At 32.2% G+C, this 127,844-nt stretch overlaps 9 protein-coding genes and 1 long non-coding RNA gene across 21 annotated transcripts; 2 read left to right on the forward strand and 8 right to left on the reverse strand.

Annotated features, from left to right (window-relative positions):
- Nucleotides 1-12,339: 12,339 nt before the first annotated feature.
- On the reverse strand, nt 12,340-12,997 carry LOC131619884 (uncharacterized). Its single transcript, XM_058890924.1, has 2 exons — nt 12,990-12,997; nt 12,340-12,829 (listed from the first exon to the last, which is right to left on the reverse strand). Exons 1-2 carry the CDS (start codon nt 12,995-12,997, stop codon nt 12,340-12,342), a joined length of 498 nt encoding a protein of 165 aa, XP_058746907.1.
- Nucleotides 12,998-15,144: 2,147 nt separating this feature from the next.
- On the forward strand, nt 15,145-19,406 carry LOC131616265 (receptor-like serine/threonine-protein kinase ALE2). The gene is made up of 9 exons (XM_058887546.1): nt 15,145-15,577; nt 16,025-16,327; nt 16,404-16,517; nt 16,629-16,736; nt 16,850-17,221; nt 17,345-17,638; nt 17,749-18,141; nt 18,218-18,461; nt 18,681-19,406. Exons 1-9 carry the CDS (start codon nt 15,502-15,504, stop codon nt 19,357-19,359), a joined length of 2,583 nt encoding a protein of 860 aa, XP_058743529.1. The 5' UTR covers nt 15,145-15,501; the 3' UTR covers nt 19,360-19,406.
- A 606-nt stretch (nt 19,407-20,012) lies between these two features.
- Nucleotides 20,013-24,624, reverse strand: LOC131616266 (protein HOTHEAD-like). Its single transcript, XM_058887547.1, has 6 exons — nt 24,448-24,624; nt 23,984-24,344; nt 21,673-21,983; nt 21,180-21,565; nt 20,415-20,983; nt 20,013-20,314 (listed from the first exon to the last, which is right to left on the reverse strand). The coding sequence occupies exons 1-6, from the start codon at nt 24,527-24,529 to the stop codon at nt 20,260-20,262; spliced, it is 1,764 nt and encodes a 587-aa protein (XP_058743530.1). The 5' UTR covers nt 24,530-24,624; the 3' UTR covers nt 20,013-20,259.
- A 7,955-nt stretch (nt 24,625-32,579) lies between these two features.
- LOC131616267 (protein ROOT HAIR DEFECTIVE 3-like) lies at nt 32,580-40,475 on the reverse strand. Its single transcript, XM_058887548.1, has 23 exons — nt 40,299-40,475; nt 39,522-39,671; nt 39,015-39,081; nt 38,830-38,932; nt 37,899-37,969; nt 37,676-37,739; nt 37,530-37,595; nt 37,370-37,417; nt 37,217-37,279; nt 37,045-37,101; nt 36,638-36,796; nt 36,481-36,549; nt 36,301-36,392; nt 36,055-36,133; nt 35,688-35,853; nt 35,284-35,408; nt 34,773-35,035; nt 34,590-34,686; nt 34,341-34,505; nt 33,997-34,101; nt 33,660-33,754; nt 33,332-33,428; nt 32,580-33,176 (listed from the first exon to the last, which is right to left on the reverse strand). The coding sequence occupies exons 1-23, from the start codon at nt 40,300-40,302 to the stop codon at nt 32,943-32,945; spliced, it is 2,439 nt and encodes an 812-aa protein (XP_058743531.1). The 5' UTR covers nt 40,303-40,475; the 3' UTR covers nt 32,580-32,942.
- A 15,792-nt stretch (nt 40,476-56,267) lies between these two features.
- Nucleotides 56,268-59,484, reverse strand: LOC131616268 (uncharacterized). Of its 2 annotated transcripts, XM_058887550.1 has the most exons (3): nt 59,328-59,484; nt 56,789-56,996; nt 56,268-56,704 (listed from the first exon to the last, which is right to left on the reverse strand). In XM_058887550.1, the coding sequence occupies exons 2-3, from the start codon at nt 56,978-56,980 to the stop codon at nt 56,573-56,575; spliced, it is 324 nt and encodes a 107-aa protein (XP_058743533.1). In that variant the 5' UTR covers nt 56,981-56,996; nt 59,328-59,484; the 3' UTR covers nt 56,268-56,572. The 2 variants fall into 2 exon arrangements, with proteins under 2 accessions (XP_058743533.1, XP_058743532.1); XM_058887549.1 differs by lacking the exon at nt 59,328-59,484 and having other exon boundaries at nt 56,789-57,007.
- A 4,455-nt stretch (nt 59,485-63,939) lies between these two features.
- Nucleotides 63,940-67,778, forward strand: LOC131616269 (transmembrane 9 superfamily member 7). The gene is made up of 7 exons (XM_058887551.1): nt 63,940-64,160; nt 64,972-65,136; nt 65,251-65,360; nt 65,519-65,627; nt 65,720-65,832; nt 66,147-66,297; nt 66,387-67,778. The coding sequence occupies exons 1-7, from the start codon at nt 64,029-64,031 to the stop codon at nt 67,542-67,544; spliced, it is 1,938 nt and encodes a 645-aa protein (XP_058743534.1). The 5' UTR covers nt 63,940-64,028; the 3' UTR covers nt 67,545-67,778.
- Nucleotides 67,779-70,937: 3,159 nt separating this feature from the next.
- On the reverse strand, nt 70,938-74,057 carry LOC131616272 (uncharacterized). Its single transcript, XM_058887553.1, has 6 exons — nt 73,396-74,057; nt 72,555-72,607; nt 72,156-72,243; nt 71,964-72,062; nt 71,633-71,757; nt 70,938-71,378 (listed from the first exon to the last, which is right to left on the reverse strand). The coding sequence occupies exons 1-6, from the start codon at nt 74,032-74,034 to the stop codon at nt 71,339-71,341; spliced, it is 1,044 nt and encodes a 347-aa protein (XP_058743536.1). The 5' UTR covers nt 74,035-74,057; the 3' UTR covers nt 70,938-71,338.
- A 705-nt stretch (nt 74,058-74,762) lies between these two features.
- On the reverse strand, nt 74,763-80,318 carry LOC131616271 (beta-galactosidase 1-like). Its single transcript, XM_058887552.1, has 19 exons — nt 79,987-80,318; nt 79,740-79,835; nt 79,527-79,639; nt 79,357-79,423; nt 79,118-79,210; nt 78,857-79,000; nt 78,216-78,304; nt 78,018-78,123; nt 77,832-77,919; nt 77,618-77,736; nt 77,362-77,526; nt 77,097-77,275; nt 76,892-77,001; nt 76,660-76,769; nt 76,441-76,551; nt 76,245-76,355; nt 75,821-76,026; nt 75,394-75,730; nt 74,763-75,313 (listed from the first exon to the last, which is right to left on the reverse strand). The coding sequence occupies exons 1-19, from the start codon at nt 80,146-80,148 to the stop codon at nt 75,203-75,205; spliced, it is 2,517 nt and encodes an 838-aa protein (XP_058743535.1). The 5' UTR covers nt 80,149-80,318; the 3' UTR covers nt 74,763-75,202.
- An 11,897-nt stretch (nt 80,319-92,215) lies between these two features.
- On the reverse strand, nt 92,216-95,897 carry LOC131618106 (uncharacterized). Of its 11 annotated transcripts, none has more exons than XR_009288742.1 (10): nt 95,628-95,897; nt 95,430-95,521; nt 95,247-95,321; nt 94,768-95,158; nt 94,494-94,512; nt 94,116-94,202; nt 93,871-94,009; nt 93,086-93,359; nt 92,600-92,968; nt 92,220-92,513 (listed from the first exon to the last, which is right to left on the reverse strand). It is a non-coding gene; the product is annotated as an uncharacterized LOC131618106 (long non-coding RNA). The 11 variants fall into 11 exon arrangements; XR_009288740.1 differs by having other exon boundaries at nt 94,116-94,205; XR_009288739.1 differs by having other exon boundaries at nt 93,871-94,202.
- Nucleotides 95,898-97,563: 1,666 nt separating this feature from the next.
- Nucleotides 97,564-98,188, reverse strand: LOC131619885 (uncharacterized). The gene is made up of 2 exons (XM_058890925.1): nt 97,621-98,188; nt 97,564-97,574 (listed from the first exon to the last, which is right to left on the reverse strand). The coding sequence occupies exons 1-2, from the start codon at nt 98,186-98,188 to the stop codon at nt 97,564-97,566; spliced, it is 579 nt and encodes a 192-aa protein (XP_058746908.1).
- Nucleotides 98,189-127,844: the final 29,656 nt, after the last annotated feature.

Consider the following 127,844-nt stretch of genomic DNA (forward strand, 5'->3'; position numbering starts at 1 on the left):
ACCACTTACAACTTCAGCCTCAAGGGTATACAAGCCTTGTTTCTTCACGCCTCTCAAGACTTCCTTCGAACCCTTCATGACTCTTAGGATACTTTTCTCTCCTTGGAAAACATATCCTTTCTTGTCGAATTCACCAAGAGAAAGCAGATTTCTCTTCAAATCAGGAACATACCTGACTTCAGTCAACAACCTTATTGACTCATCATGGAGCTTGAATCTCACAGATCCAACACCTGCAATCTTGCAAGCCTTGTTGTTTCCCAGCAATACTGATCCACCATCTTGATCACATAATTCCTCGAACAAGTCTTTGTTTTGGAGTCATGTGCCAAGTGCAACCTGAATCCATAATCCACTCCTTCTTAGAGTCACTGCTTGAAACCACAAGAACATCAGATGATTCGAAATCATCTTGAACAATGGCAGCGTTGCCATTATCCTTACCTCCATGATATTTCAGGCGTTCAGGGCACACCTTTCTTGTGTGACCCTCCTTTTTACAATGGTAGCATCGAATGTCAGATGCTTCGCCACTGTAAGTCTTCGACTGGCTTTTGCCTTTCTTCTTGTCGAACTTACCATCCTTTCGTAAGAGTTTTCCTTTAACGGCCAAACCTTCGCCAACAGTCGAAGGTTTATGCTCCTTTCGTTCATTCAAGTCCTTAGAGTACAAGGCTGATTGAACTTCTTCAAACGTCAGGGACTCCCTTCCATACAAGAGAGTTTCTTTGAAGTGAGCATGTGATCGAGGCAAAGAACACAATAGTAACAGCGCTTAATCTTCATCATCGATCTTCACATCAATATTTTCAAGATCAAGAATCAGCTTGTTGAACATATCCAACTGCTCAGCCAATACTTTGTCTTCAATCATCTTGAATGAATACAAAGCTTGCTTCAGGTAGAGTCGATTTACCAGCGATTTGGTCATATACAAACTTTCAAGTTTCACCCATAACCCTGATGCCGTCGTCTCCTTTGATACCTGCCGGAGAACCTTATCACCAAGGCTCAACAAAATTGCGCTGTGTGCTTTCTCGATCATATTCGTCTTCTCCGCTGCCGTCAATTCTGCATTCATGACTGCCTCTCCCTTCAACGCTTCCAAACAACCCTGCTGAACCAGTAGGGCTTTCATCTTCAAGCGCCACAGACCGAAATCATTCACTCCGGTGAACTTTTCAATCTCATACTTTGTTGAAGGCATCTTCTCCACGCTCACCGCACCAATTTGTTGTGAATTCAATGCCAAGAACAAAGTATAATGCAAGAGAAGAATAAAGGACAAGGAAGAAGAGGAACACAAGAATTGGTTATAACTGCTATTCTTTCACTTTCTCTTAGAACAAGATTACAAGTTTACAAGAATAACAAATAACCTCTCTCACCCTAAATTAGGATTTGCAGCTTAGCAATGATGAGAGACTAGTATGTTATTTATAATAAAACCTAACATACTAACTAATGGGCTTTTTCAGCAAGGCCCATTACACAAGCCAACTTAATACACAAGCTAACTTAACAAATTAGGGTTTAAACACTAAAACCTAATTTAACATGCTAACAACTCTAGCATCTTCGACATCTGCATGCTAGACCCATCTTCGACTACAGCATGCACACTTCGACACCAGCATGTGAACAATCCTTCGACTTCATGCTTAACTCTGTCGAACTGTCGAACCAAGAAGCTACCCTTCGACAATACTAGAGTTCGATCCAATATCTCACAAGTGGAATCAAATTTCTCATATTTAAATGTCATTTATGATAAAGCTAGTGATGTTTCTCTTATTGGTGGAATCAAATCACTAATTCAAATGTCATTTATGATAAAGCTAGCGACTTATTTGCAGAGGAAGTGTAGAAAGTAGTTGGTAACTGTCTTTTGACAATTTTTTTTGGTTTGATCAATGGTTAATACTCCCTCCGGAGATCAATTAACTACCTCACCTTGTTAATGTACTTTTTGAGGTGAGTGACTTTTTTTTTAATATAATTTCCTCTTTGTTTATATATGCTTTTTGTCATTAAACAAATTAAGGGGAAGTGATCGATGACCCCTAAATTATAGGGTGGAATACATCCACAAATACACATGTAGATTAGGTCTTAAATATAGTACTCTTCTTGGATTGCATATTTTACCTTATTATGATGATTTATTATTTAACTTTACATCAATAAATAATTGATCAGACTGCCAACATTAGGGTTTCCTCATTAGATCATAATCTATAACACTTTAGAGTTTTACCTATTCATTGCTCAATCTAGAAATAAAAAAGAAAAAAAGACCAAACAAGATTATCCTATAAGGTTAGCAGTCCATTGAAAATTAGTTAGTTGTAAGTTGATGATCAGTTTCAACTAAAGCTTCATTAGAATAATAATAACTTCTTAATCATTAACACGGTGAAAATCAATTTTAAAGTAAAAAGACGGCAAATGGAAAATTGATTCTTTACCTTCCTAATTGATATCTTTTGCTACTGAAATTGATTTTGTACCTTCCCTTACTTGTTTGATTTTCTTTGTTTTCATCATAAAACTGACATGTAGTTTGTTCATGTCTTTTCAATTTATCTTTATTGTGACTTAATCGAACTTTCTGCCTATGAATGTGAGTTGTTTTCTTATTTTTTTTTTTTTATTTGTTGAAACACATGAAACTATTATGCACCACTTTTCATTTTTGTAAAGGATATATATATATATATATATATATATATATATATATATATATATATATATATATATATATATATATATATATATATATATATATATATATATATATATATATATATATATATATATATATATATATCGGGACGACTCAAGTGAGAACACTTGATTAATATAAGAAATGAGAACAATTAATCTTAACCATTAAATTTCGATTCATTGAAATTAATGAACAAGATTGATTTCTCTTTCCATAGTTCTTTTTATTAGTAATGTATCTTTAAAAAAATTAATTCATATTTATATTTTAAGAAATAAAATATTTAATTTATTGCTTTTTAGAAATAATGTATTCATCAAACAAATTATTTACAGCTAATATAAGTATAAATATAAAATTTATTTATATTTTAAAAATAACAATTAATATAATTATGAATGAATAAAAATAAAAATATTATCTTATATTAATTTGCATATTAATAATATTGTTATATATTTATTATAATCCTTAGTATATTTATGAATTGTTTTTTTTATAGAAATACTAAATATTTTCAATCGGATATCATTATTTTAAAAATACAACAATTCAAATATTTCATTAATTAAAATATAACATATCTTGAATTATAGAAATTATAAATATAAAAGACATTAGAATGAAAAATCAACAATTACGTTTTTAATTTCTTCAAAAAAAATTATGATTTTTATCTAAACATTACTAATATAATTATATGATAATTAAAATATTATATTTAGTTTTTATATAAAAAACAATTAATATAATTATATATAAATCATTAACATTAATATTTAATTATATAAACTATTTAATTTTTAAAAACAATGAGAATATTTAACGTTAATGATAATATGTAACGTTAAAAACAATGAGAATATTTAACGTTAATTATTTTAAAAATTAAATAGTTAATATAATTAATATAAAGGTTAATTATTAAATAAAATGTATCATCTTTAAAAAATTATTTTCTATCAATTTTCATTATTTCCAAAAAGCAATAAATTAAATATTTTGTTTCTTAAAATATAAATATGAATTAATTTTTTTAAGATTATATACATTACTAATAAAAAGAACTATGGAAAGGGAAATCAATCTTGTTCATTAATTTCAATGAATCGAAATCTAATGGTTAAGATTAATTATTCTCATTTCTTATATTAACCAATTGTTCTCACTTGAGTCGTCCCCTATATATATATATATATATATATATATATATATATATATATATATATATATATATATATATATATATATATATATATATATATATATATATATATATAAAAGAAAAAAATAAAAGAATTTCAATAACATAATTTAGAGATAATTTGCCACAAGAAAAGTCACAGAACTAGAAACAAACCGAAGAAAAAAACATTTAAAAAATATTTGCGCAACTCAGACCAACTAAAAGATAATAGAAACTTCATAACAGATGCTCACTCTCTAATGCTCCAGTTACCAAAGAACCAATATAGAATTTAGACTGTCAGCCACACCTTCAACAGAGCAAGGAAGAAATAATCGAAATCATTGCACCCTTTAAAGAAAGACTGACCTCTTGATCAACTGTTGGATTAGACACACAATAGGTTCCCGAAGTCAATCAGAGAATAAAAATGAGTTTAATGGTGACCTACAAAGAAACCAACTCCATGCCAAAAATACTTTTATCCTCAGCCTCTTTCACGTTTGTTGGTGAAGTGAAGAAAAACATATCGTTACGAATAGACCAAATGGTCCACAACACAACTTGTCAAATCATGGAAAAATCTCCCCTAACCTTAGCCCTAATTCCTAAAGATAGAAAGAGCTTGAAAAGAGTACTATGGTCCCTAAGAAAAGCCACGGGGACCTCGACTACCTAAAAATATTATACCAAATACTATAAGCTAAGTTACACATAACAAATAGATCTCAAGCTGATTCAATCAAATGCGCACATGTAATTCAAGATGTGCCCTTAGGATTATTTATGATCTTCCGCTTAAATAAATTTTTTCTAGAATAGAACATATCCTGCAGAAGCTGCCAAGAAAAAACATTCATCTTAGAGGGGGCTCAACTATCCCAATTAAGGGGAAGAGTTGTAATCTCCCTCCCACCAAGAAATAACAAAATGCAACCTTGAATCCCTACCCATGTGCAAGGAATAAACAATAGAGACATCGTAATTGGAAAACAAAATCTCACACTAGAGGCCAGAGACACTTGAGATAAGTATTCATCTCCACACTTTAACAAAAATATTTAGAAAAGACATGAAGAAAACACGAGTAGCATCGATGACAAAATTAAGGAGTATCACTCTAGGTAAATCACCATCAAAACTATTCCCATTCATGATTGTGTCATCATTTTTTAAAAATTGGAATATTCTGGAAAAATAAATGAGAAAAAAAAAAGAGATTTGACGAGGTTGGTACCAATTTAAACTTATTGAGCATTGCCTAATTCATTGATAATTTTGAGATTCAGAATAAAAATATGTGAGATGACTAAATCCATGTCCTAATTCCAATAGGGCTGATTCAATAGACATCTAGCCCGATTAAAGAATTAAAAAATGTTGCTCATTTTTTAAGCGAGAACCATGGGGTAGCAAGTAGGGTGTTCGCGGTGCGGTTTGGTTCGGTTTTGAGCATAAAAGTCATCCTAACCGCGAGATAAAAATGCATGCGGTTCGGTTTGGTTCGGTTAATTTTTAAAAAGTCATCCAAACCAAACCAAACCAAACCAATGCGGTTAGGATCAATTCGGTGGGCTGCGGTTTACACCATAAAATAAAAATGTACTGAAATAAAAAAAGGAAAATAATTCATTCTTCCATACATATATTACATATATTACAGTACCATTAAAAAGAAGTTTTTCATACTAATTACACCAAAATAATTCATTCTTCCATACATGTATTTTACACCAAAATTACTACCATATAAATGTATCATGTATTTTACACCATACTATATATTTTACATATACTACATACTAAATTACTAATATAACTTCAGTTATTCATACTACATACTATATACAGTTTTTCATACTAATAAACTACATACTAACTAATAAACTACATACTACATATACAAGTATCAGATAACTTCAGTTCTAAATATTAATACAATATTACAACTTCAGGACTAAATATTATCAGTACTACATATACACCAAATGCTTCTCTAGAATGAGTGAGAGAGAAATCAGAGAATGAAGTTGAAATGTTGAACAAGAATGAAGGAATAGTGAGTCACGTGACGTGAGTGTACAATATTGCAATTGAATTGGAAATATAATAAATTAATTATAGAAATTCAAAAGTTTAGTTAAATATGCGGTTCAGTTCGGTTTGGTTCGGTTTTGTGAAATGAAAACCGCAAACCGAACCGAACCGTGCGGTTCAGCCCAAAAATCATCCAAAACCATCCAAATCAAACGCGGTTTTTGCGGTTTTCGGTTTGGATTGGTTCGATTTACGGTTTTACTTTTGGATTGGTTCGGATACGATCACCCCTAATAGCAACATTCAATTTATAGTCAGTTTCTTTTCTTCTTTTTCATTTGTGGCTGCTATTGCTCGTACGACAATATCCATCACTTACAAAATGGTTAGGTTCAAGTCAAAATGCCCTCAATATGATTTTTTTTCCTTGATAATATTTATGGTTGCATCTTCGTGAGTGAGAATTTCATGATGGTAACAATTTTATTGTATTCAACAACTCTGGTTACACCATGGGACCTGATCGATGGCATTCGGTCATCATGTAATAGTTAGTTATTAGGAGCCTAGGAAATTCAATGTTGTTATTGCAACGATTGCTTATTCTCCCACAATCTACAATTTTATGAAATTTGATAGACAAATTTTGAATAACAAGCTGAGAATTTCCTAATACTTTGGCATTCCGGAACATCTCATTAATGTAATGGATACAACATTTCCCTTGTTTCGACAATATTGTTTTTAGAATTCTCTAACTATGATCTAACTAATTAGCTTCTTGAATTTATTACCAAGGGACATGTTCTAATACCCAAATTTCAAACCTTTAAGTAGCTTAGTTGCTATTCAAGAATATATATATATATATAGAGAGAGAGAGAGAGATGGAGTAAAACATTTATATTTTAAAGACAACGTATGAATAACAAGCTGAGAGAATCTGCAAATACTTTGGCATTATTTGCCAATGCGTCTAAGAGACTTTCTAATCCAATTATCAAAGCTTTGTATTCTATTTTAAATTGAACATAGACCTAATAGGGATTCCATTGTTAGAAATGAAAAAAGTTCTCACGCCTGCCTCTTTTGATGTCTTGACCCATCAAAATATAAACTTCGGTTTTAAATTTACATGTTCAATAGATCAACCACTAGCATGTGTAAGAAGGTTCTCCTTTCATTTCTACCAAATTAACCTCATATAATTCGGAGTCTAATCATTATTAGAAAATCCATGTGTGATATAATTAATTTTTTTTGGTAAAATATCATGTTTGATCCCTTAAGTTTATCTGCAGGTCCATTTTGGTCCCTTAAGTTTAAAAAGTTCCAAATAAATATTTTAATTGTTCAAAAATGTCCACAGTGATCATTTCCGTCAATTTGGTTAAAACGGACGTTAGTTATGGTCTACCTCATAGGTGATGTGGATGACATTACCTTCTTCGTTCGATCTTTCCATTCCCTTTTCTTCCATTCTCTTCTTCCTTCCATTTTCCCCAAATTTTAGGGTTCTTAAATTTTAGAGTTCTCAAGTGTAAAATTGCTTGTGGAAATGAAGTCATCAACATTAACAAACTCTGAGCTATGTACATGCGAATCTAATGTGAAGAGCGGTGATTGTTTGGATGCCAATTTGCGATGGAAATCCATATGTGGCTGTGGAGACATGACCATTCTTCGAAGGGCTTCAACTGTCACGACCTTTGGGAAAATTTTGGGGTTGTCGTCATTATAAGGTAAAAAAGAAATTAAATTGCTTCTTCATTTCTGTTTGTTCTAATTTGGATTGCAATGTGAATTACTCAGGGTGCAACACAAGTTGGTTGTGGATATTTTCAATGATTCTATGATAATGTGGTTAAAGAGAAAGACCGGTTTATGAAGAAGAAAAAGAGTAGGTTAGAAAAGCTTCAAAATGAACTTGATGCAGCAAAAATGGATGTGGAGTCTTTAAAGGCAACAAATGATGGGCTGAAGTCTGAAGATACAGATAAGAGACTTACAAATTCAAATGAAGAAGATGATGTATTCGGAAAAAAATTGGAAGAGAATGTTTTGTATTGTTTTAGTTGTGGTCCTATTTAAAATGTTGTAACAATTGTATCAATTTGAATTAGTTTGAGTAAGTTGTAACAGTTTGTTTTAGAATATGGTGGTATTTAGAATGTTGCAACAGTTGTAACAATTATATCAATTTCAAATGTTTGTTGTGAATTAATGTGTTTCCATTTCATTATGTGTTTGCCTTTAAGTATTGTGTATGTTTGTTTTCAATTGAATATATTTGCTTTCATTCACAATTAGTTTATACCATTATTTATCAGTTGGTTTATACTCAAACATATAGACATTCATTTGAACAAAGCACTTAAGTATGATCCATTAATAATGTGGTGTGAACCACCAATATTCAGACATTATACATTATAGGTTCAAAAGACCTTACATTACTGGTTCATCATGTGCTTGTATGCTTCTACATTGATTCCCTTCATTACTTTCATCTCTCTTTCCCAAGCTTGGTAGTATGTTGACTTGGAAACCTTTCGTATGATTTCCTTTAGCTTTTTTCTAAAATACCCCTTCCTAAAGTTATTGTAGAGATGTCTGACACAAAACCTTTGTTGAACTCTAGGCAGCAGTTCATCCATTTTAGGCAATAACCTCTAAGTCATCAAAATTATAACATGAGAACTCTAAAAAGTACAATACTTATAACTTGATAATTATAAAGAGAGTAATATCTTTTGTTGATCAGAAATAAAAGTGTATGTGAGGCACTTTTCTCTTCCACCAAGGTCATCAATAAACAGTTCCAAGAACCATGTCCAGTTATCCTTGTTTTTTACTTTCCACTACTGCAAATGCTATTGGTAGCATTTGATCATTGGGATCTCTACCTATGGCTGCAAGAATTTGACCTCCACAAAGGCCTTTCAAGAAACATCCATCTAGGCCTATGAAATGTCTACATAATTTGAAGTTTCCTTACAAGCTACAAAGCATATGTATAGCCTTCTGAATAACTCATGGAAATAATCATAAATCCTTGTATAATCCCTTAGGAAAGATCCATTAACCATGTCTCTAGATGCAAATCAAGCTCTTATGACATTCATCTTGTTAACCCCTACATTCCACTTATTTTGCACCTTTTCCTTTATGTCCTTAAGCTTCATTATATGGTTAGTTTTAAGTGAATTTTGTATCCTTTTGCTCAACCATTTAGTCTTCAACATCTTCACATTATATTCTCCACTGCAGCTATGAGTGTCTACAACCTTTATTAGTTGCCAAGAATCCTCATTATATAACTTAGTACAATAAGCTTCTCATTCACATCCATCTTTACACCTAACCATAACCCTTATCTTGTCATTCTTAGTGTAACTTAAATTTCTGCCAGACTAGACTACATAAGAGGTAATTCCTTCCTTGAAATCATCTTTTGTATTAAAATATGTTCTCACCTCCCATTTGTAATTAGACATGTCCTTTTGTATCTTGAATATTGGATACTTATTTCTCCTAACTCTACTACTATCACTACCTTTAAACTCTACTTTGTTTTCTTCCCACTTTTCTTTACCTTTTTTGCTTTTCACCTCTTGATCATTATATTCAATGTCATATTCAATTATGTTACCTTCTTCCTCATCCAACTCAGTATCATACTCATCAGAGTCATCATCAAATACTACCTTCATTGCACTATCATAAATGAAGCTTTCGTCATCAAAACTATCAAAACTAACATCATCATTAACCTCACCAATCCTTTGTACATCATCATCAGTTTCCATTGCCTCATTTTCCCTTACATCATTCAGCCCAACATCACTTTCTCCTTGTCCATTAACATTAGTATTCTTCAACTCAGTTTCCTTCAACATCTCCTCAAACACAACTTCAGCTTCATCTACTATCTCATTAAGGGGTATCTCATCAACGGGACCTTCAACATGATCATGATGCGATAATGTGTATAGAATAAAGATGTCAACACTAAGATGACCCCTTTAGAGATTATCAATCTCTAAGGCACCTTTGTCCTCAACCAACACATTCATCCCAGCAGTAGGGTCCCTATAATATATCTTTTATATGGCCTCGTAACATAGTTTATTAATAGCACATAACAACTCAAAATAGCTCCACTTATCAATATCTACTCTTAAATCGGCAACCTCGCCCCCTTTATACGAACTAAGATCCTCATCAACAAATTCACCACTATGGTTGATTGTAAGGTTCAAAAATTCATCCATTTCAGACTATGCCCTAAATAGAAGCAAAGAATAAAGATGGATTTCAAAAAATCCTAACTACAAAAATAAAAATTTCATGAAACGTAAAGATCTAACTTACATCTACTAAGCAATGTTGTCTTCTCTTTCACACTAATGAAGTTTATTTTTTTTACTATTTTTTTCAAACTAGTTTGTTCAATTTATCTAACTTTTTCTTCCAATTGAGCTAAATCGACCAACTAAAAATTTACAATTTTCTTTCGCATGGAAATCTAAGCCACTCACAATCATCTCAATCATTTCTAATTTTCTAATTATGACCATCTCAATCATTTCTAATTTTCTAATTATGAAATTTGGGTAAAGAATTTAGTTTTAATGTATGAATCTAGCTAAATATTCATATATGTCTTCATTATACTTGCTTTTAACTTTGAACAAATTACTAGTGTATATTGAGATTGTTCAGAATCAAATGTGGGACTTCTTCCTCACAATTGATTTTCAACACACCCTCTCGAGTGTGAGTCTATTCAATGCTCTCCCTCATATGAAAGTTCTCTCTTCCACATTCACTTGTATCTGTTGACTTTCTTCAATTACAAGTAAGTCGACCCCTTTCTCGAATCAAGCTCTGATACCACTGTTGGAGACAACTCGGAGGTCAACGAAGGAGCATATTACACTTGGGACACACTTTGAGACAGACACGCCACATATTCATCCAAAACCTTAAGGTGATAGTTGTGTGGGTTCTCTCACTTATGAAGTGTTCATTCTTCCATTTTCTAACAAATGTGAGACTTCTTCCTCACACTTCAATTATATGCGTTAATCACATAAAATAGAATGAATTCACACCAAAAAAAAAAGAAGAAAAAAAAGTCTGTCATTTAGCTCTTTTTAAAATAAACATATAAAACAAAAAGTAAACTAAACAACCGCATAGATAATTTGTTAAAAGCTTGTATTGAAGTTAGAGTGCATTATTTTGATTCAACTTATAATCATTTAGCTCATGATAAGGTTTCTGTCATTTTCAAAACTGAATAACAAAAAATGAATCTTAATCAAAACCACCGACAAAATCTATGTGTGGCTAGCAACTTGGTCAACAATTCTTCTCATAATTATGGAGGGAAATAAAGTAAAAGCAGTGTCCCATTCCCAATCAATTTTATTTTTTCAATAAATACTTAGATTTTAACAGCTGAATTTAAACCTTAATCATCGTAAAATTTCAGGTTGAATTTTATGGACACGACAAATCTATGTTTACACCCATCCTGTTTTTTAAAACAACTGACCAAATCCAGTTCTATCTTTGGTGGGTCACTTTATCAAAAATGGAATGGACCACCATGTGCATTTCATCAGATTTTGTCTAACTATTATTTTTCTTAATTTCATTTATTAATTTAAGTTTATCCGTTAAACATAATTAGTTGACATATTAATTATATAACCAAATTAAAGTTGGCATATTAATTATGACATTGCTTAAATAAATTATGTTCATTATTATATAGTATGGAAATGATGCAACTCAAGTCTTTATAAGGAAAATAAAACAGAGCATGGATTTCAAGAGTTTGAAAAGGAAAATAACATTGAAATATTGTTGATTTAATAATGTGAAGTAAATTAGATCCTTAATTGTCACTATCAAGAGTAATGTCCAACAATAAATTTCGTTGGTTCATGAATTAATACACATAAATGAATGGGTCTTCATAATTTCATCTTGAAAAGTATACTATTATTTATTCCATTTGTTTTAAATTATATATAATATTTCAATCATTTTATGGTGTGTTTGGTTTAGCGGCATGGAAAAGGAAAAGTGCGGCAAAATTTCATATTACTGTAAAAAATTAGTTTTGCAGCTTCTGAAAAATCACGGTGGAAGTGATAGTAGACGTGTGTTTGACTGCTCAAACGTTGAACCAAACACACCATTAAATTGTTTAAGAAAATAAAATTTATTTTATATAAAAAAAAAATTAAAACTATGAATTTTATAAAATTGTCATTTATTAATTTTTGTTTTTTTAACAAAAGCAAACTTAACTTTCATTAATCAAATAAGAGGAAATACAAAGAGGAATGTCATCAAGCAACATGCGTCGAGTCTAAGAGTTGGCCGCCTTAGATAAGGTATGGGCAACCAAATTCGCTGGACGCTTTACAAACTTAACCTTAAAGTTGGGAAAATCTAGCAACAACAACTTAATAGAGTCAATAATAACATTAAACTCGGAATTACCACAAGAGTTTGATTTAAGACCGTGGACAAGCAACTGAGAATCGCTTTCAAAGATAACATGAGAAATGTGCAAGGTTATAACCCCTTGAATAGCTTCCTTGAGGGCTAAGGCCTCCGCTTCAAGGATGGAAAAGGTACCGCCATCCCAAGCCGTACCGGCAACTACAAAATCCCCGTGATCGTCACGAAGACACCAACCACAGTTTGTTGTACCTAAAATCCGATTAAAACCCGCATTCCAAAGGAGATGTTTAACTCTAGCCGGTGTCACAATCTCCCATAAACTATTCCAATTACCATTCTCGACCACCCCTCCGTTTCTATTCCTCGCCTTCTTCCAAATACGATACCCCGATCTAACACCATAAGAACCATATTGTTCTTTCTTCCAAACCTATCGGTCCACCATAACATCCTCCAATAGAGGGACTTGCAAAATATCTTTTATAACTGAAAAATCAAATACCTCACGAAGAACCCTCGTATTAATTATGTTTTAGAAAATATAATTAAAACATCTCCATCGCGTGCCCCATATGTTGTCCCATATTTTCTTTATGTGTTGGAGCTCTCTGTTTCTCTGTCTTCATCATCCCTTTTTATTTTCTTTTATTTTTTGTCCCTTCCTCGAGTAACTATAAACTAGTGTTACTTAACATTTAAAAAAAAAATACTCTTCAAAAGACAGGAAAAAATATGGTAAGCTAAAATAAATGCGATGATATAGATTTATATGATCACAAAGTTGGGTACCTAATTTGGTTTTGTCCATTAATAAAACTGACCAACATTCCAACGATAGCTAACTATGATGTATACCTGATTTTGAGGACAAAGTTATATGAACATCAGAGTTTATTGCTCACTGTTCATTTTTGACAAATTAACAATACTATGAGACTATGAGTAACAGATTATTGAGAAAAGAATAAGAAAAGATGGTGTGGTGGATGACAGTAGAAAGAGTTCTTTAGGGTAAACCACTCTTTAATATACTAATGTTTGTTTTGTCAAGCATATTAATTTGACTTACCGCTTGGGCTACTCACACTGTCAAATAGTTATGTCTAACAATATGAATTATTTGGTTTATATATATATATATATATATATATATATATATATATATATATATATATATATATATATATATATATATATATATATATATATATATATATATATATATATATATATATATATATATATGAAATTTTGTTTTTATTTATTAGAATTTGGTTTAAACCATCCTTAAAATCAATTTGTAGCTAACACTCTTTTCATCTTATTAAAGTTTAATTTAATGGTGAACACTTCATTATCCTTGAGTTTAGTTGAATATCACTCCTCTTAATCAATTAGACACTATGATTCAATGACACGTCACTTTTTATTTTATTTTATTTTTAAAGTAAATTAAAATTTTAACACAAATTACACTAAAGGTAACGGTATTCAATTAAATGTATGGGTATCAAAAAAATTTACCTTAATTCATTCTTACAAAATTTATGTGACATTTTATATAAACTATTTTAGGTTTAATATATATTTTAATTTTTTAATTTAATTTAATATTTTGCTTTAGTTTCTTAATTAAAAAATATTACATGTTAGTCTTTTAACTTTTCTTTTTTTATTTTATTTGATCTCTTCCGTCATTTTTTAGAAAAAAAAAATGTTAAATTCTGGTGTCGTGTGATTCAGCATTTATACTATAAAGTAAAGTTTTTATTTAATATAGTTCTATTGTAATCATCTTAATAATACATATTTAAGTGAAAATCCTACTTCACATTTGGATTTTGAGCCCTGTTGTACATCTACGTCTCACTATAACTTCAAGTTTTTTTTACCAAAAATTGATGGAAGAAATCAAATAAGATAATCGAAGTGAAGTTAAGGGGTTAACTTATAACATTTTGTAGTTAAGGAAATAAAATAGAACATTAAATTAATATTAGAGACATGTGCACTAAATATACCACTATTTAAAAATTCTATTTTTAATTAATATGGAATTTCTCAATATTATTTTAAAAAACTCTTAACTAAATTTTCCCTAAACTCCTTTTGTTACCTTAATTATTGTAAATTTTATTTTTGGTCACTTAAATTACTTTTATTCTATTTTAACTCATAAAAGTATTAGACATTTGAATATATTAAATTTTTATGTTTTATTTTAGTCCTTTCAATTATATTATATATTAAACAATAAATACTTTTTATATAACATTACATTTTAGTGATTATGAATCTCACTTATAAAAATGAAGAATTAACCATAGAAAATATATGATGGACTAAACCAAAATGATAAGCATCTAAAATTTGTAACAAAAAACCAATATAAAAAGAGAGGGAGAGGAAAAAACTTACATAAAGAATTGAAATTCTATTTTAACAATAATACCTAAAACTTACATAAAGAATTAAAATTCTATTTGCATTATTTTTAATAATATTCCAATTAATTCTTGGAAATATCAACACTTATATTAAAAAAATAATTAAGATATCCAATCCCAAAATCCTAGTAATTGTAAAATGAGTCATTATTACCTTGATAAACTGAAAATAAAGTCAATGATTAAGGTCTTAATTAATCAAATTAAATTCAATAAGTCTCTAATATTTAAGCCCAATATTTATGACTTTTCTCTCTCTCAAGCACACTCACATATTACATATGCACACAAACCCCACCAACTCTACTCAAGAGTTACTGATCTTTGATGCTTAAAGTGTTCTACCCTTGTACTTTTCTCTTTCATTTTCCTTTTCTTTGAATAACAATGATCACAGTACTTTCACAGTTCTCATGTCTTCAAACTTTACTTCAGAAAAAATTGATGAAACATTGGTGTTCAAAAACTTAGGTTTATGTTTTACTGTCACATGCATTCATGTTTTGTTTCATATGATTCTGTTTCTACTGAAGTTACTTCAATTTGTTCTGTCGTTGGATTTTTTTTGTGAAAGCTGAGAGGTTTTTTCAGTTGATCTAGCTTTCATTGAGCAGAAAATGGAACTGTTGCTAATTTTGATGCTATTTAAGGTGCATTTTGTCTTCAGTGCTCAACAGGTTCATGAATATTCAGGTATGAATGAGTGTGTTTTGAGTTCTTAATTTATTGATGAAAAATGAATTGTTGTTCCTAATTCATATATTTGGGATATTTGCTGGTTCAATAGTTTTTGGATATTTATAGTGTATAATGATATGGGTTTATGTGATGATTTTCTCTCTTTTAAGGTTAATGTTAGTGTAATGTAGATGTTAATTTATTTCATTTCTTTCATTTTGTGCAGTTTGATATGAAACATTTCACAGTATTGAACAATTATGATTAATTTCTAGATTTTAAATTACTCTTTTAGATAATATTTGAAGTGAACATTGGATCAAGATCAAAGATCTAGTTGGTTTGCTCCAATGCTGTCAATGGCAGAAACATTTTGTTCAAATTCTGCTAAAGTTGTTATAGCTGCCATTCCACAACACTTTGTACTAAATCGCTTATAAAATTTATCGTTTACACTTGCAGACTCCAACCTACTACATTTCAGGTTCAGTGGTCATTTAAGTATTGCAGTCCCACCAACAGTGGCATCTTCTTATGTTCCTTCAAGTATTGCACAACCACCTGCCAAGTCATTGTCGGGCGTTCCTGCAAGTATTGCATTTCCACCTTCCAAGTCAAATGTCAGAGCTCCTACAAAGAAACCGAAACATGGTTCTTTGGATTCTCCAATATCACATCATAAACATCACTATACCGGAAAAAAGAACCGCAATCCAGCTCTAGGACCGATCTCCACAATCCAAGCGCCTGCTTACAACAGTCAAGGTTTGATTTTCTGACCGAAAGTGCTTATATAAAGTTATTACACGACTTTTACACTGAAATTGTCTTGAATACATAGGTCCTTCATACCTTAAACCACATCCTCCTTTCTCTTCACCAAACACCAAGTTTATCCATGCACCTGTGCCTGCACCTGCACCATCACCAGCATTTCGATCAGGCCATCTAAATGGTATATATCCTTATTTATATCACTGCTTTAAATTTTATTCTTTCATTTCACTTACCTTTTCTTTTAAATATCACCTGACTATTTGTTAACTCTTTGTTCATCAATCATCAGTTCCGTCTCTTCCACCTAGAATTTCACCTATAGGTTCATCCTTGAACAAGATTAAGACTCCACCGCCAGCATATGCGTTGGTTCTTCCCCCTCCACCTCCTAATAAAGGTATTCTAAACTTAATCCTGTATATATATTAGCTCAAAGTATCGTTTAAGTTACATGTGTTCGTTCTTTTACAATCATTTCAATAAACCTATCTGATGTTGATCTTCCTGCAGATTGCTTATCCGTTACTTGCTCAGAGCCGCTGACATACACACCTCCTGGATCACCTTGTGGTTGTGTATGGCCACTTCAAGTTAAAATCCGTGTCAGCATTGCAACATACAAGTGTTTTCCTCTGGTTTCAAAACTAGCTTATGAAATTGCAGCGAGTGCTATGCTGAACCATACGCAAGTTCGTATCGTGGGAGCTGATGCAGCTAATCAACAACTAGAGAAAACCGATATTATCATTAACATGGTACCAAAAGGAGTAAAATTTGATGATACCGTGGCATTATTAATATACAAGAAATTCTGGCACAAGGAGATTCTAATAGATGGTTCCCTCTTCGGTGCTTATGAAGTACTCTATGTTCATTATCCAGGTTATACATTGATTACAATTTTGTTAAGATTATTTATGATATCTAGTGAATTTATATTGTATGCTTGGTTTCATTAGTTGGCATCTCTCTAGATTCATACTTTTGGATAATGCATGCATGCAGGTCTTCCACCTTCACCACCTTCAAATCCCTCGGGTGTTTCTAGTATAGACGATGGGCCGAATCAAGGTCATGACAATAATGGAATGATGATGAAACCTTTAGGAGTAGCTATACCAAAGAAAAAGGAAGAAGGGAGCAACGGAAGAATGGTTTTTATAATTGTGCTGTCATCAGTTACCGCTTTTGTACTAGTCCTTGGACTTGCTTGGCTTTGTCTGTTGAAATACAGTTCTTGTATTCATCAACATGAAAAAGCTTCAGATAACTTAATGTCATCCTCTTCAAAACACTTAAGTAAGTCCAATTACTGATTCAGCTAAAGCTTTATTGATTCTTTGAGCATCATAAAAATGGAATCATTATCAAAGGATGTTATTTTATAGAATTTAATTTGAATGTGGCAGGGGCTGCCGGGCCATTAAATCATGGGATTGTGTCAGGATCTGGATCACGTTCCTTCGGTTCGGGAACAATAGCATTTATAAGATCTGCCAAGAATTTTTCCTTGATTGACTTAGAGAAAGCAACAAATAACTTTGACTCTTCTAGAATATTAGGAGAAGGTGGCTTCGGACTTGTTTACAAAGGTATTATGAATGATGGGAGGGACGTAGCAGTAAAGGTTCTCAAAAGAGATGATCAGCGTGGTGGCCGTGAATTCTTGGCAGAAGTTGAGATGCTTGGCCGCCTACACCATAGAAATTTAGTTAAACTGATAGGTATATGCATAGAGAAAAGGACTCGTTGCCTAGTGTATGAACTTGTCCCTAATGGAAGTGTGGAATCTCATTTGCATGGTAAGAAAAAGCACTCTTCGATAATTTCACCAATACTTATGTAAAAGCCAATGGTTGGTAATCTCTATTTTACCAGGTGCTGATAAGGAAAGTGATCCATTGGATTGGAGTGCCCGGATGAAGATTGCTCTTGGTGCAGCTCGAGGATTGGCTTATCTGCATGAAGATTCCAATCCGTATGTCATACACCGGGATTTCAAGTCCAGTAACATCTTATTGGAACATGATTTTACACCCAAGGTTTCGGATTTTGGATTGGCTAGAACAGCACTGGAAGAGGGAAACAAGCACATCTCCACTCATGTCATGGGTACATTCGGGTAATAATCCCTTGATCGCACTTTCCTTTCATGTATTGTTGATAATTTTGACGAACTCCATGATTAAAAATCATGTGTTTTGTGCTTGTGTTTTTTATGTGTTTACTTTTGAACTAGGGTTGCTGCTCTAAAAGCATATGAATCGTTTTATTAGAGTTCTTAACAACAATTCCTCAGATTGTAAACTGAATTCATCTCATTGATATCTTTCTTTTGCAGGTACTTAGCTCCTGAATACGCAATGACTGGCCATCTTCTCGTCAAAAGTGATGTTTACAGTTACGGAGTTGTGCTCCTTGAGCTCCTAACCGGTAGAAAGCCTGTCGATTTGTTACAACCGCCAGGTCAAGAAAATCTCGTGACTTGGGTCCGTCCACTTCTCACAAGTAACGAAGGTTTGCAAACAATCATAGACCCAGATGTAAAGCCAAATGTGTCTATCGATACAGTGGTAAAAGTTGCAGCAATCGCATCCATGTGTGTGCAACCAGAAGTATCTCAGCGACCTTTCATGGGAGAAGTTGTTCAAGCCTTGCAGCTTGTATGCAGTGAGTTTGAAGAAACAAACTATATAAAAGCAAGTAACTTTCACGAAGACGGTCTTACAATAACTAAGTTGGAAGGGAAGTTTTTTGAGGTTTCAGATGAGAGAGTGGAGTTTTCGGAGAGTCAAAAATCACTTTATGGCTATCAATCTGGTGAAGAAAATGTAAGATTATCAGCTTCAGAGCTGCTTAGTACTTCAGGCCGGGAATTTGAGTCATTCAGGAGGAAATCAACTTCGGGGCCTATTACCACCGAGAAGAAAAGACATTTCTGGCAAAATTTGAGAGGTTTGTCTAAAGGTAGCACAAGCGATCATGGATTTTCAAATAAACTATGGCCTGGATCCCATTAAGCTTTCGCCACTTCTTAAAACAAATCATGATGTTTATCTTTCTTCTTGTTATAAAAAAATGGATTTTTTTTCATGCTCAACACCAATAAACTTGTGTCCTTGTATAAGCTATTTTGTGTTACCATTGAAATAGAAACTTGAGGTGTATCATGTATTTTCTCATCTCCTGAAGTAATATAGTCAGATATGAAACACTATCACATGCAGTTTATTAAAGCCAAGCGATTATATAAGAACTTTATCTTGAATTTCAGTGCACTTCAACAATATTTTTTTAGCTATAATTACAGAAAAAGTAAATCACTTAATTGTTGAGTGAATACTTAATTCTCTGGAAAATCAGGAAGCATAGACAAATTTGTTCAAAGGAGTTTAGTTATGTACACCGTAGCACCGACATGACACTGACACTTATTATTACATTTAATTTATTCATTTTTTCAAATTATTATTGATGTCGACGTATCAGTGCGATGTCTTGTCTTGTGTCGTGTACCTAATACTACATAATGCAGATATATTAAATTGGTAATGAAAATAAACAACTTCTATTGTGATTCTGTGTAGTTATACATTCTGGTTCTTATGCCTTTTTTATAAATTAAAGAAAAATCAATTTACTAACCAAAAATGACTATTATTTTCTCTTGAAATAGAAGCTAAAATACTTCACCAAAGTAACTTATTCCTCCTCAAAACCAAGACTTTCTTGATTATTAATAATAATTTTTTCTAGAAATTACAACAAATAAACTACATCCATTTCCAATCCTACAGCCAATTGTTTTTTGTTTTGTTTTTGTTTTTGATGTGCAATAGTTTTCTTATCTTCATATTACACACATTTGTTTGTTTCTATAACACTTGAAGTGAATCTTCACACTGCACTTCATTTCATCCTTATATACCAGCCAATTTTCCCAACCTATCTCTCAATATCTTCACTCCCATGTACCTGTCACAAACATAAACAGAATATACTTAGCACTATTTTACGATAGCACGTGTTTATCAGTGTCACGAATATGATTCATGTATGCATACGTAGCACGTACCTTCCCATCATCATTACAGTGGCTTGAGGATTTGTTCCCGGTGATTCAGTAAACGTCGAACCATCGACAACTCGAAGTCTATCAACATCAAGAACCTTATAATCAGGACTAACTACCTTCCCGACATGACATCCACCGTGATAATGCCAAATCGTGATTATAGTGTCTTTGCAGAACTGCTCTAGGGATGTTGTGTCATTGGCATTTTTCGGTATGAAGTTGACATTAGCCTTCACACTAAGGTTAAGAAGTTTCTCGGCGGTTTTTTTCTTACACATTGTGTAGTTTGTGAAGTGTTCCGACTGGATTACTTTTAGTGCCATTCTGATCCCGTCGACGCAGCGTTTCAGATCGCGCGGATGACTGAAGTAGTTGAAGGTAATAGAAGGATTGTCATTCACATTGGTGTTGATCAACTTGAGCTCGCCTACGGACCAAGCACTGCCGACTTTTGACAAGACAAAGCCTCCCTTGAATGCTTCGACCGGTATGTCTCTCTTGTTCTTCGCGTAAGCTTGAATAGCTTCTATTGATCTTTGCTTCGGAGGAATTGTCGAAAGTTGTCCAATCTGGTTTATCATTGAAAAAATGAAATATTACTTTACTTCTTGCTAGTTTCAATTTTCTGTTTTCATTCTTAAGTACGAAAGTCTTATTGTTTTCACTTTATTTCTCGATTTTAAAGATTTGTATAGGAAACATATGAAACAACTACAAATCATTGAAATCGAGAAACAAAGTGAAAACGGAAACCTTATTGCATACCTCAGCGGACATGATACCGTGATGGCAGTGAATGCTGCTGTTGGACTGACTGAATCCGCTACTAGCCTCAATGTATATACCTTTCTTGGTGATACCTACGGTTTGAATGAGTGATTGATGAACTGGCCTATGAGAAGGAACATAAAGTGCATTCATCGGATTATCTATCATTCCCTTTCCAACGAAACGGTTGTTAAGAATCACTGAGATGTTCAAGTTTTCGAGATCATCTTTAGGCCCAATTCCACTTAGCAATAGCATTTGAGGTGAACCAATTGCTCCACTAGACAATATAACTTCACTTTGCTTATCATTTCCCAACATTGCTTCATGTTGTTTCCCATTTTCATCAGTGAAAATAACCCCTACAGCTTTTGGTCTTTTACCTGCAACAGTAGCATGTTACTTCAGTCACAAGTAACTTTCAAAGGCCTAGTTGGCCGTAATTTCGGATTCGGATTCTCTGCAATCACAATGATGATGTTATAGATACCTGTTGTATCAAAAACAATTTTTTGGACAGTGGCATGGACCAAAACGGTAAGTTTGTCCGGGTTTCCAGAAGCAAGAAGTTCAGCAGATGTGTGACGACGCCCAAATCTGTCGAAAATGGTTCCACCAACTTTTGTTCCATAAATATGATCATAAGTGAAGCCATTAAAAGGAGAGACCCCAGTGTCTATAAGGCTGTCCCTCACTGCTCTTTGAAAAGGCGAAAACTTCGGACGATGAACAATCTGCTTCTCAACCCAAGGGTATGACTCATTTACAAGCTTTGCATCCCAACCTACCTTACTTATAAACCTGCATTTCATATTCCATATAAACTTTCGAATTTAATCCGTATGCATTGTCAGAATATAAATTTCTTACAGTATTAATCAATTATAATCGTTAGATTATTTAACATAGTTGACTAATTAAATCTATCTTAAAATTCATAAATACAATTAGTTGGTTGAGAAAAGAAGGTTGATCAGTGTTCTGGCGTGTAAGGTGGGCTATAGCCAGGGGTGGCAAAACAAATCTTGTCTGCCGGTCATGTTCGTTTAACCTGCAATATTTTATGGACTGGGCCAGGATTTTAGACCCACACCTTATACTTTGTCCGCCCAACCTCGTTTTTAGGCCGGCTTTTGAGGGCGTAGGCATTAGTAGGTCGGACATGGGATTTTCTGCCACTTTTAGGCCTTGGGAGTGCATGGCCCGCTCCGCCCCATTTTTTGGCGGGATGAGTCAAGGTTTTTGGTCCGCCCTGTCTTTTTTATTTTAATACTTTCGCACGGCGAGTCTAAATTGGACGGACATGTCCATTTGCCATATATAACTATAACATTGGTCTAAAATTTTGCTATGATTAAATCGTGGTTACATAAATTCTCATTACACATTTTTCACTGTTAAATAGACTCACAAAGTTTTGTCATGGTTCTAAGTTGAGAACCACGGAACTTCATAAGTTTAAGATATATCGGGAGAAATTAATTAATAGTACTAGTATAAATGAATTGATAAAAAAAATTACCAATTAATAATGAATTTAATTAAATTTTGTAGTTAGAAAACTGTTACATTTAATTATAGCAATGGTTGGGACCATGCTGAAAAATAACTTGAACCATTTAATATAAAATGCTTTCTATCAACTAAACTTCTACCTGTGTTAGTTATAGCCTCTAATTAATACTAACCACTTTTAAAAATTCTAGAGAAAAAAAAGGCATAAAATAAATAAATATTTAGCATTATATAACCCACTTATATAACCTAACTCTCTAAATTAAATGCAACAAAACAACTACTGGAGGTTCTTATGTCTTAATATGGACCTCTAATATCTAAAGGGCACCCTTAATGAGATTCACCAAAGTTGGAGGTTTTTTTTTCTTATGACAATGAATGTATTTTTTTCAGATCTATCTTCCTACCTAATCACTTTAAAAGGACCACAGCTAGCATTTAATTCAATTTGACAAGTCTTTCATATAAGCAAAATGCAAACACAAATGTCACCAACGTGAAAGGGAGGGTCAATATTTACTATTTTAGCCTAAACAAATAAATTTTCTAATGCATGGATCTCACCTCTATTCTAGCCTAACTACTATTTCTTTCTTAATTAAGTGGTATTTAATCATTATAAATATTTTTTCTAATAATTTATAGGTCGAATTTCATTTCTTAAAAATGAATAAATTAGATGATGTGGGTCCGAAACTACGGCATTCAAAATCAGATGTCTCTCTATAATTATCATCTGAATTATCTAAATAGTATTAGTAGTAATAACTATACACATGCATTTATAAAGATATTTAAGAAATTTTAACAATTAATACATCTTAAGCAACTTTAATAATAATAAAATATTACCTTAAGTAACCAAAAAAAATGTAATTTGGGTATGTATATATTTATTATTAAACATGGAAGAATAAAACACTGACAAACACTTGACCAAAAAAATCACTGACAAAGAATTAATACATCATCATCTTCCACATACCTAGATGCAATGTATTCCTCTGAAAGAAAAAAATTAATAAACCAAAATTTTGAACTATACCATATAGTTTATAATTTATAAACTCACATAATTAAAATAAACAGGTCTGATAAAACATTTTCCACTCAAATTTTTTACTTCATTCGAATACAAATTAATTCAATCACGTTAAATCAATTCAATTAGTAGTTGTGCAGAGACATCAGATGCAGAGACATCAGATGCAAGGACGTGATTAAGATCAATTTTATCCGAACAAAAACTTGAAAAATCAACTAGTATGAAGAATTGAATTTACCTTGGGCTAGCTCTAGTATAGAAACCAGCATTAATAGAAGTGCCACCACCTAAGACTCTTCCTCTTGCATTAAAAACTCCATCAGTTGAAACAAAGTACTGTGAAGCTGAAGTTGATGAAAGATCTGCCAAAGTAATATGAAAATTCTCAAGAAATGTTACATTTGGATTAGTGAATGGTACACCCCCTCTTTCAAGTAACAACACACTGAAATTCTGTGAAAGTGTTGCTGCTAAAGGACACCCTGCACCTCCTCCTCCAACTATTATATAATCATAAGCTTTGTTCAATGATGCATCTGAAGTTGATGGTACTGATGAAAATGAACTAGCTTTTTTTATATAAGGGTACTCTTGTTTTCCTGCAAATCAATCACATGCAAAAATGAAAGTAAAAGATAGATGAGAATTTAGCCTATGGTGTGAGAAAAATGTTGTGTGGTGATTGATGAGAAAGAAATGAACCTTGAGAAAGAGGTAGAAATTTGCAGTTCCAGAAGCATAGAAGAAAGAACAGTGAGAATTTAACTGTTTGAATTGAAGCCATAGGAATCTCACAGGCTTTTACAAAAATGTTTACTCACTCACTCAAGAACTTGTTTCTTCTAAATCTATAAGTGTCTTCCTCTGGTTGGTCTTGTTTTCTGTGTACATCATATAAATACTTTAAAAAATATGAGACCTAACTACTATAACTTAATTAGGATAGTAACATGATTAATTAGTATTAGCATGGAAGATTAGAAGACAAATATAAATTAACAACATTAACTAACTACCAGGGTGGACTACACTACAGAACTCAAAATGTCTCACAGTTAAACCGTAGTTAATTAGTATCTTATAACAGATTTGTCACGGTTAAAATGTGACTAAATAAATTATTTATTTATTTTGGCACAGATGAACCCTGTCAAATTTATATAAGACCTCCAAAAATTTAAAATGATTCTGCTAAGGATTATATTAAGTTTCTGTATATAACTAACCTAACTACTATATTCTCAAATCGCATCTGCAATAGAATTAGATAACGAGGATCTTTTTAATATTAACGGGAGATTCTGAATTCAAATTCATTCGTAAAAACGTATGACTAGTAAATCTCTTAAAAACAAAGTTTTATTGTCTGGTATAGTTCTCGCGATTTATGAGATTAATAATCTCTGTAATTACATGTATATAGCATATGTATATACAATATTGATATTCAAAAACACTTGTAACTATAAGTGAATAAAGCATTTAATGATGAAATGAATGCTGCGGTTAGAGTCAAGTGTCTACAACCGTTCGATTTGACAGTGTATTTTCTGATGAATTTTATACAAAGACAGCTCACTCACTAGGCTATACAATGTGTAATAGTAAAGTTGTATATATTTAATATGCAACCAAAACTATACAAAATTCTTTTATTATTTTTCTCTTTATTATGGTTGATGTTATAAGAGAGAGCATTGTCTAGACATTGTCTATTCAACTAACCATTGTACTTGAATTAACAGCCATTAATTCCATCTTTCATTGTTCAGCAAACTACAGTAAGAAGGACCATGGTGAAGGAAAAAGATGGAAAAACAAAAAGTAGTTTGAATAATTAATTGTATAGCTTGAAAAAGTAAATTTATCTCCTTTTGCTTTTTTTTCTTTGTGAATTGATCACGGCAATATAGATTTATGTTGGTAATAATGTTCACTACTAAAGGTATTCTACATTTAGTATAGGTTTTTTTTATCATGGAAATTGATGTATATGGCTATGCTTGTGAATTTAGTGACTAGTTTAATTAGGAAGTTAGTTTTTGTGTCAAATGACCAATGCCAACGTTGATGGAGTAGTGTTTTAATTTGCAAATGATTCTCCAAAACTTGCATTGTTTTGTATAGGATGCATTTAGAAAACCACAATTTCAAGATGAAGTAACTTACAAATAACTTGAAGAACTTATATTGATTTATTTGAGCATGATCATGCATTTTACGGTCATACATACTCGATCATGAAGTTCATAGATATTATTCATGTATATGTACAAAGGAGAAATCTCGTCTAGATAACTCATGCTGCTTAGCATGATTTGTGTAGAATATCCATCAATTATCTTTATGATCATTCGGTTATGGACAATGTTTGAAAAATAATAAAATATCCAACTCCACATCTAGGATCCATAGTGATTTTAGGTTGAAGTGAGACATACATCATTATCACTATGAGAATAACTTATAACACTTACAAAACATGTTATATGTTATTCTCATAATGAGTCAATCCAGTATAAATATTACTTCTAATATTTATACCCAGGTGAAAGCTTGATATCTCATATCTATTACCCGTGAGATATGGTCATCAGTCTACTCACAAAATAGTATTTACGCATCATTGTTATCCAACATAAGAGTAAAGTTTGACTACAAATATTTTAAGAATATCATGTGTATGTTTAATAAAGTCTCACAATTAAGTCATATTTTATGTGCCATTAAATAGATAAATTATTCCAAGGAGTTTATTATGTAGTTTTGATGACTCCTCGGCAAGTGTAACGATAGTATCGAAGTAATAATTAAAAAGATTGTCTCCACGAGTATTGTAATTTAATAAAGTAAGTAATTAAAAGGGGGTTTTCGTTCGAAAAGCAGTTATAAAGCGAGAAATTATAAGGAGAAATTCAAGGCGAGAAGAGCGATTAGATCTTAATTATCGAATCCCCTTATTTTTACATGATAATGAAATTTGTACTGATTGAGTTTCAATTAAGTTATTATCTCACTATTGTTGGAGCACAAGATTGAAGATGAAGATGGAGAGAGAGAGAGAGAGAGAGAGAGAGAGAGAGAAAGAAAGATGTAACAAATTTTCAATAGTGAAAACTCAGTTATGATTTAATTGTAACAAACTTGTTTAAATACACAAAGATTAAACTACCACGTAAGCAAATTATGTCACGTAAAAACGCAGAACAAGGTTCTGAAGCATGTAGCTTATGACTAAACAATATCTACACCTTCTAACTAACAACAGCTTATGAATATGAATTATTTCTAACATCATCCCTTAATTCATATTCAACTAACTAAAATCTACAACACCGATTTCATCTCTCAAATGGATAAAGTCTTCAATCTTGACAGCTTTAGTCAGCACATTTGCAAGTTGCTTCTAAGTGCTACATTGCATAACTTCTAGCACTCCATTATGAACTTAATTCCTCGAAAAATAATATTTTGTGTCAATGTACTTGCTCCTTCCATTCAACACTGGATTATTGGCAGGATTATAGCTGATTTGTTATCAATCATCAACCTCACAAGTTTACTCACCTTAATCTTCAAATCCTACAATAAGTTCATAAGCCAAACAGTTTGACACATAGAGAAAGCACCTGCAATGTAATCAACTTCACAAGTTGACAAAGAAACCACAGGGTTGCTTCTTGGAGCACCAAGAAATGGGACTTCTAAGATACTTGAAGAAATATTCATAAGTGTTTCATCTGTCAACTCTGTCTCCACACCAATCAGAGTATGAATAGTATATCAGTTCTAAATCAGATTTAGCACCAGAAGGGAATAAAACTCTATACCTCAAAATTCCCTTAATATACCTTAGTATCCTAACAGTAGCTTGGTAATGTGACCACTTTGCCTTATTCATAAATCTACTCACAATTTGAACTGCATAACAAATGTCAAGTCTAATGTTACAAAGATACCTCAATGAGCCAACCAATTGTTTAAAAGTTGTAGCATGTACATCATCACCTTCAACATCAGAATCCAGCTTGTGATTCGTCTCAGCAGATGTGATTAAAGACTTGCAATTTGTTAACTCAAATATCTTCATAAGCTCAAGTTCATGCTTCAACTGATGCAAAATTATATCCTTCTCAAAGTACAGAATCTTCAACCCTAAAAAATATTAGGGGTGGCAAGCGGGCATGTCCGTCCCGTTTAGGCTTGCCCCGCAAACGTGCTCAGTGGTATGGTTTGATTAGTATAAAATCGATGTTTACAAATATAATTAAATATTTATGCTTCCTCTCATTTCCAACGTGCTTAGTGGTGTATGGTTTGCATATCAAGGGGGTATTAACATGTTATTTAGGTCTCTAGAAAAATCATCAAGTGCAGAAATAGCAGGTATAGATGAAGTATGTGGATCATGCAAATGTACAGAAGCATTGAGTGTGTGTATGGAAGCAGCAGATACATTGCTATGGGTTGGAGATCCTTGACCACAGGAAGGCAATCCATCAGTAGCTCGAGATGATTCTCCAAAAATACGTGAGGATTTAGTTTTCTCCATTCGCACTAAAACATGTTGAGACAACCAACTATGCTTGTACTATGGTTGTTCAACAAGCATTTTTCTATAATCACATAAGACAAAACATATCATAATCACAATGAGGGTATACTTCAAGAATTAACAAACAACTATCCAATAGGACTTAAATATAATGACAAACATTATTTTCAAACAATAGCTCAAAACAGAACTCAATTAAACAAAGTGTCTGAGTTTTAACTTTCTTATTAACAATCTGAATTTTAAAATTTGGGATCGAAGTATTGGAATTCATATCACCATAAGCCCTAACACCTCAAATGCTCAAAACTCAAACCAAAACTAAGTTGTAGAAAAATGATATAACATTTCTATTAGATGGAATATAATGTAGCTTAACTAGAATGTAGAATCCATAAAAAAATTACATGCATCAAAATAAATAAAAAATTAAAAAAAAAAGTGTGGATGAAAAACCTATCAATATTCTTCAAATATGAAAATTAAATGATCGAAATTAATTAAGGGAATTAGTTTGAATGAAAATGTATAGAAATTGAGAGAATTTTTAAAGAATGTTGAATTCGAATTTTTGAAAAGATTGTGTGTGTTGACTTGATTTCAAATGTAAGGGAATAAAGAGGAAAAAGTATTCAGATATATCTGAATATTATAATTTAAATATTTTTTTTTTGGTAATGAGTAGTCTTTTGATGAAGTTGTTTTATTGTAATATCTGGTGTTTCTAAATTTCAACTCAACCGTTCAAAAGAAGTATTTTTTTTTTTTTAGAGAAGTGCAAAAAAATAATAAAGTTGTAATGAAAAACTCTTAATTAAGACTACAAACAAAAATAAGTATTTTTAAATTTTTTTTTATAGAAGTGCCGAAAAATAATAAAGTTGCAATGAAAAAACTCTTAAAGACATACAAACAAAAAGAAGTATTTTCTATTTTTTTGAGAAGTGCCGTAAAATAATAAAGTTGCAATGAAACACTCTTAATTAAGACGTACTACAAAAGAAATCACAACTAAAACATAAAGGAAAAAAAAAAACATGATAAACCACAATAACGGCCATTAGAATTTATCAATAGAGAACCTTAAAAAAAATGTAGTACAATATCATCATTAATATAGGACTTTATTTGTTTCGATAGAAAAAAATATATATGAATTGCATAACGACAAAATAGTGTTGTAAATATGTCTTAAATATGCTTTAAAAACAAATACCACTATATTTCATTTCATCTAAAAATATAATGCGTGAATAGAAAATATTTTATTCGTATATAAAAATTTGGGATCTGTTTGAACCATTAGTTAATCTCAATAGAAAATTAAAATCAAAAGAAAAAAAAATGAAGAAGAAAAAAAGAGAGAACATAAGCATGAACAAGTGTTTTCGTAGTGGTAATAATAATTAAATATTTATGATATTTAATTTAATAATATTAATTTTTATGGTTTGAAGAAATTATAAATTCAAAATTATGTATTGAGTTTAATAACATTGATATTTCTCTTTTGAATTAGTTAAAATCAACAAGATGAATTAAAATCAAAAGAAAAAAAATGAAGAAGAAAAAAAAGAGAGAACATAAGCATGATCAAGTGTTTTCGAAGTGGTAATAATAATTAAATATTTACGACATTTAATTTAATAATATTAAGTTTTATTGTTTGAATAAATTATAAATTCAAAATTATATATTGAGTTTGATAATATTTATATTTCTCTTTTGAATTAGTTAAAATCAACAAGATGAATTATTTTTTATGAGACAAGATCAAATGACACTAACATATCAAACTTAATAATATGACATTTTTGATAACTTTTCGTCTCATATCCGTATAATAAAATTCATTGTTGGATTAAAAGTTGTTATCATATAGATCACGTCTATAAAATTTCACATCAATCAAAAATTATTTGATATGTTAAAGAGAATGATCATAATTAACGGTTTTATTTTATAAAATTTTATAAGATATTAGTTTTTATGTATTTCCTTGACACGTTATATGATTTTCGATTGATGTTAAATTTTATAGACATGATCTATATGATTATAGCTTTCAATTCAATGGTAAATTTTAATATACGAAAATTAGGTGAAAAGTTATCGAAAATGTCATGTTACTAAATTTAACACCTCTGTGTCATTTCATGTTACAATTTTTTTTATCTCATTATTATTGACAACCGGGTAACATTAATTTCCACATGCATGTATGACATAAAAATATGCTACAAGTATATTTTATGTTCCTCAATTGAGCAATTGCTACTACATATATAATGTACCAACCAACTTTTATCTCATTTAATTAATTTTCTCTAGACAGAAAATAGAAATAAAAGTCCCACCTCCACCCTCTCATGAATGACATCTAAGTTGGTTGTTCTAAGTTTCCAATGCTGAGCTGTATTCTCTATGACACCTAAGATTGTGGAAAAGCCTATAGTTATTTGATCATAAATAAAAGTGAAACATATACTTATTATACCAATCAACTAGGCATGGTATATAAATGGATCATAGCTTACAAGTTTTGTTTAATAAATCACCAATTTTGATGAGATCATCAAGATAGTTTTATTAAAACAATATTAATAGTTGCATTTTACAAAAAAAAGAAAAAAAATCATTAATTAAACTACCACCTCAAGTGTATTTTATAGCTTATTTTTGTCAAAATTAAATTTTTTACTATTCACTTTTTTCATCTACTTTTTATCACGAGTTATTGAAGGAGTACTCCAGAACTTCAGTTCAACCTATTCTGAACCGCTCATACCTCACACATGCTTATGTTTAATTTCTTGTTCTTAATTTGTAGCTATTCAGCAACCACATCCTCTGTCACATTGCAAAAAAGACTATATATATTGTATCATATAAATTATGATAGTCACATTTCTCCTATTGACCTATAAAGTCACATTATCAACATAAATGCCGATAAGGTTCGTCACTGTATAATACCAAATTATTTTTTTATATCACAGCTAATGAAAGAACTTGTGTAACAAGAAAGTTAAGTCTCAATAATAATAGGTACATAATAGAGGCCAATATACTTAGGGATGTAATACGGGTCTGATCAGTCGGACAATCAATTTTGCCCATATTTTTTTCAGAACGAATCAAAATTTTAAGTCTGTACCCTCTAATATGTTTGTTTTGTCCCGTCCTATATTTTGCGAACTTTTTCAAACGCAGACATGAATATAATTTTTTGCAACTGTTTAGACTAAAAAATTACAATGCCAACGCATATGCCCGCCTTCATTACAAAATTTTAAAACTAGCGCCCTACACAATGTTTGTTCCGCTCAGTCTCTTTTTTTTAGGACAAATTTAAACGGGACGGATATCTGTTTGCCACCCTAAATTAATTAGAGTAACTTTCTTAATGGCTATTTTAGTGTACTGAAATTCTTTTAACCTTGGAAATTCTTCTCACCTATAAGTCAACTTCTTTGTTGTAGACAGAAATGACCTTAATCTACTTTTGAAAAGACAAAACTTCGACCATGTCGCTTTCCATATTTTTAATTATAGTTGAACGGTTGGAACAAACTTAGTGTGAGAATAAATTTGAAGGGGGATGAATGGAACTAACTTTTCACTTTTTGTTTCCATCATATGATTCATGTTTTCTTAGGTGAAAATAAAAAACATTAACAAATATAGCAAAAATGATGAATAAAATAGTAGGGTCTTTAAGAAAATCACAAGATTTCTTCTATAAGTGTAACTAAATTAGAACTGTATGGAGATTTGATGTGTTGGATGCAGAATTGAACATAGAGCTCTCTACTTCTCTATATTTAAAGTGTGTAATTTTTGTCATTGAACTATTTGATAAAAAAACACAAGTCTTTAAATGAAAACTTGTTTATCATCTACTTTTTTTATCTTATTAATTATGACAAAGAAACATACATTTATATGAACTCAAATTCTGCATTGCTCATAGAATAGAAGTAGTTTTGTGTAATAAAGTGAGAAAAAGAAAGAAACAGGTGTGAACAGGTTGGTGTTGAACTTATGTGTCGATTTTTCATGGTACACAAAATCTAGACCATCAATATTTTGTTGCCTTAAGAAATAAATAATTCTGAATACCATAAATCTAAAGGGACCCGTTCCTTAAAGACAAAGATATGAACTAATGAGACAGGTATATTTAATTGTGTTTTTAGTTTTTGAAATCTATTTATATAAAATAATATTGAAAAAGTAACTAGTAGTAGAATAAAACAATAACATATAAATGCAGAAATAACAACAATAATGTGCAAATATAATTTCATAAATCTAAAACAAAAATACAAGTCCAAATAATAATTTTCAACAAGTAAAATTGAAATATTACTCACAAAATTGACTGCAAAACCAGCACATATATATTTATAAAAATAAGCTAACTTCTAAAAGCAATTGAAGCACCCAAATTGTAAGAGAAACCTATTTCAAAGGGGAGACACTATACTGCACCCTGTATATGACACTTTTGCACAAAAAATAATGCCTTTCAATGTCTTGAAAGCTCACAACTTATAAAATTAATCAAACCAAAAATACATCATGTAGTGGCAGTCACCGTGGAAGAAATCACTATTTGATGACGATTGAATTTCCTCGCTTACTCATCTTTTGATGAACTGGTGTATCTGCTTCCATTATCCAACGAGGTTACGTTGGATGAAGAACTAGATGAAACAGAGCTGCCAACAGGAACAGCATTGGAGTTGTTTTGTGATGTGTTTCTCTGTGGATTGTTGTTAGTTGCAGCGTTACTCCCCTCCTCTGCTAGTCTTTTCATAAGGTTCATGATTGTTGGAACAAACTTGGTGGACAAGGAAATGAGTCCCGGAAGCTGAAAGCAAAAAATAATTATAAAGATCAAGCAGGCAATAAAGGCCTCATAACTGGCTATAGGTTGCAAACAAGCTCAAGCAGGCAAGGGAGACAATAAATGTGAACATTGGGATAGAAGATTAAATTATAAAGATCATAATAAAATATACTCACTATTCCATGGCTAAATTCACCAGCAATGTTAAGTTGCACCCACAGGGCTTTCACGAGAAGAAAAACAACAAAGATGACACCCAAATACAAAGGATTTCTGCCACATAGAATGCCAAACTTGGGTTAGATCAATTGAATAATACAAAAGTGAAGAGATTTTTCTATATGATTTATGTCCAACACATACGACATTTATTTATTTTAAAGTTACTAATTTCTTGCTAAAGGAGAGAAAGATGCAGAAGTGCAGAAGTGCAAATGAAAACAAACAAAATATAAATTAAATAAAGCAAGAAATAGCCATCAATTTAGTACAGTTGACACGCACTTTAGAAGGGTCATAAATTCATTGAATCCCAAAATAACCAAAGCGAGTATTGCCCATGGGGGAGGTAGCCAGTTGTTATTGCGCTTGTTGGCCTCCTGAAAATGCAACAAAAAAATTGCATCAGTAAGAGCGGAAAACTTGTTATTGCGATTGTAAGAAATCATAGAGCATGAAAACATATCCAGCATAGATGGCTCCAGCTAAAAATTTCAAACATATAATTTCCAAAAAAAAATATCATAGGATTTGAACTTTTATTAATTTTGTTGCAACCGATTTTCCATTTTCTGCCTAAGGAACTTTCAAAATCTCTTTAAAAAAATGGGAAACATCATACCTGTGCAGAAATGGCTTGAGAAACACTATACTCTGTCTCCATTTTGAACTGCCTCCACAAAGATTTGCACTGGACAGGTGTAATCAGTGTCTTAGTTGGTGGAATCTGCAAAGAAAATACGTTCACAACAACTGATCAGTGCCCAAGATAGAAAATGCTCTCCAGCATCACTCTAGGACCCCAAACAGGGTAGCAGTAGCAGTATTGAGGCCCGACATATATACTCATGTCAAAACTTCTAGAGATGGATTCCTACTACCCCAATCACAACACTATATGATGCCAATTTATCAATCACTCATTTTGTCTATTACAACTGCAAATAGCGACGACAAATAATGCACCTGTTCCCAACTGCTAGTAGCTAGCGGATCAGCCGCAGTAATACTCCTATCTCTAACAGCACCGCTTGATGAATCCAGCAATGTAACTGCTAATGTTTTCTCAATATTATCTTTATCACCATCATCCAAACGAAGTGCAGCCATAACAGATAGTAACTTCAAAGACTGCAAAGAGTTAAATTTGATTAAAAAGCTAACAAACTGCAATGCAAATTCCGTAGCGAAATAATATTTGTAATCATGTCATACAGCAGAGCGAGCAGTTTTAGTGATAGCTCGAATATCTTCTTTCCCCGTCCAAACACGAGGCATTGATTCGGAATCATGACTAAATAACATTGTAAACCTGTTTTCAAATTTAAGATGAGTGTCACTGAAGTAAACTTCAGAAGGGTAAAAAAGTGAACTTCCATGATGCAGAAGGTTTAGTACCTGTCCTTCATACGGATCAGAACCCTTCCAGCTTCTTCCTTAGCCTTTCCTTCTACGACACCTTTTGCAAAATCCTCTAAACTCAAAATCATGTTCTGTCTTGTTTCTTCATCCATATCAAATGCATTAAGCGCAGCAGAGAACCCTAAAACTGCTGATGCCATCTCACGCTTAAGAAGGCTCCTTATTGATGGCCAAGTATCACTATTAGCTCCATCCAAAAGAGCTTCAACTGGGCCAGATAAAGCTAGTTTCAGTTTTTCCTGCAACAGTATTACTATTAGAAAACTTCCCAAGAGGTTAGTTATTCAACTTACAAACCTTTATTCAAATCCTAAGAATCTAAATTTACAATCCAAATACTATAAGCTAAATTTACAATCCAAATACTATAAGCTAATATCCATATATCCTAACAATATAAAATTTGAAATACTAGCATAATTACTAATCACGAAAGACAGTCACTTAAAGATTCATAAGCCATAAATAATTAATTCTGAATACAAACCTCATATGAAGAAACAAGTTCAGAAATCTTAGCTTCACGCACGGATGCAACGTGTGCATCAATATCACGCAACAGTTTCTCTCGTACTTTAGATGTATCCCAATTTGCTACTTCAATAACAACATCTGCAGTGATGGTATATCATGTTACTCAGCTGAATAACAATATTCATACTTGCAACAGCCATTATCAAGATAACTTCTCAGGCAGTAAATCAGTAGAATGAACCAAAATGCAGTAAATGTGATCCCATCCAACACCAAATCAATCATTGTTTGTATACAATCTGCTTCATGTGTATCCATGTGCTCTAATTTCCGTTTTCAGTGTATCTCATTACATGTTTAGGACCTTCATCGTATTTTATGTTCACTAATAAACAGCATAAAGAAATTTTTCATTACCTGCACATGCTTCATCAAATTGAGCCACACAAGACCCAATGCAACTATTAGCAGCTGCAGAAAACCTTTCCCCTCCTTTCAAAGCCTTTTCGAGTGAATCCTTAAATTTTTCCAAAGTTCCAGATCTAATATGTCCCAGTGCAGATTGGTACGCTGGTTGGACAAGCTGGCCAATTGAAAAGGTGTTACATACCCTTATATACCACATAAATCATCTTTACAAATCTACAAAATCTTTAAAGACAAAGAAGGTAACAATCCAGTATCTAAAATGGCCATTTTCATTAAATAATCAAATAATTTATGTTTATGAAAAAAGAAAGATTTAATGACCATGATTTCTAAGAGCCGGGCTAAGAAAAATTACTTGCAACAATTTATCTTGAAGTTGCTTTTGTTTTGCAGTTCTCACGCCTTCATCAAAATAAGTAGCCTCGGCGTCATACCTAGATTAAAAGAAAATGAAATAACTCAATTAACCATCAGTCCTCGTTCTTAAATGATGCAACAACATGTAACATCGAGATAGCAAACTATAAGGCGACAGTTTTCATGAAACTAACAAACTGAGCCAGTAAGAATATAGGTGTCACATAAACTGGACTATACTCACTCTGACAAACCAGCATGAAGGAGAGAGTTGATCTTTTTCCCAAATCCAGGAATAGGATTAGATTGCACAGTCTCTTCCAATTGACACCATTCCTGAGTGAAAGTTGCAAGTTACTTCCACAGCATTAGTAACTGACGATGTCAAAAAGTTGGAGAAATATACAAAAATAAATGTTCATACCTCATTTGCAACAAAAGCGGCATATTTCTCATTGGCAATTTCTTCACAACGTACAGTTGCAACCATAACCTAAAAGAGAGTTGACCCTACAATGGTTAATAAAATAAATATACATTTGAGCAAATGCAGCAACATTGCAGCATGTATATTAGTTAACCTTGTGTGCAGGAAGGTCGAGATCTTTGTTTTCCTTAATGACTTTCCATATTTGCTGAGAGCTAAAAGAAAATCCAGAAGCAGGAACTGCTCCACGTCGGTCCCCTGCTAGGCCACCAGGAGCAATAGACTGATGAAAGCGTTGCCTCAAATTGGCAACCTGCATTTAAATCATGTCAACACAAAAAATATATGCAAGTTAGCTAGTAATGGATATTTTTTAAACCAAAAGAATCTGTTTTCAATAACAATCCCAAATATATACTATAACTCATACATACATATTAAGTTGCAAGGAACATTAACAAAGATGCAGATATGGATATGCAAACACCCAAAAATCCTAACAATGGGTCAGTCAATACAATCAGCAAGTAAACCAGAATGAAATTGGTGTGCCATTCATACCTGCTCTCTAAATTGCTCTTCCTTTTCTTCATAACTAGAAAGTGCAACAACTTCAACCTGGTCATTTGTTGCCAAGCAAAGAGTTAATATAAACAAAAACTAACAATGAAGTTTTGTTACACACATGAGATCATCAATAAGATTAGCAATGTGAAAGAAAAAAGGCATTTACGTTGAAAAATTCGCTTAATGGGGTTTCTAGGTGGGCCTGTGGTTTAGGAACAGAGTCCCATATCTGCAGAGTACAAAAATAAAGCAAGAAAGGTCAGAAAAATTTATATAACAATTTAAAAAATATCATATCATGGTGAAAGCATTGCACTACCTTCTGAATATCTTCTCGCAAAACAGGTTCTAAATTTTCAAGCGGTGTCTATAAAAGAAGAAGGTTAATTGTATCAACACAAATTAAACTGTATAGAATTACCAAGTACAAGCTTTAAAATAGTTAGAAAAAATAATATGAAAACTTTTTGCTTACATACCCTTGTTTTATCACGTATGACAAACAGCATTGTTGTTTTGCGCGGACTAAACAATCTCATCATAACCTGAAAGTATATAATCAATAAATGACAAGTTTTGATTCAAGATAACTGCTTCCACCTAATAGGTTGCTGACAAAAGATACCTGAAAGACGGTTTTCAAAAGAGGCTTATTTGCAGCTTGCTCACGGCCAATGTCATGGCACCACCTTTACAAGCATTGCAGAAAGAGAAAATTAGTTGCGGAAAGAAAAAATCAACTACAAAAACATCAAAAAAAACAAGTACAAGCTACTAAACAAACTTCAAACGTTTTGAAATTAGTTGGTACAGAAGATATCTCAATGAAGAAGAGGGGGGAAACTCACATGTTTATTAACACAATATCTGAGACAGCGAGAGCAAACAGAGCACTCTGCTTTTCGAATGCAGTATCATCCTGAGAGAGAGAAAATTTCAGCATACAAGGAAACAACCAAAGAATTACCCATTTCCCATCCTTAGTTCAAAGTTAGTCAATGGCAGAGACTTATGGTTCGAATAATAATAAGTCCTAGCTATGGACAATTCCCAGCCCACACAGTGCAAACAGAGGATTATAATTATTATGGAACTCTTTGTTCATTTCACACCTCATAAAATTAAGAGACAGATAAAAGTGAAGCTTTCGTCTAACAACTTCCATTAAAAATAAGCTAAAAGAACGTTACTTTGCAAGGGAAAAATGGATGTTAAAAAGGGAAGTTGCACTCAGCTCCTCTGAGGTATGTTTAAATGACAAACACGCCATTTCTTATTTTAAGCAAACACTCGCCGTCCTAATTTATAGGAGAAATTTCATTCATGCACCTCCATTTAGGTCTGTTTAAATGTCACACTCCCTCCATTTTTAACAAAACAAGGGAAGGTCGTATGAGTGTAACTGGGGATATCAATGTCTTTTACAAAATAGAGGGGTTGCATGTGTATTTTTTATACATATCTTGAGGTAGGTATGTACCTTATATTCATAATAAATTAAATCTTGAATAATAAGACATCAGATACTCCATGAAGACATGAATTTCTATGATAAATGTTTCTATGTTCTATAGGGACTAGAGACCCGTTGGCATATATGCATTACTGATTTTAAAAAATAAATAAGATGTCAGCAATAGTCACTAAAATGTCATCACTTGTAATATCTAAGTTAAGGTATAACAATAGTAATCAAAACATTTTCCCAATAGGCGGGGTCAGTCAACGGATAGAACAAAACCATGGCGTTCGAGATAAGGGTTAACAAATGAAAAACACCTCTCCACGTTCTCTTCCATCTGTGCCCTCCAAATCCATCACAAGCGTACAAGGCTCTATGCCAGCACATCTAGCCATCCAGATTCCTTTGGTTGTTTGAGACCTGAAAACAAGCACATAACATCTGTTACCACCCTTTATGTTGAGCAAGGCTAATGTGATGTATAGATATTGCAAGATTATACCTTCCCTTAAAAGCATCCATCTCTCTGAAATTGGTATTAAACAAATTATTCAATAGTGTGCTCTTGCCTGCCCAGTGCAAAGAAAACAACAAATTAGACAGTAGAAAGAACCGTCTATTGGATATAGTTCACATCTCATTAGTAATAAACTAAAGCAAATACAGAAGAATGTAAACACAATGAATAAAAAATCTCAAAAGAGTAAAGATAAGAGCTAAAAGAAACTGAACCATCAGAAAGGAGTTAGATAGATAATAAACTCATAAACCATGTCAAATTCAAATAGAATTTATTACCAAAAATTACATCATAAGGTATAAACTAGGAATCTAGCTTTCCATGAATCTGAAATAACAATCACCTCAAGCATTCAATATCAAGAAAAAAATATCCTAATTACAACATAATCTCAAGGGAAAACAAAGACTACTAAAATAAATCATGAAATCCAATAAACTTATGAAGGAAAGAAAAAACAAATAAAAGTATGAATGCAAGAAATTTTACCACTACTCTGTGGCCCCATAATAGAAACTACAGCATATGAAAGCCCACATTCCGCCAATTTCACCTCCTTCATAAACTTGTCAATCCCAGTAGCATTGAATACACCATCTCCATCAATTAGTTGAGTTGAACAACAAGTATCATTAGTAGCTGCATAAGCAAATACTCACAATGTTAGTCGGGGAAAAATCAAACAAACTTGAGATCCACAAGCATAACAGAAATCTTATAGTGTGATTGCATTCGAAGCACTATACTATAAAAAATCAATAGCGAGAACACATTTAACCAGAACAACCTAAACTCTACATGATCATTGATCATCCAGCTCCATTGAAAAATAACAATTCCACAACCTTCTAATTAACATTCTCTTTATTAATATTAACTCCTCTTCAATTAGAAATCATCATAATTAACAACCTAAACCTTAACCTTGGATCCATCAATCAATTTATTTATCCATAAACAGAACACAAATTTTGGATCAAGTTATCAAACTCAATCACATTCAAATAACTAATTTCCAAAAATCCAAAGCAGAAACAACCACAATAATAATAAATAAAAACAACGGTTGGAGAAAAAAAAAAGCATACAAACAAAACAAAAAACGCACGCAAGAGTAACAGTTAGTTTCCATAAATACCCAGAAACTTTGATGGGAGTTAGAAAAGGGGAAACTGACAAAAACAATAAAATTGTATATATGAATTGGATCAGAAATCGGAAAAGCATGAAATTGAATTGAAATTGGATCGGGATTGAGAAGCATACCCATTAGAGCGTGGAAATGGAAACGATGATTATTGATGAGAAATGAGATTGAAAGAGAGAGAAAAGCAATGAGCGATCGAAAGAGAGAAGAGAAGAGGCTCTCACAAAGCCATTACCATTAGCATCATAAACATTAACACACACGTATACTTTCTTTTTTCACTTTTTTTTTCTCCTTTTCTTTTCTTGTTAGTATTTATTATTGAATTTTTTCTATTTCTTTCATGTTGAGATAGAATTGAGAATTTGAAAATAATTTTTGGAATTCTACTATTTAACTTTTTTTTATTTTCTATTTCTATATACATGGAACAATTAATTAATTATAATTTAAAATATACTATGTACGAAAAAAAATACTAGGTACACTCAGACAATTTTGTTTTACATCAATATGTCTATTAAAAATATACTATTTTGTTAAATCATCTATTTGTATTTTTTTTTCATGTTGAGATATAATTGAAAATTTAAAAATAATTTTTGGAATGCTGCTATTTAATTTTTTTTTTACTTCATATTTTTATATATATGGAACAATTAATTAATTATGATTTAAAATAAAGTTTAAAAGTAGTACACTGACGTGTAAAATGATTTTACACGTACAATCAGTCAAAATTCTCACATTTATCATGTCATATTAGTATTTTAAAAATAAAACTGTGTTTTATTGTGATACATGTCTTTTATTGATTGAAAATGTAAAATATTTTCTCCTTAAAATATACTATGTACGAAAATCAAACAAAAAAATACTCAGGAAAAATTAGTTTTACATTAATATATCTAATAAAAATATACTATTTTGTTAAATCATCTATTTGTATTGTTGACTTAATTGCAATTATAGTTCTCATATTGTGTTTTTTTTTATTTTGATCCCTTCATTTTTAAAATTACGATTTTGGTCCTTCTTTTAAATTTTTTTTTGAAGAAAAGACAAAAATATGAATTAATTTTACAGAAAAAAATAAAATATAGGGGCAAAATTTGCATAGAAAACTTTAAAATAGTATTTAAAATAGAGTAATCAAAATAAAAATAAAATAAAATAGGATGACTAAAGTTGCAACTAAACCTTATATTTTTTTTAAAAATAAAATTTAAATAATAAAATTTTATTAAATGGTGATATAAAATTTGTTTTGGACTGGGCCGATATCTGACTCAGTTGGACTAAGGCCCAAATCTCTCTCAGCCCATGGGGCGCTCCTCCTCGGCACTTGACCTACTAAGGCCCATATCTCTCTCGGCCCATGGGATGTTCCTCGGTACATGGTCCTAAGCACGTCACTCGGACTAGATGTCTGTCAGCCTCGCATAAGCACGCGGCCTTCAGCCGGGCGGGATAGAACCCGAGCAACGCCACTTGTCCGATTTCGGAAAGGCGCTCCTTGCAAGCACATCCGTCTGTTTCTTTCGCCAAGGACCCTCCTCGTAGGGTTCCTTCACTCTCAATCCTCCAGATAAGGCGGAGTCCACGCGCTCCCTAAAAGTTCGCGTCTCCCCCTTAAACTTCGGAGTGGTTAACCCAAGATGGAGACCATGTGTTGGTCTCCACTACACACGTAGGATCCTGGCAGTCTCCGAATTGAGTTTGGGTATCCAGTCAAATAGCGAGACCTTGGCCCAGCGTTGGGGCTATAAATACCTTATTTCACTAGAGGGTCAGGTAACATCATTCTTTTTCTTCTTACCTTGACTTGCGCTCAGATTGCTCTTTCTTTTCACTTAGGCATCGGAGTACCTTGTAGGTACACTCTCCCAGTTCACTGAAGATTTCATCCATTGCAGGCCACGAAAATCCATCTAATCAAATACGATCAAAATTATTTTACACTGACATGTTTAAAATATAAAATTTCGTGAAAGACAACTGTATTTCATTTCTATCATTAAAAATATAAAATACTTAAATTTGTCAATTTTTTTAAAAAAGACTCCTTAATGTTATAAAAAATTGTGACATAATAATGTCAAACAGTAAGATTAAATTTAAAATAAAAACATATATATGTGAGTTAAGTTAATGTCTATCAAAAAATATTTAATCTTATTTAATAAATACAATAATATTATTATTAATATTTATATAGAAAATAATAATATATTATTATTAGTTAAAGAATGTTGAAACCTTCAAATAGGGGAGGAGTGGCGGTGAAGATGGGCCCACCCAGTGGCCGCCCACACATGAATTTGTATTGCCTTTCGGCAGGCTTTTGAGCGCGTGAAAAAGAATTTTATTTTCTCTCATCATTCTTTCATCATGCAAATCAAATAAATAACAAACAAATGCATTTTTTGTTGGTCACACATTGTTGCTTTCGGTTCATCCTTGTTGTGTTTCATTTCATATCACAATTCCCCCACATGCCTATACTCCATTTTATATTTAAAGAGAATTTTGGACTCAGTTGCAACATTTAATTTAAAAAAAAAAAAACATATGACTCAGTTGATGAAAACTATTTAAACCGCTTAATGTAAAAGTGGAGAAGTCTCTCTTTATATGTTAGTAAACAGAAGCTAATAGTTCAAATTTTGGTGTTACATCATCCATGTCTTCTTTTTTTAAGTAGAGATTAAAATTAGATATTTGAGGTCTTTGGCAAAGAATTTCTTTTAAAGAGATATAGATTAGGAGAATGGGACTTGAGCATAAGCACCGACTTATTGGTGGAAAGATTTGAATGAAATATAATTTGAAACTTAGAACTTTCATTAAATTTGGTTATCTTCAAGGTTAAGAAAAATTATTGGTATAGTTCACGGAACTAAATTTTGGAGTGATTGGTATTATGATAGAGAACGGAGAAAGCATGTAGAGGTTTAATTAGAATAGAAAGTATTACGCTGACATTCAAGCGCATTAAAACCACATATCTAAGATGATAATATGAAACATCTTAAATTGTGTTTGAACATGCTTTGATAAAAATAGCATTTCTCATGGTCGAGTGTTAAATTTCATGTATAACATTGTTCACATAGATGAAAAATGGTTGTACAGGTCACAAAAATCAACAAATTATGACCTTCTTACAAATGAGTATGACTCGTATCATACTTGCATAAACAAAAACTACATACAAAAGGTCATGTTTGTAGTGGTAGTGGCTAAATTCATATTTGATGATGAAGATGATGTGACATTCACGAGAAAAAATTGTGTGTTTTCTCTAGGTGATATAGTATCGTCAAGAAGATCAAATGTTAACTAAATTGTGGGGACACTTGAAACAAAAATCAATTAATTTATCGCCAAGAAGTGAAAGAATGTTCAATAAGGTAAAGTGTTTCAAGACTCCATAACAAACGAGATTTTGTTCAAGTCAAATGTTGAAATAAATTACTTCTATATAAGAATTATTTCTACCAAAAAAGTCAGCCACCAATTACTTATTGAAAGTGGTAATCGAAACTCTTTTATTAAGAACTTCTAACTGACTTCTTTGGTGATAGAAATAATTTGATTTGCTTCAAGTGTCTCTAGTGTTCAATTAACATTTCTTGTGAACCTTTATTAACTAGAGAAAACACATCAATTAATGTCACATTATCTTCATCGTCAAATTTAGCCCTAACCACTGTTATTAAAATTTTGACCTTTTGAATGTAATTTATATTTATACAAGTTTGATATTGGCCACCCTCATCTACGAGAAGGTAATAATTTGTTGACTTTTTCCACATGTAGAACCATTTTTCATCTATGTGCACAAAGCTAAATATGGATATAAACATTAGATCATAAGTATAGGAGGCAAAATGGGCCCGGCCCCCAGGCATGCCCGTTTTTGTCCGCACTTTTTTGCTGGACGGATCAAGGTTTTAGGTCTGCATCCTCTTTCTAATATGCCCGCATTTTATTGTAGGACGGGTCAAGATTTAGACCTGCACCCTCTAATATGCCTGCACTATTTTGCAGGGAGGGTCAGGGTTTTAGGTCTGCACTCTCTAATATGTCTGTCCCGCCTTGTTTTTTGCAGACGTTTGTGGGCGCGGGAATTAACATGAAAATTAAGAATTTTAGGCTTAAAAGGTACAAAGCCTGCGGGGCCGTTCCGCACTCATATTTTTGCGGGACGGAGTAAGATTTTAGGCCCGCACCCTCAATAAAGTTCGTCCCGCCCCATTTTTTGCAGGGTGAGCATGCCTGTTTGCCACCCCTAATCATGAGAAATGATATTTTCCTCAAACACGCCCAAGCAAAATTAAAGACGTTGTTTCATATTATCTTTTTCACATGTGGCTTCAATGTCCGTGAATGTCAATGTAATGCCCTTTAAGTTACATATTTTTCCAATTTTAACTTTCTTTTAAGTCCCAAAAATTTTGCTCTAGAGCAAAAATTGTTACACTTGGTTAATAAAATATCACAAGTTTTCTCAAATTTTATGTCAACTCTTTTACTACCACAATTTTTATTTTTTTATGGCATTCATCAGCTATTTCATTACTCGGCCTCCGAATCTGATAAGTGGCATAGGTAGAGAGTGAATTAGAGAAAGTTATTTTCTTTAACAATCTCACGATTTGGTTTTTACTTTACATCATGAATTTAGTAATTATTCGTAAATAATTATTCGTAGTTTGTTATCTAAAAAAGAACGCTTTTTGTGAGGGTTGTACTTCATTAATAATGTTTTCTACCAAAAAATAAAAGTTAAATATTTTTGTCCCTTTTCAATATCTCATGGCCTATTTTTTCCTTTTACTTTATTAATTTGATCCCTTATTTTTTAAACAGTGTCACGTTTGTACTTTCTGTTATTTCTATATGTCAAAAACAAAAATATAATTGTCATGTCATGTACACTAGGGCTGATGTGGACCAAGATTTATCCTTTCTCTTAAGTTTTAGTCCACTTTTCACCACTTGTTTAAATGAGAAAGAATTTGATCTTCCCCAATCAAAACCAGCAGTAAACATACAATATAAGTTAATGCGAAAATTAGTAAACATTACACAATTAGATAAATATGGAAAAAGCTTCTATTTCAAAGATGAAAAAAATAAAGCAATCAAAAAATTAGTAAACATTAACCCTTAATATCTTTTTAACATTTAAATGCAGCAAATCAAAAAATGTAAAATTGATACAATTTTTCAATAACATTCAATTTTCCAAAAAATTGAAAAGTGCAAAATGGGTAAAGATACTAATTAACTTGGTAATGCAAAAATATGAGGAAATGTTCTACGTTGACACAAAATGCAAATGGATAGAGACATGATCAACACTTATTTTTTTAAATGATATGAATAGTTTGAAATAAGTTCAAATGTTAGTGAAATGGCAATGTTCACTTTTCAGACAAAATTAGGGTACGACACTCGTCCATGGAGTATGGTATACGACTACATCCAACAGTTTTATAGAGTTTCACACCCTTTCATGAATCCAGATGGAAAGGGGGATTCGCGGAAACCAGTTCATCAAGAGAACTTAGACGAAGAGTAAGCGAGAACATGCCATGTTGTTAATGTGTCACCTGTATGTCACCGTATTGCGGCTATTAGGAAATAGGTCGTAACAAAGGGCGAGTTTTTGGAGGGTACTCCTTAGATGACCACTCTATAGAACATTTTAATATATGCAAGAAATGTGTTGCAATACCAACGTCAGAGGAGGAACATCGGCGTTTGATATACTCAATAGTGAGATTTTATTTTGTATATTTTGATGATTTTGTATTATGGTTTGTACTTGGATTGATCAATGACTGGCATTTTTTATTTGATATTTTAACATTTATATATACGCAATAGTTAATTTATTTTTATGTATTTACTTGAATTGATTTACAAATTACTTTTATCAAAACAATGTAGAACTTCATCTATCAAAAACATTGTCAAAGGGTAAATTTAAAGATTGGAATTCAACCTCCACACTAATTTTGTAACTTGACAAAATGAAATGGAATTTCTTTATTGACCCCCTTATCTTCTTGGTCACCCCTGGTGAATACCCTTAAATGCCCCTATACTTCGGAAATGCATTTTCGAAGTAAAAAAAAAAGCGTTTTCGGAGATGCATCTCCGAAAACAGCATTTTTTTTCAAATTTTTTCTTATTTCGGAAATGCATTTCCGAAAACACCATTTCGGAAGTGCATTTCCGAAATACTGCGCGTTTTGCAGTTTAAACAAAACAGTCCCCACCCCCAAAATCATTTACCCTAAACAAATTTCAAACTCAACCTCACTGAAATTTTCTGCAAACCAACTTCCAAGGCTACATCAAAGGCTCCATCTACTTGTTCTACTACATTCAAAAGCATCTCAATCACCTTCAATTTGTAAGTTTCTAAAACTTTAGATCTATGATTGAAATGCATGTTAGGGTTGTTAGAAATTAGAAAAATGATATGGGGGTAGGTTGTTAGTAGTCATTAGGGTTGTTTAAAAGCATAAAAACTGGTTTTGAAGTGTTTTGGGGTCTGCCAAGAAACCTGCAGAAATGGTGTTCGCAGGGGTGTTTCAGAAGTTCATTTCCGAAAACACCTCCCTGACCAGTTTCGAAAATGAACTTCTGAAAAGTGTCCAGAAGTGTATTTTTACATGCTTAATTGTTTCGCATTCTTATGGATTTCAATTGTTTCAGGAATATGGCAGGCAACCTAGCACGTATCAGACAGGGGAGATAGACACAGACAGCGTCGGCTAGATGCGTGCGGGCGACGCAGCTTGCATCAACGCGGGGACGGGGTGGAGTACGAGCACCCGTACAGACAGATGAGCCCGGTTCCTCGTCTGGATCGAGGAGTCAGCTGGCTCGGGTATCTTCTTCCCGTCAGGAGGAGGTACGGGAGGAGGAGAAGGTGAGATACCAGGAGGCGGAGGAGGAGATACCTGATGCTGATCCTCCACACGGGGAGGAGGAGGAGGAGGAGGAGAGCTACCTGGGAGGGCCTAGGGACACGTCTGTGCTGATTTCCTACCACGAGCACGTCGCTCGACGTATCTGAGAGGGAAAGGTATTTTTTATAATTTATCCAACTTTATTATTTAACCATTTTTTATTTAGCTTTTTATTCCACATTTTCTTAACGGTCTAATTAACAATGTTTTTTGTTTTTGTTTTTGTTGTAACAGGAAAGGCTGGCTTTAAAAATGGTTAACCACACGCGGAAGATTTTTGGTCTCTTTAAACCAGAGGCGCAGTGGCTTAATGATGCGGTGACTGCTTCCGGGCTAGGTGGGTTGTGTATGACCGGGTATACCACAATCAGCCACAGCATGCATGGGGCTTTTGTGGAGCGGTGGCATAGGGAGACGTCTTCTTTCCACTTACCAGTTGGGGAGATGACGATCACCTTGCACGATGTGCATTATCTTCTCCACTTGCCGATTAGGGGGATGCTGCTGAACCATTCCTGGATCCAGAGGGTCGATGCGATCGAGTGGATGGGGATCTATCTAGGTATGGACCCTTATATGGCTGATTATGAGTGTCGGACGACAAATGGGCCTCATATCCGGTTCTCCACATAGAGAGATCATTATGAGCACCACTTGGTGGCGGCGGCCCGATTCCGAGGAGGCAGGTAATGACCTATTTATGGAGTATCATCGTGCCTGCGCTCTCTGGTGTTGGTTCATGTTTTTGGTAGGCACTGCACTCTTTGTGGATAAGAGTGCAAGATACGTCGACGTGACCTACCTCCGCTACTTCATGGACGTGACTACCATTCACTAGTGGAACTGGGGGTCAACTATTCTGGTATACCTATACCAGAAGCTGAATGAAGCCTCCAACTGGAGGACCAGGCAGATGATCGGATCCTCCACACTCTTGACGGTACGTTTCATTTTAATTGTTTCACATTTATTTATGGTTCGTATTTATTTTTAATACATTATCGTGTTTCTGTTTCAGAGCTGGATCATCTCCTACTTCCCCCGCATCCACGGCTTCGCCATTGATCCTGCATACGAGGACGCCGTGTCCAGGGCCGCCCGATACGTTCTTCAAAAGGGGAACAATGCAGTGGGACCATAGCGTGGGTACCTCGACCGCACAGCTCACGATGACATTCGTTAGAGGCCATTCAGTGACTACACTGTTGTTGTCCCCTTTGACCGCGTCGCGTTATATTCTGGTTGGTTGACATGCGGGACCAACACCATGGTGAGGTGTCTCCCTGAGCGGTGCATGCGGCAGTTTGGACATGTGCAGATGATACCGAGGTCACCGTTTGAGGCTGCTACCGACACAGTTACCCGAGTGAAGCTCATTGCCATATTTGCGGACTGAGAGCGTCATGTGATCCTGGAGGAGTATCGTCACATGCAGGCCACCCAGGACTGACATTGTGTAGAGGGGTACGTCACATGTTTCTATCGGGTGTCACATCCTCTGATGATAGCCGACGCTCCTAGGCCAGCATACGAGGAGATATTGGAGAACCAGCAGGCCGAGGATGACCATGCCATTGATCTCCTGTCGATATGCCAGCGGATAGAGATGCTTGGGTGGGACGCGTTGGGGCGATGTATCATTAATCAGGGCGGTCCAGAGGCAGTCGCCGTGGTGGAGAGGATGGTCGGTGATGCGGGACGTGCGGCAGCATATAGGAGATAGAGGAGGTCTCAGGGAGATAGGGTTAGACATACAGAGTAGGGGTTCCGGATTATTTTTCTTGGATTTTATTGTATTCGGATTGTATTTCGCACACTATTACTATTTTATTCGGCTTGTATATATTATTCGAATTGTATTTATTATATTAGTATTTTACGTTGATATGTCGTTTATTTTATTCTGCGTTTTCGTTTAATTAAAAATACGGGAATGTTAAGAAAAACATAAAAAAAAAAACACAATTTCTGCATAATTCGGAAGTGCACTTCCGAAAACCCCCAAAAATGTAAAAAATGTGTTTTCAGAAGTGCATCTCCGAAAACACCCCCCATTTGACATTTTCGGAAGTGCATTTCCGAAGTCTGGAAAAATCTTAAAAAAAAATACTTCGGAGATACATCTCCAAAGCAGGGGCAACTTGGGAATTTCGCTAGGGTCATCCCATAGGGGGTTAATAAATGAAATATCTCAATTAAGAAGTAGTTTTGTTGAAGAATGAACGAGTCGGGAGATTGAAATAAGGGAGTGTATAATCCCTACATCGAGTGCACTGAATACTACTCTATATATTTTCTATCAATTTAATCAAAGTTTTGAAATATTCATTTACTTATTTTTCTTAGTTTTCATAAAAGTACAATGAAATGTACAGAATATATTTTTCATAAAGTTTTCATAAAACTACATTGAAATGTGTACAGAATATAGGTGTGTACAGTTAAGAAACTGAGCATAATTTCCCAGGAACCAGATTAGCGAAGAATGATAAATGTGGAATGATAAAATACAAAGATTAATAACTACAATCACTTACTACCCAAAAATTTGACTAACTATAAATCTCTTTAGCTCTCTTTGAAGCTTTCAAAATTGTAATTTTCTTTTTCAATGTGGGAATGAATGGATCCCCTCATCTATCACCATCCATTGGTGACTATTTTTCATAATGCTCTTACTTCATGACCAAGTTTTCTTGATGACTGGGTGATGTAAAAGGGTTTAGCAACTATTACCAAAACTAGGGTTTACCATTGAATAAACACAAAACATAAAAGAAGATAAAGTTTCATTAATTTTCTGCCTTCCTTTGAACAACAAGGAGGCTTAAATACATACAGCATTGGGTGGATACTCTTAATGGGCCCAGCCCAAACGTAAAAGGACTAAAACAAGGAAAATATAATAACTCAATCTAACTTGTAGTCATTTAAATATGTGGGTCTTTTAATCATCCTTTTGGGCCTGCTATCACTACTTTCCGGCCCAATGACAACCTTGTCCTCAAGGTTGGGGTTAAAATGGGATGCGGGTCTTTGAAAAGCTGTGGCCCAATTAGGCAAGTGCTGTGAAGAAGCATTAGGGCAAGCTGGCAACGAAAAAGAGGGGGGCGTTGCATGTGGTCCAGCTATGTTGCACTTAGGAACCTTGGAAACACGCGTATGTGAGCTGTCAAGGCAAGTGGTCTTGGGAACAGAAGGATCACGTGGTGAGTTAAGAGAAGTGGTTGGGGTATTGGACGGTAGCGATGAGCTTGAAAAAGAATCCAAAGAAACAGATGGTGGAGATTGGAAAGACGTTGGAGTCTTGGGAACAGAAGAGGCGTGTTTAGTACAACTAGTACTTTGACCCTCACATGCAGATACATCTTCAGTTGCTTTCCCTTTCTTCAAAACACTCGGTTCTCTCTCACCTGTACTTCCTTTTTTCAAACTCAAGTCTTCTTCTAATTCTTTTTCACCGTTAAAACTTCCTTCACTATTTATGATATCCTCCGGAATCGGACGAAAATGGGCCACGGGGTTGTTGCCATGGTATGCTCGGAGTTGAGAAACATGTATGACCGAGTGAATCCGAGACGATGGTGGCAGCTCCAGATCGTAGGCAACTGGGCCGATGCGACGGCGGACTTTGAAAGGCCCAAAATAACGATTGGATAGCTTTTGGGAGCGGCGGCGGTGGACACTCACTTGCCGATAAGGTTGAAGACGTAAAAGGATTAGATCTCCGATCTCAAAGGTACAATGGATTCGTCTTTTATTGGCCTGATCTGTCATTTGTTGTCTTGCGCGTTCCAGGTTGTGCCTCAGAGTAGTCAGTAAAACTTGACATTTTTGCAGGTTTAGATCCAGATCTGGGATCGTTGTTGAGCCAATGTAGTGCTGAGGAAAGGAAAGGGGTTTTCTGCCGTAAAGGGCTTCAAACGGTGACATACGAATGGCAGAATGAAACGCGGTGTTGTGCCACAACTCTGCAAGGTGTAAGTACTTGAACCACTGATTGGGATTCTCACTAGTAAAACATCGTAAATAGGCCTCTAAACATCTATTCATTACTTCCGTCTGGCCATCTGTTTCAGGGTGATATGCAGAGCTAAATTTGAGGGTTGTTCCCTGAACACGAAATAACTCTTTCCAGAAGGAGCTCAAAAAAATGGGATCTCTGTCTGAGACAATGGAGCTAGGCATGCCATGCAAGCGATAAATCTCTGTTGAAAAACGTCGAGCAAGGTCGCGAGCGGTGAAGCTGGTAGGGAGAGCAAGAAGATGCACAAACTTTGTCAGACGATCGCAGATCACCCAGATGGTGGTATGTCCGAAGGAAGAAGGTAAGTGAGTTATGAAATCCATTGATAATTCATCCCAAACCTGTGAGGGAACTTCAAGTGGTTGTAGTAATCCTTGCTTTTTTTTGGCAGATATTTGTTAAGTTGGCAGGCTTGACATTCCTTAACAAAAAGGGCAACATCCTTGTACATTCCCGGCCACATGAACGACGCAGAAAGTCTAGCCAAGGTTGGTTGGAGTCTTGAATGACCTGCAATTGGGGTGGCGTGGAATTCCTGAATAATAGCCTGGCGCAGCTCTTTCACCTCAGGTATAAAAATCTTATCTTTGTAGTATAGGATTCCATCTTTACTCTGAAAAAATTTCTGCATATCTAATTCTGAATTTGTTTTGGCCATGAGATTCTGTCTGTCTGTTGTGGTGCTATAGTACTCTCGCAACTGAGTTAACAGCAATGGAATCGGGGACGAGATGGCAAGCATGAGTGAGTCTTCGTCCTGTTGGATACGGCTCAAAGCATCTGCAACTTGATTCTGTTTACCAGGTTTGTAGAATATTTCAAACTGAAACCCTTGTAATTTCGCCGCCCATTTCTGTTGTTCTGGGGTTTGGATGGTCTGAACAAGTAGATTTCATAGGCTTTTTTGGTCCGTATAAATATGAAACGGTCTGCCTATTAAGTACTGACGCCATTTTTTGACTGATTCAGTGATGGCGTACATCTCACGGACGTAAACAGAAGAGGCTTGCATCCGGTTGCAGAGTTTCTTGCTGAAGAAGGCTAAAGGATGCCCTTGTTGAGAGAGGACTGCTCCAATGGCGAGGGCGGAAGCATCAGCTTCCACGACAAAGGTTTTGGAGAAGTCAGGGAGGCACAAGACTGGTGTTGTAGTCATTTGTTGTTTTAAACTTGTAAAAGCTGCTTCGGCAGATGAACTCCATGTAAACTTTGTATGACGTAATAAATCGGTGAGAGGAGAGGCGAGAGAGGCATAATGACGTACAAAACGTCGATAAAAACCAGTGAGGCCAAGGAAACCCCTTAGTGTCGTGAGAGAACGTGGCCTAGGCCAATCAATAATTGCTTGAATATTTGTGGGATCAGGGGTGACGCCTGAACTTGAAATGATATGACCTAGGTAATCAACAGTTGGAACAGCGAAAACACATTTTGACAATTTTGCATAAAATTGGTGAGATAAAAGCAACTGTAGAATCAAAGATAAGTGATAGGAGTGATCAGCAAGGCTAGAACTATAAATTAAAATATCATCAAAGAAGACTAAAACAAACTGTCGTAGAAAAGGGCGTAATAAGTCATTCATTGCTGACTGGAATGAGCTAGGTGCGTTAGTAAGCCCGAAGGGCATAACTAAGAACTCATAGTGGTCGTCAAACGTACGAAAGGCTGTTTTGTGTGTATCCTCCGGTGTAACCCTGATTTGGTGATACCCAGATTGAAGATCAATCTTAGAAAAAATAGTTGCTGACCCTAATTCATCAAAGATTTCATCTATGGTTGGGATTGGGAAACGATCTCGTATGGTAACAGCATTAAGAGCGCGATAGTCAACGCAGAATCTCCAAGTACCATCTTTCTTGTGAACTAGGAGAACGGGTGAGGAATAAGGGCTTTGGCTGGGTTTTATGATTCCTTCGGTGAGCATATCAGAGATGAGAGAAGTCATAGCATCTTTTTGTGAATGCGGGTATCTGTAAGGTTTCACATTTACGTGGGCAGCATTGGGTAGGGTGGGGATATGGTGATCGTAGGGTCTGGGTGGGGGAAGGCCTTTGGGTTTTTGAAAAATTGATGTGAAAGATTTGAGTATGGTGGAAATTTGGTGGGGAATGGTGGAGGGTAAGGAATCCAAAGGATTAGAAGTGTTGGCTAATGTGGGTAAGTCTGGTGGTGGGGTGGGCTGGAAAATTAGTAAATGCAAAGAAGCAATGGAATCTGTATGAATGAGGTGGCAAAGTTGGTGGTAAGAAGAGGCCGTAGGAAACTCTCTAGGGTCTCCGATCAGTGTAATGTCATTGTTGTTGTGTGTGAAGGATAGTTTAGGAATTGAAAAGTCAGCCATGAGAGGTCCAAGAGTGCGTAACCATTCCATGCCGAGCACAACATCAGCTCCTTCAATTGGAAGTAGGTGGAAAGGAATGGTGAATAAATTATTTTGTAGTGTGATTGGAACATGCTGGAAAAGCCCGGAACAGACCAGTTTAGAGCCATTGCCCACCATAACGGAAAAGTTAGGAATGGGGGTTGTAGTGAGTTTGAGGTGATGAGCAATCCGAGGTTGAAGGATGTTATGGGTACTGCCCGTATCAATTAGAATAGTTACCGGTAATCCAAGAATAGTACCACTAAACTTAAGGGTTTTTGGGGAGAGTTGGCCACAAGCAGCTTGTGGTGAGAGTTGAAAATAGGTTTCCTCAGAATCTGGTTGCACATTAGTATCAGGATCAGTGGGAATATCATCTTGTATGCAGGATTCTGCATCATCGACTAGGAGTAAAAGAAATTTTCCAGCTGAATATTTATGACAGGTAATAAATTTCTCGTCGCAATTGAAACACAGTCCTTGCGCGCGACGTTCTTGGAGTTGGGCATTAGAAAGGCGACGGATGGGAAGTTTAGGTTGATGTGAAAGGGGGTTCGGTTTTGGTATAGGGGGTTAGCGGCAGTATTGGGTGTTTGGATGTTGGTGGGCTTAGTGTATGGGCTGGTGAAAGATTTTTTATACTTAGGTTTGGCTTCCCTCAATTTCGATTCAATAAGTTTGGCTAGCCCGATGGCTTGTGAGATCGAAGTGGGCTTGTGAATAGCGATTTCATTCTGAATTTCTGGTATTAGGCCAGAAATAAAGCAATTAAGGATGGCCTCATGCGACAAACCTATTACTTGATTACCCAATTTCTCAAAGGCAGCTTGATATTCAACCACAGAATTTGTTTGTTTCAATTTAAATAGTTCTGCCTGGTGATTGGCAAAGGTAGAAGGACCGAATCTGAGTTCTAAAGCTCTAGTAAAAGAGGCTCAATCAGTAAGTAAGTTGTTTTGATGCAGCCACTTAAACCATCCTAAGGCTTCACCCTTCATATAAAAAGAAATCATGGATAGTCTATTTCCCGGTGGTAAGTTGTAGAAGCCAAAAAACTGATCAGCTTGGAACAACCATTCAAGCGGGTTTGATCCATCAAACAACAAAAGCTCTAATTTAGGTGTACGGAGAGGGGGTAAGGGGGGAATATGTTGGAGGTGGTTAAAGGATTGGTGGGGTGTAAAAGGAATGGAATAAGGGTTAGGTGGGGTTATGGTTGTGGGAATAAAGGGAATAGAAGTGTATGGTGCGGAAATGACGTTATAAGGGTTATATGTGAAGCTCGGAATAAGAGTAGTGATGGTTGTAAAGGGTATGGTGGCTGGGGAGCGGTACGGTGTAAAGGCGGAATAATGGACAACCGTTGAGGGGGTAGTGACGGTTGTAAAGGGTATTGTGGCTGTGGAGCGTGGGGGTATATGTGGATGAGTGAGCAGCGGCTAAGGGAGAGGTCAACATAGGAATAGAGTAAGCAGTTGATTTAATACCTGAAGCGGAAGCAGCTGTTGCAGCAGCAACAGTATGTTGCGGTGGTTGTAGCAGCAACTTGTTTAGAGATGTCATGATCGAATCATAACGAGAATCTGAAATCTGCCTATCATTTTCCATGCGAGTGTTGATTTGCTGCAGATTTTGCTGGGTTTTTTCCAGATCTGTTTGAACAAAAAGGAAGCGGTCATCTAGATCTGAATGCAGCTGGTTGACAGCATTATCGAGGCGGATGCTTGAGGTTTGAACAGCCTGTTCAACAATCTCTTGAGGGGTGGGTTGGGTCGGTTTAGGAGGCATGGGATCAAGATGAAAGCACCAATGATGTAAAAGGGTTTAGCAACTATTACCAAAACTAGGGTTTACCATTGAATAAACACAAAACATAAAAGAAGATAAAGTTTCATTAATTTTCTGCCTTCCTTTGAACAACAAGGAGGCTTAAATACATACAGCATTGGGTGGATACTCTTAATGGGCCTAGCCCAAACGTAAAAGGACTAAAACAAGGAAAATATAATAACTCAATCTAACTTGTAGTCAATTTAAATATGTGGGTCTTTTAATCATCCTTTTGGGCCTGCTATCACTGGGTTTACTTGGTGACTAGTATTATTTTTCAGTAGCCAAGTTTTCTTGATATTTCATGTACAAAGGCCAAAAATACATGTTAGAATTATGCATTGGAAATGGGAGTGGGACACCCCGAATGGCAGAGTTAAGGGATCATAAGCATGAACTTGCTTAGTTACTTGCACTCATGTGGATGCTAGAAATATATTTTGTTACTTGCACTCATGTGAATGCTAGAAATATATTTTGTGGCTTCGCATGCATGTCTATTCTTCCAAGACAGTTTTTCCTTCTATATTTTGTGGCTTCGCATGCATGTCTATTCTTCCAAGACAGTTTTTCCTTCTTTCTAGACAACTTCTCAATGGTTTATAATTTTTCCTCTATGGAAAGAATCAAAATCCCATCTTCCTGTCATTTTGATAGATATCACAGAATGCAGTAGGAAGCTGTTCAAGATAGCACAAAACTTGGCAAGAAAATGAAACGAGAAATTACTAAACAGAATGACAAATGATCTTTCTGTACCACAATTCTTCATGAAGAACAAAGAAGAGAGGAAAGTTTTGGTGTATAGTACTACGTTAACAATACCAACCACTAACATACTAAATACTGCTACCAACGTTTTTATTTCATGTAATTTAGTGAACAAAATCTTAAATTTAAGAATGTAAGTAGTATATAACAAAGCCCAACTACATGGTAAAGTTGTTTCCTAAAGAAACAAGAAATTATGGAACTAACGATTCCAAACTGAAATTGATAGCCTGTTTTCAAACAGATGCCTAAATTTAACTAATGTTGCATCAGACAGCTTCAAAATTAAAGATTCAAAACTAAAACACGACCTTCAAAGCAAGTTAACCATGTGAGGCACAGCCTAAAACTTAGGCATTTGAAAGTTTTAGTAGTAAGAAAACCAGATCATTCAAAACACATCGTACATTACAAGGTACCCTCAGCGGGAGCAGGTTGATGGTTTATGACCAATGGAGGACGAAGAGCTCGGTGATTTTCCTCCTTCTGTTTGCGGCCCTTGTACATCTCCTCTGTCTCAACAACAACTAACCTCTTGACCTATAACAATTACAAAGTTTACCAATGTTAGTATACAAGATATAGATTATTTCACGATGGATTTGATAGAGCTTGTGTTGAAACCTGCTGGATCATTCCCCTAACAGTAGGTGTGTTCCATCGCATGACAGTTCGGTTGCATTTGCCCAAACGTAATGCTTCCAAAGTGCGCCTGTGTTGCTTCCTGGTCCCCGGAATACCCCTCACCAGAGTAATGTATAGATTGGGACTATAAGCAATTGGGACACATGCCTTGTATGCTTTGAACGCATTCATGTCTTCAATTTGAAACCTGAACAGCATTAAGAACAAATCAAGTTAATATATACTTTTATTTTCTAACTAGTTGCAATTATATTTGTATATATACATACAATAATAGATAAAGATAAATTTAACTAAAATTGGAAGGCAGTCATTTAGAGATTGGATCGTGCCCGGTTAAACCTCTTTTGAAAAGGAAAAAAAAAAAACTAATTTTATTATAACAGAGAGTAAACTCAGGCACAAGAAGGGCCAAGTCTGCAACAAGTACACCGTTAATTTTGAATCATAACTCAAGTCCTCACAAGTAACCCGAAATCAACAACAACAGAGAAATTATGCAGAAACTAATTATCTGCTAGCTTCCTTATCACAACAAGTCCTGTTTACATTTTTCTAAGCAACACACTACAATGACAGCTGAGACGGTCTTAAGCAAAATTCAATTAACTGAACCCAAAATAAGCAACTACATTTTTAATTTTATTCTTAAAATGAAAAATTCATCGATACACTTAGACCTGAGCACACGGCAAACCCGGATAAAAGGAGGAGAATACAAAGCACTACACTAGCAGGTAACACTGCCCAAAAATTGAGAACCAGAACCTCTAACAACAACCCCAGCAAGACAAACCGAAACAAAGGCAGAAAAAGACGCTTACTAAATAACCAAAAGTCACCCAGAACCGGCTACAGATTAAACATAACAGCAGCCCCCTGCAGAAAAGGCAAGCAGACTATCCAAAACTTTTCAACCCACGAGACCAAATTCTAAAACAACAAAAGTAAAACAGTCCTTCATAAAACAAAACCAAAAACTTAAACTTAAGCTCCAAAGAAACGCTAGCCCTGTGGGAAGCTCATAAGAGAACAAGAATTGTAAATGGAATTGTGGATGAACATTGATGAATGGAATAGTGAATACAATGAGGCAAATAAGAAATCTGATAGTGTAACTAACTATCAGCCTGGCCAAGTGGCTCCTATCAGTAGATACCCTCCACACTTTGTGCCTCATGTCTTCATCATCCACAGTGGGCCCCACCTGATCCGGATCCGTAGACCCATTACTAAAAGTTCATCATTAACACAAGCAGTGGAGGACAAACAGCCTCAGCCCCTCCAAACAGACCAATCCTGCAGCTACCAAATCAGAAAGCTAGAGAAAGAAACCGATCCAGAGGGTGGGAGTAACATGGCAATAAGGTACAAACAATCTCTCTAGTAACAAGTACACAAATAATTAATTAATTCAAAAAATAACTAATTAATTAAATGCATGATCGGTTGATTAGATAATTAGCCAAACAACTCAAAGGGTCCCAGGACCACTCATCGAAAGGCATGTAAACTTATCTAGCCTTTGTATATACGAACGCCACCACCTTAATTCTGCCGACCACTTTTTTGGCTGACTCCACTTTATTATTAATGTCCATTTCTAGCCTTCCATATCAACCATCCTGTTTTCACAAACTGAACTACTTTCTTCTTTTCACTGGTTTTAAGTTTTGTGAACTAATTTAGAACCAAGCTGGTTTTTATATTTAAACCGGTTTTGATTCTGAAACTGGTTTAAGCCAGTATTTAGTCTAAACTGTTTACACCAAATCCCCCTAACTTTTAAACATACATACTAGCAATTTTTTGCTATGCAATGACACCGAGCATCACGGTTATATTTCCCATAAGTCACCGGATCAATTGTTTAAAAGTTATCAACTATACTTTCCAAGCACAAATTGGCCTGCATATTGAAAAATGACAACTGATGCATCTAATAAGAATAGTGGACACTCATTTTAAATCCTAAGGGCTTCATGAAAAACAATGAGCTCAGCCATATTAATATACATACTGAAATATAATTAATTATAATGAAGCATGAACAGAGAAGCACACACGAGAACTAGTATTCATTTGATGTTATGTTAAACTGTCCTTAATACTAAAGCCAACTAATTCAGTATTTGGAATTTAGGGCAAATTACCAAATAATTACAGGGGATTCGGGGGATTTTGCAAAAAAAAACAGAGAGAGGGTTAGCCCGGTAAGCCGCTGCGCTCTCGTGATCATCGAAAAACCCCATCGCGTCTGCAAATGAAAAATGTGCCTCTATGGTTTGCTCCCCCGGGATAGCGCCGCTATTCCCTGGGATTGATAACTCACTTCTACCGCACATTTTAACAGCCTTAAAAGTCTAAATTATCATCCAAAATTGTTCTCCGGTTTTGTATTAAAATAAAAAAACTCCGGATTTTAGTAATTGAAAATTCAGATTAATGTATGAAAACCTAGATTTCTAGAGTATGAATTCATTTCTATACTGAATTAGAAGAAAGAAAAAAGGAAAACCTGGAGTTTCTAACTGTTTGTGGCAGTCTGATTTCCTACGATGAACAACCTCGCCTGTGTTTACTGGCTGTCTTTGAGTTTTCCGGCTAGTTGAGATCAGTGCACAGCGGCTCAAAACATACAGGTAGGTTTTTGTAATCGGAATGCTTGTTATTATGCTTGATTGTAAAATGACAGTGAAGAATAAATCCAAGCCGTTTATTATATTTGCATCTGCCACGTGGCGCATATACTGCTATTTTGTTTTTTTACAAGACAATTACACTACAAAGAAAAAAGAGAGCTTTCCCTTTATATAGTGTTTACTTTAAAAATTAACTAGAGCTAAGATAATGAAACACACACCCATTGTTTATATATATATATATATATATATATATATATATATATATATATATATATATATATATATATATATATATATATATATATAAAAACAAGATAAAATATATTGAAGAGAGCATTAGGGATATTCAGCTCAATGCAAAAGAGAAGAAGATAAGAGATATTAGAGAGTGTTAGTTTAGTCTACGCGGCGAATACAAAGAATAGGATAATAATCCTAATCTTTAAAAGTGATCTCTAAATTACTTCTACAACTAAATTTTAACCAATCCCATGATAAGGATTTAACAAGAGATATTACATTGTTAATGACCAAATGATCACATTTGAATAAGATTGCATTCTTGGAGAGCCATATACTATAAGCCACAACGAACCACAACAATATCTAATATCTCCTCTTGATCCCTCGTAAAACAAGAGAGTCAAAGAAAACAAAAATATCAAAGCTCAACTAATTTGAGGTGAGACTCCATTGAGAGCACAAAGATGAGCAGCTGATTCTTCTTCTTCAAAACAAAGAGGGCACACTATTTTTGAGAGCCATTAATTACTCATCTTTTACACAATTCGACTCTTGTTGGAAGACGATCAAGAAGCATCCTCCAAGCGAAGAAACGGATGTTAGAAGGAATAGAATTCTAAACCTGACCTGTAGAAAATATCGAAGTGAGCCTAAAGTATTCTGCCTTGACCGAGAAGCCATCAAGATCTTATCACCATTTAAAGTTGTCCAGGGCTCTAGAAGCACGATGCAGTTCTGCTAAGATAATGACTGAGCAAAGCATCAAGCTCATAAGCAGTTTCTACTGTCAATGACTCATAATTGGTATTCAGCTTCCAACACCAATTGCCATCAATCCAGCATCCCAAAGATGCAATTTTGGAACTTCTATTAATAACAACCTCGAACATCGCATGAAAAGTGAGTCGCAATGATTGTGAACTGATCTAGTTATGTGACCAAAAGTCAATCAACAATCCATCACCTAGCTTACACAAGAAACTACTATGAAACCAGTTACAGTCGACCCCCCATTGTTCCATTATGACCTTTAAATTCCTCCACCACAAAGATGATTTTTCAGTACTGACAAACCGTGAAGGCTTGAGAAAATCAACTCTAATATCACCATAATGGAAAACAAGAATAGCATACCACAGAGACGAGGGTTCCGAAATGATCCTCCATGCCTATTTTAATAAAAAGGTCGTTTTAAAAAGTTCATCGTTCTTAATTAAGAACCTTGCCTCACTTTTGGACCTAGAAATATCAACCCAAGAGACTCAATTGATACTACGCCTATTTTCCTCTCCTTTCCATAGAAAACCCTCTAAATTTTTATGATATCTCGCAACACAATTTTGGGAGCTCGGTAGAACAGAAAATAAAAAAGGGAGTTGAAATTAAGCACCGAGTTGATCAACACACTACCGCAAGTATAAAAGAGTGAGAGTATGAATAATGAACACCCGATCCTCTATTGAAATAGTGTAACACCCCATTTCTCCATTGTAAAATTAAATAAATAATCAGAGTAATTAAAACATGTCAATCATTATCGAATGGGATGCTACATTGAAACATCTTACAAAATTTGCTCAGATTTTTTATCAAGGATACATAACACAGATATTCGGATGAACCAACATAAAAACACCATAGGATTCAACTTCACTTTATTAATGCAGTGGAAATAAATCAACACAAAGTAATTATCATCTTATACAATTCATAAAAATAACATCTTCTCAATGAAATTAAGAGAGTACTCAATGCTCTCAAAAATCTCCAAAACAAGCAATTCATAACATAACATCAAACAAGCGTTCATCCACGATGTTACGTATCAGAGCAAGACCCGACTCTATCTACGCGATACTAGGCGATGCTCCATACCTCAGCTACTCTAATCCTTGTCACCTGCACGTTACCCATGTAGAGGTAACATTCAAACAGAAGAGGTGAGATATCACAACAATCTAATAAATCATATAAAGGTGACTATGCGACAGACATCTCGTACAGGTTAAATGAATTCATATTTCCACAGTTCATATTACATTTGTAAATCCACATATACAACAATATACACAAGCACACTCAATCATTATGCAACAAACACCTTCGTGCTATGATACTGACTCGACTTCATGCATGTGGTACCATCAGGGCATAAGCCCTCTCCAAAATTCCAAATAATGGGCAATAACAAGGCGTAAGCCTTTAACAACAGGACATAGGCCCTCAACAACATGCCAATTCAGGCCAACGACAAGGCATAAGCCTCCACCGAATGAATGCATGCGACATCGACAATGCAACAACAGCATATATATAATTTCCAGAGCGTAAGCTCTCTACAACGTGCCAATTCTGGCAAACAACATCATCATTATAAAACAGCAAGGCATAAACCTTCATCAAATGTCAATCAAGGCCAATAACAATTATAATTATCATACAGCAAATATCATAATGCAACAACGTCCATTCATCATTTATATACATATCATTAACACAGTCAAACACCAGGTTACTCATTCCGGCACGTTTAAACTTTGGTTTATAACGAACACCAGAAAACTATACATCTTTAGAAATTTTCTCAAAAGGTTCTCAATTCAGTCCTATTAGTTAGAAAATATTTCCAGCTTCTCAACGGTTGAAACGGCGCGTCAAACGGACACCCGGATCACAAGATATGATTTTTAGTAGTTTTTGGAAAAATTGACTCAGTAGAACCCGGTTCCCCAAATATGGGAACCGGTTCCCATATTCGAAAATTGATTTTTCATGGGCAGAGGGTTCGGGAACCCGGTTCCCCAATTCTGGGAACAGGTTCCCATATTAAAAGTTTGATTTTTAATGTGACAGAGGTTTTGGGAACCCGGTTCCCACCGTTCCGGTTCCAAAAATTATGCAGATCCCACTGCTACGAAAATCTCTCTTTGTAACCCCAAAAATCCAATTTTTCCCACATCAGAGAATCATTCCAAAGGTAATACAACACAGGTACAGATAACACACAAACACAACAATATCATCACATCAAATATTCAAATTTCAATCACTTTTGGGAAATTCCCATGAACAATTCTCACCAAAATCTAACCTATGATTATCCCCACATACCCACAATTATACTACTTATTAGAAGGTTGAAATCTCACCCTTACCTTAATATTTTTCAGCGAAAGATTCCTCTTCTCCGCGTTCTATTGTTTTCTCCTCTTCTTTCTCTGTGCTCTAGCCTCTTCTCTCTTCTTCTCACTTCTACGATCGATTCCACAAAATTCTATTTTCACTCTTCCTTGTTTTCCCAAATATGGCCCTTAGACCTCTAATATGGTATTCCACTTACGCCCTCACTTAACCGCTTAAGATTACTATTAAGCCCTCTACATCTCTACACAAAATTATTTCTATTTAAATTATTATTATCATCTAATAATAAAGTACTCCCACTAATTAATTAAATAGTCAACTAATATTTAACCATTGCTAATTATTATTTAATTCTTCTAATTGTTGATTAAATAATATTAACGATCATTTAGTTTTCTCCACGCCTAAACCTTCTCTTTTCTTAAGGTACTATCCCACTCTAAGGGTAACCCAACACCTTAAAACACCCAATAACACATGTAATGCACATCACCACATTGAAATATGAAAAATAATTTAAATAAAATCGGACGTTACAATTCTCCCCCACTTAGAATATTTCGGTTCTCGAAAATTACCTCGTTCAAACAATCTCGGATAAGACTCCCTCATCGTGCTTTCTAATTCCTATGTCATGCTTTCACCGACAGCTCCTCCCCAAACTACCTTCACGAGGGAAATAACCTTGCCCCTCAGCTTCTTCATTTCACGGTCCTCGACCCTTACCGGTAACGTCTCGACCGTAAGGTTGTCCCGTACTTGTATATCATCCATCAGAATCACATGAGACGAATCTGAGATGTATTTCCGAAGTTCTGAAACATGAGATACATCATGCAAATTTAACAGGTTAGGTGGCAGAGCCACCTGATAAGCAACAACTCCCACTCTTTCTGAAATCTAATACGGACCAATAAACTTAAATGTAAGTTTTTTTTTAAGAATTGTGATGCACCACCATGAAAAATATTTTATTTTGACTACCTTTAAGCTCATAAATTATTTGTTAGAACTATTTTAACATTTATTACAAGGATTAATGAACGAATATTATGTCTCTATCTCGCGCTTTGAGTTAGAGTAATCACGCAGTAACATACTCACCTAATTGATTTTCTTCATATTTCACTTTCAATTTTTTTTCATTCCTCTCTCTCTCTCTCTCTCTCTCTCTCTCTCTCTCTCTGATGAAGGAGAAGATGGGATGCACCACCGTCTCCGCCCGTTCAACCACCGTATTCCTCACCACTCTCCTCATCCTCATCTCTTCCGTCCATTCCTTCTACCTTCCCGGCGTTGCTCCTCGCGATTTCCAAACCGTATGTTTTCCATTTCACCTCTCCATTTTTCTCCATCTTTCAATTTCTACGCTGTGATTTTATATCCGTTATCTATCGCTCTTAAATTTGTTCGGATCTAGGGTTTTAGCTCTGATCTGCGTCGAATCGTTGTTCTCTCTGTTTATTTGATTCTCGATTTTATGTTATGGAAGATTTAATTTGTGTTTGGTTTGAAATTGATTTAGGTTTTGTATAATTGATTTGGTTATAGTGTTTAATTTTAGGCGGTGTGATTTTTATTGAAATAAATTTGTTTATTTTGGAAGCAATTTTGACACTTATCGGTAATGTAGATTGTTATAGACAAAATCAATAATGATATAATGCAACACTGAACCATACACATTTAGCTGTTAATTGCTGTTTGAATCTTACTCTTTCTGTTTTGAATCTTACTCTTTCAGACACTTACTCTATCACTTGTAATTACGTTTAATTTATTCATTTTCTAAAATTATTATCAGTATCACCGGGTCAGTGTCGGGGTTGTGTTCGGGGTGTTCATGTTTCACAGTGTGCTTCATAGTGTGATAATGAGTGGTGAAACTGTGTTAAAAAATATTCATTTCAAGGAAGAAATAGAAGAAAGAAAGCATAGTAGTGTGTATCCTTTTTCATTTTGTTTTGTTTTGGTTGAAATAGGAAACAATTTATTTCTATTTTTGTTTTGTTTTATTTATAGTATTACTTCAGAGAGTTTCTCAATCCACCCGCAATATGGTTGAAATAGAAATTCTCATTATTACACGGGCTTGAAGATATTGATTTATTAGTTCATTTGTGGGACCAGGGGGACGATCTCTATGTCAAAGTGAACAAATTGTCGTCCACAAAGACTCAGCTTCCTTATGATTACTATTACTTGAAGTATTGCAAACCTTCCAAGATTGTGAACAGTGCAGAAAATTTGGGAGAGGTTCTTCGAGGTGATCGCATTGAAAACTCAATATATACGGTGGGCATCTGTTACCTCATCCTTTATCCGTTGGATAACTTTTAATTCAGTGACCATGATGTTTTGTTTTGTAATATTAACCTGAGATTTTGTTTTTTTTCTTCTTCTTTTTAGTTTCATATGAGGAAGGAACAGTCCTGTACTGTTACTTGCCATCAACCTTTGGATGCTGAATCTGCAAAGAATTTTAAAGAAAAAATTGATGATGAATATCGAGTGAACATGTAAGTAATGAATATATTGAAGTTGGTGCTTAGTTATGTAGTATGAATTTAAGTTTCATTAAATAACTTTTGTAAAATTTGTTGGCTGATTTCTGGCTTGGCTATATTTTTCTGGTTCTTATTCTATTGAGCCTTAAAGTTTTGAATTGAACTTGCAGGGTTTTGGATAACCTACCAGTTGCTGTTCTGAGACAAAGGAGGGATGGAAGTCAATCTACAACATATGAACACGGTTTTCGTGTTGGGTTCAAAGGAAACTATCAAGGGGTATAACTCGCTAACTCAAGAATTGCTTCTATTATAAAATTTCAAGTAGCATTTTAGTCTCCCTAATTCTTAGAATTTCCAATTTCATATAGAGCAAGGAGGAGAAATATTTTATCAATAACCACTTGAGCTTTAGAGTCATGTATCACAAGGATCCTGAAACTGGTTCTGCTCGTATTGTTGGATTTGAGGTTACGCCAAACAGGTCTTGTTCTTTTCTCCTTATCCATCTTGCTGCTTAAGGGGTGTTGCATTCTTAATTTAGCATCACATGTTTCAACTTTGTTGTTCCATGTTATATCATATTTTACATCTGGAACAAGAATAGGATGTTGGTCAAAACAATGCAAATGAACAGATCATGTGACTAGTTCGCTAATAGATCTTACCTTTGTTGTGATATAATTTTTATTTGAAGATATAAAACAATGTCATAGATATCATACGAATCATCTATTAGTTACCCGTATCCTCTTTCTCATACCTTGAATTTCTCTCATGAGTTCTATAACTGAACAGTATTAATCATGAATACAAGGAGTGGAATGACAAGAACCCACAGGTAACAACATGCAATAAAGATACCAAGAATTTGTTGCAAGGTAGTACTGTGCCACAAGAAGTTGATACGAACAAAGATATAGTATTCACATATGATGTTTCCTTTAAGGTATTGCTGGTTAAAACTTTGGCTACAAATCAATTTCCACCCCATCCATTATATGATACTATGAGCTAAGATTGGTGGTACTTTTTCAGGAAAGTGACATCAAATGGGCATCACGGTGGGACACATATCTTCTAATGAATGATGATCAAATCCACTGGTTCTCCATCATTAACTCTCTGATGATTGTTCTTTTCCTTTCTGGAATGGTGGCAATGATCATGATGAGAACTCTTTACAGAGACATTGCCAATTACAACCAGCTAGAAACCCAAGAGGAGGCCCAAGAAGAAACAGGGTGGAAACTTGTTCATGGAGATGTTTTCAGGCCACCAATCAATTCAAATTTGCTTTGTGTTTATGTTGGTACTGGTGTTCAGATCTTTGGAATGACACTTGTGACAATGATATTTGCTTTGCTAGGGTTTTTGTCTCCATCTAATCGTGGAGGTCTCATGACTGCAATGGTTCTACTGTGGGTTTTTATGGGTTTATTTGCTGGCTACTCCTCAGCGCGTTTGTACAAGATGTTCAAGGGCACAGAGTGGAAGAGGAATACCTTAAAAACCGCATTTATGTTTCCGGGCATTCTTTTTGCCATCTTCTTTGTGCTGAACGCTTTGATCTGGGGGGAGCAGTCCTCTGGGGCAGTCCCCTTTGGAACAATGATTGCTCTAGTATGCTTATGGTTTGGTATATCGGTACCCTTGGTCTTTGTGGGCAGTTACCTGGGTTTTAAAAAGCCAGCAATTGAAGACCCTGTCAAGACTAATAAAATTCCTAGGCAGGTACCTGAGCAGGCATGGTACATGACTCCTGTCTTCTCAATTCTGATTGGTGGCATTCTTCCCTTTGGTGCAGTGTTTATCGAGCTCTTCTTTATCCTGACATCAATATGGCTGAACCAGTTCTACTACATCTTTGGCTTCCTTTTCATTGTCTTCATCATCCTATTGATCACATGTGCAGAGATTACGGTCGTGCTTTGCTACTTCCAGTTGTGCAGTGAAGACTACAATTGGTGGTGGAGATCATACCTCACTGCCGGGTCATCAGCCGTTTACCTTTTCCTCTACTCAATTTTCTACTTCTTTACCAAATTGGAGATTACAAAGCTGGTCTCAGGCATCCTTTACTTTGGGTATATGATTATTGTTTCATATGCCTTTTTTGTTGTGACTGGAACCATTGGATTCTACGCATGCTTCTGGTTTGTCCGCAAGATCTACTCTTCCGTGAAGATTGATTGATTACAAGCTTCTTATAGTGGATGGTCATTTGTGACATGAACATGGAACTTGAGTGGCTGTAGGATTTCGAGGACTGGAAGCAAATACCATTGGGAAGTTCTCTTTCCCCCTAGTCTTGAAAACCCATTTTGTTTATTGTTAGGATAGCAATTTACTGTTAATTTGTTGCACTGTTTTCAAATATTGTTATGGTAGTTTCTAAAGTAATGATGAGATATATGCATGTTTAATGTAGTGGTGATGAGATTCTAGATCAACAGTTAGTCTTGTCAAGGAATGTTTCACATTAGGAACGAATGAGATATCTGCATATTTCAAATATTGTTTGACATTAGCTGACATAACTAATCTTGTGACTGGAAAAGGTAAACTATCCTTGCAATATGTGGTTCATCACCCTGGGTTCAATATGAATTCATACACAGGAGCATCAGTCACCATATACACTAATTATCTTATGTTTTTATCCTGTTTTCCCGAGATAGAAAATATATAAAGGAGCATCAGTCAATATGAATTCATGAAATGCTAACTAGTGCCCTCAGGACAATGATTAAGACTTTAAAAATAGTAAATTTATCTCGATAATCTGCGTATTTAATGTCTCGAAAATTGAAATATTAAATTTTCTATAAAATATTTTTTTTTTTGGAATATTTAATCATTGCCTTGAGGGCACTTGTTAGCAAGACCTCAAAAATAATTGACCTCAAAAATAATTGTAGGTGTTTCTTAATTTTGCGTTACATCGGTTAAAACATTTTCAGTTATGGCTTAAGGAAACAAATAATTGTAGTATTTCCGGAAGACAAATTTTTTCAATCATGACTTAAACTAATGGATTTGGATGCCGCCGTAATAAGTATAATTGTAGTATCATGACTTAAACTAATGGATTTGGATGCAGCCGTAATAAGTTCTTTATCTATGTATAAAAAATATTTTTTCAATCATGACTTAAACTAATGGAATTGGATGCCGCGGTAATAAGTTCTTTATCTATGTATAAAAAATAGTATCTGTTTTTTATAACCAAACAAAAATAGATAAGATATTAAAATCAAAATTACACATTTTTCTCAAATAAAAAATAAAGCATAAATACTGGATGCACGCTCCATCGGATCTAAGTCGTACTCCACTTTGTTGTCAACTATTACTGGTTCCTAAACAGAACAATGGCGCCGATTATGGGGATGGGCATCTGATTCCTTCAAAATTCCACAAGAAATCACTATCTCTTCACCACAACTAGATAAGCTTCGATCTCCTCTTCTCCTCATTTGATCAACGATTGAACTCTTGAAATGATGACAACATTAAAAGCTACTCGTTCAACTGCACAACACAATGATGTCGGTGTGATCACTAACACAACTAATGCTTTTGATCTTGCAAGAGAGACTTGAATTTGCTCTGCCTCCTAGGATTAGTCCTAGTTTATATTTTATTGTTTGTCAATTTATCATTTTGGTTTATTCGTCATAATTAATCTCCTCACATAATTGCACATTCTAGGGTTGAGTGCTAAACTGTTTTCACACATGCATAAATCAAACCATTAGCTTAAAATCAGCGCAATATGTTTCTAGTCAATTAGTTGGAGATTTGGATCAAGAAACACACGAAAGCATGATTCAAATAGTGTCAAGTCTCATTTCAAAATAACATTTCACTTTTATTAAAATTTGAATTTTTTGGAGTGTGATTCGAATCATGGAATTGGTTGACGTTGCAGCACAAAAGTGAAAGCGCAGTTCTATCATCTCCACACGGACTGATTGTGTTGTAAAAACTGTTCAAATGTTTATATTACTTTAAGATTGATTTATCAAATGATTGATTGTTTGTGAATACTGAAGTGTAAGATAACAAAATTAAATTGAACTTGCGGTGTTAATAGTGAAAAAAATTTGTTGGGTTAGATTTCATTGACCTATTTTCATGTTGCACCCTTGACTAGTAATTTGCAATTCTAATCAGTTATTAATACTACCATCTAAAGCCATCACCGTAGCTTATGTGTGAGTTAACTACGTAAGATGAGTCGTGTTACCTAATAGAAGATTTCTCACCCTATTAGCCAATACATCAACATTAAATTTCAATAGTTAATACAAATATTTAACCTAAATCTATGTCTAGACTTTAGCATATCTAATAGATGAAAGAATTGAATCTAGTAATGACTAGTACCTTTCGAATATCAAGTCATACCATGAAAATATGATTTAGGTAGTTAATCCAAAAAAAACATTAAGAATGAAGGATCCATCAAATATTAAAATTTAAGAAGAATTACATAAAAAGCCATGGTCGAGATCAAAACATGAGTACCAGGACAACTACATCTAACCTCAACAAAAGAGAAAATTAGCTATAGTTACTCATCATAGCTTTACAATTAAGCCAGAGAAAAAAGAAGTTGAATAACATCTACGACGATTCCTTGAGCAGCGCTTCCGCCCTCAATCTTTTTCTCATTTTCTCGTGTTATGACTTGTGGTGTTAACCTAAATTTCTCTGAGAACTACCTCAAATCCAACGTCGTGCTCTACTTTACATTGAATGTCAACCCCATTTATAAGGTTTGAAATGGTAGGCTTGCTGAGCGCACCACCCATCTATGCTCTTACTTTCTTTTTAAGCAATGTCAACCTACCCGCAACTTTGCGCTAAGCATGGATGGGTAGCGCGCTTAGCGAGCTAAGGCACCAAAGAAAGTTGCAAGTAGGTTGACGTAGCCTTGAAGTCATGAACCGCCTTACCTCCCTAAGTGCATTGTTGTTCTTAGCTTAGCGAGACCATTTGCTTAACCTTGAAGTTACTTGACCATGAAATTTTCTCTGTCTCCCTGCTCGCTAAGCGAGCCATGCTTGTTAGAAAAGTGCATTAGCAATATCTTTGTGTTACTTTTGTGATTTCTTAGTCTTTTAATCTGTTTTTAGTCAATGTGTAGTTAAAATGTTCAAACAAATATTTCATTATTTTTCATTGATTAGTCGGAATATTTTATTGATTATTTGTAAAATAAGTTAATAAGTACCTACATATTTTACATATTTTTGACACTTATCAACTCTCTTCAAGTTATCCTTTTGTTTGTCTTCAAATAAAATCCATTCAAATGGTTTAGAAGAAGTTCAACATGCATGTTTCATAAGAAGTTAGATAATTTAATGAATAACTTTTGAAAAAGCTTTGTTTTATGACATGATTTTATTTGCAATGCAAATTCACAATTAACATTATATATTTATCATCGAACCATCACATGAGAATAAAAACTTGCTTTACCAAATTAAGATTTCAAAACATATATAGATCAATAGTCAATTATTCATTAGAATCATAATCTTGCTGATTATCTCTCAAAAAGGTTAATGTTTTCCTCTGTGTTGGACAATGCATGAAGTGTAAAAATATTTTGCATCTCTCAAAAAGGTTAATGTTTTCCTCTGTGTTGGACAATGCATAAAGTGTACAAATATTTTGCATTTCATCTAAGCAGTACCACAAAATACATAGTTAGTCATGAATCACTAAAATGTTTCATAATACATAATTAATCATGAACCACTAAAGTCTTTCCTTTGGTTTTGTAATGTGACCGGGCTACATTGATTCAAAATTAAAAGAAACTAAAAACATGTATCATCTATATTCCATATAACCACCAATAAATAGCACAGTAAAAGAACCAAAAGTACTTGCCATGGCAAAACAACTTAAAAAATAGCATTTGGATTTACATTCTAAACTAACTATAGTTTAATTTTTCTAAACTAGCAACGTCATTGGCCTGACCATTGTTTTGTTTTCCCATTTCTTTGCCTGTCAAAATACAAAAAATGGTTATTTATAAGCATTAGCTAACCCTCTCCCTCTCTCCGAGGAAATCAATCTGCCAAAAGGAGAGAAAAGTATCTTAAGAGATTAAATAAAAACAAAAAGGCACCAAGACACTAGTTAAGGAATCAAAAAGTGCTTTAATGCACTATTTAATGTTGCACTTAAAAAAATCATTTTTTATTCCTTAACAAGGGCACTCTTTAGCATTTGCAAAAAATAAATGAAACACAACTTACCAAAATGAATCCTTCTTTTCTTGTGCTAATAATTCTTCAAAAGAAATGTCAGAAAATTCATCATCTCTTTTCTCTCCCATCTTACAGGATTTTTCCTTCTCCATGGAAACTCCAATTTCAAGCATCTGTAATAGAGAACAAGGAATGTGTAGTTAGCAATATCATAGCAAAATAAAATGTTAGTTAATATACAAAATCTATAATGAAAAAACAAAATAGCATACTCAATATTGTTAGGATAAAAATAGAAAACCAGTAAAAGTAATTATAATTAAACTTCATAAGCCACAAAATGTCTTATTGATAAAATGCAGAGCATGCGGTATATAACCTTGTTGTATGCTGGTGAGAGTTTAAGCTGTTGTTGAAGCCAGTTATAAACAAAAGCATCCTCTTCTAATCGTTTTTGCTCTAATTCAAGCTTGTATATCTGAAATGTCGAAAAAACAAACATTCAATGAAGGTATGACAAACAAAGTTTTCCCTTGAATTGACACATATTGCTATCAAATATTCAAACCACCTGTTGTCGAAGTCTGTTGATAGACGACCTGTCTGCCTTGCATAGTAAAGCCTTTGTTATCACAAACTTGCGTTGTGTCACATCAGCCCTGTTACATAAAGAGGGCACAAAGAAAATCAGAATAACATGCGATATCATAAAACATGCTCAGGTTGAGAAGAGTAGTACGGAACTCAAGCCCCATTCAATGGAAAAACTTGAGTTTGCATCTATCCTCTGATAAAGTGAGTCGAAATTCTGAATAGTTTCACCATATGATTATATCTAACTTATCATGAATATATAAATAGACAGGTGAAAACTATGAAGCTAATTCTTAATTGTGATTGCGCTCATGACTCACAATAGCAGCAAACACAAGCAGAAAAACAATCCGAAGTTAGTTCTTTCAGGACATACTTGTGTTGCAGCTCACTCCTAGCAGCAACCAAACTATTTGCAAACTGTACAACCTGCATTTTGAAACAAACGAGATTGATATTTTACAAGGTAACAAACAAAATGAAACAATTATCCATCACGAATTTAAACCTAAAGCCACCCACGAATATATTGCAATAACATATTGTGCTTGAACAATTCTAAAAAAGTTGGCATGAATATTTGATGCAAGATCCTCACGTCACATCTGCAACTGCAATAGTACTTATGCAAAAATAGCATACAGTTTCAATTGGAGTATTCTCTATGTTAATCTTTTGTTTCAAATAATCTTCATTATTAGTATGTTACTTCAAAACTGAGATTCAAAGCTTCCAGCTGCAATGTGATAATGAATCAAACTTCATTTGGTTGAATCATTGTTCATTTTACAATATTTATAGTCTAAAATTATGTAACTTTAAAATACATCAATGAACGTCTGCAACTCTTAGCTCAACTCGAAGAAGCCGATATTACTAGATTGGATGCCATCAGGAAAGTTCGAACCTTGATACTTATGCCGCCGCTGTGTGAGTGAGTTTCTAATGGTTATTAACACTTGGTCTATTGATAAAAAAAACATTAATGAACGTTTCTAATAAAATACCCTTATTTTTAAAATTCTGAATTCATACTACTCTATTATCTATTATTACCAGAGTGTATTTATGTTACCAAATTAGTCTTAAATCAAACATTAACACCAAAAGGTAGTGAATTAAATAGTCCTAATTGGTTCATGTGATTCACATTGAATGCAAGTGAATTTCATTCCTATTGTAATAAGTATTACACGCGCAGAGAGAGAGAGAAAAACCTGTGTGAGTGTCAATTTGTTAGAGTCATTGCATTTAACAAGCTCATCATACTGCGGTTTGATTTTCTTCTGCATAACACTACTCGAAGAATTAAACGGGTCTAATAAACGACCTGAATCGGGTCGGGTATCAGAACCCGAACTTGCTCTCTCCACGTCATCACTCCTCTTTTCATCATCATCATCTTCAATTCCGGAACATGTTACCTTCTTCTTCTTACTCTTCCTCTTCTTTTTCTTCTTTAATTCACACTGACCCGAATCCATTGACTGGTTCAAGTCATCATCGGAAAATGCATGCAAAGGCGCCGTCTCAGTTGGAGTCGATTCATCTTCGTCTGGTTGACGGATTTGAGAATCGGTTAGCGAGAGAAGTGTCGGGTCGGGTGTTTCCAGGTTGCGGGTCAGGATGGTTTTTTGGTTTTTGAGAAGTGTTTTACGGAGAGAAAGTATGGATGAAATGAAAATGATGAAGAGAAGAATGAAGGAAAACGACAAAATGGGATCGTGCATTTGTAGTATTGAGTGTGAGAAGAGAAGAATATAGAAAGCTTGAAATATAGAGTGAGGAGTGAGCGAAAGAGAAGAGGAGAGGAGACAAAAGTAAAAGTGTGGTGTTGTTGATTTTCCACTTCGCATAGATTCGTGGAGTACGTAGTAGCTATACATAGATACTTTTATTTAATTTCCCACCATAATAAGGAGATTAATTAAGATAGATATGGTTTTATGGCTTTTTTACTTTTTGACCATTTTATTTGTTTGGTTGGAGTAATTTTTATTTTAAATGGGAGGAATGAAAATAGTGGTTGATTATGACTGAGATGTACCAACATAAAATAAGTTGAGGATAGCCATTATTGAATGAATGATATTATTGAAAAAAAGTTAGAGATAGTCATGATTAGTTACTTAGTGTGTAAGTAATTGCTCTTTACAAAGTTTCTAAATTTGGAAACTAACTAATTATGTTAGTTATCTATAATTAACTAACTAACATTCTCTAATAACCTCAAAAATTGAATTAAACTCAAACATCTCTTTAATTTAAGTTTGTCAAAAGCTATAACTTCAAGTTCTATTCTCAATTTTATAAACTCTATTTATAAGTTACCGTTGATACGGTTTCACTCCAAAACTCATGTGATAAGTTCTTTTGTTTTATCATTCTTCTGACCATTTTGAGAATGCTTATATTTTTTAAGTAATTTTGAGCCTTAATTTTAACATTATGTTTTGTGCTTAATTATGACTTCGTTATTGTTTATGACCTCGTCGTTCTCCTCAAAATTACTCAAGACAGTTTTTAAAAATAGTTTTATAAAATTAAATTACCAAACAAGTATTTAAACCGAGGCATGACAGAATGAAAGAACAAGGAGTTAAAAGCATAATATCATTACTAAATTTAACATTACATATCTTATTACATTACAAAGTTTCTTATAAGGAGAGAAAAAAAAAGAGTAACTAGATTGTTCTCTCCATCAATCTACAAGTGAAAACATCAACAATAAATATTTTACAGGAAGCAAGAGACTTCCACACAAACAAAAACCAATTTGCAGCACATGGACTCAATTGGCGTCGTCTCGATGTGCATCATCAACCATCTTTTCATCTTCCTTCACCTTCTGTATAACAAGTTGAAACACCGATATATTTATATACACATAACCACAATCATCACAGCATTTTGTATAGGCTTCTTCAACCAGATGGTGTGTTGTGTTTATCTGCAACTTCACCATAAGAAAAAATATTTTATGGAATCTTTGTTCCTTTTATTTTCTGAGGTTGAAAATCATTAGGTGCAAATGGCTTCTACTGAGAGTTTCTTCATCACATGTGGACAAGGATCACCTCCGAAAATTTGAGGTGACACTGTCACGGCACACGAACTCTGACCGATACAATTCTGCAACAATAAAAATGTGTTAGAGCATAACTCTGGTTACCATCATAGAAAACGTATAATAGAACAAGAAGTAACAATACCGTTTGAAAGGCATCGTATGACTTGTGAGCATGACATCCTCCTTCGCGATAGTTTCCACAAGACCCTACTGGAGTTCCAAAGCTAGCAAATTTGATCGACGATATTTTTTGTCCCGGACCACATGCCAGGTGTGCTTTTGGACTCACAGGAACTCTAACTTTACCGGAAGCCTGCAACTGATAACTAACGAGATTTGGCTGCCACTCGTAAATATCAGCACAAACACTATTTATATCCCTTCTAACCAAAAACACTCCATTTGGATTCCCACCTAACTCCTCAAACATAACCAACAAATTTCCGGTTGGTTTCAGCCAAGAATGAGGAACATGATACCTGAAATTATCAGCCAGTGGTTAGTGAATACGGTGCTTCTCATCAACATTAAGCAAATACTTTAAACAAGTTACACATATGATAACTTACCATCGTTGAGAAGCCTCGCCACAGTTGGTTCCACATTTTTTCTCATTATAAGTTCCTGCATAATTGCAATACTCACAAGAACCGGATGCTTTATAAGCAGGCCAGTAGCGGCCGAGGTGCTGTCCGTTTAACCAGACTTGACCCTTTCCCATACTTATCATGTCTAAAGCCAACGGTGCAACTCCAAGCGGAGCATCAAAAGTGGTCTGTAATAGCACATAATGTAGTAACAGTTATAAGAATACTAATTCATAAAGAGTACTTCCTCGTGACATAAACATAAGCAAAAAAGTACATGTATTCGATTCACACCAGAGATACATGTACTTTTGTGCTTATATTTTAGTTAAGAGCAGTACTATATTAAGAAGAATGGATCAATATTTTGCTCTTGTGCAGGGTTATAGAGGAATTATATACTTACTTTGTACCAAGTCAATGGCTGCTTTCGAGAAACTAAATATCCTTGAAGCCAATCAACAGAGGAAGTACCACTGAGAGAATGAAGACTCAAGGCTTCGCCTTTAAGACCAACCTAAATGAAACATGAATCCAAATGAATTTCAAGCAAGCTCAAGCAACAATGAAAAGTGAGATAGCACGGTGAATGTTTGAAGTACCTTGTATGACCATTTCTGCCATGTTAAGTCCCTTCTCCCCTCATTGAGACCATTCAACGAAATCGGACCGAGAACACCAGCATTCCATGTTTCAAAATGTGGACCAACATTCTGTATATAAATGTACCAAGTGATTAACATAGAATAGTGACGATGACATCAACTACAGTTCATATTTTTAGACACCGGCATGCATAGAGAGGGAAGGAGAAAACGAACCGGAAGTCCAACTGCAACACTTAGGAGGGAAATCTTGTTAACACCGACTCTAAGCTTCACACCCTCACTAAAAGTTAGTTTAGGGAATTCCACGCTTCCATATACAGTTCCTGATCAAAAGATCATAAATAAAAGGCTCAATGTATTGAAGATGAAGTTGAATTGAAACATTGATAAATAGACCATGTCTTGATGTTATTGAAATGGTATAAACGGAGAATTTTCTACTGACCTGAAAGCTGACCATTGATGAAAACATGCAAAGCGTGACCAGCAGATAATACGGTAAGAACAGGATCCTTTCCATTCCTAAAGAATCCTTCATTGGAATTGATCACAACACTGGGAACAATAAAAGGAACAAGATAAGTATTCAATATGGAGAAACTATGACAAATAAATATATCAACAATGCCATGGAGTAATATGTCACTCACTCTGTCGAGTACCACAAATAGTCAGATAAATCTCTGGTTGCATTTATCTGCTCCAACAGACCAGTGACAGTGAAGGAACTATCGTCGGTAGTGGTTGTCTCTTCGTTAAATGCTTGCCAAGAGAGTCCGCCGTGAATAGGAACGCGGCTCATTTTCATTTCTGCGCTCTGAGAACCAACCTGTACAGAGATTTCAAATCATTATTGAAATATCCATCTCACTTCTAGTCATTGAAAATAGAAATTCGTCGGATTTTTTTCCTCACCCTTGCAGTGTTATAAACAGTGTGCTTGCAGTTAGGAAGAATGCTAATAGACCAAGGAGGTAAGTTGTAATGCTGATTTCCAAACGCCACTGTTGCATAAGATCGTGAATTGTAGTTCGCAAGGAATGCAGCACAAGCTCCGGATTTTGATCTAAAAACATGAGCCTGAAAGGTAATTTTTTTTTCCGATTAGTACAAAGAACGTTTTAGATAGAATTCAAATATCTCATGTAACTGAATTGAGAGATAGATATACCTCTTGATAGTTTCCAAGATGCATTACAGTAGGATCTGCAGAAACTAAAGCAGGTTCGCAGAGTTTTATTGCTCGATGTAAATCCCTCAAATGACCCCACTTTGGTTGCTTAAGGAGCCCTGCGTAGCGAAAAAGAATAATATAACTCTTCTTTGCACTTGTGTCTAAATATCAGTAGCCGTAGATCATAGATATTTGAATCTTTAGAGCGTACCGTATTCATCAAGTGGTGCATCGTAATCATAGCTTGTCGCAATAAAGGGACCACCAGCAGTTCTTCCAAAATTTGTTCCACCATGATACTAAAAACAACAAAACAAAGTGACTTTAGTTGAATTTTAAAAAACGACAAATCCACACACCGACACACTGAAGTCAACGAATATTGAAGTTAAGTTACCATGTAGTAGTTGATAAATGATCCCCCTTTCTGTATAAACTTTGCAATTGAAAATGCCAAATCCTCAGCAGGTCTATGAGGAACCGGACCTCCAAAGCCCGTAAACCTGTAAAGTTAAAAAAGGAATACAAACTGATTTTTATCTTTTCCTTAAGAAACTCGAGAATTAACAAAATACGAGCTGCAAATTCATTATACCAGCCAGTCCAAGCTTCTGTCCACATCTTTGGTTTGTAAGCTTTGTTTGGAGAGAAATAATCACAATAGAAACCATTGCAAGTATTAATCTGCAAAGAATTTACATTGGAATTAGAAGCTGGCAAATGACACTTGACGCAAATTCAACACAACATTATCGAGAAAATTTTGATTTACATAACTATATTTTTCTCTCCATTGCTAAAAAAAAAAGGAAATTGACTAGTGCCAAATTTTGAATTTGAACCACATGCATGTAGGGTAGTTTCATTAAAGTTATGGTGCTAAAAAACTGGACATGATGATGAGAATATTATTGAAAAGGCTGAACAAATGAAAAATATCAACCATGCACAAGGAGGAACAATCTTAAATTTTTACTCATTTCTCGACCATGGATTTGAGATCGGACGGTTCAGAATACATAGATAATTAATTAATAGAAATCAATATCAACCATTGAATTGAGATTGAACAATCTATACCACTTTTTACTTTCTTATCACATCATTTCTGTCTTTTTCTCTTCCCTTTCTATCATTTTCTTACTTACACCTCTCACATCTAAACATTTACAATCTACAATTTCGAAAAGGTTAAAAAGAATATCCTTAAAAAGGTTACATATAAGATTAACTTACAATAGGATCAGGAGCATCATCTTGTTTGCACATCACCCATGGAACACCAGTACTAAGTCCTACAGCCATATGTGCAGCCCACTGCGTATAGGCTTTACCAGGAGCGCCGAGTTCGTACTCCATCGGTCCATATTCATTTTCAATCTATGCAAAAACAAAAGCAATACAATACCATCATTATATATCTCCACTTTTACTTAATAAGTAAATAACAAAATTAACACTTTTTTTAAATTTACAAAAAAATGTTGCTTAATTTACCTGAGATAGAATTATAGGACCACCCTGTGATTCATACAACTTTTCAGCTTTCATTATATTCACAATCTTAGTAGTAAATCTTTGCATATGAAACTTCACCAAACACAAAAATCAAGTTAGTACAAGGGAAAAGTAATAACTTATTAACATCAAGTAAACTATAAAACATGAATATTATTTTTTTAATTCTTTCTATTTTTAGTGACTCTTAAAAGATATGATGATAATTGTAAACTCACCTTAAATGGTCCATTGTCTGTTCTGAAACTGATACCTGGAATGTACTTGAGCCAAACAGGGAAGCCTCTAAAAAAATTAACCATTAAAGTTGTTAACAAATTTCAAGTAAAAATGATTATTGTTTAATTAAAAGAGGAAACTAAGATTAATCTCTTTTATTAGTTATTACCCAAAGTTCCATTCAGCACAAGCATAAGGACCAATTCTCAGATGAACATAGAGACCAGCTTGTTGTACTAGCTTTATGAACTTTACCAAATCATAGTTCCCCTCAAAATAATACTTCAATAATCAAAAACAAAAATTGATTAGTTCAAATAACACTACAAACAAAACCAGCATAACGAAACAATTAACAAGCATTGTTAATGCTAATAATTACTTTGCCTTGAGAAGGTTCATGCCCATTCCAGAAAACATAAGTTTGAATCACATCCAATCCTCCTTCTTTAGCCTTTTGGATAAGATCTGGCCACATCTGAAACAACCAAAAAAAAAAAAAAATCAAATTTTTAGTTATTCAACAAACAAACAAACATCTTTTTAATAATAAAGGTTGAAACTTGAAAGTACCCAATTGGTAAAAATGGAAAATAAGAACAGCCCAGAAAGACATTTGATGAAAATACCTGAGGAGTACTTCTGGGGTAATGAATGGAGCCAGAAAGTAGTATCCTTCTTTGTCCATTAATGGTGATAGCTTTAGAATCATATGAAACAGAAGCTTCATGTTGAGCAATAAGTGAAGTTGCAAGAGTCACCAACAGTAACACATTGAGCTTGAAGCCCATAATGAATAATAATAAACCTTGAATATGTTATGTTTTTTTTTTTTCAACACTTTGTTCTAAGTTTCAATGTATAGAGAGAGAAAGTGTTTGTTATTTTTGTGTGTGTTCCTTTTTGGGTATTAAGGAAAATTGTAGTGTGAAGGTAAAAACTTTGTTGTTGCAAAATGGAGGTGGTTTGCAGTTGCATTTATAAACATTCAAAAAAGTGAGGAGTGGATGGTGTTAGATAGAGGGAAATTTAGTAGGGCCAAACTTTTTCTGAAAATTTTGGGACCTACATTTTGTCCTTTCTCCATCCATTCAAATTCCCTTCTTTTATTTCTTACAATATTTTAAAAAATATATAATTGATAATGATATAGCGTTTATATTAAATTACATATTCAATTTTGTTTTATTTTAAGATGATAGTACTTTTTACACTTCCTTTTTTATTAAATGAGTTAAATTTTAAGATAATAATATATTTTTCTAATTTTTTAAATATTATTATTTTTCTAAGTATCAAATACAATTATTAAATACTCTACATTTAGTATTTTATTATATTTCTAAAATTAATTGCTTATTAAATTAGTTTGATTTTAGGATAATATATATATATATATATATATATATATATATATATATATATATATATATATATATATATATATATATATATATATATATATATATATATATATATATATATATATATTAAATGAGAAGTTATTAGTAATCTCTTGATATTTGTTAGAGATCAAACTATGACTTCTAACTCCTTTAATCTTTAATTTTTAGTTCACCTAATTCAAACAAGTTGAGCTATGTCATATTATTTCCTTTTGAAATATATATACTATTTTTGTTATTTATTTATAATAAACTTACATTAATTATTTTTTCAATTTCATATTTTTATCAAATATTTTATAATTTAATTTAATCTACTATTTTATTTTTACTATAATTATTTTTATTTATTCATCCTATTTTATTCGGAGATTGATGATTTAGATTTATTTCTGCTTAATTAATAATTTTGTAAATTTAAAATACAGAACTATTAAAAAATGAATTTTTTTTGTTAATTATTATAATTGGTTTGATTTAAATAATTATACATTTAATTTATACAAAAAATTAAATTTTGATTGAATAATACACCAAAAATTGATATTTATTTATATTTTTAGTTTTTTGGTACAAATATTGATGATTTTTTATTTAAAAATTAATGACTTAATCTGTGTGACAGAAAATTATTTACTTACGATGTTTATAAATTTTTATCTATTATCACCTAAGATTTATTAATTTTAACAGCTTTTCTCAACTTAAAAAAACATATTAAAGTTATGTTTGGTTTGATTACTGAAAACGCGTTTTTCGTGATATTTTAAAAGCGAAACGAGTAGCAACAAAAGCTCCATTCCCATTCGCATGCATTGCTTGCCACATCATAAGAAATTAACAACAAAAACATTTTGATTATCAATTCCCAAATATTTTGATTCGTCAATTAGTGATGATTGTTACCAACAAATGTACTAACATTAGTGGCATAAGATAGAGTATAAGAAGCAACCTATCTCTTTCACAAATTAAAAAAAGGGTTTACTTGGCTTAAGGAGAAAGGGAAAGAAAGAAAAGAAACAACAACTTAAGTGCTTTTATGAACTAGTACTACTATAATCGTAACAACTTCCAAATCCACATAGAAAGCAAAGTAATGAGATTTTGCACTTTCTTTTCTTCCCCACTCACTCACCACTCCATGCATGATTTGTTAACACCAACCTGCCATGTGGCAACCTCACCTCCCTTCATTTTCATATTATCAATAACTTGCAAGTATCAAATAATTATATTCTCCTAATATTAAAACCATATATATACATATGCATCTACCCTCCATTTTTCTACAAATTCCATTTTAAATTTTTTTTGTTATGAAGTTATACAAAATTATAGTATGATATTGTAAAATGTAGAATAATAGAATTAAATGAGAAAGATGGAATAACATGATTTTTCTATTAGTATTCTTTAAGTGTGTCTTTACAATGCAATGAGTTATATTCATATAGGACAAAATTTGAAGGTTATTTGTAAGGGAATAATCACATTAAAAATAACTTCGAAGGTGAGAAAAAAAGAAGAAGAGGGGTTGAATTGTATTTTCTTTTTTGAAACTTTTTTATTTGATTCTGAATCAAAGGTCTAGAATCTGATTCACGGTAAGTTGTTTGCAGCGGATAGAAAACAATATTAGAGTTAGAGGATAAGAGAAAGAGAGACACAAGTGATATTTTGGTTCTCCTACAAATCAAGAATAGTTCAGTCCACTTGCACTTTCAAGAGATTTCACTATAACCAAATCTAATTCAAATCTAATTACAAATGTTCAAACACACAAGCAAGAGACTTTCAATGCTCAAGCGCACATGCAAGAGATTTATAATGCTCAAACCCTCAAATAAGAGACTTTTAATGCTCAAACACACATGCAAGAAACTTTCATATGCTTAAGCACACAAGCAAGAGATTTCTTACAATCAAACTTATAAATGAGAGATTCTTTAAGAGTTACACTTGATATACATTCAGAGGTGTAAACAAGATACAATACAAAAGACTCTTAAGACTTAAGAATTTCTAAGAATGTATAAGTGTTAAGTAGTTCTAAGTTAAATTTGTACTTTTGATTTGACAGAGTAATAACTCTTTGTTTTTCAATGGTTCATTTTGTACTTTTCTTCAAGTCTTCAGTTCCTTATATAAAGAAATACAAGAGAGACGTTGGAGAAGACTTCGTGCACAAGTGAGTCTTAGAGAAGCTTTGATCAGAGATATTGAGAAGTTTCTTCAAATGGTTAATGCCTGGCAAAAACACTTTTAAAAATCTTTAGCTTCAAAAGGAATTACCTGTTCCATCTCTGTTGTCTTTGAACTTGAATCTTCACGTGATCAGAAAAAGACAAATTGCTTTCTGAGTCTGATAGTGACATATCATAGTTTCTTGATCCTAGCGCTTTGAATGAATTTTGAGTCTGAGTTTTCAGAGATTGACCTCTTTAAAGTCTTCTAGGACAGCTTCAGTGTCTAAGTATCCAGAGTCTGTATCTTCAGAGGTTGACTTTCTTCAGAGTCTAATCTTCAGAAGTTGACCTCTTCAGAGCATGACCAGCTTTAGAGTTTGAGTCTTCAGAATCTGATGCAAGGGTTTTGATCCTTCAAATTTAGATCTTCAAACTTCTCTTCAAATGTTCAACTTCTGTGTTAAAACTTAACTTGTACCATAAATTTTTTGTCTATAGTCCTGCACACTTGAACATAAGTTAATATACCCAATTATTCTTTAAATACTTTGTAATCATTAAACTTTTAGGGATACAGTACAAACCAATTTTATTCCAACACACACCATGTACCACTAGTGGAGGGGAAATCTACACATCGCCCATAATATTATAGATTCGAACTGGTGTCTTTGTAAATAAATGTCATTTTACAACTATCAACTAATATAATTTAATATAACTATTTTATTTTACTTCTAACTCGCATGCAATTTATATTGTTTTTTTTTCACATTTAATGCGTATTTGTAAATTTTATTTTAAAATATAAATAATATAGTATTAAAATATCAAAATTTGATGTTCAATATTTTAGTTCTTATAGTTTATCTACTCTTAAATATACACATAATTCGTCATTTTTTCTACAAACTTCCTCTGCCAACCTCACTATCAACTCTAATATAGCATATTTGCATGCAATTTTATTTCAATTAGGTGTTATTATTTTAGTTTTTGTTCGATTTTCACATAGTTACATAATTGCATTTAATATGTCTTGTTTTTCAAGAAATAAGAACTTTAGTGTTGGAAAAAGATTTGGATATGGCTTAGAGTTGAAGCCACTTTAAAACAATTAAGGTGTAAAATGAGATTATAGAAGAAACACTAAACATCTGTTTAAACCAATTTTATCCAAGATATTTAAAGACTTGTTAGAGTTTTAAACTTTTGAGTTTAAAGTGGCATTGAAGCTAAGATCAAACTTATTTTAATTGTATAAAATATTTATAGTGTTAATTTTTTTTTAAAGATTTCCTAAAATAATTTTTAAAATATTTAGAAATGTCAACTTGTACTAAAAGATTTTAAAATTTTTATAACTTTTAATAATCATACATCTGAAAATTCCTACACATATCTCAAACATTAAATATCCATCAAATTTCACATGAAACTTTTTCAAAAAAAAAAAAAAGTTTTCACATGGAACCATACATATGTATGAAAAGTCAAAGCCACTTGACAAAAGAAGCCATTTCATTAGATGCTCTTGTCTTCCACTAATTCATCTTTATTCTTTTGTTGTTGCATCTTTTCAAGGTGGACCTATACACACTATTTTCACTTCAAAATTAATTTCAAAATTAACTTCAAAATTCTTCTCCTAACTTTTAACTTTTATCTCAAACTAATTGAAATGAAGGTTCACCAACTATGGGGATACCCTACAATTCAATCACCATCTAGTAGTTGTTTATTAGCTGTGATTCATATAGCTTCTAAACATGAGTAGACTTAGCCTTATTAATTGCTCATATAACCATAATACAAATCCAGCTCAATTTTGAGCTTAGGTAATTAATCAATTAAATTAACATATCTGTATACCATGTCTAATGCCGGTAAACTAATATTATTTAGAAAAATGATCACATGCTAGTCATGCTGTACATTAATTGGTGGCACCAAATTGAGTTGGCAACAATGTCTACAAAACTAGAATTCTAGGAGATGGCCTTTTTGAAATCTAGATATTTTGGTAAGAAAATATGTCATTGTGTGTTGAAAATTTTGTGATAATTGTTTGAAATTAAATTGAAAACAGCTGAGATAATTGCAAGTAGCAAAATTCGCAATTATTTTCAAACTTCAAAGGGGGCAGAGATGGGTGTACGGTAGAATTTTGAAGTATTTTAATTTTTCTAATCACTTGTTTGACCAACTCACTTAGATGCACCTTTCATTATTCTAATTAATGAAGTTATTTAATTTGTTTTATCATTGTCCTAAATATGGATCTGAGGTCATTGATTTACATAAAAAAGTATTTTAGCAAAATAAAAACTTAAAACTCACTTTGTTTTTTGCTATAAGATTTTTTAGAAAAAGGTTGTTTCTCTCTCTCAACATAATATATATATATATATATATATATATATATATATATATATATATATATATATATATATATATATATATATATATATATATATATATATATATATATATATATATATATATATATATATATATATATATATATATATATATATATATATATATATATATATATATATAAGGAGCAGTTTTATAGTCCAACGAGTCTGGGCATGCGCCCGGGCTCAGTCTCTTACTTTCTTTGTATTCCCCTCAATTTAATAGCTGATTTTTAGACAAAATTAGTAAAAATATGGTGTGAATATTAGAACAAATGAATAACCAATGTCCCAGCCTAATTAATTCTAACAACCATCTCTATGGACACCATAAATTTCTAGAGTAATATTTTCAAATCTTTTGTTGTTTGCCGCTTTACCGCTCCAACGGTATCCCAACAAACAAGTCAAGCATCTAAGCAAGTGACCCCAAAATCTAAGAAAATGACTCAAAAATTCAAGAAATTGTCAGTCAGAAGGCCAATTACCCCTTTCATACAACTTGATCCAACAACTAGGTTGAATGTAGCCAGAATTGCATTTGGCCCAACAACAAGAAGGACAACTCCTACCAAGAAATCCACATCAAGCTGGAAAATTTAGATTTATTTCAGCACTCTTACATTGTGTTTTCTTTTATGTAAGAACTACTGTTTGGTTATGAAGCAAATTGTTAAGGTCTATTGAACCTAAGATATAATGTTAAGGTCTTTTGGACAAGTAATGTTATGAACCTATGTTATAAATCTATGACTGCATTTTATGTTTTAAACATATGTTAATTCTGAAGTTTGAACATTATGATTGTTATTGGTATTAAGCAACTATGTTATGTCTGAATTTTGAACATATGACATAACCCAAATGCAAACATAATGAAATTGAAACTCACTATTGAGTATAAAGCAAACATAATGAAATAGAAACACATAATTCATCCTTTAATTGAAACTAATACATTTGCTGCAAACTATTTTAATACTATTTCAAAATGCTACATCTGACTCAAACTATGTCAACTGGTAAACCTGTTACAACATCCTAAAAACAACCACAACTAAAACAAAATAAAACAGTGTCTTTCAATTTTTTTCCAGATTCATGATCTTTTTCAATTGAATTTGTAAGTCTCTAATATTCTTCTTTAAACACTCCACCTCCGTTTTTGTAGCCTCAAGATCATGTTGAAGCTTCTCCAACCTACTCTTTTGATTCCTCATAAACTGATCCTTTTCATCCTCAGCATCATCATAGAACCATTTAAAGTATCCACAGCCGGCTTGTGTTGCACCCTGTGTTATTCACATTACAGTCCAATCAGAATAAAAATAATCTTAGAATGAGATTAAATTCGTTTTTACCTTATAATTACGACAACCCCAGAATTGTCTCCCATAGTTCGTGACAGTTGAAGCTCTTCGAAGAGCAGTCATGTCTCCACAACCACATTTAGGTTTCCATCGTAAATTCCCTTCCAATCGACCATTGTTCTTCAAATTAGAATCACATGTACATTCCCCAGAATTTGTTGACGACTTTATTTTCCACGATGAATTTCATCCTTGATTGACCTCTGACCATTGATTAAATTCTGAAATATGAACCCTAATATTTGGGGATTTTTAGAACGAAGATGAAACTAGGAAACTGAGAGCAAATGAAACAAAGGAGAAGAACATATAAACAATTCCACATCACTTGCCACGTAGGAAAATCTGACGTCAGTTTCATCCTATTTGACGGAAAGAATCAACGTGGACCTTTTTGAACAATTAAATGATCCCTATGAAACTTTTGAAACTTAATTAAGGGACCAAACTGGACCCCAAAATAAATTTAAGGGACAAAAAAAAAGTATTTTGCCAAAAATGAATATAAAACATATATATTTACAAAAACTAATTGCACATTTAAATCTAAATTTATTTATTTGTTTGTGTTTTAAACTTTACCCTAAACATGAGATCTGAGGTCATTAATTTTCTATAAAAAATGAAATAATATTATTGAAAAAAATGAAAACTTAATAAAAAAATTGGCTAAATATTTGATTGATCCTATAAAATTTCAAAGTTTTATTTATATTTCTTAAATATTTAATTCTTATCTACAATATTTTTGGTCAATAAATTGGAATTTTTTTTAATTATCAAGTTTTAAAAAAAAACACACATAACTAACTCATATTCAAGAAAATTACCCCAATAACCTCAATTTATTTGACATATATGTTTTTAATATTTTAAATGTTCACGTCAATTTTTTTAAGATGATATATATAATATCATAAATGTATATTAATTTTGATTTACAACGGATGACGGAAAATATTGTGAAAACAGAAAATGGAACAATATTTTTTTCTAAAAGTAGAAAGCAACTTTAAAATTGTGTAGAAACTAGATTTTTTGTTTTCTCAAATTGAAACATGTTTAAAGAGATATTATTCTCGTAAAAGGATGAGTTTGCCAGATACACACATTGTAGCTAAGCCTTAGCTTCTCCCCAAGTCAGCACCACTTGTCATATGATTTGGTAGGGTCTAACATTTTATCCAACAAAATAGTGATCACTAAAATGTGAGGGCCTTAATAAAGTGTATGCGTGGGACAATTGAAGAGTCACCAATTGCAATTCTTATCCATCATCAACTTTAAAATGTATAATTCAAATTACGTGTGAAAATTTGGATTGAATTGGATTGGAGCTATAGTTAATGTAATGTAGTCTTTTAAAGCTATTAATGCCTCAATTTGTATGTTTAAATTTGGGATCATTGTTTTGAAATTATGCCTCAATTTTTTTTTGTGTGGATGAGTTGGTATATGTTTATATTTGTCTATTAAGAGTATATGTAACATTTTTAGAGAGTCTAAATAAATTTAACACCACAAGCTAAAGAAATTATCTGCCTTATTTTTTTTATAAAAAAAATTAGATATCCTTTGCAAGTAATTGCATAAATTAATTACTTGAATCGAAAAAGACTACAATCAGCAACAATTTTTATTTATTTAAAATTTAGCACTTTCACGTATTTAGAGTTGAATTTGAATTTAAAAACTCTGATTAAAAGGAAGAAATCTCTAACACAATCTTATTTAAGTGTTTTTGGATAAATATAAATAAGTTATTAATATTAAAAATAGAAATTTAAAAGTGAAAAAATATCACTTGATTGATATGTTTATTGAATTTGTATAAATTTATTCTCTACAATAATTAAATAAAGAATTTTGTCAACAATAAAAGTTGTGCATGTAAATTGTGAAAAAAAATAGATAACTTATTATTTGCATATTAGTAATTTATTTGCTTACATTAAAAAAATATAGTTAATTTGTTTAATACAACATCAATTATCAATAAATTTGAACATTGTTGAATTCAACATTAGATATATAATTATTGTCAATTTGTTTTCACTTCTTTAGTTTATATATTTTATATAAGTAAAAGTTCTTTTAATTGTTTTGTTAAATCAATTTATCTAATAACTTTGTAGTGATATCTAATTGCATAAATACATACTCAAATCTGCATATCCTACTTATATCTCTAGTACCACTTATATATACTAGACAAAAAATCAATAAAACTATTGTAGTATTTTTTAAATATTATAAACATATTTGTCTTAATATTTGGCCTCATAATTTCAAAACCTCAAATAATGGAAGTGTTAATCATTGAGTCTTATAATGAAACTAGCAGGATACCCGTGCATTCGCACGGGTACTGGTATGGTACGCGCATTTGTTTTTAATATATAATAAAAATGAAATGAAAGAAAAATTAAATTGTAAAATAAAAAAAATTATTTATTTTTTATTTATTTAGAAGATGAAATGTAAATGATATCAATATTTGGATCAGTTGTTTCATTTTTCCTGTTTCATATAATTTCTACGATATGAGAAAAAAAAAAAACAATAAAATTTTATTGACTAACTACATGTTTGAATCAGTGGTTTCATTTTTCCCGTACTAAAGTTGAATTAGTAAGTTACTCCTTTTTATTAAAAATGATCATTTGTCATGTAATAAAGTTAGATCAGTAGTAAAGTTTTTCGTGTTTATAACAATAATATTTTTTTGTCATGTATTAAAGTTAGATCAGTAGTAAAGTTGTTCTTGTTTATAAAAATAGTTTTTTTTTTCCCTTAATGTTTTCACATATTTGAAAAAAATGATCGATAAATTTTTTTGTTATTCAATATTTAGATTAATAGTAAAATTATTTCCATTTATAATAGTAATATTTTTTTCTATATATAAAAGATAATTTTGTTATGATATTATTTATAGAAGTATTTGAATCAATAGTATAGTTGTTCCCCGTATAAATAAATATTTTAATCAACAATGTATTTTTTTCCGAATAATTTTTTTTGTTTGTTTTGACAATAATAAAAAATTATTTTAAAAAATGATTTTAAATAAATATTGTTTTGACAACAATGGTTTCTCTTCAATAATTTCTTTCATCAATCTAAAAATTTATAAATAAATAAACAAATATGAATAAAAATATAAATAAGTAGAAATGAAATAAAATTAAATAAGATATAAATATTACAAAAAATTGAGTTAAATATGATATAAACTTTACCATTTACCAAAAATAAATTCAAAACTCATCAATTAAAACTTATTAAAAAAATTCATAAACACAACAAACATTTTTAATAGCAGTCAAACTCAACAAACATTGGGAGAAGGATGAAACTTCATAAAGAGGCTATTTAGCAAATATTGGGAGAAGGAAAACTATTTTTTTGGTGCATGTCAGTGTGCATTGATTGGGAAGAAGTAATGGAGTTGAGTCAAAAATAATAGAATAAAGTCATGATTATCTTCAAAATTTTGAAAATATAATGATGTCTCACATAAATGAAATATGAAACATTGAAAATCTATTGTAGAAAAACAAATTGAACAACCTAAAAAAGAAAATAGTATATAAGTTAATATTTATCTAATAATAAAAATAACATTATAAATTAAGAAAAAAAATAAAACACAAAAATTAATATAAGAAAAACAACATAGATAACTTTTTTTCTTGTTGGAAACAAAAGAACAACTCGTGGAAAAAAAATATAGATGAAATGTTAGTAAACTTAGAAATGGAGAGAAAATAAATTAAAAATAATAATATGAAAGAAGGTATATTAATACATTTGAAATAAATAAATAAAGAAGAAAAAATTAAAATTGAAAAAAGAGAAGACAGAAATATTGAGAGGAAATTAATAATTGTTGAGGTGACATAGGAGAGAGTTGGTATTCAATGTCAGAAAAAAGTGAAAAAAAGTAAATCTGACATTAAATATTATATTACTACTTTCAAATATTTTGGTATTCAATGTCGAAATGATCACATATTTAAGTTATCAATGACAAAGTGCATAGTTTAGAAGAGATAATATATCAATAACTTATTCAATGTCAAAATGATCACAATAAAATATATCAATAACTTATTGTACATATTTAGAAGAGATAATAAATATGTGCTTATAATTTTGTTTGTATATAAAAATATTTTAATTAATAATTTTTTTCTATATTTAGATATTATTTTTGTTTTGATTTTTCATAAAAATATTAGGTTCAATAAAAATATTAAAGATACATTTATCAAACTTTTAAAGTATACGTGTTTTTTAAGCATTCATTTATTTTTAATTTACTATAAAATGGTTATTTTAAATTCTAAATCTTAAAGTCACTTTGATTTTTATTTGTTTTGTTTTAGTAATTTTATAAATTAAAAAAACATTAGAATCAATTATAAACTTGTCTTCATGTATAAATTTTAATTTAAAATTATTTATTAGAGATCTAATCAAACCTATTTTAAAAAAATAATCAAACACTACAATCAATTATATATTTTTAAAATTATTTTTGATTTTTCTTAAAATAATTAAAAATTTCCCGTATAAACAAATTTGTCGTTTATAAAATATTTGTCGAAATATTGAAAAAATATATATTATTTTATATAAAATTTGTAAGTTATTATATATTTTTTCATTTACTTTTTATTTTTTTAAAATTAAAATTTCTTAATAGTTATCTATTTAGGGTTTAATCTAACAATAATTATTTTATAAATAATACTATTAATTATTAATTGGAGAGAAAGAAATGAGTGTAGTTAAATAATAAATAATAAAGTGTATTAAAAAAGTTATAAATGTCATAAAGAATAATAAATTGTATTAATATTATAATAATGATGGTATAAATGATACTAAATAATTTTGTTTCTCTTAATTTTTTTTCTTATAATATGATATAAATGATACTAAATAATTTTGTTTCTCTTAATGATACTACATTATAACACCCCTAATTGCATGACAATAGTCCATTATAATCGGTCAATAAAAACCCGTGCGTATGCACCGGTTCTGGTCGGTCACACGTATTGTTTTTCCAAATAATAATTGTTGTTTATAAAAAATACATTAATGAGAACAAAACTAATGTTTGAAGTACATAAATTTTTTTATTCAAAATAAATTATAAGCAGTTTTTGAAAATAAAATTACATGGTATTTAATAACTTTTTTGGAAACAATACTATTTAGTCAACATTCAACAAAATATTTAGTCCACATTCAACAGGGTGAATTGAAAATTTTGCCTTAAAATTTAAAATCAATAATTCAAATTGAAAACTCATCGTTATACTGAAATAAATAGGCTAATGAATAACCTTAATAACAATTTTATTTATAATGAATAGCATTTTTGCTCTTATATTAAATTATAATTATGTTATTTTTTTTTGTGGAAACAGTAATGTTGATATCCTCATAAAGATATGCATGTGAATAGTATATTGGTATGGTATAGAGGTCTACACTGAGTTTTAGTGTTTAAAGTGTAATTTCAACTGATCACAACTGAAAATGATCAGTAGTATAACATATCAGGAAAGTTTGAGAATTTAAATTAGAAAGAGGAATTGATACAAATATTAGATGCATTTGTTGATTCTATAATTAATCTATAGATTTCATACAATAATATCTCAGCTGCTAGAGAACAAAATTCTAAAACCACCTGCTAGGCTGCTATATATTTGAACTGGTTCATGACAGCTTGTTAGGAATGCAGCTGTAATCTGGTGCAGAATTTAAGCGTTTAGTTTCTAAAGAAAAATAGCGAAACTGGATCTATATGCGATATATTATTAGTTCGAGGGAATACCATAATTTCATGGTTGCGGGTTCACTGTATTGAGCCTGTGGTTGCCTTAGCTAAAGATTGATCGGCGCATGTAAATCATATCCATTGATAGTGCATGAAAGATTCGATGCCACATTTTCTTCATTTGTACTCCTTGCTTCATAAACCTTCTTCTGTAGCTCTGCATTTTCTTTCTGAATGAAGTCCATTTTTTTATGGAGTTCAGCATTTTCTTGATGGACAAGAGTTCCCTACAATGGCATTAACGGAAATTGGTCAGAAATTTGTGAGAAAGCCTAGTCACATACAGCGAGAAAACCAGACTCGTGTTGAATTTCTCAATCTTTCCTTTCTTGTTTTGTAAATTCTACATAATACCTAATCATCAAGCTGCAAATAAAAAATCAAACTAAAATCAGATAAAAAAATTCTATGAAACATTTCCAGACACTTCGACATCACCAACAATAATTTGAAAAATTAAACTTAATTGGACACTAAACATACCCTTAAATTATTTTTCTTGCTGGCGGGCCTATCAACGTTGGCAAGACGATATTCATGCATAATCCAATTAGTTTTCACTCCTTTGGGGGCTTTACCGGCATAGAAAACCAGTGCTTTTTGTATCCCCATTGGTTTCACTTTCCCAGTTGGTTTATCAGCTCCGGTAGCCTTCCAGTAACCACTTCCGGCAACCCGGTTAGGCCGGGAACTGTTCGAGTATTTTCGATCCCCCTGAGAGAAAAGTACCATTCTTTCTCACTGTGATAACCCGTTTCTGCATACATCACCAAAAACATATTATTCATATGCAATTAGAAAGAAAAGTAACAAAAGAAATTATTTATAAGTGAAAAAAGGAAGTATCAGAAAGCTGCCATGGATCAAACTTATACAAATCAACTTCTTTAACAACAGAAACAAAATATGGACAGTTTCCTTTTATATGATTTTGCAACTGCATCTTTCTGACCGTCATATCAAGTGGCAGCATAATTACACTTCCAAGTATGATATCAAAGATGTGTATTTTACCATCCTGCTTCAACTATTACCAACACATTCCTTTTCTATCTCTTCAACTTACCTGTATAAATCGAATTGAAGTTTGGCTTAAAACACACATGGCAGAGGTTAATGATAAAGTGTGTGCAACCAAATTCCATGATTATAGGAATAAAATGATTTGAACATGTGCTATTTACAACAGAATTTAATAACATAATTTCAAATATCTTAACAGAAACATGAAAATGAAAAATCATTCACAACTTGATAATGCTATTTACCTCTAAGCTTGTTGGCCACAGCTGCAATCCAGGCTCTGCCTTTGACGTTAAATGCATATCTCGTGGTCGAGACCAGCCGAATAAATCCCGCCGGTGTTTGCGAATCGGTAGCACTCTCCATAGAAACTTGTAATATTGGCTGCGCAAGAAGAGAGCGAGCCCCTTTAGGTAAGAAATTCATAATCTGAAACATTCAAGAACTTGTCAAATACCTTTAAAGGGTAAAAACAGTCCATACACCTTACCATCATATCAGTCCATACACCTTACCATACATCCAAACCAAAGCGCATTTAAAACCGTCATCGCACCATATGTATGCCATTCAAGACCTGCTACATAACAGAAAAATGCTCACATTAAAACCAGTCCAGTTCACCATATTCATACCTACACTAAGTCAATTCAAGTCCAGTTCTAAACTGAACCATGCCCTGCATCCTTCATTCTCCAAGCTATCCTTGAGTATTCAAACATCAAGCCAAACATTGATATCCATGGTAAAATAAAGCAAAAGTTGAATCTAAACAAAGTAGAAATTAAAGTAAACCAATTTTATACATATCCAACTACATGATGAACCACATTCACATTCAGAACATCAACCATGGTAAATAACCAACCTCTGCCAAAAATGCCAACCTGCATAAATACAAATCTTATGCATCATTATGTAACCAACTTTTGTTAAACAAAGAAGATGCTAAAGTTTGTAACAAAAACCCTAAAATCAAAACATGACATTCCAAAGCATCATCTAAAGGTAATCACATTTTTCTTAAAAATTACTTCTTTATCAACCAGTCAGTTCTAAAAGCTTGTAACAAAAACCCTAAAAACAAATTGGAAAAAACCTGAAATTTTAGAACAGAAAACGATTTGAAACCATAAACTAACCAACAACGCATCATATCAAAGTGTAGATCCACAAATAAGTTGAGTGAGATGATAGGATCGGGGGACAAAGCTACCACCGCAAAATCGAGCGCTGTGAAATCGCCGAAAACTTCAGATCTGCCGCCATAAACTCTTCGTGTGAAACAATACCACAAACCATAAATAAATTTCCATCTTCTTCGCTTGAAATCGAATCAAAAGAGCAGAAGAACATGAAGAAAGAAGAGGAAGAGACAACTTCAAAGAAAGAAAGAATGAGAAATGTGAAGAGAGAGCAAATCAGAAAAAAAATCAGTCAAGATAGCAAGCTTATGAAAATTCCCAACCTGCACTTGACGAAGCAAAGCCGACACCGAATATGTTCCCACCATTAAAGGCAATTTCAAAGATGCTGCAAAGACAGTTTCAAAGTTGTACCTCAACAACAATTAATGCAATCAATATATGATTTGTTTGAATCAACAAACCGAAGGACCAACCTTGTTTACGACCAACAACGACAAAACATTGATTTTGTGGACACTATAACAATAAAACAGCAACAACGTTCAAACCTTCATCAAGAAATAATTAACAAAACATTGTAAGCAAACAAAAAAAATGTCACTTCGTTGGCAAATCGAAAATAAAGGTTGAAATCAAACTTGTTTCAGAATACTCACCGGCAACCTCTTCGACCGAACACCGATGATAAGTCTATAAAATTAAAACCGTAATTTTCCCGTTATTGAACCCTAGCCACAAAACCAAAACCCTAATTTTAAACACAAAACCAAACAATTCAGAAACAGATACAAATCGAAGAAATTTCATAACCGACACAAATCGAAGAAATTTCATAACCGATACTCAGAACATACCTTTATATACTCCAAATCCTCCCTGCACAAAATTCACCACAAACCCTAACATGAAGAGTGACATACAATAACTACAACATCTTCAGTAGTTTCGAAGCTCCGTAAGTTTCCGTGGACATACCAGAAACGCTCCAAGAGTATCATAGAGTACCATCCGGTTTGTAAAGAAGAAAGAAAGAAAAAGGAAAGGGAAGAGAAGAAACGTGAGAGAGAAAGTGAGAAAGGAAGAGAGAGAATGAGAGAAAGGACTGAGAGAGAGAAGAAATTGAAAATTTGAATTTAAGATAGTGAGATACAGCTATTTGCCAATTCAAAAAGATATACTTTTTCAGTAACCATTAAGTTGTAGTTCCCCATATGACATCATCAATTCATTCATTCCTAAATAACAAAGGCACAAAACAACAACTATACAATTGGAAGTCAATTATATGACATCATTAGTTGAAAAAAGTAAATTTATGACCAAAATTGTCCCCATTTTAGAGAGGTGGCAAAATTAGAAGGAAGGGTATTTGGGTGTTTTCCAGAATAATTTCCCTTCTTATATTATAGATAGTCGTGTTAAGTTATACTAGTAATAGATTATTGAGAATACTACTATGTTATATTCTAATAATAATGAAGATCTAGTACTACACTACACGGCAATTCGAAATTAATAATTAGTCAATACACATGACTATGTTAGTTTGTCATCTTCTTAGTTCTTATCATATAAGTAGAAGAAGCATCATGGTGTCGTACATCTCAATAGTACCTCTTTTATTTTAAAACACAATTGTTTAAAGGATGGTCAACAAGGATTTTCTTTTCTTAAAATGCCCATCTTGTTTTTTTTTTCTTCTTCTCTAAGATTTGTTTAAAACATGTGCATGCATGCACTTTGATTTTTTATTTTATTTTAATATTGTGAGATATGGTAGAGCTTTGAATTAGTTGCATCATTCACATTCAATAAAGACAATGACACACCACCCTCTAAGTTGTTAATTATTTTTTATCCAAATAATAGAAATTAACTATAAAAGTGATATAAGTTTAGTTGATTTTTATTTTATTGAAGAGTCCACATCTATACCTAAAATTTGATTTATTAGGCATAAGAAATCCTATACTCTATTTAGTCTATTTCTCAGACTAATCACTCGCATAATAATTTTCAATAATTTTAAAACTATTGAGATATTGGACGGCTAGTTGATTCAATTAATAATATTGTTGCTTTGTAATAAATGTTTGTACTTAAAGATTATACTAAAATTTATATCGGAGAAATGTTTTAAAAATAACGTTAAATGTTTCTAAAACTCTGTATAAACAGATGTGTCTACGACTTAAATATTTATATAATAAGTAAGATTCTGCTTCAATAAGAGTGACACAATTGTTTTGAACTCTATCTTAGACACCAAACCACACACAACCTTATCATCTGTTCCTTCGGTTTTTATTTTTGTTTTAAAAACTCATTTAGAACCGATTGATTTTCAAAACCCATTTACTAAGTGCCAAAACCCATTTACTAAGTGCGAAGCCCAGTTAGATTCTAGAGAATTTATCTCATCGTTAATAGTTTTTTTGCCACAAATCAATATCCAAAATGACAAGTCTTATTGAATATTTGTGAGATCTTCTTCTTTTTTTTTTTTTTTGATAAGCAAATTGGATTATAATAACAAGCACTAGAGGTGCTTAACCCAAACAAGGTTACAAAAAAGAAAAGGAAACAAGGGGGGCATCAAACCCAAAACCGGATGCAACCGGAAAATCCAATCACACCCAAACCATTCCTACAAAAACGGTCTCGGATTGACACACCAATCCGGCCAAAGAATTGTGTCATTCACCTTAAAAAAAATCATGAACCATTCCCAAGAAAAGAATTTAATAAAACCCAATCCATCGAACTTAGACAAAACCAACCCATTAAAAATCACCTCATTCCTACATTTCCATATAGTCCAACAAAAAATTAATCCAAAGAACCAACCCACATCTAAATTAAAATGCGACTTACAATAGTCATCCAAGCCAAAAAGCCGCTCCAAAATTGTTCCGGACGGAATGATTTCATCCAAGTGGAGCCAAAGAAACAACTTATGCCACCAATCTTTAGCAATGTCGCAATGAAGAAAAAGATGATCTAAATCCTCTTGAGTCCGACCGCACAAAGAACACATCAACATACTAGGATCTAAAAGAATTCCACGTTTAGCTAATTCAACTTTCGAAGCTAGTCTATTCCAAATCAATCTCCAACCAAAAATATGAATGCGACTAGGCACCTTTGACTTCCATAAACGAGAAAAAGCTAAGCTAACCGAATTGTTCAACGGAGGTGTCAAAGAGTCAAAAGACAAAATGGAATCATAAGCATTACTCACCGTGAAACCAGAATTATTACGCCACCAAACAAAAGAATCCTCATTCATCTTACAAGGTTGCACCGGAGCAAGAAGAATCACCAAATCAAAAAATTGAGTCGCGGCTACCCCGTTTTCCATATCACAATTGAAATTAAACGACCAATTCCAAGTTTCTCCATTCCAACTACCCATATCGGCCACCTTTACGTTTCTTCTATTATATAGTCTTTAGCAACTTAACGTATTTTTTCAAATTCATCTCTATATTAAAATATTGACCTATTCCAAAAAATTTGTTATTTTGTAAATTTGAAAGATTAATTTGTCCAATTTTTATAGCTAGTTTCAAGTATGACTATGACAATACTTATTTACTCCATTATTTTTTGTTGTGTTTTTCTATTAGTTGTTTGTAGACTCCTTTTTTTAAAGAATATGTGCACTTTTTCCCCGCTAGGTAACTTTTCAATTTGATAATGCAATTTTAAGCTTTAAAAACAAAATTCAAATCTTAACTTATAAAAGTATCCGTATTATCCCATTTGAAATTAACAAAGAGAATTAAAATTAAAAGAATCTATTTTTTGATAATTACTAAACGGGTGGTGCTCGACACATATGTGAGAATATAAGTTGGAGTATGACTTTTTTTCTTTCTTTTATATAAAATAAACATAGATAAAGAACACTCTTATATGGAGTAACATGGATGAAACATGATAATTAGTGATACAATTTTCTTAAAACAAAAGCATTAATACTATGATTATAATCTTAATTTTTGGTTGGGTTATAAAGAGTATGAGGGCCCCCTTATTATATCCTAATGTGATATGTCTAACCAGTCACCTATTTGTTTCCTCTAATCTCTTCTCATCTCAATCTCTTTCTTTAAAGTATAGATAACCACTTACATCACTCTCCTTCACACAAAAAACCTCTATCTAATTTTTTATATATTATTTTTGTATTGTGCATATTTTTAATAATTAATTGAATTAATTTCAATAAAAATTAATATTATTTATTAAAATATTTTATTGATAAAATTTAGTAAAATATTAATTTTTTAAAATAAAATTTAGTAAATAGTAAAATGTTAATTTCAATATTTTGTGCATACATTTTTTAAAATTGATTATTCATACAAATTAATCTCTTTATTAATATTGCAATTGATTGAGATGCATCTTTCATTATATATAGAACCTTTAGCAGGTTAGCTTATCCTTTTAATTTTTTAATCACTATACTAATCTAAGATCTGAGGTCATTACTTGAACTGTACCTAACTAATTTGTCATCTGCAAAATTAAGAAGAAAAAAAAAAACCCTCTAATATACAATAATGACATTTTCCTAAGTTCCTAACTCTTTTACATCATTAGAAGTTTCTATTCATAATAAAATAATATACTTTATATTTTTGGGTAGTTAGTTAACATAATTGAACATAGCTAAAATCTATTGGTCCTCTTTTAGTTAGGCATAATTGAGACCAAAAAAATCATAAGGTAGTTAGAGCTAGTTGGCATAGTGCATTCAACAACCATAGTGCATTCAACTGCCATAGTTCCTTCAAGTAGGATTTTCCTTTTCCAAACTCTTTTAGACCAAACACTAATTGCTTACATATAACTCAATGTTAGTTGTTTTATTTCTTATAATTATTTGTTTTGTTGTGATGGGACCACTACCATGTTCTAAGTGTCTAAACATTGTTCAATTTTTTGCTTAATGTTGTTTTACTACTAGACAATGCCAACAAGGACCATGTGTCCAATTAACAAAACTAACCGGACATAAAAGATAATATTGAGTTAATTTTGTTTATGGTTTTTAAGTAATATTGCAACGATTAAATTTTATGATTCTTTTGGTGGGAAAAGAGACTATGTTACTAGGACTTTTTAAAGTTGTTGGACCACAATCCTAGTTTCAAATTACACTAAAATACTTTCTGTTTTCTTTGTTCTTTTTTGTGTGTGCATAAAATGGATGCTTTGGTTTAATTATGGTAGTGACTAAAATAATTTAGGATTATTTTTAATAATATAATTTTTTGAAATTTTATATAATAAATAATAGTAATAATAAATTTTAATAATATAATTTATGATTATAAATAATAATAATAATAATAATAATAACAATAACACTAATAATAATAATAATAATAATAATAATAATAATAATAATAATAATTTTTGTATACAACATAACATTTAATTTTGTTCCAATTCTTAAGCAACTGGCCCTTAATTCTCCTTGTAACAATTATGGGCTTAGGCCCATTAATTATTCTTTCATTTTCTTCTTGATGTTAATTAAATGTCAATTTAGTGCTACTCCAATTAGAGAGGGACCAACCTAACCTATAGTCTTTTTGAAAAATATTTTAAAAAATAAAGAAAGAAAAATAATTCTATCAATAGTAATAATAATAAAACCGTTTGATTGAGTTTTGACCTATGTCATTTGTACGAGTTCGGCATTTACCCTACTGTATAATCTTATTTGTATTCTTATGCAAAATTATATTACAAGAATAAAATTGTAAAAAAAGTTTGCAGTAAAATTCTTAAACTAAGAGACCAAAATATATTTAGCCTTAAAAATAACGATTTAACAATTTAAGTTAAATTTTTATAAATAGAAAGTGGATCAAAATAATATGTTAGAGAGTCATTCTAAAATTCTCCCAACAAAAGAAACGACATGATTATCTACCAATTTTCATTTTTTATTTTTTAAATAAAGAAGATTATCTGCCTATGCAAAAGGAATACCACTCTTTTTTCTTTTTTTTTTTTAATTTTTGATTTATTAATTGTCATTATTGGTTGAAAGGAATTTGAATGTCCCATATTGAGCAAGAGTAACACCATATCCTTAAAACTGTTAGAATAGTTATCCTCCCAATCCAAATGAACATTAAAGATAGATATGATTCCATTCAAACCCTCTTTTATGACTCATATTACTATCAACTTGCCTCTGCCTTATCCGTGAATCTCATGTTACAATCAAACTCCATCATCACACATTCCTTCAACTCAAATTTAATAACTCCAATGCATTATGCATTTGATGTCATATCCAAAGGGACATAATTTATTACTAGTACTATTAATTGTTGTCACTTCAAATGACATGCCACACTTTTAACTTACAATTCAAACTATACAGTATATTATTATTACTAAGAAAAAAAATTCAATTGCATTATCTTCTCTTCATTGTGTTGTTCTCATAACAGTTAATTAGATTTGTTTCTATTGGACCACAAACATATTTTCATTAGTAAAGGACATGAATGGCTTTAGATTTCTAACATGGAATAGAATGTGGTCGGAATGTGCCACAACATCTTCCATTACTAAGCAAAAGGGAATTCAATCATGTGTTCTGGGATTTTTTTTCTAAATAAAATGTATAAGACAAATCTTTGGTTTATTCTTCTTTTTTCTGGTTCAGTGGAAGATTTTCAACTATCTTTATGAGTTGATTTTCTTGTCAGTCTAAAAGTGGGTAAAAATTTTCCACTTCAATGGTTTTTTTTAGGATGAAACATAGGTTTGTTTGAGTTGATACAACTTTATTCTATTTCTAATTGGTTATAAAAATAAGGGAAATTATTTATAGAAATTTATAGAAATTATTTATAGAAATTTTTAGAGATATTTATAGAAATTATTTTTTGAAACGCGTGCATTTAATGTATTGAAAATTTAAATATGACTTTATTGCATTTAATTACATTTAACTTTTTCTATTTATAGTATCCTTAACGTGTGCCCTAAGGGCACATGTTAGCATGACCCTAAAAATAAAACAATTTAATTTTTTAATTCGTTGAGTTTTTCAAAAACACACTTTAAATATTATATTTTATCTGAAAATTAATAATTGACCCGTGTATTTGTACGGCTTTGCGCGTTGCCGTTTGTAATTTTATTTTGAATGTTGTCGTAAAAAAATGGTAAAAATTGTTATGGAACAGTTGATTGATAAATTATTTGTTGTGGTAGAATATGAAAATAATTTAGAAATTAAAATTGATAGATAAAGATAAAGTTATATCAACGGAAGGTTTTGGTATAATTCCCCTATCATTTTCTCTTTATATTTATTTATTAACCTTAAAAAAACATAAGGAATATAAACATAATTGACATATAATTGATTTTATACACATGATATTTGTTGTTTGTAAATGTAATATAAAATTTAAATCATATATTATCGCAAGGTCCGAACAAATTATATTCACAGAAGTCGTCCCATTTGTATAAAAGTTTTGTTTGATATAGATCTTCAATGTTCAATAATTTTAGATTTTTTTTTTCTGTTATCACCACACAACATAAGAAATCGATATTTCTTTTCTTAATACTATGCTCTTGCATATGGTAGCAGAGAGCCATGAAATTTGCCTTCTTTTACATAGAACCATCCACATTGTTTTAGGTGAAGAGAATTTTTGGAGAATTTATTTTTGTCATCCCAAATTATACATGGCACCTCCCTAAACTTATGAAGAGATTAAATTGTTTAATCAATTTTCATTATTATGTTTTTACAAATTTATGGAAAGAATCGAATTTTTTAAATTCTCGGACGATATCGAAAATTTCAAAGGCGTACCGAAAATTTGACAAAAACAAATAAGATTTACGGTATATTTTGTGAAATTTCCGGTATACAGTACCGAATATTTCAAAATTTCCGATATTTGCTACCGAAAATTTCAAAATTCAGGTATTATCATTTTATCACTATTACCATAAATTTTGAAATTTCTGTTGCGTATTATCATACCGGAAATTTTGATATTTCCGATGCGTATCAATAACAAATAAACATAGTTAACAAACATCAGGAACCTTCAAAAGTGTCGAAAAAATCTCAATCATTGAAAAAATTTAATATTGAAACATACCAGAAATTTTAAATACACTACTAGAAATTTCCTCCTATCAAAAATTTGATAGGATATACCAAAAATTTCGTCCGAAAATTCTTTGTATCTTATCATCAGAGGTAAAATTAGAATAAAAAAAATTTGAAAATGTAACATGTATAAATTGGGGTGACATGGATAATTCTCGAATTTTTGTTTTTTAATAAATTGAACAAACTCATCAACTAAAGCTCATATGGGCTGGAGTTCAGAGAATTTAACAATCAATTGAGCTAAATAAAAACATTTTTAGTAAATTATTTTAAACTCATCCACCAAGTTATTATTTTAACATTTGTATTAAATAATTCTAAATAAATTTTTTTCAAAATATATTAATAAAGAAACTTAATTAAATTAATAAATTTATTAATTATAAAAATTATCCTAGTCAATTGCTAAATCATTAAAAATAAAATATTTGTGGACAAAAAATACATTTAAACCTAAAAATTAAAATTAGAACGTTGAAACAGCTGAATTTTTTTTTTTGTATTATTAACATATTTTTATAATAAAAAACACATTTAAATTGAAATTCAGACATCAAAGTAATCTACTAAACACCTCTACCTTCCAACTCTCATAATTTTACAAAACTTTAACACAGCTAAAATAAGTCATGATAGTGACGGTTTTTACCGACCGAATTTTAACTTTGGTCTCTAATTCCTTGATCGCAAATCTCAGTGACGGATATTTTTATATTCATTTAATTCTTTTAACCTTGCTTTATAAAAATCTAATTTATTTTCATATTCTAAAAGGTGTTTTGTAATTCTTTCAATTTCAAAATCAACTCCTATTATTAAATAATAATCTAGTCTATCATATAATATTTTTATGTGACCTCTTGTTCTTTTAATTAAACTATTAAGTTCTATAATTCGTAAATTTTCATTAACTATACTCATTTTCTAGTTAATTTTTTTTTTTAAATTTAATTAATTTGAATCTTAGTGCTCTGATACCAAAAATGATACCTCATTATTTATTGAAATAATTTTATAATTTATTTTTATTAGCTTAGTCATCATCAAAATAGTCCCAAATTTCATCATTTTCTATTAAAGCTAAGTCTATTATAAATTCATCATCATAAAAACTTTCAACTAATAAAATATAATTTATATCACTTTCTAGTGCATAATCTATTTCATTTTCAAAAAGTATAGCTTGTGCACATAATTTTCCATATTCTTTACATATTTTTGTTTTTAAGTCATTTGGTAAAGTAAATTTCCAAATACATCTTAATTTTTCATAAAAATCTTTCTCTTTATTTTCAATATTATCAAAATAAGTTATATCTATTTCTTTTATTTTTATAACTATTTCTTTTTCTTTTTCTTTTATACTAAATTCAGCAATACTCATTTTGTTTAAATTTATAATCTATTTTTTAAATATGTTGTTAAGTCCTTTACTTGGTTTGAGAGTTTATCAATATCACTTTCTTCAATATTTTCAGGTTCATAAAATCTAAGTGATTTTGGTATTTGATTTTTTTCTTAACTCTAAAAACTTTGATTTATTCATAAAAGTTCCTAGCTCAGTTATTTCATTTTTCTTTGGATAATAAATTTTTCCTATATCTTCAAAAAGACTTGAAATATCAATTCTATTATTATTTCTAAAGGTAATACTATGGTGAGAATTAGTTAATGCATAATTAACACAATAAGTGATTGAAAATATTTTATCTCCTGATCTCATTAAATTTCCTCTAAGGAATTTGTGTTCAAGAGTTAGAGTTTGCTCTAATCTTTGAGTATTTAAAGGTATTCCAATATTTGGATGTATTTCAAATTTTAGTTTACCATAAGCTAAATTTCCTTCTACTACTCCAAGTATTTTATCTACTGGGTCTGTAATTCTATCATCTTTTAATATTAGTTCTACTGGAGAATTTATTCCTTCCTGAAAAGTTGCTTTGATTAATACTTGCACTGCTCCTATATGAATATATCCTATCTTATTTCTATGTTCATCTTTCTTTATATTTTTCTTGAGTTCCATAAGTTTCTTTTTATTTAATAATTGTATATAGGTATGTCCTTGGGCATCTGCTATATCAGTTGGTGTTTCATTAATTATTTTACCATAATATATAATATTATCCTTTTGGTTAAATCTTTTCATTATTCCTCCAATTCTATCTTTTCCCTTCATATTTGCATCCTTAGTTAAATCTAAGTCTTCCTTTTGTATTTTTTGAAATAGGGTTGGATCTATTAAAATACTTCCTTCGTAATTTCCATCTTCTTCAGTAATATGTAAATGTTCTATATCATTTACTATTTCTTTATCCATTTTTGTTATGCTAGACATATAAGAAAATTATAACACTTAATAATAGTAAGTAAATAAAGAAATTATACCTGATCATGATTTCTTCTGAAATTTTGGTCCACCGCTGCTTCCGTAAGTTTATGTGAGATAGTTGATTAATAGATATATATGTTGTGTAATTTAATTGAATGAGTCTTGAATAAGTAAAAACATGGTTTTATTAATATAAGTTTATGTTACAACAATGCACACAAAAGGTGCCAAGCTAAATCCTACAAGGATTAGCATATGTTTCTAAAGAAAAACTTACACAAAGGTTGTTTTTTACAACTTGCTTCTTCCCATGGTAGAAGCCCTTATTTATAGCCCTAAACACACATTATAATATTATTTTCTATTCACAATAATGCATAGTACTATTCATCTATAGTACTACTTATTTAAGACACTTTAACATTACATGACAAATGACTTTACTTTTTATCTACTTCATGACTCTATTATTACTTCCCCCTATCCTCATCTTCATGACTCTATTATTGCTTTCCTTTATCCTCATCTTCATGACTCCATTATTGCTCCATCCTTGTCATCATCCTTAAGACACATGGACTTTTCTAGACACTTGGTTACTTCCACGGCATCTTTTTCTTGAAAACATCTTTCACATGCATGATTTTCACTCTTTTTTATACTTGAACATAACTCCTTAAGTACACATGACTTATAATTCATTGTCTCCTTATCAAATGCATAGAATGGTAGCTCAAAAGAGGTCAATAGATGGATATCTCTATCCTTTAGTACCTTTCCACTTGTCTTGCTTAGTAGTAGGAGATTAGGTGCTTTGTACAATACTTTCATACATGAATTCTTTCCAATAGCTTGACATTGAAAGAATATGCTTGAAAGTTGATTGGATAAAATTATATTTAAGTGATCATCATCATACATTTCTTCTTTTGAGTCATCTCTTAAAGGAAATTGATTATTGCTTACTCCAATGAAGACAAAGTGCTTGGCTGGTTGATTCGTTGTAAAATCCGGATAGGCTGAATAAAATTTTAAATAAATATTTCTTTCTCCAGCAATATTCTTTTTAAAATTCTGGACTGATTCTTTAAAATTATATGGGGAAAGATTAATTTCTTCCAGATTTTTACTTAAATAAAGGCATTCAATAAGTCCAAATTGGAACATATTAAATGTTAGTAACTGGGATGCTCCTGGTGTAATTATAGCTTTTACTCCAAAAAGCTTTCTATCCACCATATAGAAACAATTAGTATTTTCTTTCTCGGTCCAGTAAGTAAGTCTTTTTAAATTCTCCTTAAATTTTTCTTCAGAGAATTTAACCTGATTTTCATGCTCTTTTCGAGACATAATTGGCAAATTATCCAGGGAAGAAGGAATTCTTCCTAAGATTTTCATAGATGTTCTTTCTGGTGCATTATTCTTTGTTGTTTCTGAAAAAGTTCTTGGGCCAAGATAAATCTCTTTTCTTGATTTTTCTGATTCTCTATGATCATTCATTGCTTTTTCAGCTTCTTCTTTGGTGGCATACCCTTTATAAGTAACTCCTGAGATTTTTGTACAGTGAGGGGCTGCTTTATACCATTCATCGTAAATTCCTGGAAATGGTCCGTTAAATACTACATACCATTTCTTAGGTTCTTTTAATTTAATCTCTTCAAGTGGATTCTTCATCTTAAGTTGAGATTTTAAAATTTCTATTTCCTTATCGATTAATTCCACTTCCTTTCCAATCAGTTCTTGCTCTTTTATTTTGTGAATTCTTAGTGCTTCTTTTAACTCCAATTGTTGTTTCAAAATTTCTTCTGAGATTCGTTCCATTCTCTTGAAAGTATATCTGCAAGTACGTTCTTTTCGCCCTTAATGTGAGTAATTGAGTAATTATATTCGGCTAGTTTCATCTGCCATCTTATAAGCCTGCCTTGCTTGTAAGTTCCTTTATGATTAATATTTTTGAAACCTGCAACATAAGTAGAATCAGTTCTAACAATAAATTCTTTATCAAGAACATAAATTCGATGTTTTTCTAACATCCGAATTAATGCTAATGTTTCTTTTTCATGAGTAGGATAATTAATTTCACTGTCTGAAAAGGTTCCAGACATATATCTGCATAGTAATTCTTTCTTTTGGCTAGGGGGCTTAGCCTTCATAACACCTCCCCAACATTCATTTGATGCGTCAGTTTCAATAATAATTAGATCATCATCTGATGGATGATATAATTCAGGAAGATCTTGACATAAATATTTCAATTTAGTAATAAGTATTTCGTCTTCTTCGGTCCATGACCAAATAGCATCCTTCTTAAGTTTTTGTTGAAGTAATTTTCTTTCAGCTGCAAGATTTTTAATAAAACCTTCATTTGAAATATATGTTAGTAATCCAAGAAATCTTTGTAATTCCTTTTTGTCTTTTAGTTTAGTGGGAAAATTTTGAAGTTTTTCTAATACATGTTTTTGCATTATTATTTTCCCTTTTTCAATTTCTAATCCTAAATAATTGATTTTATTTTGAGCTACTACAGCTTTTTTCTTACTTAATACTACTCCATGTTCTAAACACCTATTAAGTACTAATTCTACTTTTTTTAAAGTGATCATCTAGATCCTTATTTGAAAAAACTAATATATCATCAATATAAATAAGACAAAAATCTTTGAATTCTTTAAGAATAGAATCCATCCTGCGTTGGAAAATACCTGGTGATTGTTTCATTCCCATTGGAAGAACATTCCATTCATATTGACCTTGAGGACAACTAAATGCTGTTAAAGCTTTAGATTCTTCTGATAATCTTATTTGATAAAATCCAGATTTACAATCAAAAGTACTAAACCAGTTCATATTTCTAACTCTTTCAATAATTAAATCCTTTCGTGGAAGAAAATACGCATCTCCTTCCATAGCATCATTTATTTGTTTATAATTAATTACCATCCTTCTCTTTCCTCTTTTAATCTCATTGTGATTTTCAACATAAAACGCTGGTGCTGAATGTTTACTTTTTGATGGTCTTATTAATCCTTTCTCACACATTTGCTTAATATCTTCAGCAAATTCATCTCTATCTTGTTTTGTGTATATCATAGGCTTACATTTGATTTCTTTTGTTGGATCTTTTAGTTTCAATTCAACTAGTTCCATGTTTTTATTATTAATTTTAGGATCTAGTGGGTTTTCACTACACACTTTATCTAATAGTTCTTCAATATGTATTGGGATTTTTCTTCCTGGTTCTAAATTAATTAATGCATAACGCATTTTTCTACAAACTAAATCTATAATTTCACCACGTTTTAGTCTGGAGAGCTCTGATTGTTTTCTTGAATAAATTGTTTGTGAGGAATGAATAATAGGGATATCTATAATTTCTTTCAGTTGTTTTCCTTTAATATATGGAGCCTTAATCGATATATACTCTAAGTATTGGCAAAAGGGTGCATATAGTCGTAAGAAATTATTTCCTATTATTATATCTAACCCTGTTTCTTGTTGATATATTGTAGGTACTATGAATAATTTATTTTCAATATTTAAAGTAATTCTTGTAGCTGCCCAATTTAGTGGGTGTATTGAGCCATCTGCTATTTGAATCTTTAATGGTTTTTCTAATCTTTTCCATTTACTAAATAATGCTTTGGTTGCTATACAAATACTTGCTCCTGTATCTATATAGGCTTCAGTTTCTTTGTTTTCTTTTTCAATTTTAATTTTGATATATGTACTATTCAGATTCTGTTTCTTCTGAAGATAATTCATCCTCTATATATTCATATACACTACAATCAGAATCACTTAATTCATCTTCTAATGGTTCTAAATTATATATTTTATATACTCTCTTTATTAGTTTTGATTTTTCTTTAACATCTTTTTCTTTCTTTGTTGGACATTCATTGGCATAATGACCTTCTACATTGCATATCCAACATACGCATTTCTTTTTTCCTTTTGGACAATATTTTTTAGGTGTCTGTTTTCTCTTTCTAAAATACTTTCTTCTAGTATTTTTATAGGCCTTTTTTCTTGGATAAGTTTTTCTTAATTTATGTTTTCTTTTATAAATTTTCCTACTTCGTTGATTACAACCATAATTTCCTGGTTGCTCTATCTCTGGTATATCACAACAAAGTGAGGTCCTACCTCTATTTAATTGTTTAGCTCTTGTACTCTTTATACATTATCGTCTTAATTCATTATATAAAATTTGAATAATTCCTCCTAAGCTATCACCTAATTCAATTGGTTGGGATTTCCATATATCTCTTATTTTTGTACTAAGTGGGTATGGTAACTTGGATATAAAGACTCCTCTATATATTTCCCTAGTTTCATTATCTAATTCATAATAGTATTTTTTATACTCACAAATGAAACTATCTATTTCACACATATTACATATTTGCATATTAATTAGATGAATTTCTGCCTTTTCTCGCAAAAGTTTATTTACTTCTGTTTTATGTTCAAGAGTATTGTAGCCTATGAATTCTTTATATATTAGTTCCATTATTAGTTTAGCAAATTGTTGATTATTATTTTCTACCATTCCTATATATTGATTCCATGTTTCATCATTAATACTTGTTAAGAATTTCAGCACATTTCCTGTTGTTCTATAAGCTATTAAATTCTTGACATCCATTAGATTTATCTTAGAAAATTTTTCATCGGTTGCTATAAGCATAATCATATCATTAGACCACCTTTGTAGTATATCCTCTGGATTTCTTACACAGTCTAAGTTTAATAATTTTTTAGATTTAGTTTCTTCATAATAAGGTTTAAATTCTTCCGCAACTTTTGTCCATTTTCCACTGGCCTTTGCATAACCTTTTTTATTCATAGTTTCATTTTCATAGTTTTCCCAAGAACTATGAGGATTCCAACTCTCTTCACGTTTTCTTTTTTGTTTAGAATTACTTGTTTCTCCTTTTTCCATAAGTATTTCGTCTATATCTGATTCAGATCCCAATTCAGATCCTATTTCTGAAGAATTATAATTTAATATTACTTCTTCATTCTCTTCCTTAGTTTCTATTTTTTCTACTTGTTTATTTTCTTCTTCTATTATTTGTAGTTGTTCCATCAACTGTCTAATTTCTTCAATATCATTAGATTTTCTTAATGCTTCTATGTATTCAGTTTTTATCCCCTCCATGAAGATGATGGATTTATTAACATAAATGTAGTTATAGGTTCTTGTTTAACTACTTTTAGTTGGTTTACTTCTTTTGTTCTAACTAATATTTCTTCTAAATCTTTTATTGTTATACTTCTATTACTTTCTTCATGTTTTAACAAGGTTTCTAATTGATAAAGAATTTTCCTAACTTTTTGAATATTTATATCTTCATCAATTTCTTTATCTCTATTAATTTCATCAAGGGTTTCATGTATATTATTTATTTCATTAAGACCATTTTTTATTTTATTAAAGGTATAATCTGCAATTTTATTGGTATTTTCTATTAATAATATAATATTTTTATTTATTTCATTCATTGTGTTATTTAAATCTTTATACATCACATCAATTTCTTCAGATAATGACATTATTTTAAAATTTCCGTGGCTATTTCAACTTTTTCTAGTAGTGTAGTATTTCGGGTCGTATAGGTATCCGGATCCGTATGGTACCATACGACCCGAAATACTACACTACTAGAAAAAGTTGAAATAGCCACGGAAATTTTAAAATAATGTCATTATCTGAAGAAATTGATGTGATGTATAAAGATTTAAATAACACAATGAATGAAATAAATAAAAATATTATATTATTAATAGAAAATACCAATAAAATTGCAGATTATACCTTTAATAAAATAAAAAATGGTCTTAATGAAATAAATAATATACATGAAACCCTTGATGAAATAAGTATAGGTATCCGGATCCGTATGGTACCATACGACCCGAAATACTACACTTGAAGTAGCAGCAAGTACCTATGTATTCAAGTGTTTAAATTTTACTTATTTTTAATTGATAGCTTAGATAAATACAAGAGTTTAATAGTGATATAGTACCCATGTAATTCAATTTTATTTCATTTTAAGTTTTCAAATTCTCCTTTGCTTAAAATACTCCTCCATGTGGTTATAACATCAAAGAATCAATTAAATTAAATTAAATGTGGTAGAGAAGAAAGAACATAAGTTCACTTTTTCACCCATCTTAAAATAAAATCATAATATTTTGCTTAAATAAATGAAATTGGTTCACAATTAACTATCATTAATTGTCTTTTATTTTTGATAAAAAAAAATTAAATGTAAATGGTCAATATTTTTTTAAAAGAGTAATATTTAAATGAAAAATAATATCTTAACTTATATATATATCAGTAGTTAAAAATAAATTAAAGATGAGAAAAAAACGTGTATGTTTTGATTTTTTTATAAGAAATACACTTTTTTATTTCTATAATATATAGAATCAAAAGTAAGTTTATGTAGTTAAACTCAAATCCGACCGATTAATATATATATATATATATATATATATACATATAGAGGAGGGATCAAATTACACCCGAAGAGTTACACCACGAGTTACACTCGTTCAATAACTACATCTCGAATTAATATTTTTTAAATTCAACCGTTGGATTGAAACATAATATCATATAGATCATACCTATAAAGTTTAAACTTAATCTATAATGATTTACTATGTCATTGAATTACATCAAAATTAACGTTATATGAAAGCTCATTTTGACGTTAATCTTTGGATATCTTGATGTTATAGTAAATCATTATAGATTAAGCTCAAACTTTATAGGTATGATCTATATGATATTACGTTTCAATCCAACGGTTGAATTTAAAAAATATTAATTCGAGATGTAGTTATTGAACGAGTGTAACTCGTGGTGTAACTCTTCGGGTGTAATTTGATCCCTCCTCATATATATATATATATATATATATATATATATATATATATATATATATATATATATATATATATATATATAACTATTGTTTTAATTTTAGCCTATTACTATAGTGAAAACGTGTCTGACAGGAAAAAATGGAGCTGTGTGCCTCTTTTCTTTTCATGATTTAGCCTGCTGTAGCTGTCCAACTCCAAGCAAATGTCTAATCTCTCTGGTATCACAATTTAATTTTTTATAGTATTGAGATCCACCATCACTCTCACAACTTTCTTCATGTTATCATTGTTTCACTCATTATCATTGTTTCACTCATTACTACCACCAGTCTCACAACTTCACTTTTATATTCTCCTTTTGTCATCAATACAATTAAAAATTCAATAATATGAAAGACAATAATATAATTGGAAATAAAATATTTCAAGATGCAATTAATATTAAAGATAGACAATAATATTGTTTTCATATTAAAGATCATAATAATATATTATTGCAGTAACAAATATAAACAAAGGGTGCAACAAATAGAATAATAATAAAAGTTGCATTAACATAAAGAATAAATATCCATTTTGAATTAATCTATAATTGATTAAAATATAACAAATACTATTGATTTCAAATTCATAATCTTCTTGATACCTCTTGAATTTGGATACCATCCTTCCATTGTTCCATTTCATAATCCTATTCAATACATATAACAAATTAAAAATCTCAAACATAAATTTTAACGTTTAAGATAAAAATTAATGTTGAACTCTACAAAAATACAAACTTAAAAATATTTTAAAAAATAATAATTATTTGACAAATTCCTGCTACATTAACTTACAGAAAAATAATTAGGATAAAAAATTTATAGTTGTTGTTACAATTATAAATAAATTTTAACATATTGATTTATTTAATAAATAACTCATTGGATTGGCTACCCAGTTATCAAAAAACAATTGCACACTTACAAAAGGCTTTCTAAAATAAAATAAAAATACAAACTTATTTAAATGAGGGCGAGATCTGAAAAACACAAAAGGAAAAAAAATCGAAAAACCGCAACATCAACATTTCAGCATTGCAACACACACATATTGCTCTCAGTTTGACCTTGAACATGATAAAATCGAAAATAAAAAGTATGACCTATGAACATATCAAAACATGGAAAACAATGGCGAAAGTGAATAGACAGACCTTGTAAGTATGAAGAAGATGAGAGTTGATTTCAAATCTGGTGGTTTTGATATCAGATTCAGTGATTTCAATTTCAGATCCGATGTTCCCGTGGTTTCAATTTCAGATCCGCTAGAAGTCATTTCAATTTTACACGGCCTCATTCCAGATCTGAATTTTTTTGATTCATCTTATTATAGTCAAGATCTATGAAAATTAGCACCAAAATTATCAGTGAAATGCAAATAAAATAATGCTTAAAAAACGAATAGAAGAAATGTTGTATTTTAAAAAACAACATTTTTTTTAAAACTCACCGGTAACCTGGAAAATAAACCACAAAATCATCAAATCAACCACAAAAATCATATCTACAAAATCAAAACCCTAAGTTTATAAAAAAACCAAACAAAACCCATACCTTTTTAGCTTCAAAATTCACCGGCAAAATTCGATCCAGTCTATAACCTGAAAAACAAACCACAAAAGAGTTAGAAGAGGATGGTGATGATGTTGTTACAGAATGAAGGTGAGGAAGAAGACTCAGTCGTCGGATAGAAAGAGAAGAGAGAGAAAGAGAAATAGAAAGATTGAAACAATATGAAAGAAGAGAAATAGAAAGAGATGATGTAGCAAGAGAGAGAAGACATTGTAAAAACAGAGAAAGGTGGAAGATGGGTTTGAGAAATCAGAGAGATGGAAGAGAGAGAGAGAGACAACAAAGAGAAAAAGAAAACAACCCATGAGTTAACTTTAGTTGGAGTGTGGGAATTGATAAAATTGTGTTTTCAAGAAAGATTTACAAAATATATTATTAGAAACGCTTTTACTTGGATTTATTAGAATAACTTTTAGTTGGTAGATTGGCATACGTGCATAGTTAGCAAGAAAGAAAGAAGAGCATTCAAGGTATCCACGTGGCAACCTGTAGAACAAAAGGGGTAATTCGGTCTTTTCCAGAGCATATAACTTTCTTATATTGTAGATTATTCAAATTTTATATAATGAATTAAGACGGCAATGTATAAAGAGTACAAGAGCTAAACAATTAAATAGAGGTAGGACCTCACTTTGTTGTGATATACCAGAGATAGAGCAACCAGGAAATTATGGTTGTAATCAACGAAGTAGGAAAATTTATAAAAGAAAACATAAATTAAGAAAAACTTATCCAAGAAAAAAGGCCTATAAAAATACTAGAAGAAAGTATTTTAGAAAGAGAAAACAGACACCTAAAAAATATTGTCCAAAAGGAAAAAAGAAATGCGTATGTTGGATATGCAATGTAGAAGGTCATTATGCCAATGAATGTCCAACAAAGAAAGAAAAAGATGTTAAAGAAAAATCAAAACTAATAAAGAGAGTATATAAAATATATAATTTAGAACCATTAGAAGATGAATTAAGTGATTCTGATTGTAGTGTATATGAATATATAGAGGATGAATTATCTTCAGAAGAAACAGAATCTGAATAGTACATATATCAAAATTAAAATTGAAAAAGAAAACAAAGAAACTGAAGCCTATATAGATACAGGAGCAAGTATTTGTATAGCAACCAAAGCATTATTTAGTAAATGGAAAAGATTAGAAAAACCATTAAAGATTCAAATAGCAGATGGCTCAATACACCCACTAAATTGGGCAGCTACAAGAATTACTTTAAATATTGAAAATAAATTATTCATAGTACCTACAATATATCAACAAGAAACAGGGTTAGATATAATAATAGGAAATAATTTCTTACGACTATATGCACCCTTTTGCCAATACTTAGAGTATATATCGATTAAGGCTCCATATATTAAAGGAAAACAACTGAAAGAAATTATAGATATCCCTATTATTCATTCCTCACAAACAATTTATTCAAGAAAACAATCAGAGCTCTCCAGACTAAAACGTGGTGAAATTATAGATTTAGTTTGTAGAAAAATGCGTTATGCATTAATTAATTTAGAACCAGGAAGAAAAATCCCAATACATATTGAAGAACTATTAGATAAAGTGTGTAGTGAAAACCCACTAGATCCTAAAATTAATAATAAAAACATGGAACTAGTTGAATTGAAACTAAAAGATCCAACAAAAGAAATCAAATGTAAGCCTATGATATACACAAAACAAGATAGAGATGAATTTGCTGAAGATATTAAGCAAATGTGTGAGAAAGGATTAATAAGACCATCAAAAAGTAAACATTCAGCACCAGCGTTTTATGTTGAAAATCACAATGAGATTAAAAGAGGAAAGAGAAGGATGGTAATTAATTATAAACAAATAAATGATGCTATGGAAGGAGATGCGTATTTTCTTCCAAGAAAGGATTTAATTATTGAAAGAGTTAGAAATATGAACTGGTTTAGTACTTTTGATTGTAAATCTGGATTTTATCAAATAAGATTATCAGAAGAATCTAAAGCTTTAACAGCATTTAGTTGTCCTCAAGGTCAATATGAATGGAATGTTCTTCCAATGGGAATGAAACAATCACCAGGTATTTTCCAACGCAGGATGGATTCTATTCTTAAAGAATTCAAAGATTTTTGTCTTATTTATATTGATGATATATTAGTTTTTTCAAATAAGGATCTAGATGATCACTTTAAAAAAGTAGAATTAGTACTTAATAGGTGTTTAGAACATGGAGTAGTATTAAGTAAGAAAAAAGCTGTAGTAGCTCAAAATAAAATCAATTATTTAGGATTAGAAATTGAAAAAGGGAAAATAATAATGCAAAAACATGTATTAGAACAACTTCAAAATTTTCCCACTAAACTAAAAGACAAAAAGGAATTACAAAGATTTCTTGGATTACTAACATATATTTCAAATGAAGGTTTTATTAAAAATCTTGCAGCTGAAAGAAAATTACTTCAACAAAAACTTAAGAAGGATGCTATTTGGTCATGGACCGAAGAAGACGAAATACTTATTACTAAATTGAAATATTTATGTCAAGATCTTCCTGAATTATATCATCCATCAGATGATGATCTAATTATTATTGAAACTGACGCATCAAATGAATGTTGGGGAGGTGTTATGAAGGCTAAGCCCCCTGGCCAAAAGAAAGAATTACTATGCAGATATATGTCTGGAACCTTTTCAGACAGTGAAATTAATTATCCTACTCATGAAAAAGAAACATTAGCATTAATTCGGATGTTAGAAAAACATCGAATTTATGTTCTTGATAAAGAATTTATTGTTAGAACTGATTCTACTTATGTTGCAGGTTTCAAAAATATTAATCATAAAGGAACTTACAAGCAAGGCAGGCTTATAAGATGGCAGATGAAACTAGCCGAATATAATTACTCAATTACTCACATTAAGGGCGAAAAGAACGTACTTGCAGATATACTTTCAAGAGAATGGAACGAATCTCAGAAGAAATTTTGAAACAACAATTGGAGTTAAAAGAAGCACTAAGAATTCACAAAATAAAAGAGCAAGAACTGATTGGAAAGGAAGTGGAATTAATCGATAAGGAAATAGAAATTTTAAAATCTCAACTTAAGATGAAGAATCCACTTGAAGAGATTAAATTAAAAGAACCTAAGAAATGGTATGTAGTATTTAACGGACCATTTCCAGGAATTTACGATGAATGGTATAAAGCAGCCCCTCACTGTACAAAAATCTCAGGAGTTACTTATAAAGGGTATGCCACCAAAGAAGAAGCTGAAAAAGCAATGAATGATCATAGAGAATCAGAAAAATCAAGAAAAGAGATTTATCTTGGCCCAAGAACTTTTTCAGAAACAACAAAGAATAATGCACCAGAAAGAACATCTATGAAAATCTTAGGAAGAATTCCTTCTTCCCTGGATAATTTGCCAATTATGTCTCGAAAAGAGCATGAAAATCAGGTTAAATTCTCTGAAGAAAAATTTAAGGAGAATTTAAAAAGACTTACTTACTGGACCGAGAAAGAAAATACTAATTGTTTCTATATGGTGGATAGAAAGCTTTTTGGAGTAAAAGCTATAATTACACCAGGAGCATCCCAGTTACTAACATTTAATATGTTCCAATTTGGACTTATTGAATGCCTTTATTTAAGTAAAAATCTGGAAGAAATTAATCTTTCCCCATATAATTTTAAAGAATCAGTCCAGAATTTTAAAAAAAATATTGCTGGAGAAAGAAATATTTATTTAAAATTTTATTCAGCCTATCCGGATTTTACAACGAATCAACCAGCCAAGCACTTTGTCTTCATTGGAGTAAGCAATAATCAATTTCCTTTAAGAGATGACTCAAAAGAAGAAATGTATGATGATGATCACTTAAATATAATTTTATCCAATCAACTTTCAAGCATATTCTTTCAATGTCAAGCTATTGGAAAGAATTCATGTATGAAAGTATTGTACAAAGCACCTAATCTCCTACTACTAAGCAAGACAAGTGGAAAGGTACTAAAGGATAGAGATATCCATCTATTGACCTCTTTTGAGCTACCATTCTATGCATTTGATAAGGAGACAATGAATTATAAGTCATGTGTACTTAAGGAGTTATGTTCAAGTATAAAAAAGAGTGAAAATCATGCATGTGAAAGATGTTTTCAAGAAAAAGATGCCGTGGAAGTAACCAAGTGTCTAGAAAAGTCCATGTGTCTTAAGGATGATGACAAGGATGGAGCAATAATGGAGTCATGAAGATGAGGATAAAGGAAAGCAATAATAGAGTCATGAAGATGAGGATAAGGGGAAGTAATAATAGAGTCATGAAGTAGATAAAAAGTAAAGTCATTTGTCATGTAATGTTAAAGTGTCTTAAATAAGTAGTACTATAGATGAATAGTACTATGCATTATTGTGAATAGAAAATAATATTATAATGTGTGTTTAGGGCTATAAATAAGGGCTTCTACCATGGGAAGAAGCAAGTTGTAAAAAACAACATTTGTGTAAGTTTCTCTTTAGAAACATATGCTAATCCTTGTAGGATTTAGCTTGGCACCTTTTGTGTGCATTGTTGTAACATAAACTTATATTAATAAAACCATGTTTCTACTTATTCAAGACTCATTCCATTAAATTACACAACATATATATCTATTAATCAACTATCTCACATAAACTTACGGAAGCAGCGGTGGACCAAAATTTCAGAAGAAATCATGATCAGGTATAATTTCTTTATTTACTTACTTTTATTAAGTGTTATAATTTTCTTATATGTCTAGCATAACAAAAATGGATAAAGAAATAGTAAATGATATAGAAAATTTACATATTACTGAAGAAGATGGAAATTACGAAGGAAGTATTTTAATAGATCCAACCCTATTTCAAAAAATACAAAAGGAAGACTTAGATTTAACTAAGGATGCAAATATGAAGGGAAAAGATAGAATTGGAGGAATAATGAAAAGATTTAACCAAAAGGATAATATTATATATTATGGTAAAATAATTAATGAAACACCAACTGATATAGCAGATGCCCAAGGACATACCTATATACAATTATTAAATAAAAAGAAACTTATGGAACTCAAGAAAAATATAAAGAAAGATGAACATAGAAATAAGATAGGATATATTCATATAGGAGCAGTGCAAGTATTAATCAAAGCAACTTTTCAGGAAGGAATAAATTCTCCAGTAGAACTAATATTAAAAGATGATAGAATTACAGACCCAGTAGATAAAATACTTGGAGTAGTAGAAGGAAATTTAGCTTATAGTAAACTAAAATTTGAAATACATCCAAATATTGGAATACCTTTAAATACTCAAAGATTAGAGCAAACTCTAACTCTTGAACACAAATTCCTTAGAGGAAATTTAATGAGATCAGGAGATAAAATATTTTCAATCACTTATTGTGTTAATTATGCATTAACTAATTCTCACCATAGTATTACCTTTAGAAATAATAATAGAATTGATATTCCAAGTCTTTTTGAAGATATAGGAAAAATTTATTATCCAAAGAAAAATGAAATAACTGAGCTAGGAACTTTTATGAATAAATCAAAGTTTTTAGAGTTAAGAAAAAATCAAATACCAAAACCACTTAGATTTTATGAACCTGAAAATATTGAAGAAAGTGATATTGATAAACTCTCAAACCAAGTAAAGGACTTAACAACATATTTAAAAAATAGATTATAAATTTAAACAAAATGAGTATTGCTGAATTTAGTATAAAAGAAAAAGAAAAAGAAATAGTTATAAAAATAAAAGAAATAGATATAACTTATTTTGATAATATTGAAAATAAAGAAAAAGATTTTTATGAAAAATTAAGATGTATTTGGAAATTTACTTTACCAAATGACTTAAAAACAAAAATATGTAAAGAATATGGAAAATTATGTGCACAAGCTATACTTTTTGAAAATGAAATAGATTATGCACTAGAAAGTGATATAAATTATATTTTATTAGTTGAAAGTTTTTATGATGATGAATTTATAATAGACTTAGCTTTAATAGAAAATGATGAAATTTGTGACTATTTTGATGATGACTAAGCTAATAAAAATAAATTATAAAATTATTTCAATAAATAATGAGGTATCATTTTTGGTATCAGAGCACTAAGATTCAAATTAATTAAATTTAAAAAAAAAATTAACTAGAAAATGAGTATAGTTAATGAAAATTTACGAATTATAGAACTTAATAGTTTAATTAAAAGAACAAGAGGTCACATAAAAATATTATATGATAGACTAGATTATTATTTAATAATAGGAGTTGATTTTGAAATTGAAAGAATTACAAAACACCTTTTAGAATATGAAAATAAATTAGATTTTTATAAAGCAAGGTTAAAAGAATTAAATGAATATAAAAATATCCGTCACTGAGATTTGCGACCAAGGAATTAGAGACCAAAGTTAAAATTCGGTCGATAAAAACCGTCACTATCATGACTTATTTTAGCTGTGTAAATTTATCATTTTTTAAGAAAATGTAAAAGAAAAACAAAGATTACACTATAAATTTTGATATTAAAAATAAATTAGCTATATTTCAAAGGCAAAATATACATCACGTTTTATAAAATCGAGTATTCCTTACGTGCAACTACAAAAACTAACTCTCACGCCAATGAGACCTTAATAGGTGGCAAAATTCTCTCTTAAGGCTATGTTTGGGAGTTTGGAGAGGAATGGAGGGGAAGACTTTGAAAAATATGAAAGATTGATGTAAGAGAACAGAAAGATTTTAGTTTGGAGGGTTTTGGAGGATTTGATTTTCTTCATAACACCAAAAACCCTTTAATTTAGAGAACTCAAAATTTATATTAAAAGAGGATTTTGGATGGCTTAGACAAAATGTTCAAATATAATTTTTGTTGTTATAATATTTAAACCTAAAACCTTCTTTCACTACCCTAAGTATAGCAACCAAACCAAGTAGTAATTTTCTAGAACCTAAACATTTGAGTATAGATTTCTAGAACTATGAAAAAGAATAGCATGGAGATTGTGAAACCAAAACCAGTTTAACCTTCTGCTCCAATTCAACCCTCAAGGTACTTTTTCTATATGAATTTTTCTTTCTTGAATTTCAAATACAATATGTTCTTAGTTTCATCAACACATGAATTCATATATAGGCACCCAAAAGATGGATGTTGCCTACCTCACTGGTATTATGCTTCCTATTGGCCACCTTCCCTGACCTAAAGAAATTATCACACGGTGTTGACAAGAAATCTGTGTTAGCATCGATCGTCCCTCTTGTTGTAGCTTCTCAAATAGGATTACATATCATGATGGCAATAATCTACTCTAACATGAGTTTTTTCTCGGGCCTATTGATTCCTGAGATAATAACAAGTGTAATAACATGTTTAGAAATGAATCTTGCTTTTCCGCAGGAGGACGCGGCTATCTCTATTTCGATCGGTTGGAAGTTATTAGCTTTCCCCCCTCTTCTATTTTACATGGCACCGATGACTTCGGAAGATGAAGTACACTCAAAAGCAATCCGGGGAATGTTTGTAATTTATTGGATCTTATTCTTAGTTTGTTTATTATTGGCATAGTGTACAATAAGCATTAGTGGTTTTATTTTCTTCTGAACCAGTTTGGAAATTTATTCATCTCTTTAGAGTCCCAAGCAATTATGACAGCTCCTTAATGTTGCACAACGAGTAGATATCTTTCCCTTCCTTTTTTTTTAAAAGGGTTAAATGCAATTCACCCCCTGCCATTAGGGCGTGTTTCAGATTTGCCCCCCTGAATCTTTTTTTTTTTAAGAAGACACCCTTATAAAAGTGTAAAGCCAGTTTCACCACACCCTTTTACTACTAATGTTGACTGGGCTTTGACTAATTGGCTGACGTGGCAAAGGAATAATTGTTGACTGTGTTATCTTCTTAAAAGAGTTTCACCACACCCTATACTTTCACCACACCCTTTTACTACTAATGCTGACTGGGCTTTGACTAATTGGCTGACGTGGCAAAAGAATAATTGTTGACTGTGTTATCTTCTTAAAAGAGTTTCACCACACCCTATACTATCATTAATGTTAGTATTAAACATATAATCGTACTATTGTTGCTAACTAATATCATTAATCATTTATATTGTTATTATTAAATAGCTATTAATTAGGATATTACAATTAGTTATTTAATATTTCATTTTATTATTAATGATTATTATTAAGAAAAATATATTATTACTAATTTATAAGAAATCGTTGATTAAGTCAACTTGGGTTTTGAACCCTGTTCACTTTCTTCAACCTTGGGCTGCGGCGGCCACCACCATCATCAACTCAAACCCTAATTTCATTTCAGGCCCAGATCCAACAAAATCAAACGCAAATCAGGAAAACATTCTACAACTGAATCAACAATCTATTACATTCAATATCCAAAACAAACTTACAACAAATCGAATCAAAAAATTTAACTCTAAAAATCAAATCAAATCCTAAAATTAAAACTAAATCCAATCTATTCTAATACAAATCAAATCGAATCAAATCCCTAATCAACTAATGGAATCAATCAATATTTTCGTAACAACAGACTCATCTAATTTTTCCTAATCTAAATCTAACCCTAACTATAAATTAAAAACTAAGACTAATTTTAGGAAGAAAAAAAGGAGGAGAAGGAGTGGAAGGGGGATTGAAGTCTTTTGCGATCTTCACAGAGAAAAGAAGAGGGATTAGGGGGAGATTCAGAGACATCGGAACTGAGATACAGAGATTCACGGTAAAGAGGTAAGCGCGAATAACACTTAGCCTTAGGATTGATATCCGGTTCTTGATTATTGACTGAATTAGGGATTCATTTGGGGAAATTAGGGTTTGTCTGGGTTTGAATGCATGATTTCTTCTGGGTTTGTGTTATGATTTTTGGTGGTTATGGGAGAAAGATGAAAGGCCGATGGAGATGAGAGAGATAGTTGGTAAAGATGAGAGAGGGAGAGTACGATCGAGAAGGGGAGGGGTTGGGGTTGAGGTTTCAACTATTCCTCTTTGTTTCTTTTAAAAAATGTATAATAATAATAAAGAAATGATATATGTGGATCAAAACCCTAGAATTCTATTTATTTTTATAAAGATAACATAGTCAGCAATTATTCCTTTGCCACGTCAGCCAATTAGTCAAAACCCAGTCAGCATTAGTAGTAAAAGGGTGTGGTGAAACTGGCTTTACACTTTTATAAGGGCGTCTTCTTAAAAAAAAGATTTAGGGGGGCAAATCTGAAACACGCCCTAATGGCAGGGGGTGAATTGCATTTAACCCTTTTTAAAATTTTAATCGGTAGTGAACATGTATCAATCGATTAGATAGTAAGAAAAAGCATTTATTTGAAATTACTTTTTGAGCCAACATCTACCTTATAAATAGAGGTGTCTATTCTCATTTCATTCATAAAGGTGTTTTTGACACTCTCTCTCCCTCTCTCTCTCTAAATTTTTATTTCACTTTCTCTCACTAATATTTTAGCCTAAGTGTTTTAATGAGAAAAGTCCCTTTGTGAGTGAGGAAAATTTGTAATTCTAGATATAGTCGAATTATAAATTCACCAAGAGAAGCTTTTTTATACACCTTGGTTGAATATTATCCATTTAGGAATTTATTTGGGTTAGAAGCTAAACCTGCTAAAAAACTTTAGTTTGGCGATTGTGTGATTTAGTCTCTATTTATGTTCAAAAGTTCAGCCCGTATAAAAGCTTTCATCATGTTCTTGGTTACTCGGTATAAAACCAATATTAGGTTGAAGAAAGGACTAACCACCTTAATTCACTCTTTTAAAGAGAAGACTCAGACTGTCATATTCCAACTCTTGTAATATTTAGTTAGAGGTCAGCCATCATTTTCCTTGTATAAGGGGGGTTCATGAGCCTTTCCGCCTTAAAGCTCTCAACATTTATTGGATACTATCAAGATCAATTTTTGAGAAAAGGACTAATACCTTTTATTTTGACCGAACATTTATAAATTTTGGTGTTCTTTTCCTCCTTAACTCTTTAAATTTCTCAATTTATTTTCTGTTTTAATTTTTTCGCTGCTAAGTTTTCAAAAATGTTTTTAAACTTTTATTTTCTTTCTCAAAGATTTTCAAAATCACTTTATTCTAAATCACACAATTCAATCCATCTTGTGTGTGAAGTCTTAAGTTCAACAATTTGTCTCCTAACCTTTAGGATTACCGCCAACAAGACCTTCCTCAATGGATCCAAGTATTCCTAAGATCAATTAGTAGGTACTTTAATTATATAAATGCATGTATGACTATATAGCTTCTGCACTAAATTATATGTTATACTTTGTTGAGCATGTATATATTCGATTAAGCGGTATTAATTTAATTCTAACAATTCATACAACCAACCAAAGAACACACACCTAGTTTGGATGGAGCCATGTGTATGTCAACAAACCAAACTACAATGTTACAAAAAACTAAATTTTTTTCTATGATTTTTAAGAAGGATGAATGACAAAGTATGGATGCTTACCTTAAAGTGTGGACATCCCCAAAATTGTATTCCATAGTTGCTAACTATTGCTGTAATAAAAAAACAACCATGTCTCCACAACGACAACTGAGTCTCTATTGTAGATTGAAACTGTTGTACATTTTCGCATCAAAACTTCAAAATTTTCTTCTTTCGTTATGACAGACAATGCCCAGAACTCACTATTTCCTTCGATTCAATATATTATTTTATATATTTAAGGTATGGAGATAATGGCTATGAATGTTTATTCACTAATTCGATTTAGGGTTCATATAGCAGAAAAAAGAGAAGAAACTCAAACAAAACAAATTAGGTGGTGACAAGATGCCTAATAGAATGTCACACATGCAAAAAATAAATATCGTTAGTGAGAATCAGACAACAAATGACTTATATAACATAGTTTGAGGGTGTGTATGGATTGACAGAAGACAACATTGATTCTAACCGAATTTAGTTTGGTAGAGTTGATTTTGTTGGAATTAGACTCTCAAACCTTTGAGTAATTCCTTATCGTTAAAGATGACAATGAAGAAAATAGGAACAAAACTAGGATTAGGGTTTGCGGAAATTAAAAGAGAAGAAGGAAGTATTTTCTGCAGAGTTTCTCTCTGCCCACAAACTGTGGAAATTCTGTTATTCACTTGCAACTGCAACTTCTGTGAATACAAGATTAATGACTTGATTACAAATAATGAGGGTTACTCCCTATTTATAGATTTAGGTTAGTCTTCTCCCTAAGCCAAAGCCCAAAACTATAAAAGCCCAAAATACCTATTTTGGAGCTAAATCAAATCTAATCTATTTTAAATCTAAATCAAATCTATCTAGATTTAAAACAAACTTATGTGTAACAAACTGTTACACACTTCGATACACCTTGTGTTCGAGTAACAACCTGCCTCGACACAAGGAATTACAAATTAACACACCACCTAATTCATTGTGTCTAAGCTATCAACATTCATCATAGCTCTTAGTCTTCTGAATATTTCGACCAGCACTCCCTTCGTCATGATATCTGCAATCTGATTCTCAGTTCTGCAGTGTTCCAAATTCATCTTCCCTTTAGCTACCTGCTCTCGAAGATAATGGAACCTCATTTCGATGTGCTTGCTTCGACCATGTGCTATCGGGTTCTTCGCAAGATTGATAGTTGACATGCTGTCAATCTTCATGGTAATTGCTCCATGATCTTTACCTGTTATCTCTTCGACCAAGTTCACCATCCATGTTGCTTGACATGCACAAAGAGAAGCAGCTATGTACTCTGCTTCGCATGATGATAGTGCCACTACTGGTTCCTTTCTCGAACTCCAAGCAACTGGTGCACCACCTAGCATAAACACATATCCTGCTGTGGATTTTCGATCCTCAGCATCACTACACCAACTCGAGTCGGTGTAACCCACTAATTTGCATTCTTTTCCCTTATCAGCTGCAGGAAACAGAATGCCATAGTCGAGAGTTCCTTTCAGATACCTCAGTATCCTCTTCGCCGCTGCTAGGTGTGATACCTTTGGCTTCTGCATGAATCTACTTATCATACCTACACTGTATGCTAAGTCAGGCCTTGTGTGACAAAGGTATCTCAATGACCCAATAAGTCTTCTGTATTGGGTTGGGTCGACATCCTCTTCATCTGGGTTCTTCGACAGTTGCAATCTTGTTTCAGCAGGTGTCGAAGTCGAATTGCATTCTTCCATCTCAAATCTCTTGAGAATTTCACTTGCATATCTTCTTTGATGCATCATCAAGCCTCTACTACCCTTGTAGAATTCGATACCAAGGAAGTATGAAATTTCGCCCAAATCTGACATTTCAAATTCCTTGCTGAGATCACCTTTAAAGCCTTCGATCTCTTTCTTGCAGCTACCTGTTATCAACAAGTCATCGACATAGAGACATAGTATAAGCAATTCACTCTTGCTTCTTCTTACATATACCCCATGTTCAGTTGTGCACTTCACAAATTCTTTCTCCCTTAGGAAACTGTCGATCTTCTTATTCCAAGCTCTTGGAGCTTGCTTCAGTCCATACAGGGCTTTATGCAGTCTGTACACTTTTCTCTCTTCGCCGTGTTTCACAAACCCAACTGGTTGTGTAACATAGACTTCTTCGTCCAAGGGTCCATTCAGGAATGCACATTTAACGTCCATCTGACACATGTGCCAATTGTTCATGTTCGCTAGACCAACAACCAACCTGATCGTTTCGATCCTGGCAACAGGTGCAAAGACCTCATCGAAGTCAATTCCTTCCTTCTGAAGAAATCCTTTTGCCACAAGCCTCGCCTTGTATCGAGTCACTTCACCTTTTGGATTACACTTCACCTTGTATACCCACTTCACATCAATTGCCTTCTTGCCTTGAGGCAATTCGACAAGTGACCAAGTATTGTTGTCTTCGATGGACTTCAATTCTTCATTCATAGCTTTCACCCACTTCGAATCCTTCAATGCCTCAGTTGCATTGACAGGTTCGACATCTGCGTAGAAAGCGTAATGTACCAGCTCACCTTCATCATTGACTACATCATCTGATGTAATCACACATTCTTGCAACCTTGCAGGCATGTGTCTTGTTCTCTGAGGTCTGCCTGAGCCTGCATCACCTCTGACTTCTTCTTGTCGAACTTCTTCTCTTTCGACTTCAGTAGCTGGTTCGTCATAAAGAATTCTCACTGAATCCTTCTTGACATTTTCAGTCCAATCCCATTCTTTAAGCTCATCTATGATCACGTCCCTGCTGATCACTACTTGCTTGTTCACTGGGTCGAACAACTTGTATCCTCCAGTCGAATGATATCCTATAAGTATCATTTGACTCGACTTGTCATCAAGTTTTCTTCTCAACTGATCTGGCACATGTCTATGTGCTACAGATCCAAATACCTTCAGATGGCTCAAGCTAGGCTTCACACCAGACCAACATTCTTCTGGAGTAATTCCTTCTAGCTTCTTTGTCGGACATCTGTTTAGAATGTATGTTGCAGTCGACACTGCTTCTCCCCAAAATTCCTTAGGTAAATGCTTTCCTTTCAACATACTTCTCACCATATTCATGATGGTTCTATTCTTCCTTTCTGCAGTTCCATTTTGCTGTGGAGTGTAGGGTGGCACCACCTCATGCATAATCCCTTCTTTCTCACATAACATGTCGAAGTCTTTCGACACATATTCTCCACCACCATCAGTTCTCAAAACCTTGAGCTTTCGACCACTTTGTCTTTCGACCATAGATTTGAACTTGACAAATACCTCGATCACTTCACTTTTCTTCTTGATCAGGTAAGTCCATAGTTTTCGACTGAAATCATCTATGAATGTAACAAAGTATTTGTTACCTCCATTCGAATCCACCTGGATTGGTCCACATACATCAGAGTATATGATTTCGAGAATAGCCTTCGACTTACTTCCTGCATCCTTGCTGAAGCTATTCTTGTGCTGCTTCGCCTGCACACATTCCTCACATACCTCGTTTGGAATGTCGATTTCTGGCA

This window comes from Vicia villosa, linkage group LG7 (genome assembly GCF_029867415.1).
Source record: "Vicia villosa cultivar HV-30 ecotype Madison, WI linkage group LG7, Vvil1.0, whole genome shotgun sequence".
In the NCBI taxonomy this organism is placed as follows: Eukaryota; Viridiplantae; Streptophyta; class Magnoliopsida; order Fabales; family Fabaceae; genus Vicia; species Vicia villosa.

Coding starts and splice junctions, on each gene's coding strand:
- LOC131616268 (XM_058887549.1), bottom strand. CDS start 57,007: ATGCTGTTCAGGTTTCAAATTGAAGACATGAATGCGTTCAAAGCATAC. Junction 56,705..56,788: donor TTAGGGGAATGATCCAGCAG/GTTTCAACACAA, acceptor TAATTGTTATAG/GTCAAGAGGTTAGTTGTTGT.
- LOC131616271 (XM_058887552.1), bottom strand. CDS start 80,148: ATGGGCTTCAAGCTCAATGTGTTACTGTTGGTGACTCTTGCAACTTCA. Junction 79,640..79,739: donor ATGAACCTTCTCAAGGCAAA/GTAATTATTAGC, acceptor TGATTATTGAAG/TATTATTTTGAGGGGAACTA. Junction 79,424..79,526: donor TGTGCTGAATGGAACTTTGG/GTAATAACTAAT, acceptor TAATTTTTTTAG/AGGCTTCCCTGTTTGGCTCA.
- LOC131616266 (XM_058887547.1), bottom strand. CDS start 24,529: ATGGCTTCAATTCAAACAGTTAAATTCTCACTGTTCTTTCTTCTATGC. Junction 21,984..23,983: donor TATACTAGAGCTAGCCCAAG/GTAAATTCAATT, acceptor TATGAAATGCAG/GTTTATAAGTAAGGTAGGTT. Junction 20,984..21,179: donor ACGGTATCATGTCCGCTGAG/GTATGCAATAAG, acceptor ATGATAAACCAG/ATTGGACAACTTTCGACAAT.
- LOC131616265 (XM_058887546.1), top strand. CDS start 15,502: ATGGAACTGTTGCTAATTTTGATGCTATTTAAGGTGCATTTTGTCTTC. Junction 17,222..17,344: donor ACTCTATGTTCATTATCCAG/GTTATACATTGA, acceptor GCATGCATGCAG/GTCTTCCACCTTCACCACCT. Junction 18,142..18,217: donor TGTGGAATCTCATTTGCATG/GTAAGAAAAAGC, acceptor CTATTTTACCAG/GTGCTGATAAGGAAAGTGAT.
- LOC131619885 (XM_058890925.1), bottom strand. CDS start 98,188: ATGGGTAGTTGGAATGGAGAAACTTGGAATTGGTCGTTTAATTTCAAT.
- LOC131616272 (XM_058887553.1), bottom strand. CDS start 74,034: ATGCGAAGTGGAAAATCAACAACACCACACTTTTACTTTTGTCTCCTC. Junction 72,063..72,155: donor TCAACAGACTTCGACAACAG/GTGGTTTGAATA, acceptor TCGACATTTCAG/ATATACAAGCTTGAATTAGA. Junction 71,379..71,632: donor GAAAAGAAGGATTCATTTTG/GTAAGTTGTGTT, acceptor GTATTTTGACAG/GCAAAGAAATGGGAAAACAA.
- LOC131616267 (XM_058887548.1), bottom strand. Junction 37,418..37,529: donor TCATACGTGATAAAACAAGG/GTATGTAAGCAA, acceptor CTTCTTTTATAG/ACACCGCTTGAAAATTTAGA. Junction 33,429..33,659: donor GAATTTATGACCCTTCTAAA/GTGCGTGTCAAC, acceptor TCTATGTGGCAG/AAATCCTTTGTATTTGGGTG.
- LOC131616269 (XM_058887551.1), top strand. CDS start 64,029: ATGAAGGAGAAGATGGGATGCACCACCGTCTCCGCCCGTTCAACCACC. Junction 65,137..65,250: donor TTGAAAACTCAATATATACG/GTGGGCATCTGT, acceptor TCTTCTTTTTAG/TTTCATATGAGGAAGGAACA. Junction 66,298..66,386: donor CATATGATGTTTCCTTTAAG/GTATTGCTGGTT, acceptor GTACTTTTTCAG/GAAAGTGACATCAAATGGGC.